Raw genomic sequence first — 112,605 nt, 5'->3', positions numbered from 1 at the left:
AGAAGGGCTGCGTGGTGGCTGGTCACCCCGTGGGGCTGTGGCTGCAGGGAGGGGAAGGTCACGGGCCATGGTGGGGCCTCGTGCTCTGCCTTTGCCGTACAACGGGGCTACCCTCTGTTACAGCAACAGGCTTTGTCCCCTGGGTTCCTCACCCTCCTTCCTCTTTTTCCTCCCGATTTTGGTCGGCCTTCCCACTAAGCATGAAACTGGAGTAGCCAGAAAGATGACTGCTGCTCAGCTACCTCTCCTGCACACCTGTCTTTTATGGGGATTGATCATTTTTGCCTTATTGTGAACTTCTCTGGCCCATCGGCGATGGCTGGTGACGGAGGCTTGCTTCTAGAAGAGCTGAAGCTCTGTGCTGAGGTGGAAAGACAAAATATTGGGGAGAGCTCTTTATACTGGCCAAACAGCAAGCTTTCCTCAGCCTCCTACTTTTGAAATACTTATCTGCTAAATATGTTGTTTTCATATCATTTACAGAATGTTTTCCTGCCCTGAGGCCTTTTCTATATATGTTTGCTATGTTATGGTCATATATTATTTTTCTCATCAACCTAAGGGCACAGAAATTGATGCAGCTCTTACACCACTGCAATCCCATTGACTTGAGGGGAATTACTTCCCATTACAGCAAGTGAAATCAGAATGAATAAATACATTGTTTCTCTGCTACTCACTGTTAACACTGTAAAGCCTGCTGGAGACTCAGAGAAAGCCAGAGATTGACTCTTGCTTTACTTTTGTTCAATGCTGTTTCCCGAGTGTACGACAGGATAAACTACTTGTTCAGGTACTTCTACAGAGCAAGGTAAGAGATGATAAACTCTTACATGTATGCCACTTTCTGTCACAGATCTCACTGGCACGTAGGTCAGCACCCGCTTGTCTCGCCACGCAGCAGGTCAGCTGCGGCAAACAGGCTGTTGGATGCGTGGCACAGGGCATCCTCTTTCTAACCGAGAATCACGACTGATCTGATAGAGCAGAGAAGAGCCAGTGACAGCATAGTTATCTGCTCTCTGGTTTTACTATCAATTTGGTCCGTTTGGAATTTTTTTTTTTCCCCTTAAATTTTCTCTAGCTCTTTCTGTTGGGAATCAAACCACTCAAACTATTCATTCACCCACAGAGGACTTTCATCCTCATCTCATTAATGGGAAAACCCTGAGATCTTAAATTGTTTGTCCTTGGCCATAGATGTGGTGGAGCCAGACATAGTTCCCAGTTCCATATTGCACCTTGAATACATTCAACCACAAGATCATCCTTCTTCTTCATTACTCCTTAGTGTTTAGTTTAGATGCGAACATAAAAAGGCAACTAAACAAAAGAAAGAAAACCTCAGGCCCAGATCCACCATGAGTCGGACACACAAAGCTGCCAAACTGCACCCAGCCATCACACGGTTGCTGTAAGAAATGCTGGAAGTTGCCTCCCTATGCAGAGGTCACTTACGATTGCATACCATGGTGATACTCCCCGGATGGGCTCTGAGTTATTCTGGAAGAGGAAGAGAAAGGATCTGTCAAAACCAGACACGTTCTGGAAACACATCCTCATAAACAAACCCAAGAACCACCTACACAAGCTGTGTCTTAAGTGGATCTCAAGTCACAAATGCCTTGGGGAGCCCCACTGGGTCCCTCTGGTCTTTAGTTTCCCTCCATGTGTATTAACAGAATAGTGCATCCCAACTTTTTAATCCAGAAGTTACCAACAACAGACTTTCTCTTCCCAACATTATACATTTTTCCTGGTATCTTACTTTTACACAAAAAGGAATAAAGAATATCTCAGTAATTAACATGTCACGGTTCTTTGTAACAAAAAGGTCATGCAGTTTCTCAGCAGCTTCTGTCTCTGTGGATGCAATGAAGTCTAGTGATAAGGCTACAGTGGTATTCTTCTGAGCTTTGCCTATGTACTTTGCAGCAGCAAAACAGTTCAAAACACAGACATGTTCAGAGGTGAAGGTGGCAGTTCCAGCTCATGGCTGTCATGCCTCACTATACACAGCGTTGTTCCCAACAGAAGTTAGTTTTCCTACCTTCACACTGTCAGCTGCATGCTGACTCAAATCTTGAAGGTTTTCTTTATGTACAAAGCCTAGAATATACTCTTGTTTTAAGCAATGAACTACAAAAAATTTCTTCTCTGTGCCTTCTGCTGATACATTCTCAGCAATTAACATATTTTCCATTTTTCTCTAAAATAAATAGATTTCCTCTACCCTTCTCACTCCCCTCCTCCAAGTCAGAAATGTCAGGAATTACAGCTGCTGACGCTGTGCTTGCTGCAGGACTATCGGGAAGTGGGGCTTTGGTATAAGCAGAAATTTGACCTGCCATTTCTCAGCCTTCAGCGGATGGAAAGAGAATGTTGTCTCTTGCATAAAGGGGTTTCACAAAGAACTCGCATAACCTGTTCTCGGCCACTGCTGGTTTATAGTTTGAGTTAAAATTGTAAGGATTTATTTGGCTTGACTAAATGTTTCTACTTATAAAGAAAAAAAAAAATCATGAAAACATTGCAGCTCAAGTTTCTTTCACTTCTCATGTCACTAAATCATGACTTCAGGCTACCCCTCAGCAAAACTGTGGAAGTTAAGAACTAACATTTGCAGCTACTGATTTGCAGAAGCTACAACAAATCCTTCTGCAGATTTGCAGGAGAGAATAGAGTCAAAACCAGCTCAGTCCCTTTGTTCCTGCTGTAGTTTGCACTGTTGCAAAAGGCAGTTCAATTTCATATAATCACAACAGCAGGCAGCTATAACAGAATACATTAAAAACACATTTGTTCAATAAAAGAATGCCATTTCACAAAAGGTCATACTTTCAGTTTTGAGGAGGCTGCTAGTCACAAGCAAAATGCCAATATATCATATCTCAAAGCATTGACTTGCCTATTCCCTAGTCACCTTAGGTACAAAAGAGGCAAATAGTATTTACTGACATTCTCAGATGCTGAAATATTTAGTCATAAATTAAAAATACCTACTACTAAATATTTTAAATGAGGCACATGTGAAATAAGACATACAGTTCCATAGAGTGGATAACATATGGGAAATGCACTGTTAAGAGTCTCATCGGGAAAACCAATAATCTCGGAAAAAACAGTAACTATCGGTTTTAGCAGTTTACCTAATTGTACACAACATTCCACAGAATTTATTTAGAAGACAGCTACTTGATACTAAACTTTAAATACTTAAGACAAACTGCCATTTCAGGGAGTTTCTCCTCCCCACATAAATGACTGCAGCCATAGGAGTCTGTTTCCAGCAATGGTGTAAAGGATGCTGCCATAGACACACACTGCTTCTGCATTATCTCATCCATAGCTCTAAAGTGCTATTTCCTATCACTTTAGCCTGCAAACTGTAGAGTTTCCAGCATTGTTGAAAGGTGATTTTTATGGTAGAAGAAAATTCACTTTTAACCCAGGGCAAATTTATTGCATCATTTAATGTGCAACCTCCTCTTGAATAGGAGAGCCTAGCTCTTTGTCCATTTGTCTCTTGGGCACTTAGTTAATGAAGGAGGAGAATTTTGCTGATTGTATTGGCTAAGTTTTTGTCTTTTAAAAATGTTGTCCAAGCAAAAAGATGAATACTTATCAGTCCAGATAGATGGGGAGAAATATAGTACTGCCTATGATATTAGTTCTCCTCTTTTTCTGTTCTAAGTGATATTTTAATGTAAGTCAGGTTTCTGTATGTCAAGTATTAGAGGCAGCATTGCCTGTAATTCTCATTCTAAGTAACTACTTTTTGGTGATTTATCTATTTTCCAGAGAAATTGTTCCATTAAAATAGCTTATGGTGGATGGACAGTCTCATTTTAAAAAAAAAAATCAGATTTACCTATTATGGATCACCTTTGTCTCAGAAATTGGGGAATGGAAAAGTGCATTATTTTCCCTTTATTATAAAAAACAAGTAAAGCAATGGGTTTTGTTAGCTCTCACACGTAGTAACTCTAGAAAGGACACCTGAAATTCCTCAAGTTTGCCATCATGATGAGGTTGTGCTTTTGCAGTTTTCACCTGACAAAGCCCTACAGCTTGGGGCAAGCAGTTCATCATTCTCAGAAGCAATCTATAAGAATTTATCACCTAAGTTCAGTGAACATCTTTAGTGCTGCATGTGCTCCATGTCCTTTGAACAGGGAAAAGACAGAACAGGTCTAAAGATGAGAAGGTATGAAAATAATGCAAAGTGAGGGAAGGTGGATGTGAAAATGGAAAAATAATGAGAGCAGAAGAGCCCAAAACCAACAGCAGGAGCATGAGATGGGGACAAGGGCTGCAAGCCGGGAGGAGACCAAGGCAGAAGCTGGAGAGATAGAGGTAGGAGTTGAAGACGTCTTTAGACAGTTTTCTCTCACACTTTGTTTCAGAATTTGACATTGCATAGACAGCTTTGATCCTCAATATACCTCTGCTGTCTAGCAAACAGCTACAAAACCCAATGGCAAAAACCCACACTTTCTCATTCCCCTCACATCCTACCTTTAATTGTTACCTTCTACAACCTTAAATTTATTTTATTTCCCAATGTAATAATAAATCCCTACTGCAGCAGTATTAAAAGACAATCAGATTTGACTGTTGGGCAAAGCACAGGAGGCATGCAAATAATCAACAAAGAGTTGATAACCTAGAAATTCTGGTCCCCCTATAGAATAACTGCAGTGCAGATATAAATTCTTCCTCCTATCAGTTACATACCGGCTTTTTTGCCTACGCACAACTTAAACATCAATTATCCTTGCAGCTTAAAAAAAGAAAAAAAAAAATAAAGCTCTCCTACTCAAGGCAAGTTTTGAGAGAAAATTAGTGCCCTAATGACAAAATATTCAAACAAAAGCATTGATTATAACTCTGCTACTGATATGAGCTTTTAAATGGCATATGACATATCCAGATTGGTTCAGTTAAGAAAACAGGTTCAGGGTAACTGAGATTTTTTTGTTGTTGTTGTTTTATGGATAAGGATAGCCAGATGGATAAGGATTTTATTATAGGCATTGGCAAGTTAATGCTGCTGAAAGCCTGACACATGACGCGTTGACTCAAAGTTGGAACATCAGATTTTCATCAACATTAAATTCAAGCAATTTTTATGAAACTGCAGCCTGGATGCGCTACCACGGTTTGTGCAACCGCGGTTTGTGCATTACCTACCTCAGAAGAAGAAAGACCACAAACATCAGGAATTGTTCTGTCTGAAGTGAAAAAGATGAGCGAAGAGCATTCACCACAAGCAAAGATCCAGAATTCTTGAAAACTTGTGTGTGCAGACCCGTACGCTAAGCTCTGCTCACCCACACACCCCACTCGCAGGCAGGTCACAGACCACGCTGTCCTCTTCACATCACCGGCCCGGTAAAATGGATTTCACCATCAGTTGTCTTCTGCCTTCCAGTCTGGCCTCCAGACTGGGGAGAAGCACTCCAGTAATCCTTGACTCTTGTACTGTAGATGAACTCCTAACACATATATGATTTGTTGAAAATACATGCATCATATTAATCAGTTAAATCCCAGATTTCCTAATTCAGGTATGAAAACTGCGTTAGCTTGGAATGCGTGAACAAAAGCAATCTGACTGTACTTGAGTAGTCTCCAAAGTAATCACCCATGGGTGACATTTATCTTCATTTCTTCATTTGTAGCATAGACAAAAGGAGCCATTTACATTCCTGAAAGATTTGTCTCAGCAGTTTCCCTTTTGAGAACGTACAGTAAGGGAAAGAGCTAACTAATCTATTTGCAGCCTTCAAATACTACACTAGAAACTTTATAAGCATGGACAGGTGCCTGCCTGGGAAAGCTGGTCATCTAATTTTAGATATGCCAAGATGAACAGGAAGGAAAAATACTGTAGAGAGAGTAGGGTGAACAAAGAAAGAATTCTGGCCAGTGAAAGAAGAGAGTAACTTGATCAGTGCACATCCATGCAGCATGACATTTCATTATTAACACAAAGGATAAAAGACCTCTGCTATTAATATCACTTGATCTGCAGCAATTAAACATCTCCCTGGAGTTTTTCCTCTCATCAGAACAGGAATTCTTCCCAAATTTGGCCCCTGTTTCTCAGCCAGCCTTACATAAGCTCTTCTCCAATAATACAGATTTCAATTGCAATAGTGGACACCAACTGAGTCACCACAGAAAAGTTACCTGAGCCGAGCCAACTGCAGCCATCAGCAAGGGGGAGGAGGGCTCAGAAAAATGAACAGAAAACTGTGACATTTGAGCTATAGCAGAGAAGGTAAACGTTTTCCTGACTAATCAGGGATTTGGGTCAGGACACATTGGAAATAAGGTAGGTTTTGGATGCTGTTTCCATCAAAAGCCACATCTGCTCAGCTTGTGGCGCCTCCCAGCCCTCCGCAGCCCAGCTGGAAGCCATAAGCTGCGATCGGCTTGGGGATCCTGACATCACTGTGGCACCAAGCACATTTTTCACATACTAAGACAGCATGGATACAGGCTGTTAGCTGAGAGAGTTCATTAAATAGTCAAACTGCTAGCTGCAGACCCTTCATTTTCTGAAGGTTAAGCTTTTTGTTTTGTAGTAGTGATCACATTTTTCAGCTGCAAAGAGTTTATTAGAAGAAACTATATATTAATATTACATTAGCATCGGTTAAACTTGTGTCTCAGAACACCTAACAACTAATCTTTGGAATACATACAATGCATTACAACTCCTCTTTGACTTTCTAGAGGGGCTGAGGCTTCTGGTTGTAAATTTTACTCACCAGTAACTCAACTGTCTTGTGAAATGTGCAGAAATCACAGAAAGCAGTTTGATGAAGGAGGGCTCGTATTTAACTCCAGCAAGGCCAGCCCCTGGGAACAATTCAGTTTCTTACAGCAGTGCAGGCAGTCTTGTGCAAGAGAAATGAATCAGCCACGTGCTCGGCCCTGCAGCCTCATAGGAGCTCTGCTGAACCACAGGCTGAGGGGCCAGCTTCTCACCTGATTATACCTCTGGGAACAAGGAATTACTATGTTGATGAATTTTGCAGCGTGCTCAGTGGTTTCACAATCCCAGGGCAGACAGAGATGGTGAAAGAGCTGAGGTCTGTCAAGTTAAAGAACTAAATCATTGCCTCACTCACGTGCCTCTGGCAGCCACCACCCTGCAATCAAGTTAGTTTTTTTCTGTGCTAAGAAAGCTCAACTTTGCCAATGCAAGAGAGGAGGATTTATCCAGGGGCTGTGGCTGGGCACTGACTTCTCATAAGGGCTGATTTAGAAGAGCCCCATCTTTTGATTTCACTGCCTGTGGGTTCAAGTCTTGCTCATGACTTCTAGATTGAGAAATGCGCAGAGAACTGGTCTTAAAGGTCTACTTAAGTCTACTTTGTGTTGACCAGACAGAAGTCAGTTGCTCAGTCAAACAGACTTCTGCCAGGTTCTTTAGGTCCAAGCAATTTCTGAAGATGGCACAGCATCAGAGCTACACTAACAAAGTGCTTTTATTTCAAAGTTTTAGCATTTCAAAGTTCAGATTTCACATTTTCAGATACTTTTAAATTTAATTTTTACTGTGCCAGGCAACATTGGGTGCCAGCAAGAGTGAAATACAGAAGGCAGATTTATTTATGCTGCTGATTTTAAGGCAAGTTTTTAATAGCTTCCAGCTACCTTGGGCAAAGGAAGCTAGCTGAAAAGTAAATTACAGAAACTTAAGATTTGCTACACTTAATGTATAATTGAAATAATACACTGCAAAAGGTACAAATAGCATTATAGCAGTCACAAGTCCTGAACTGGAGAGACATGTGACCAAAATAACTCATGATAAGTTACACTGAAGTACAAGTTTGAAAAGCAATTTAAAAGTGGGTATCATTAATGTAATTTTGTCTAAATTAACAAGATGCCCACAGTCCCAGTGGAAGTCCCATGTGCCAAACACAGCACAGCTTGAGTGGTTACTACTACTTTGGGGTTCCCTACTGATTTTTTCATAGGATGTCTGTAGTGAAGCCTCAATCTCATGTGAACAAAAAGCTTTGAAAAAGGAAGACAATATTTTCTTATTCTCTGTTGGCAGAATACAGCCAGTTTTCCACACACTAGTCTGGAGTTGTGAACTCTTGTCTTCTACCCAGTCATGGTCATTAGGGTCTGATTTAAGACGTCTGAACTCCTGAGTGTACTTCCAGCTATTAAGGTGTGATTTGACCTTGGTTGCCAAGCAGCCACTGCTCAAAGCCTCTGCATTCTTCTTCAAACTGTTCCACCTCTTTATAGATTTTTCCAGCTGACCCTTTTGATCCTATTTGAAGAAGCTGAGTGGGGGCAGTTCATTGCATGGAAGAATATTAGGCCTGAAGAACAACAGCTGTAGTTTCAACAGAAGTTAGCAAAAAAATTATACGGCATCATCTTCCTTATAATTCCTACAAAGCTGCCTTCTGAGTGCAAAATATGCTAGGCAGTTCAGCTTAATTCTCTGATGACTTTGCCTCTTCTCAGCCAGCAGGACAGCGATTTTGCAGCTGCTGCTACTGCACCTAATTTATCAGCAGCTTCCTCTGCCAGTGCTCAGAGCACCAACAATCGTGATCATAACTCACACAGAACCACGACTCCACTCTTGAAGGAAACAGAAGTTACATGATGCCTTTCTACAGCTTTCACAGGTGTGGGAGATGCTCGGCTGGATTGCTGGGTCCTGCTGACGCCTACCAGCAGTCCCAAATCCCTGCCAATGCTCTGTAATTGTCAGGAAGCAGAGTCACAAACTGGAAACAGAATGGATATACACTTCACTTTTCCAGGAGTTACTCCTCTTGTTAGAGTGGTGTTAAGATCAGGAAAAATGACAGCTACCCTTGCAGGGGGCTTTAGGAGTGAGTAAGGGAACAACTAGGATATATTTCAATAGGTTAGCTTGGACAGTCTCTGGTGGAATAACAGTCAGGTCCTATATGACATACTGTGAAGGGTAATAAGGTCTGCAAAGCTGTGTTATTTGATGACAATCTAGAGCTTGGCAAGCAATCTGAAGCCAGCTTTTACACTAACTGCAGCCGGAGAAATGAAGAATTGAATCGGCACCGGTCTGACTAAACGCTCATTTTGGTATTGTGCCCAGCTGCAGCTCTGTCACTTCACCAGTCCTTCAGGGTGCAGTTTTCATGTGACAGCTAAGCTGAAGTAATGGGCAGGCGATGCTGGAAAGACAACTCATTCTTCTCCCTCTCCTCCTCAACACCTGGCTATGGATTCTCAAGGCATAAGTAGTAGCTCTCATCTGACCCCTGCTGCAAGCATGTAGGTAAGGGTAGATTTCTACCAGTAAACACAAGTAATATTCAGCAGATTGGCTTAACTAGTGTTAAACCCACTGCCCCGGATTCCCATGTCATCACTGCTTTAAGAGGACTATGCTGAAAGGGGAAGACCTGATTCCCTCTTCACCTGCTGCAGCTGCTTCCCTTGCACTGCAGTAGCATCCATACACCTGGGCAATGAGCTCAGAGACCTGACCTCATCTGATGAACACAAAGATCAAAATAATTTGTTGTCACACAAAGAGTATTCCTTCCCATAGCAGGCATCTACCCTTCTCTTTCTCTTGCTGTCAAATCTTGCATTTCTTCCCCTTGGCATGTGGGAAAAATTCAGGCTCCAACTGGGTTCAGCACTTGCCGTCCTTCTCTTCAGAAACTTCATCTTGAGCAGCCGAAAGAAGTAATTCAATATATTTTAAGACACAGTTTGTATGTTTGTCTAATTATCTGAAAGGCACCTTATCCCCAAGGGCACCCACCATCTACAGCTACCCAGCAGCTGGCCAAAATCAGCCAGCTACCCACAACCAATGGCCAGGATTGCCACGGCAATTTATCCCCTTACAGAATGACAGTCACATCTTGCCTGGTCATGGTTGCTTTTCATCTGATTCCCACCACAGGGATTAAAATAAACAGCACCAAGACTGAATCAGAAACTCCTAACAGACACTGGTACAGAGTCAAGTAGCATTCAGGACTGATGATTTTACTTTTTTGCTTCTTCTTGTATTTCCTCCTGCCCCTATCCTTCCACAGAGTGTAAAGCTGTAAGACTGGTTACAGTGTTTCAGCTCGCACATGTACTTCAGAGAAAAAACGCATGATATTACTATTTTCTATATTAAAATGGACAGATATAACGATGCAGCATTGCCACAGCAGAACATTCATCACAGATACCTGCACACCAATGTGTAAAAGCGCATAAGCTGTTTCTGTGAAGCAGTAAGTTAACATCTTGTATGCTCCACATGCTTGTCTGTAACACCTTCCCACTGCCTCAAACAAGAAACTCGCTCAGAGACAAGTTTGATCTTTCACTTCTGCCTTTATTTTTCTGAAAACTAGCACTTCTCCTGAGTGGTACCGACTCCTGCCATTTCTCAGCAAGTGTTGCTCAGCAGCTTGTCATAAGTTACTTTACCCCACATCACTCATGCATCCCAAGCAAAAAATAAAGATGCATAAGAGAAAAGAAGCAGGTGTTTAGAAAACCAAAATATATTTCCTTGGCAGCATTCACATGGTAGATACTTTCCGCTAAATTATTCTTAAGGGCACAATTGTAATTGTACACAATGATCTTTCGAGCCAGTATATAAGAATGAGAGAACTCTTTCTCTCTTTTTTCATTCCCTAAAGACAGATGTTTGGATGCCAGACACTCTCTCTGACTCTTTAAAGCAATTGCCAGGAAGGGAAAAGGGAGGTGTATGCATGCCCCTTCTACCCCAGCACAGCTTGGCCAGTAAGACAGTCCAATTATGAAGGCATCATTTTAGTCCTCAGAAGATCCAGTACTAACCTTTGCCGCAGCCTCCGTGTATACCTTTAGCCAGTCACCTCATCCTTCTGTAAGGAATGGTGGTAATTACCAAAATGCTGAGAAAACAAACACGAGCTGCTTTTAAGCTGAGACACAGGGTGAAAATTGCAGACTTGCCACCAGTCAAGCTTAATCAAGAATTAGGCATGGTTAATCAATGCATTTAACTCAGCATGGTACCAAGATTAAGATGTGTTACACAGTGACTAGAGATAAGTCTGGTGAATCCAGAGACAATTTCGGTACTGCTGTGTAGTGCTACACTACACCGATAAGCTGTGCTATCGGGATGCTCTACGCCACACACCATTGCACAGCATGTAAAGCTGCATTTAACTCGAGCAAGCCCTCCGCTCTGTAAAGTTCACGGTCATGTTTCAGCCCCAACTACAACACAACCCAGCTCAGCACCACAGCTCTGAGAAAGGTGGCAGTGGTGTGCACATTGGCAGCCAACCATCATCGAACTATTGGAAGTGTTACAATGCAAAGTGTAGTCTGATGCTGCCACAGACTTTATCCCGGACCACTAAGAAGCATATCTGTGTGCAAAACTGTAGTTACATGCTTTTTAGTGTGGTCCCCTCTAGTAGGGGAAAGAGTGACACTTATTGATATTTAACAACCAGCAGTAAGACAACCTGCAGGTGCAGTTTGCCACTCATGTTCATCGGGACAAGAATTTCTAGAGACCCCTGCTTCAAGCATTTTGCCTCCCAGCTCAAACCAGAACGAGGTTTGAAATCTCCTCAGCACAAATCACCAAGTCCATACCAGCTTTCCCTGGGGCTGGCAGAGCAGTTGCTAGCCACAAAAATAGACATGCAGAAAAGGCTTCATATATTTAGAAGAAAAGCGGAGAATACTAATTTTAAAAGAAGCAAGGGAGGGAGGAGGCAAGCCACCTTCCCTGTGAAGTTTAGTATGATCCCAGAGATTAACTAGTTAGTTTATGTCCTTAGCAGCAACATAAACATCACAAGGCTCAGGACAGGAGTCTTTTGAAGATGAGAACAGCATTCTTGAGTTACTAGCTTCCTTATCTATCAAGAGATTATGGACACATCTGGGAAGCCATCAGCTCTTCTTCAGACTGCATTTAATTCAAGCATGTAATGCAGAACTACTCCCCTGACTGCTCCCACTAGACAACAAATTACCTACGACACTCAGAATTTATTTAGCAACATTACAAATGGGCTTTTCATGTTTTGCTTTTGGTCTTTACCCACTATGAGCAACATGGGAGGCTACTGCATTCCTGTCAGAGGCAAATGGCACATGGAAAACCAGAGCTGGGTGTAGCCATATCTAGGTCTAACACAAATGGTTTGAATAGCAGAGGTCTGACAAAATCACTTGAAACGCTGGTGTCTAAGTTATGTCCCCAGTTGTGTTGTGCTGACATAGGTCAGTCCATCGCTCACTTCAGCGATGCCATCAGGTTGGTATGCAGAGGAGCCTGCTTGACCAGCCCGTGGATTCAGCCACCCCTTCACGTCAGGGACATCACACCCCTACAGGAGACAGCCAGAAGTGCAGTTATGGTAAAGAGCAGGGCAAAGGAGGAAAGCTAGCTTTCTCTCAGCACTAACTCCGTTTCTGTTTTGTGTTCCCTCCCCCGCCAGGCAGCCACCTCCCTATATCCTTGATCAACAAGGCCACAATGCAAGGGCCAGGTTGGCCTGGAACTTGGGCAGGCAGGAGGGATGGCTTCACCCACACACCAACCAGCATCCAGGCATCTCTGCTTCCCAAATCAAAAGGTAAGGCTTATTTTCGCTATTAGAAACAAACCTGAAGAATTGAAGCACTTCCACCATGGCTTGTAGTGCCCACACACAAGTCAATCCCTTACAGAGGGCAACAGGAGCTGATGGTTTAGAAACACGATTTTTAATTTCACATTGGTCATGGTGTGGCCAAGTTTCAAGGTCACAAAAGTTGCACGCTCTATGGAATCACAGAGTTCAAAAAATGCTCAGTTCAAAAGCCCTAAATTTTTCAAAGTTAAAGTGAACAGTGACTTATCTTAAGGCTAACAGGGCCTGTGCAGATCTTAAAAAGATAAAAGTGGTACAAAACTGTAGAAAATTTAAAATGAAAACATTTATGGGACAGTAACGAGCAGAAAAGAGGATAAAAATCTTCAGGCTTGTTTTGCCTAGGGAAAAAAAATGAGGTAGTAAAATAAAGCTAAAATAGTAAAAATTAAGGACATATTTTTAACAATTTTTTTAATAGACAGGGTTGGAATTCAAGCCAATGGTAGGCAAAACATCTCTGTGAACCAAACATCCCAGCCCTTGACCCCACAACACTCTTATCAGAGAGGACAACCACTCCCTGGGAAGACCTCAAGCAGACCTAAGTGTTACTTCATATTTCCACATCCACAAATATTTCTCTGCCTATAAGAGCAGGAGCTTTCTTCCTTGGTGGGAAACTCCTTCCTCAGGGCAGTCTGCTCTCTTTAAAACACCATTTTATCAGATCACAGTAAAATCTTTCTTGTAGCTCCAAACAGAAGAAATCCAGTTTATGAGATTATTTTTAAGCACTTGACTGTCACTCCTAAGCCCTTTGGCCTTGTGTTGACCTTTAGGATTTCAAGACAAGATGCTCCTCTACGTGTACTGCTTAAACTCTTTTAGCTTTGGGATTGTGCCAGACAGACAACTGACTGCAACTGTCATGACAGTCATTTTCCAGCATGTGGTTTACTCGCATGTGGCCACTTAAGCTAATTTTATATGGGATCGGAAGCCTTATAGGTCACAGTCTCCTGGTTTCTCACTCAGCTGAATGTCCTTTATGTTCAAAATCCTGTTTCATATGTTCAGCTGTGCTCCCTTTAACCATATATTTATAGAAACCCAAAGAATGTGCTTCATGGGTGATCAGCAGAAAGCTTTAACTGTTATATGACTTCTTAATTTAGAAAGAAAAGGAGGTAGAAAGACTGGCAGAATTTTGGCACAGGACTCAGTTACTTTGTGAAATAGTTCATCTTTAGTTACATGAATTTTATTGCTGTAGCCTTGGACTCCTTGTTAATAGGAGGGGAAGCTCTTCATCGGTTCTGTGATCCTCCTTGCCATTTATGTAACAGGGAAAAATCAGCTGTTCACCATTAATATTTGTATTGCCTCAAATGACACCTTTTGAACGTATCACAGAATTTGACTGCAGAGTTTGAGAGTTTTCCAAATCTAGGTGTTATCTTCTCTTTTGCAGCTGTCAGTTTTAAAAGCTCCTTGGCAGCCCTCTCAGCCATACCACCCGAGCATTTATTATACAGGTCTCCACCCTTTCCCAGTGCTTGGCCATTTAATACTGGTCAGTCTGTGCATTTGCCTTTTGCTAACTTCCCACGGTCTCATTCATATGAATTCTGAAAGAGATGGGCTAAGGGCCCTTCAGAAAAATGTTAAACCACTGGATATCACCAACAGCTTAACTACAATTTTTTAAAAGTTGTTAAGTCAGAGCAGAGGAGCTTCATGGAGTCTTGCAAAGCCTAGCTTAAAGCCAGATTGCTGCCCGACACAAACCGCTGAGCCAGTCCAATGGCCCACAAGTATCAAAGACATCAGGAGCCAGAGCAATGTCACTCCTTTTCTCTCTTGTTCCTAGCTGAGGAGTCTTATCTCTTCCCCTGTCCCTACACTATCACTTATTGGAGCCAAATTCCACTTGTTAAACCAGCAGGCAATCATCAGCAGCTTTTTTTCTGCAAATATGCTGCACCTGGACAAGAATGATTTGATGGTGTCCTGGTTTTGTTAAAAACAAGTTTCTCTTTCAGTGAATTTTGCCTGTCAGCTAAAGCCTTCATATTAGCTGTATTTTCCTGGAGAACCAGACACATGTTTTGGTAAAACCTAGCAATGGAATGCAAACTTATTGATAAGCATGGATGGACATCTCGCGAGAGGGGCGACGAGGAACAACTGACCAACTGTGTATAACATTCCATTCACGTGAATACTTCATATAAAATGGGAGATCACGAGGATCTCGGCCCCTTCTTTCCCCTTTTCCCTATGGCCGACATTAGGAGAGGACCTTGCTAGTCGTCCCTGTGAACTGAGGCCTAGTGAGAGACTGAATCCAGCTCTGTTTGGCTGTGGAGTCTAATCCAGGACTTTGGGTGCCGGCTCTGCAGTTGCTGAGACTTCCAAGATTGGTTTTGTATATTTTGTATTATTTTCTCTATTCTTATTAGTAGCATTAGTAAAACATCTTTAATTTTTTCCAACTCTCTTCTCTCTGTCCTTCTTTTTTCCTCCCAATCGCCTCTCCTGAGTGGAAGGGGGGGAGAGGGAGGGGCAAAAAAGGGGGAAGTGAGGGGGAGAGGGGGTTAACAATACATCTGCCAGGGTTTTATTGTCACCCCGCAATCTTAACCCTCGACAGATGGGCAACAATTTGCAGATAGGGTTGGTGTGACAGGAGGAAAGAGCAGTCAGGATAATGGCACCTTTCCCTTGTTGTAGGGGTTACCTACCAAATTGTTTTGAGCCTTCTCATGAAAGCACAGACTTAGAAAGAGGGAGACCACTATAGAATTTGGCAACAAGAGAGCTGGAGTGAGGCTACAGCTCTCCACACCACCATCATTTGATGTACTTTTCACAGTAAAACAAAACAAAACAAAACACCCAACACCTCCAAAAAACCAACTTTCATTCTTATAAACACCAACTCTGGTTAACCTCTATAACATGTCAACATCTGTGCAGGAGTACTAACAGGAGCACAAATTACATAGGAGTCATAGCAGACAACACAAGAGACATATCTCCTACTTCAGGTGTGCGCAAACAAGCATTTGGCACCTTTGAGCATGAGAAAATAAGTAGATTTACTTCCAAGTGCTCCAGAGTTGATAATTACTGCAGCCAGACTAGAAAGCCAGAAACTGTATTCAAAGCACTGTGAAAAGTCCCTGATGCCAAAGCTCCTGGGCTTTTTTTTTTTTAAAATTTCCAATCCTGATTAGCTTGACCAACAAGCAAACCTCAGACATTTCAGTTGACAGATAAGATGTGTTTACACCCTACAAATCACACTGTACCTCAGACCTGTTCAGAGATGTTCAGCATAATTACACTTGATCATCTCTTCTCTATTTTTATTTTGTAAATAAGGACTTTCCAGTAAGCTGCAGAATACTAAATAGAAATCCAGCTCACAGAGTTTGACAAAAATGGAAGATCTCTATTTTAAACTAATTCACGTCAAGTCCCTCAACCAATTCATAATCTAGTAGACACAAGGGGTTGCTCATTCCTGTTGAGTAACCTTTAAGATTGGATACATTAATGTAATAGCGAGGCATTTTTCACAAAGCTCTTTTCATATGCACTTGAGCTAAGTGCCAGCCACACAGGTGTGTGCAACCTCTGCAGACCCTATTCCAACAGTTAGTGTCTTCACTTCCCATTATCATTTGCAGTTAGTTTTCATAATATAGGAGCTCTTATTTACATACATAAGTGGGGTAAAGCTTCCAAAGATGCTGGTAGTGTTCAATCAGGTTACAAATTTTGTGAAGCTTTCCTGTTAGACATTACTCACAACATTTACTTACTGTACTAATGGGTTATCAGATGTCCATGCACTATTAGATCTCACCTACAACAAGAAGAACAGCTATTTCAGAAGGAAGTTTTAAAAAAAGATACCAAGTACTATTTACTTTCATTTCAGAAAGTTTATTGCACCAAATGCCGCAAAGAAATAGACCAAAATGATAGCATACATAAACAACTATAAGAAAAAAACCCCATGTAGTTTGACACTGGTATTCAGTCATTCCTAAAGAAGCCTATGATCTCCAAACATGCAATAGCAACAACTTTTTTTCTACTATGGAAAACCTGCTATGTGTGTCAAATTAGCCCACTTGACCTCACAAAACAAAAAAAAAAAGTCTAGAATATATTCAGCAGTTCAGATGGGATTTTGATTTGGGTCCTTTTAACTGAAGTAGAAGTTATACTTAAAGGATAAGTGATCATTTTGTGTAAACTTTTTATATAATAGTTCAGTGTATCTGAAAAGGAGTTTTGACTTGAGAAGTTAAGATGCATATAGTAGTGAGTGGGGAAGATCTATCTACAACTCTGGAGAATGCCATTAGAAGTGTGTATTACAAAATTACAGAATCAGCGTCTCTGGGTTTTTTTTGGGCAGAAGAAAGTTGTATACAGTAGTTCAGAGAGTACCTACTTAAAATGTTTAGATCTTGGTATTGGTTTGGGTTAAAGAATTAATTTAGTTTAAATACAATTTAGCATTTCATTCCTCCCCTCTGTGTATGAAGGCTTAGTCTTGCCTGAAAAAAACCCATACATTCTTTAAATTGCACTGTGTAAACTGCATCCACGCAGGATTTTGGAAAGACTGTGCACTCCCACTTACCCAAGAAAATATGTATTTAAGTTTACAAAAAGCTATATAATACTGATAAAACTAATTTTGGAATATTTGAAAATTAAGCTACATTTTAAATTTCAAACACATCTGTACATTCATGTCACTTTTCATCCTATTAAAAACAAAACCAGAAACATGCCCTAAAGATGTCTAACAACGCATCTCTAAATACTTACTGCCCTGTCATGCCACACTAATTTACATAAACAGCAAAATGCTACCAAAAACAAGTTAAAGACTTAGAATCAAAAAAAATCCTAGAAGGTGGAATCCTGTGAACTGAGGTAGTACATTTGGTGGAGGGGAAAATTTGTATTTAACTTTCTTTAGTCTACAGCCTTTTAAAAGTAGTAAACAGCTTTCATTTTAGATTTTCTTTTCCCCCAAAACTAAAACTGTGAAAACAAGGTAGTTCACTGTGTAATTTCTGAAGAGCAGCAAAATGGTAGAGAAAGCAGCAAGAACTATAAAGTCTTAGCCTGGGCTGAAGAAAATCCAAGTGCTTTTGACCATCATCTCACAGGTCACCCTTAGGTTAACTTGATATCTTGCCAAAAGGCAGATTTTTTAAAAAATAATTGACGTAGTAAAATCAGGTTGTTACTGATCCTGGTATTAGTCACGAAATCACTGAATGTTGCCTGACCTTTGACTGTCTTAGTACACTCTGATAACAAAAGCACATATTTCTTTGAAGAATTGTCAGAGTCTGTTCAGATAAAAACCCTCAACTTATACTTTAAGAGAACAGGAACTGACTTTCAGTGAGCTCAGCTACTATTTAAGAGTGACATGAAATAGAGGAGGTACATGAGGATTTCTGTATACACTCAGGGAAGTGGTTTCATAGTCCTACACATGTGCGCACACACATTCTCCATCACAGGGGTAGTTTATGTGATTTGCTTTATGGTTCTTCCTTTGTCTTAACCTTGTGGAATAGAGAGTGATACCTGCTAGCAGCTATTTGCAGAGGTTGGTTTACCTTCCACAGACAGAAGGACTCTCAGATCAAAGATATGAAAAGTTTGCTGAACTATAAGCAGGAGGAGAAAACCTGAGCCACAGAAAGATTTCAGGCTTTTTAGGCAGAATACTAGGGAGAGGTATGAAAATGTGATTAAAGAAACATCTGGAATGTTAGGTCAGAAACCTAGCGTCTATGAAACAGCTTTAGAAACATTGTATCAGAATAATAAGTATCCCTCCACTTGGAAACAACCTCTCTTCACAGTAAGTCAGTCTACCTATTTCCCTCAAAAAGCAATACAAAGATAATCAAGACCCCCATCACATTTAAACAGCTCACAATATGAACATTTCATTGTTTCAAATAACTGAAAATTTACTGTAGAAAAGTCCAAACATCAAGGTAGTAGGAAATAAAAACACTTTTAATTAAAGTGTGTCCCTTCAGTGTTAAAAATCTGTAATCACTAAGAAGGAGAACTCACAACCGGTGACTAGGAGTTTCCTATAAAAATTCACTCTTCCCAAGCAGCTGTGTTGCCAACAATTTGCTTGCAAGCTGACAATTTCAGACACCTCATTCCTGCTGGCTCACAACAGAACAGTCCAACATTGAGTTTTCCGTTTCTTTAAGAATAGTTGTTTTGATCCTTTGTTCTTTCCTCAGTCTGGTCCACAGTTTCATATCCAGCTTAACAGTGCTTTATACAATAAAAGTTTTTTTTTTTTTTATTTTACATTCATGTTACCAATCACATGAAACCAGCAAAATACAAAATTTTATTTTGCTTTCTAGAAACAGAGAAGGCCAGTATCAACTAGTGGAGAAGTAGCTTCTGGTCTCAGAGTAGTTAACCTATTAAGGAAAGGCACCCAGATTATAGTTCAAGATTTCTGTAGAATCAAAAAGGGCAACTGCAAACATTCATAATTATATCAAATATTGGGGTTTGCCCCCTACAGTTCATTTTACTTGAAACAATGGTCCTCTTTTATTCCTACTTCAAGTGACAACTATTAGCTGGAAAAAAGTAATACTTTTGACTAGAGGTTTGGTGGGGGGTTGTTTGTCTTTTATTACCCCAGTAAGATTGTCTTCAGTTTGTGGCAATTGCTTGACGTATGTGCGCACAGACACGCACTAACAGCACTGGTATCACACATGAGTTCATCAAATTCATACTCCTTGAAGACAGTAATACTTGATGAGATCAAGACACAGGTTTAGCTCCCAGGATTACAGTCATACAGAAACTCAAAAGAGTTATCGAAGTTGCATCAGCAACAAATGTAAACTTATAGCAGAAATTCCATAAGGCTTTCCCATAAAATCCCTATCTCAGAAGTCCATTCCATTCCACTTCTAGCCATGGGCTCATCTGAATGCCTCCTTATTAAAACAGAAGTAGCCACAGCTTGCTTAACCTCTTGTCCTTAAAGGGAAAGTCACATCACCTCATGCACACCTCCATTCCCACACAAAATTTGGCCGCTGAATTCAGGTTCCTTGTTCTGACCCATTCACTTCTACTATACAAAAGTCATGCATATGCTCTGCAAGAAAATCATGTCCCATCTAATATACTTGCATATAGGAATGCTATATACATAGTTTACAGAGCCTCCTTCTCCCCAGCAAAGAAACATACACCACACCCAAGCGTAGCATTCTGACATACATTCTAACTCACTTGTTCTTTCAACTGTTACTTCATGGTTTTGAGCAGCGTTTTGGATGGCAGCTCCCAGTCTGCCACATAGTGTTAACTTTTGTCTTTTGAATCAAAATAAAATGCAAAGATGCAGTCACTTTCTTGATTTAAGTCAGAAGTGAGATTGTAAGAAAAAACCTGAATGCCTTTTACGTTATGTAAACTGAAGTCCTCCAATAAAACATCTGGTTGAAATCAGAATCAGAAGGTGGCAGAATGTACAGTCATCATCTGCTTTCCTCAGTGTTCCCTTTTACCAGTGTTTGGCACCTCTGTTCTTCATTTGACATTCCTGTTTTCTTTATTTTACTTTAAGGGAATGACTATCCTGAGATTTCCATTTATAAGAGTATTTGAGCAACATATGGGGAATGAGTACTTGCTATAGCAGCCAACAAAGGCAAGTCATTGGATTCAATCCTAGAAATTAAAAAAAGAGAGAGATAAACTTTAAGATATACAGTCACCTTCACAAAAGAAGAGAAACACAAGAAGATATTTTTCATCCACTGGAAGTGTCTTTCTATAACTGAGTTCATTGTTTAATTATTATTCATTGCCATTACTCATAACATGCCAGTATATGTAGGTAATAATGTTTAAAACCAAGAAGTACGCTACCATTTAAGTTAAAAGATAGCAGTATTACATTTGTGGTATATAATATTTTGTGGTTTAAATAAAAACTTTTATTTATTTGCTAAAGCCTTAGCTTGTAATCTTACCAGTCAGTAGGCACCAATAAACTCAGTTTAAGAAAGTACTAAACATCAGCTTAGGGAGGACTGTGCATTTCATGTTTTGAACAGAAGTCAGTTCACCATATAGTAGCACTTTCTTACCAAAAATGTCCAGAAGCCAGAATTATTATCATGCAATAACAGTACCAGGAATGTCTTTCAAATGTAACAGTCAGTTTCCAACCATTTCCAAATGTAAAGCCAATCAGAGGCCAGGATGTATTTATATATATTTATACACTTGTATGCACACTGAGAAAAGTGCTTATTTCAGGGTTTCACTGTTTACAACTACATTTCTCAGTATGAAATCTTGAGCAGTCTGGATAAAGTTAAATCAAGTTTCACCTAGAGTGCTAAAAACTATCTTCTTGGGAACATGTTTTCACTTCCATCTCCTCCTCCTCTTGGGCTGACAGCAGTTGCATCCCTAAAAGTTGCATGCCAATCAAGTACTATTATTAGATGACAGCTGCCAAACAGGACACCTGTCTATTTTCCTACACCTGCTTTTTGCAAACCCGTCTTCTCTCAAGATACAGCTGCACCACCTAACCTTCCAAAAATTCTCAAGTATCTGTTGGGATGAAGCTTTGATTAAGGAGATCAAGACAGAGTGTGTATGAACACATGGATAACCTCCTAATGACCAAAATCTAAACTTTCTTCATTCTGAAGATTCAAGAATGACAAGTCCTTTGTTCTTGCTGTAGAACTGTGTCTCCTGATTTCCAGATGGCTCAGTAAAAGCCATTTTTACACTGTATTAATCACATGAAAGAGAAGTGTGCTAAATATGAAGAAGCAAAGCCCCATGGGAACAAGATGTCAACACTCAGAAACTGAAAAGGAAAACAACTGCCCCAAGTTTTGTCCTTGATGAAGACAGATATCTGCAATACTCACCCCAACACAGTTCCTAGTTCTTTTACATGCACTCTTGTATGTCCTCGCAGATATTCGGAAAGCATTTTGCTTTTGAGATACATCTCTTGTAGTCTATCCTCAAGATGCATTATGCACTGTAAACATAGACCAAAAACCTCAGAATAGCTTTTGCAATTGCATGCAAGTTTTTCAGAAATGTAAGCATACCATTTTAGCTCATCCTAGCTAGAGTATCTTTCAAACAAAATCTCCATTTCAAAAATCCAGAAGAGGCAACTGGTTTTGCTACAGCTGTGCTAACTACATGAAAAAGTTGCACTCAGAGGGGAACCCTGTCATATAACTGAAGCATTCTAGCTTGCTTGGGCAGCAAGTTTGTTGCACAAACTGCACATCCATTTTCCACACAAGCCAGCCACAGTGTTTCTGCTGACTTAAATAGTCTTAACTGAGTTCTAAAGACACTCAAGATATCTTACTAAGAATCAAACCAGAATACTTGGATCAAGATGTCTTTGTTATAAGTCAGTACTATTTTTTCCTGAAAGACTCAGTTTAGATAACAGTTTGTAAAATTAGCACTCTAGGTCTAGGGATCTGCCACTCAAGAAACTAAGACTCAAGAAGTGGAAGACATTATTTTATTAGTCATAAGATTAATATCTCTTTTGCTCACTATGTTACTGTACAAGCTAGGTTACAAATCCTTTGTTCAAGCTGAACTACAACTTTAATCACTCCCCTTTTCTTTTAGCAATAGCATGCTGCAAATGCGTATTGTTTTTAAATACAGTCCTGTGACACATGGTAATCTCATACATCAACTGTAGGAGAACAGATGAACCTTAGCTTCAAAGAAAGGGGTTTTTTTTGGTAAGACAAGGTCAGTAGGTAGAACGTCTTCACAAGGTGAGTAGGTAGGATGTCTTATCAGGTATTTTGTTCTACAACAAAATAAACATTCAATTTGATATATTCCTTCTTTCCACAGGGTTGGCCACTTCAAAAAAGTTAAATAAGTTCATCCAGGAGATGAAAGCAGGAAGCGCATGCAGAACCTCACATTAGCAACTGCATAATCATCCAGCAGACGTAGACAGCAATTAGAAACAGTAGCAGCAAACAGCTTCAGGCTATCGTCCAATGTACTTTCAAATTGAATGAAAACCATAAGTATTAGAAATGAGATGCTGTGAAACCAGTTTTGCTAATTAAAAAAAATAATAAACAGAAAAAAGACTTGTGCTTGTAGATAGCCTATCATGTATTTTTCTTACGGTCTGGAGCAAGATGAAGATTTTTAATGATTGTCTGAGCTTATATCAGGTCTTAATCATGGAAGATAAAGAGATATTTTAAAAACTGTGCTACATCATAGGAGAATATGATCACTGCCACTAGCAGAGGAAAGGTAAAATCTTTGAGATTAGTGTGATCTATTTGCCTCAAGCAAGTTTTCATTCAAGTCATGATAATCATAACACTTCTGATTCTAGCCCAAACAGACACATTCTTATCTTTTCCATCACATGTAACCCTAATGCAAAAAGCCTATTAGCACTTCCTCAGCAGCTCAATATATTTCAATTCTAGTACTAATGCAAAAGGATTATGGATTTTTTCTTTTATTAAAGTTGTGAGGGAGCAAGTAAGGAAGAATCCCACATCGTTGTAAAAAAGAGATTCTTTACATAAGATTATCTGCTCCTCCTGAATGCCAGCAAAGAATCAAAAGATATTTTTTCCCCGTAAGTTTGGTATATGAATCCATTTTGTTCAAAATGTCTACGTGAAGTGAAGTAAGTTAGTTTTTTTTGTTAGCTTCCGCTGCAGCTTCTCTCATTGACTAAATGGAAAAAGAAATGTCAAGTCACTCCTAAAAATAGAAAAGTAGCTTAAAATGAGGTTAAAGATGCAGTCAAAAATTTTGACATATTGCTGACACGTAGCAGTTGCAATCATCACTTCCCTCTCACCCTGGCATACTGCAAAGCCCTCTGCTCTATAGTTACCAGTCTGAACTGCCACAACAAAGACATCACCACTTGCCTTTCATTCAGTCTCAAGCTGGGCTTTGTTTTTTGTTGTACCACAAAAATCTTATTCTGAACTGAAACTGCATGTGAAAAAAAGAGTATACTCCTAACAGAAACTTCAAACATACTGCATTATGCTCCTCTCTGATGGATATTAGTATATATGTTTTTGTCAAAATTTAAATCAATAGACCACTACAATTAAAATGTCACACTTCTCCCCCTAGAGTTCAGTGGAATACTTAGCTTCCATGCACCAATGGTTCTCTTTTAGCAAAGAGATGTAAAACCCACCGACAGAAGGACTGAAGTGTCTCTAATGTGGATTACAGAAAATTTACAAACTACTAGCACCGGCACTTCACTCTTCCTTTTTGTAAGAGAAAGGAAAAAAATAACCCTGAAAAACATTCTACCTCCAAACCCCTCTCCACACCACACAAAGCATACAGAAATAGCATACACAGTCCCCAAGGCAACATTGAAAAGAACACTTCAGTTGCAGAATCAACTATTTGGTTTAAAAATGCCAGAAGTTAGAGTGTTACTATGCAAGTGTAAGGACAGAATTTAACCAAAGTTGCATATTTTTTAGTGTCCAGAAGAATCCAGAGACAACATCGACAATGTACGCACATATTTTGCCTAGCACTTGACTTCAAGAACTTATTATAATCAATACCACTACTTTTATCCAAAACAGTGCCAACTAATACTATTTACAGCTGTTAGTGTTTCGCTCTATCTTCCTCTTCCATCTGCTAGCACAGTCATTACACAGGCTTCCTACAAAGTTTCTCAATGCTATCTGCTGAAGGACAAACCAATTCTGTTAATTGAAAAAGGGATGACTACTGACAAAAACCTACCCCATCTCCCCTTACCTACAATCATGCATTAAAAACTGGATCACAATTATCACTGTCAGAGTAGTGAGTAGTTTAGTTGTAATCAGCAAAACCAGTATTAGTGATTTGCTCTGATGAACGCTACTGCCAATGAGGACAGGGAAGGATGCTGCAGGACAGGGAGTCTGCAACATGACAAAGTAACATCTGCAACACACCCAGCCCCCTACAGAGACATGGGCAAGGCTATCAGAGACAGTGCTTGCTGACAGGGTTGGCTAAAATATGCATAAACCAGAAGGGTCAAGTAAACCCACACAGGCACAATTATTTGTGGGGGAGAGGGAACAAAGAGGCACCCACTGCATGGGGTTGGCTAGAAAGCCCAAGAATCTAAAGTTGTATGCCAGGAACAAGGCTTGGGTAAATAGAAGCTTCAACAACACAGAAAGTAGAGAAATGTGGAATTCATACAAACAAAAAAAGTCAAATTTAAAAGTCCTAATCATAAAGACAGAAGGACCATGCCAAAATTGCCTAAACAACTTTTGTTTTGGCATATGTTTTTTGGAGTAGTTAACTTTAATCTGATCTTATAGATGTAAATTACAGATAAAACAATATCTGTTACTGGACTGTAGCATGCATTCTTTTAAATACATTGTACCAACTCTGCATTATTTCAGGCATTACTTCATTGGTGTAGCAACATGGTGTACAAAACTTGGCATTTGCTATCTAGGCTGAGCAACTTTCATTAGCTTCAGTACAGAAATACTTACAAAGTCAGCTGGGACATTGAGTTTGTAAAGCTGTAAAACAGACTGCAATAAACTGGATACTTGACTTGAAACCAAAACGTCCTTGCCTAACTTCATATTGTCCATCATCTTTCTCTGGCTTGTAGCTACTTGTACATTCCATTTGTCTGTGTCTGCAATAATGCAGACAGCTTCTGCTATGGGCTCATCTAGCACTGGATGCTGCAACAGATAGAAAACACAAACATTATGTGACATTTTCATATACATTTCCACAACTCAGTTTGAGGCCTCACTTCTATTTACACTGAGGCAGGGAATAAGAAAGTGATCAAATTCATATTTTTTGCCCAAGAGGAAACCAAAGACATCTCAAAAAGAACAAGGAATACCAACTTCAGTGACAGAGTTTAGACTCAGCAATACTGCATCAGTTAAGTCTTCACTGACAATTTGATAAGGCATTTTATTTTTTCTTTAAGTAGTGCTTCAAAATCACTAATTCAGTATTTTTTTCTTCAAGTATTCCACCTTCCCTGAAAAGACAAGTTTCTTCCAAAATGAAACGAGTCATAATTAGACTGATCCAGTGATGGTGATAGTATATTTTATGTTTCAGAAATATGCAAGAGATTTCATTATGCATCATCAAGGCAGGTACGTATGAAGAGAAAGCATTGTGTTAGACCAATCTGATGTTGTTTAAAGGAGTAACATCCATACACGTTGCTGTTTCAGATAGTACATGAACTCATTCCAGTAGGGTGATTCTTAATTGCTAGAGAAATTGCTGACAATTACTAGATACACACTTAAAATTGCATACTAACACCACACAGTTACTTCAGTGAAACATTAGTTATAAATTAATCATATAACTTAGGAGTACCTACAGCAGAGTAAGAACATGGCAAAATTCTTACCTAAACACCATTACTTTCCATAGTCAGTCATTTCTGCTAGAGTCTAGTATAATACAGGCCTCCCCAAGACTTCCTCTCCCTTGCAATACATGCTACTAAATGGCAAAATAAGATATTTCAACTTTGCATATCATTATAATGAGATATAGATAATTCTGTCTGGTATTGTGATTGAAAAGAGAAGCAGCTTGAGGTTTTTCTTTCATTGTTTGTAACTTGAAGTTGCAAACAATTTCCTCGTGTTTATCTTTGAAGAGAAGCCTTAAGAGAGTATAAAGGAAAGCACATGCGATTCTTGCTTGAACAGGCTTTGCACACAATGAATTAAGGTCTTATATCTTTCAAAAAGGATGACATGTCAGGTGTGGCTGTTAAGAACAGGTTAATAGAAAGAAATCTATTCAAAGGACCTCCTTCTGTAGATCTCAGTAACATCACAATTCCTGCCATGACTCAGAACTGTACTTTAACTCACATGCATTGCATGAAGTAGGTCTGCTAGTAGACACTGCTTCAGCTTTTCATCATTATTTATTCCATGTAGCACTAGATCAGGTATATATGTATGACAGTAACCACCCAGAAGTGATCTTCCAAAATTCTTCACACATTGACTGCTGATTGTATTTGACCTGAAATACAGAAAAATAAGACAGGTAAGATTCTTGCTTGATGAACTGCATCCAGATTTTACATGAATGAGAAGCTTGGTTTATCAGCCTCGCTTCTACAGCAAATACCAATCAACAATAGTACTGAAAATACAATAAACCAATTACTGGTGCTCTTTGAAACAAGGATTTTAAAGGCTGAACTTCAACAATGTATTAAGTCCTTCAAAATGACAAAAAAGCAAAACTACATGTATTAGAGTTTGTGGTATCTATAAGCTCCCTTTTCTGCAGCTAACAGATTTGCTAAATTTAAGTTTTCTTCAACTTGGCCCAAGCAGCAAACTTTCTAGCTACCAACCTTGAGCGTCAGCAAACTCCACGTCCACCTGTAAAGCTCAAAAGTTTTCAAATAGGATGCCCTTATTTATTTCAAAGCTGTCTTTGATCTGTCAAATACATCAAATCTAAACAGTTATCAATTGAAGCAAAGCTTAAGCTTTGCTTGTTCTCAGATGTTCTGTCTACATTAAAAAGTGTTTTATACAGGAGTTTGATCACTTTTGAAGACATCTGAAGAACATCTCTGTCAAAAAACTTCACTACTTCTTGGTTTTCTTTTTGCCAAGTCTGTTTACAAGAATCCGAACCACATCAGCACCTGTTACACCGTTTCAGACTTGAAACCCTGAACATCTCTGAAGTAGCAACAGCTTTTGATCCATTCAGTTCTAAACCAATTTAAACTTCTTTACCTGGGTAAAGGAAGTTCCACTTCTGCAAACTCTTCAAGTCTTTTGCTGACATTATCATGACGTACTTCATCTGGGATACAACAATCGCCTTCTTCATCACTGGCTCCAAGAGCACTGTCTGAGCTCTCATTCCTTGGAATGTCCCCTTCAACTCTGAAGGAGATTTTCCTTCCAGCATCCCCATAGGGGACATCTTTAGCACCTACTTTAGCAGAATCCTGTTTGACAGCAGAACCTGCTTCTATACAGCCAGAGGAATAGTTCTCCAGATTGCCAGAGCATAAAGTTCTAGTTTCTTTCAGGCTTGGCAATTTTACAGTTTCTATGTTACCTGTGGGCAAAAGTGGTTCACTAGATATTGTGTTCACTAAATTAATTTCAGTTCCTTTACTTTCAATATGTTGGTTAAGTATACTCTCCATCTCCTCACAAGGTGGGATTTGTGCATAACGAATGTTACATTTACTGAAGGGTATAAAGGCAGCTTCACAACTTTCTTTTTGATTCTGGGAAGGATCCACAGTCAGATTTGTGGAACTGGAGGCACAATGTATCACCTCTGGATTTTTTCTGAATGCCTTCAGATTTTCTTCCATTTCTCTTCTATGAGTTTCTAAGTCTGACTCTGGTGATGCAGAACTTCCAATCTGAAAGGTGACCTTTTCTAAGTGTGAACTCCTGTGACCTGACCTTTCAGGACAAGGTAAGGCAGATGACCTACCAGACAATTGCTTTTCCACTTTTCTCTCATTCTGGTTCTTATTCTTCTTTACATCCATTAAATCCTCAAATTTAGATGGCTCTTCAAAGTGGTAGGATACAATTCCTATATCAGTGACATTTCTTCTCCTACCATCAGCTGCTCCTTTGTGGAAACTGCTAGATAGACCATCAGATGCCTCAGAGTTCTGACTGACCTTTCCTATTGCTTCTCTCTTTTCTTTTGAAGAGGCTGGGACAGCATGAGTGCTTTCAGGGTCATGTACTACACTGCCATCATTCTTTGGAGGTAGGAATGGAGGCACAAGAGCAGGTTCATTTTTAACTGTGACAACCACGTAATCAGACTCTTCTACCTCTCCCTTTTCTAGTGCAGTTGTGATCTTGCTTCCATTTAGCACTTGCTCTTCTTCCCCAGCCTTCTCACTCCACGTCAGCTGATTTTCCTGCAGCTCAGAGCACCGAATGAAGTAAGTTAGAACGTAGAGCAAGCGCTGTACCAACTCCTTGCGTTTTCCAACAATAACAGTTCGAGTCAATCTAACTGGAGAGCCTATGGCACCGTAAAGATCACCTGTGCAGGAAAACAAAAATTTCACATGCTTATGTTTGGTTGTAATAAAAACTGTACCCATTAAATTCAACACATTTTGAAACAGTATTTACTATGGACACAAATCAGACAGCTAATTCCTTTCACAGGAAGTTCATAAAAGTTTAAAGCAAAAAAATAACAAAAAGAAGTCCCCTAGCACTTCTTATACCTCACTTGTGTCCAGAAAGGTTCTGGTGTTTTTGTGAGGGATTAGCTGCTTTATTTCAGTTTCTTTCTCTTCAGACCCACTAGAATTTTTATTTATATGATGCTTGCAAGATATTATAACTTGGAAACTGACACAATAGGGGTGAAGAAGAAAACAGATCCAGCTAAACTCCAAAGCCAGCTATACTATTTTCTATTTTTCTACTAATTTTCTTTTACATCAAAATTATTCCATTTGATTGCTGTCACTTTTTCTGTTAAACACAGGAATTGTCATACAGATAAAATCTAAATTATATTTTTCAGGACTAATATTAAAAAAAGCAAAAACCAATTCAATATTAGCTTAATCAATAAAGTTCTGAAAAAATAGGCATGTGACTACCTTATTGGACAAGGCACATGCACTTCTATGTACTTCGGAGTCAGCCTCACTAACATGAGCATTTATTATTAGTGTGAAATGGTGGAGAACTAGAAAAACATAGGGTGTTTCAAAAACATGGACCCAATTTGAAATCACTATACCTTTAAAATTTGTTCCACCTTTTTGAAACACCCTGTATATTCACTACTTAAAGTACAACTGAAATATGAAAGGTAGGTACTACAATATAATTTGAGTCCCTCCAAAAACTGCTTATTTGCTAGCTCATTTATCCTGAAGAATTGCTTTTTTAATAGAACTGAGGTCATACATATCTTACTTTCAACTTAGTTTTGGGAGAGTGGTAACTCTCTTCCAGCTGCGTATAACCCTACATCAGCTAAAAAGTTTCTATTCCAAAGTTCTAGGAGAAGTAAACACAGGCAATAAGGGAACATTCACATGCTCTACCAGAGAAAGATGGGTTAACTCAAATGTGTGTTACTAGCTCGCGTTAACCCAGCTGCCTTCACCTGACAAGCATGAGAGAACATGCACTAAATCACCTTTGCCTAACCAAACTGCCGCTGACATCACCAGCAGATGTGAGACAACCACCAAAAGCTCAGTTTTCTTTAATAAATGTTCACGTTGCAAGCAGGCTTCTCTGGCTTGAGGCTTCATCAGCTACCTGCTAATCTACCAGATTGTTTCAAGTGCTAAGTCCCTAATAGGGCTGCTCAAATGTTCCAGACCAAGTTTGCCACCAGGTTTTTGTAGCAGACCTCAAACAGCAACACTAAATGGAATGTATAATTGGAGCTTTGGGAAGGTTTCTACTAAGGGCAAGGGGACCTCTAATTTCAACATGAGGAGACTACAACAGGGAAAAAAAACCCAAAAAAACAACGACACGCCAATAAACCCCCAAAATAAAAAAAACCCCTCAAACACCACAGTTATGCCCAGCCTCCTCTTTGCCATACAGACCATAAAAGGAATAAGGCTCCTGGCTCCATTCCTGCAAAACAAGGATCAATGACAGTAATTCCACTGCTCTCACTTACTGTCTCCCCTGCCAAGATCTGCCATTTCCCATGATGTCAGCAACACGTTGGAGAGGCTGCTGTGTGGTGGCACTAGTGTGTTGTCTTCCTCCAGTTAGGAACACCCTTGCAACTCACCCCATAGCTTAACATGCCAGCAAATTCATTCCCCAGTAATGGAAAGCAGGCTGCAGATGACTAAGCTGGAATTAACTGGAATGCCTGGTGGGCCACAAGGACTAGCAATTTGGAAAGGAAATGGGAAGATCTCTCTTCACTTTTGAGTTTAGCACAGTTGCTATGGAAATCAGATTCAGGCTTCGTGTTCATTTGCACAATTAACTTTTATACAAAACCATTCCTAAGAAGACAGTACAAAAAGTCAAAATTGTGGTCTTCAAAACATACTAATGCCTACTGTTAAGACCATTAGATGGAAGCCAATGCTTAAGAGACAGTACTACGTCTTCCTGACAGTGGTACTTAGAGTTGTATCAATACGTAAATCTAATTGGTGTGTAATACATAATGAAAATGTAGGTCTGAAGGTGGAAAGACAGGTACCTCCAAATAATTTCCTTAATAAAGTAATTTTCATTTTAAAGCATGAAGTCCCATAATTTTTTATTTTTCCCCCTTCTTTCTAAAGAAGATGACCAGCAGAGGGCAACATCTTACTTTCATTAGCACTTACTGCAACCACCTGAAAATGGCATTCAGGCTTTATATGAATGAAACAAAACCAGAAAGCAACTTGAGTTCAGGTACTAAGAACCTGGCTAGGCCAATGCTGGTAGCAACATACAGCCTAGGAAGGTGAGAAGAGAAACAGATTCTTGACTAGTCACCAGTGGTGGCTCCTGGGAGTGACCACAAGAGCTACTATCGATCTTACACCTCCAGTCCAGCTGTTTTTTATAATCCTGGGCCTGGGTCCATCCTCAACACCCTGAGCAAGCTTCTGTTTTCCCCTCCAAATCTAATCCATCACTCCTCTGCATAATGTTTTGAAGACATATTAAGACAGGGAACACTTCTACTACAACTATATGGACAAAGTAGCAATAGGTAGTTTCATAAAGATTGCTGAGAATAAAAAATGTAACTGAGACAATTGGCAAGAAACACAACTAGTAGCACAGCATAAAAGTCACATTATTGCTTTTGTGCACATGTGTTATTTTACATGGCAACATGGTATATCAGTTCAAGTTAAGGCCGACCTGATGTCAGACTCACAGTTGCTGCCAAGAAGATGAATTTTCAAGGATTTACCACTGGCAGCATTATTTTCTCAGCTCCCATTCACCTACTCATTGACAGCAGTTACACTTAATCCCCTGTATCAAGATAACTAAGCTATAAACCAGTTATCAGAACAGCCTGAGGAGTAGGGCATAGAAATCTTGGCAAAGGCCCACTCATGTAACTGTGAATGAATGGAGATACTACCAGTTACCAGATTTCTACTGTTGTCTTGGTGTCCATCTTAGCTCTGTGAGAAAGAGATAAAAAAAGGTAGCCAGGGCAGTTTAAACTACGAAGGGCCTTCAAGGCCCAGAGAACTTCCCTCCATTCAAGTCTGTTCCTTCTTATTCTTCCCAAACTGCTCAGATCATTCACAGTACTTGAACACTCTTAATAGTTCTATACCAAGTTCCTTAACCAGGCAGTGTAATGGAGGATGACAACAAGGAACCAAGGAAAAAAGCAGTCAGGCTATCCAAACAGGCCTCCAAATGCTCTGTTTAACCAGATACAAGACACCTGTTGGTAACTCTGCCCAGCTTACAGCAAGACAAATCAGCAAATGGGATCTGTATCATAGGTAACTCTCAGATGAGGGGAGCGGATGCAGGAAGGTGCTAGTTACAGAGAAAGCTAAAGCTTTCAATTTCCTACTGACCAAGCTGTGCCCAGAGAGGGTTATACGGATGGGATTTTGCCAGCATGTTCACAGACTGTGATGTGCGCTTCTCAGAGAAGGCCTTTATGGGAAGATGGTCAACCGGCATTACCGTTGGGACCCAAGCCAGATGATACGTCAGCACTGCCGTTAACAAAGCAGCAAAGAACCTAGGAAAAATAACACAACCAAAGTAACACCAGCAAAAGAATATCCCATTAAGTGTTTTAACACATCCACATGCACCGGGAAGCACACAAACTCTTCTAAGAAAAAGGAAGCAGGAGAAACTTACTGATTTTTGTTGATCTGTTCTATCAAAAACGTAAATTCTTTAAGAAAACGCTGGCATAGCTGATTCTTTTCCAGAGTGCTGGACATCATATTAAGCCACACAGGCTCTGCAATCCTTGGAACAGAATATAGGTTCCAGATTGTAACCCTGCTCAAAGAAAATTCCCAGAAGGGTTAATATGTACATCCCAATCTTGCAAATACAAGTACACCATTTCCTCCTATCACCCATTGATTTTTTTTTTTTTTTTGGTAAGATCTGGAGACTAAACAAACTGGAAGAGCTTCCCAAACACACTAATTGCTAGTGTCCTAGAACAGTGAGTTTAATTCAGTGTACCAGTAACTTAGTGTCTTCATACGAATTACATATCTGTTTTCCCTTTCTTGCATTTCCCTGTGTATGTTCAGAGAAGCAATCCAGAAATCACTTTGAGGTGAGACAGAATCCATTGTATTCATTGCAGTGATTGGATTCCATATTCCAGACATTACAGAGACTCTATCCCACCAAATCCTTTGCTCTCTGGCTACTCTCTTGGGTGCCCTTCTTGGCCTCTAGCCATTCCTTTCTCTCTTAGGTACCAAAAAGAGAGCCTTTGACAGCTACTTGCTTCTCACCTACGCTGTTGAGTGTCTACAGCTAGGAGTAGCCAACTCATCTGCCTGAATACAACAATCAATCCACTCGTTCACAAAGACATCAGCAGAAGCCAAACACCTGATGAGATCTTAAAGACTTTGACAGTCCCAGGTACAGGTAAGTAAAGCAGAACTATTTGTACTCTCATTCTGAAATGACAGAGCTGGCTTTGCTGAAGTTTTTAAAAAACATTTGCCCAATACCCAACCCAGAAAAATCATTCACACTAATTTCAAGACTGGTTAAATTACGAGACTTGGCATTCAGTTGCTTATAACTAGAACTGACAAATATCTTTAGACGGGCATGAGAAGAACTCTCCTTGTAATTGAGAATTCCATCAACTCACCTGAATTCTCCCAGGGCATCCATGACACGGCTGATATAAACCTGCACTCTCTGGCTGGATTCTGCTATTTTTCTACATGAGATCATGGCCTTGATTAAGAGTTAAAGACACAAAACAGCTTCTTAAAGGATTCACATTCTTCATCTTTTTTAAGCTTCATTAACATGTCAAAATAATTAAGATGTAGCCACAGTGCTATACAGCCACTCAGGACAGCAATACCTGCCAACCTCCCTCCACCTCATGAGAGACCAATCCTTAACACTGGGCATGGGAAAAGAAGAGAACATTTTTGAGAGAGTAAGGGAAAGAGAGCAACAAACATTTGTTGTGTCTGTTTTACTGACTGCATGAAACGATAGGTTACCATCATTTCCACAGTCTCCAGGGAGTCAAGAAAACCTCACAGTGAAATACGGTCAGAAGGAAAAAAACCAAAACCAAAAACCACCAGTAGCATAAACTCTCCATTCTCATTCTAACTAGAAAAAGCCTGCACCTCTTTTTCAGCAAATACTGAATTCCTACAGTGGGCTCAGGCTCAAGAATACATGTGTAAGGGGGGAGGGAGGCTTGAAACCACGCACTGTCTCCCACTCTTCATCTATCAGATTATAGAATACTTCATTCTGCTTGACACTTATTTTCCCACATTAAGCCAAACTAGTGTTCTGTACCTTTTCTATTGCATACTTCAGCTTGTTCATGTGAGATTCAAAAAGAGGAAAGTGAGAGAAAAAGAAATCCTGGAAGTTTCTCTGTGCTTCTTCTTTTTCAGGCAGAGAAAAGATTATGCTGATTGCAATTTTCTTCCTCCGAACCATTGCAGGATTGGAGCTGCAGCTTTCATCAGCCATACTAAACATTTCTTCAGTGGACCTGTAAAACAGATTTGTTAGGACAGTTACCTATGTGCTGAGAGGTAATTAGTCTTCTATCCATATCTCTCTACAGTAGAAGGTAATTCATTCTTAGGTCTCCTTTGACTGACTATCCAAGATTTTGCTGTCACCCACCTCTGAACAGAGGATACCCAACATTTTGATGGATAAGACCTAAGTTTGCTCAGACAGTAAGGCAACCCCCAAAGAGGCTAGCTCCTAAAGTGGTGTGAACTCTTTCCTCTGAAACAGAACTACTACAAAATCCTCCTTCTTGATTTATCTTTACAGGAGATTAAGAAAAGGGAACAGAGACGCAACACACAAAATCATTAGCAAAAAAGGTTAAAGGTAGTTTCAGAGCTGTGAACTGCATCGAACACTCAAGCTTCTGCCTACGTGATTGGCAGTATGTCCATGATATTCTTGAATTAGTACTGCTGCTCATGAGAGAAGTTGGGAAACATGCTACCTATACTCTTCCAGCATCTGAAGATGGATGTCTTAAGGCACTTAAATATGCAAAGTAAAACTTTCTATTTTAACTGAAGACAAGATGTCACCACTTAGTAATTACTGAGAAAACACAAACTTAACGCCTACAAATACATGTGTGTTTAGCTCAAAGTTGGATATACTTCAGTTTAAAATGCTGTTTTCTGCTAACACAAAAAAAAACCAACCACACAAACCAGTGGCTACTTTATACCCGTTATTATTTCCCCAAGTTCTGTTTATTCACTTAACAATCCTGCCACATTTCTTTTTACAACAGTTACGCCATTTTTCAATATTAGATGAGTTGAAACTGAGATCAATGCTGCTCAATATCTTCTGGCCTGTGGATCAAAGTACACCGTCACTGAGTGTGGAGAAGGTGCCAAGTGTTGGGGCGGTAAATGGTCAATACACCAGAAGGCACTGTCCAGAGAAGCTGTAGAATCCTCATCCTCTGAGAATTTCAAGATTCAACAAGTTCCACAGCAATCTGACCTAAATTTCAAGCTGGTTCTTTACACAGGAAACCGATTCAGATGATGGCCACAAGTCTCAGCCTGAAGTTTTTCTGTGATTATACAAAAGGGCAGAAATTCTCCCACTCTGTTCTTCCATAAATACTTGCATTGCAGTGCTAAATATTGATGTTGCTGAATTTAGAGAACTATTATTTTTTCCTTGCTAAAAGTTTCATGATCAATTTCACTGAAAAAAGGTCTTTAAAAAGTATATACTTCAGTGAGTGAAATAGTATGGTCAAAACTTCTCTTGGAAAGAACTTTAACTGAATAATGGCTTTTAATCCACTGAGAAATTATAGAGGGATAAGGGTAAGAACAGACAAGAAAAAGCCATGAGAACACAAATGGAGACATTCAGAGAACCAGCTTATATGGAAATAACTTGGTTTTGGACTTTCTTTATAAGTTAAGACTGCAATATGAGTGAGTGGTAATTAAAAGCTTGAAGGCTTTTCATATCAGAATTATCTTGAAATGGGGCCTGTGGCATTTATAGACCACTATGAAGCAATTAACAAGAAGAAAGTCTGAATGCTGAGCATTGATTCTAAGTTCATTCTAAAAATAAGTGGTTTACAGTTTAATTGGTTTGACAAAGTTAAATACACAAAAGTTTCTCATCATAGATGTATGAGTCCAGGAATACAGGAAAAAACATGCACAATAAAACCCTAGCAAAAGACAGCCTGTGGGAAACCAGAGTTCAAGACAAAAACATAACCTCATTTGAACTTCAGGAACTTGCATGCAGAGACAAAAATTCCCAAGGAAGTTGGGAAAGGATGGTCAGTCAGCATTTAAGAAACATCGCAAGCTTTTGTACTGCTTCCCAGGAACAGAAATTGAAGAATTTAGCTCTGTGAGAGAATCCTTTTCAAGAAAGCTGCTAATCTAGCTTGCCTGCCAAGTGACTACATGGGGTTCCAGCTAGACATCTCATTTTCTTTGAGCTATTAGCCTAAAACGTTGGTCACAGAGATGGTAGAATTTGGCTGTACAAACCGAAGTGCAAAATCTACTGTCACTGAAGTATTCAACCAGTAGCCTACTGTTTCTCTAGCAAGTAATCAGAAAGCAAGTATCTGAAAAGGCTTTTTGGCTTAGAAAGAATCCCAAATCAAGAGTAGTTCTAGACAGTGGAATACATGTCCTGTTTCCAATATACTTCCCTAGCATACATTCTCCAATGTGGAAGAAACACAAGCTACTCCCTACAGTGAATAAGCAGTCCAAGAAGGCTACTTTTCTCTAAATAATTTGTAATTTTCTTAACACTTCAAGGAACTTTATTTGTGAAACTTTAGCTACTTTCTAAACTGGGCTGAAATTATCTTATTTACCCTATGTTTTAACATTTTTGCATTTGCTGCTCATAGCCTTACAAAGACTAAAAAGTACTTCAATTTACTGAAAGCAAAATGTTTGCTAGGTTATTCTCAACTGCAAGCATGATTTAGAAAGCATGACTGCTACACTAGTGGCACTGCATGATTCTTTGTGTTAAAAATTATTCAGTAAGAACATCCAGGAAAAAAGGTTCAAGTGTTGCCACAAGGGAAAGATGCTTTTAAGCTTCTCTTAACTGAAAACAGTGAAGAGGGAGAGAGGCCAAAAAGGAGAAATTTCTTACAGCTCTTCACTAATTCCACACTGTTTCTAGGTATAGGTGGATGAGTACATACAAGCAGACAATCAAGAAACATTTGCTATTTTGCAGCTGACAAGGGAAGAATTTGCTTGGTAGCTACAAAAATTCTGCTGCATTCCATGCTTTGTTATGCCACTGAGCTACAAAAGCTAATAAAATTCCAAAACAGAAGCCAAGCTTTTTGATCACAGCTCTTTTTTTCCTTCCTGTTTTGGCAGAAATCACATCAGAAACATCCTGTACCAGCTGAGAGAGTTGTCATAGGCTATTATTCCAAAATTTCAGTAACTGCTCACTAGTTAGGATTCATCATAGTATAATGTAATTATGGCAGCAATGCTGTTACAGTCTCTTTCATCTCAACAGGATGCTCCGCTCCTTCAGAAACAGTTGAATTTGCTTTTCAACATGTGGCTTCAGACGCAGTCTATATGTTCAATAAAAATTAATGTATTTCAAATCATACCTTGCAGGTCATATTCAGCCAAAACTTACCTTTCTTCCTATTGGCAATGTTATGTAACATGCACAGAAGTTAGGCTGAAAGTATTTAATAACAGAGTTTGTACTTTTAAAGAAAAGAGGATTAAGCTCTATTTAGCTTAAATTACTGCCAAACAGCTGTTGTAAGAAGAAAGGTGTAGCACTCACCATCTTGGAATAATTCCATTCTCTAAACTGGTTGTCTGACTTCGGAGCCAGCGACGTTGATAGCTGCTAGATGATGATGTTGAAGAGCTTGGAGATGGAAAAGGAGTGACCAGAAGACTGCTCAGAGATGCTATCAAGGACAGAAGAAACCCCACATATACTGAATTACACAGAGTTCTGGTTACGAATTTTTCTTTATACTTTAACTGGAAACAAATTCCTACAAATTTTGCTTTGGCATGCTCATCTTTTTACATAGCTCATTTGCAACAGGAGAGACAATTATTTTAAATACATCTTGCTGCCTAAGGACATTCTTTTCTTAAAAAAATCAGAAATCTTCCCTACTAGAACATACTAAAAGTCATCTTACTCTCATTAAAAGCATTCTGCCCTAAGAGGTTTTGCTCTCCCATTCCAACAGACAGGCCTCCTTTTGCTTTTCAGTGCAAAAGACTCTTCCCTTGCTTTAATAAAGGCTCCAGTTAGTTCTTTCTTCAAATTATTGACTGGTTAAGAACCCATAAAATGATGGCTGTAAACAAGGAATATCATTACAAATATTCTTCCATATGGGCTTAAGGCAAAGCAGAAGGAAAACCACTTAGTGGATCAAAAAAATATTTGGATTTATGGGTCATAAGGTGCCTATATTTGAGCTGAATTAATGCATCAAAGAATTGTAACACAGTTACAAAAGCAGGCAAACAAAACACACAGTAGATACCTGACCGAGCAATGCCGCTATCTCTGTCCTCATTTTGTCCTCGGCTTGGCATATCGACAGGTGTGCTGTGAGCTAAAACAAACAGATCAGATCAACAAAAAATATTACATAACTCATCATACTATTTGTGAGCATTTAAAAAAAAATGTTTAAGTTTAAAGGTCATAAAACAGCAAAGTTACATCCTGTACTGTTACTCCAAATAAGCAGTACAGTGTGAGCAGACGAGGCAGCCAACAATATTTCCACACTGAGTACCATGTTACTAGAGGAAAGTGGTTATTTGCCCCAATCTAAGAACATCTTTAAGAAGCTTAAGAATGTGAATATCGTTTACATTATCAGAAGTCAGGTATGTTTTGAAAATGAAGGCTGGTGGTACCCCCATCTGTCACTCTTGACTTTTTTTGTATGCCTGTGTAAGACTGTCATTTTACACAGGTTAACATTATAATGAAGTAGTCATAATATATGGTCCATTAAGCTTTTGATTCACTCCCCAAGCAGAGATTTACTATCCACAAAGCCTCATGGTAAGAAACCTTCAGTCTATATTGTATTACATTGAAGCGTTAGTAGTGCAGAGTCACTCAAATTGTAGAGCATGCGAGATTTGCAAAGGCTGTGAAGAAACTGCATTGGTATTCCAGTTCACATTTTTGCAATTAACAGAAATAATTAGGCCTAAGATCTACCCACCTGCATGGGTCATCAGTATGCCTGTAAAAGGAGACTTTTTGTAGCTTTAAGTTTTGAAAATTAAAAAAAAATGGTATTGCTAAAGAAAAAAAAAACAACAAAAACAAAACTTAAAGCCTCCAAAACTTAGATCTAGAATTAATTTTGAATGTCTGCCATCAAATCAAAAAAAGGTAGCAAGAGGTAAGGGAAGAAAAAGCTGTACACCAGCAAGACACCTGCACGCTAGCCAGAAACCAGCTATAAGCCAGGAAACATAAGTTCTCTAAGAAACATAAGGGCTCATTCACTAAAAACACTGCATAAAAATACCTTTACAATGAAACTAGACAAGAAATATGAGCAAAAAATAATTTAGGGGTTTTTTTTGAAGAAAGATTTTTAAGTATAAGCCAGATACATCTGTTGTCACTATTTTAGCCCTTTCTGTTTCTAGAGAGTAACTATGTATGTCCTGCAAGGATTCAGAAGGAGCTGGACTTGTGTGAGCATACGGATGGGTCACACTGTGGCTGGCATTCCACACAAACCTGCAAAGAAAGAAGCACTGCGGATGAGGCGGAGGGGACCTCCTTCAGACACACCCTGCAGCAGTTTGCTGCTACACAGCTGTAACACACCTAGGAAACAAAAGCAATGTAGAGAAAATGCAATGCAAAAGTCAAAATTAAAAAAACAGACAGGCAGTGATGCAGAGGTAAAAACAAACAAAAACCCTAAAAAACCACACACAGAATACCCAACACAACAACCGCACACTAAACGAACAGATGGCCTCATGCTGTCAGAAAGACATAAAACCTGGAAATATTTACCTAAATTACTTCCACTGCGACAGGTTCCCAAACCATTCTGATTTGAGCTCAGCTTTCCCAGGCTAGGATCTTGGTTGATGTATTCAAAGCTATCTTGTAAGCTAAAAAGAGGGGGAAAAGCCAGTGTTTCTTAAGAATACCTATTCTTAAGAATGCCTTTTCTTAAGAATAGGCATTAATATCAGCTTGAGAATTAGGTATGTTTTATGGAAAAAAGATTAACTTGACAATCAAACTCAAGGACAAGCAGGTTTTCTGAAACTGAAAGGAAATAAGCATTTATTTTTCTATATAAGCTCCCTCTTTAAATTATTGTAAATTCCTGTATGTTACATTTGGGATTCAGTTTATTCACATTTGTGCATTTTTGGGACAAGGAAAAAGGGAACAGATAAGAACCAGTGTATCTTCTGTCACTGTTGAAGGTAACAGAAATGGGGTTCAGGGACACAAAGCTTCCCCAACATATATCTCTTCTTGACCCTTCTGACAGCAGGAAGAGATAGAGACTTTGATTGTCCAAAGCACCTAACCATCTGAAGTTTACTGCATGCCCTGGGCAAATTAAGCAGCAGAAACTCAGAGAGATTTTATTTTTTAAACTTGGGTGGCCTGGCTGGGATCTATCAAGACGCTCCTCCACAGCCACCATCTTGGATTTTCTACTTGAGTTTCCCACTTCAGCCAATTCAAATTTAGAAGCAGCGACAGAAGACCACAAAAGGAGAAAGAAGGAAAGACAAATACATTGGATGGGGAAGAAAAAAAAGTTCTTACTTGTTGTTGCTTCCACTGAAGCTTCCTACCCTGGCTGAAAAGACTTTACTTATCATCAGCTGTGGGGGAGAGCTGAAAGGATAAACAGTCATCTCAATGAGTCATCACTTCCAAGAGCCTGACAAGACAGCGCATCACAGAAAAGGACACTCACCGTATATAGTGAATTTTCAATGTGCAGCCTTTGTAACTCATTGCCACTGAGCCAAACATCATTTCTCCTAGCATGTTGACATCAGAGGCTGGTCTGGTGTACTACGTAGACAAGATGGGAAGAAGAAAGCCAATAATAATTTGGCATACTACTTCAATTTAATATAGTGCCATAGTGATACATTTTGAATGGAAAATACAAATAAATCCTGTTTTTCCATGCAGACTAAGACCCTTTGTCGTTCTAACACTCTGAGTACAAGCACAAGCAAGTACAACTGGAACATGTCCTGTTTTGCACACTAGATGGGCATTGTTACCCTTGTTCCAGGGGGATTTCCAAAAGCAAGAAAGAGAAAAAAATATCTTATTTCCACAGAAATAGCTGTGTCCAGCAACATTCCCATACAACAGTGTTTGATTAAACCTTTAGGCATTCGCAGGACTTATATTCTGTGGTCTGGATCCCCAAACATTAAACTGTCTTCCTGGTTCCAATGAGTAAATTCTCCTTCCCTGCTGCTATGGAAAGCTTCTTGGAAACATTTTTTTATTGGAAAATAATCTGTAAAGACTGTGTTTCCAAGTATAATCAGACTAATTTCTTACTTTGTTTCAAACACTGATCAACAGCAGTTGCAGACTGAAGTTTGTTAATTCTGAAGGAAATAACTTATGAATAAATAACTTTGGAAGACAGTGTCAAAAGCCTTGCTGAAGTCAAGGCAGACAACACCCACTGCTCTCTCCTCATCTACCCAGCCAGTCATGCCATCATAGAAGGCTGATGAGTCAAGCATGATTTCCCCTGGTGAATCCACATTGACTACTCCTGATAACCTTCATTTCCTCCACATGCTTAAAAGAGCCCATCCAGAGTGAGCTGTTCCATTATCTTAGCAGGGATGGAGGGGAGGCTGACTGGCCTGTGGTTTCCTGGGTCCTCCTCCTTGCCCTTTATGAAGACCAGAGTGCCATTCTTTTTCCTTCAGTCCTCAGGCACTTCTCCTGTTCTCCATGACCTTTCAAAGTTGATGGAAAGCAACCTAGCAATAACATCTGGTAGCTCCCTCAGCACTTGTGGGTGCATCCCATTGGGGCTCATGGATTTGTTGGGTGTCCAGTTTGCATAAGTGATCTCTAACCCGATCCTCCTCAACCAAGGGAAAGTCTTCATTTTTCCAGACGTTTTCTCTTCCCTCCAGGGTGTGGGATTCCTGAGGGCCAGCCTTAGCAGTAAAGACTGAAGCAAAGAAAGCATTCAGTAACTCTGCCTTCTCTGTATCCTCTCTGTCACCAGGGCACCCACCTCATTGAGCAGTGGGCCCACATTTTCCCTGATCTTCCTGTTATAGTAAGATAGACTAAAGGGTGGGTTTCATGATATATAAGGTTCAACAGCTTCTTCAGAACTGACCTGAAACATAGGTAGACATCATCTTTCAAAACAAGAGAATGGTAGAGTGCTTTTTCTGACCTTCACAAATACTATTAAGTATCTTTTGTAAGCCTTTCAAAGACATGACCAAGACAGACCAGAAGGTTAAAATGTACCCACATGTTCCTACTCTACAACACTTTAAAGACAGGGTAGATATCTCAAGATTCAGATTAACTTGTAATATACTAGAAGTATAACTAGCTATTCAATGCATGTAAGTTAAGGCTTTTATATATAAACTTCAGTCAAATGGATGAATACAATCAAGAAAAGAAACTAACATTACCTGATACTTCGGTATCTGTTCTTTGATATTCTGTATACAGCTCACTGAGGGACCATAGGAGGAAATACTATTGTTCCCATTGCTTGCTTGCCAGTTCTTGGCAGCAGCTTTTACAGAAGCATCCTCTACCATTTTCTGTGTCAAAACAGAGCAATATGACAAAAACAATCAAAGCAAACATGAGAACTCCTATTTGCAAACATACCACGGCAAGATTTTTTCTTAAAATATAAGTAAGCAACAGAAACAAAAAAATCCCTCTTTTTTGGTTCAAAAATTATGTATCTGTTTTAAAAGATATTTATAATAAAAAGGCCAGCAGAACTACTCTCACATTTATGTTGTCAGACAAGTTTTCATAATATTGCACATAGTACTGTGTGTATTGGTCAAAGTTCCACTGGAAGATCATTCCCAATTGTTATGAATTACTTTGTGTAACATTTTCCAAAGTTTATGTAAAGAAAATATCATCTTATGAGTTGCTTACAAACCGATTTCTGTAATCATTTGCTCAATGAATCACTCAATTGCATATAGCTTTTGGTCCCCAACTGATTAACAGATTTCTTAAATAGAAGAACAGCCAGCAAAAATAAGGGGCGAATAATGCATAATTTGGTAGAATTACCAGGTTTATCAGCCCTATTTGTTAAACTTGTAAATGAGTTGCGTAAAGGAAAAAAAAAAAGCAAGCAAATGAATGTCAGTTAAAAAGGCCACATTGTTTCAAACATACTTCTCCCATGCACCTGAAATTATTTCTATGAAGGGAGCAAAACTATAACCTTGCAGCCACGAAAACTTTAAGAAATTAAATTTATGTTCATTAAGGGATTTTGAATGTGTATTAATGCAAATGTTCATTCATTTGGTGCACATCTGAATGAACTATATTTTTGTAACTATCATTTTGTACCAGCATGGTTTACCTCATTGGGAATGAGCATTGGCAGAGATCAAATAATTGTTTTTTAAATGTCAACAAGGTACATGTAGATAGTTTACAGAAAAAGCCAAGCAAGTAGGCAAAAAGAAACAGTAACAACCTAGATTCTAGTAACAAGCAGCCACAGCCAAATTTACATCACATATTTTGGGCTCAGCAAGGTGAAAAAAGAAGGATAACAGGAAATTAAATGGAAATACAAGTAGAATCCAATATTCTACAAGCAAAAGACTGATTTTTAAGATGAACACATTGAACAGTATACAGCTTTAACTGTAGTAAATTTTAGAATACTCAAGTCATAATGTCAAGATGATTAAATGGGCAATAGGAAAGACACAGAAGAAGAGGAAGAGCAAGCCAAGAAATGTGGAGTAGATGATCTGTCATTTTTTTTAAAGTTGAATTTAAACTACAGTGATAGTACAGGTCCTTTACAGATTTAAAAATGAGCCTACTAGCATGTTAAAAAAAAAAAAAAGTAAAATCCTGGACTTCTATGTTTTATCCTACATTTACACTCTTTTTGTGCAGTTTTTCCTGGCATAGTATTTATGTGCTATTGCTTATCTAATCCCAACAAGACTCTCATTAGAGGTTCAGAAATGCACCACTGTCAACAGTCACATGTTTAATGAGCTATTGGCAAAAACTATCTAATATCAGTGGTCTGATATATGTCATCTGCAGAAAACTGGAGACTAGATTAAGAACATTGAAAAGAAATGCAATATATTAAACAAACATATAGTTACATGGAATACAGTCCTGCTAGTTCCCCCAAGTAAGCTTACTGCATAAAAACCATGTATTTTGAGTATTCAGTGTGAATAAGCTTTATTGTATTTCAGGAAAATGGATGAACGCACAGTACACACACACACTTTCTTGACTTCAGTTTAAACAGGACTGCATTTGAGAGTAATTTTGCCTCAGTTTTAAATGAATCAAGCTTTAGGCTCATTGTTTGATAACACAACAAACACATACAAACAAACATTCAAGATAACTTTTAACACCTAAGTGTTTGCATGATTCAAAATGCTTTGTTTTGGTGGGGTTTTTTTCGTCTGTTTGTTTTTAGAAGGGTATCTAGATTAGTGTCTGGCTAGAAAACAGATTATAGTCTGTATCATAAGGGAGGTTATAATCTGTTTTATGTCAGCATTTCATGGAGTTTTTGGTATGGCATTTTGCAGTTAACTTTTCCTTTAAAGTATTCAAGCAAGAAGAACAATTTGAGTATTTAAGTGAAGCCAGAAATAGATTTCTTCCTCAAAAACTGTGTGGTTTATATCTACTTTAAGATACAAAATCACAACCTTAATTTGGGGGCAGGGAGAAGGAGGGGAGAAGCAGGATTAAACAGACCAGTCTGACCCATTTACCCTCTTAAGCAGATGATCAGTTATCAGCTGATCATGCTCATCAGTCTTACTGATTTGGCACAATGGCATATTTGCAGCGTGACTGAAATATAGATTGCTGGTTTTTAAGCATCTTCATAAGTAATTTCTACAAGTCACAACCATTAGTACATAATGGAATCATAGAATAGTTTGGGTTAGAAGGGATCTTTAAAGGTCAGGTAGTAATAGCTAGTGATTTTACAATAAACAATGCTAGTTTGACAGGCTGAAGCTCCTGGTTGTAACAAAAACTTCAAAACAAAACAAAAAATTGAAATAACTAAATTCAAAGAGAAACATAGCTTGTTAAAAAAACAAACAAACCAACCACACCACCACAGAACACACCACCAACACACACAGAAACAAAACAAAAATAACCAAACAAAAACGTCCCAACAACAACAGCAAAAACCCCATATCAACCCAAATCAGAAATACTACTGTTTTACTTGTCTTAAAATCACCTAAGTTTGCTGGAAGCATTACTCCACAGTTTGTGTGCCTGGACAGCAGCACAGATAATTTATGTCTTAACAGCATCTACTCTTGCTTCCATGTGTCTCCAAAACTTACATGGCCACGTATTGCCATGCGTCAGTCCATGGTTAGGCGAAGTGTAGTGGTTTTAATTCACATAAAGCTAATAACTTTGCTAATCCAAACACCAAAGGCAACCACATTTAGAGACATGCTAGACATCACTTGAACAATGAGACTGCACAACCAGGGCTAACAACAAAATGCAACCCCAGTCACCACTAAAAAGGCTAAGGAAATACTCAGTTTAAAGGGGTATAGATTGCTTTGAGAGTAAATCAGGCCTAAATATTTAAGCTTCAATACCACATTTATATTTTAAATACCAAATACCAGATGTGTTCACAGCGTTTTTGGAATCTAACACACTCTTGTTGTAACTATCACAAAATCAAGATCAAGTGAAAGATCACAAGAAAGATTAAGAAGTTGACACTGTCATTTTAAAATTCCTGCTTTTGGGAATGGATACAAACGAGCAGTAGGACAAAAGCAAAATTAGCATTTCATACCTGAACGACAGCTTCATTGATTTTGCGGACTGCTTTAGAGTCAAATAAGACCTGTCTGCCTCTCCTCTCACAGTCTTGGTAAACTATCAGGCGGATTTCATTCGAGTCAAACTCCGAACAGGACCAGCTGCAGATTATAAACACAATATGTTAAAAGAGCGCGCAGGATTATTTAAGAGAAGAAACAGGTATTCGGCAAACACATCTTTTATTCAGCATTTACAAGAATCAGGCTGTGATCACAGAACTCTGGCCAAAAAGGAACTCCAAGAAGCATTTAAGCCCAGTGTCACTGATAAACAGGCAGGCACAGCTAGACCAATTTTCATTCAAACTTTCTTCAAAATTTTCCAGAAAGGGAACACAAAACTGTCTCAGTAATCTGCTCCAGGGCTTAACTACTCTTAAATTTACTCCTTTCTCCATGCAGAGTTTGGATTATCCTTATTGCAAAGTACGTGTATTATTTTGTGCAATTCTCTCTGTGACAATAAAGAACAATGGATTACCATCCTCTTTACAACAACATTTCACAAGCTCAGGCTTACACCCTCCCTCATCCTTCTCTTCTCTAAGCAACACAAATCCAATTCCTTTTGATGTTTTCCTTTCAATATAAGTTACGATTTTTCCAGAGTTTAACTCTCATAACGAACTCTTATAATGGCATGTTGTTCCATTATTTTTCTCCTTTCTTTTCTGAGATGTTTCAGGGTTTACAGAGCAATCATAGATTACTGAGACTTGGTCTCCAACTATGATGAAACTTATTTGGTACATGAAAACAAGATACCACTGAGATTCATCCTGAGGCAAAACAACTCTCTCAAGCCAGAATTTGCCTGTTCCTCAGAGACAGACCACAGCACACAACTTGCCTCCTCATGCTACTGCAGGAAGCTGAGGAATACAACTGATCATGGCTGTGATGGCAAAAGATTTTATGTCTTAATTCCAAAGGGAGTCGGTCTGCATGTCAGACCATGGAGATTTGCTTGGCCTCAGGTTCAGCTACAGAAAATGCTTTTCATGTTATGTAGCTGACAAACCAGAATTAATGGAAAAAAAAACCTTCTACTGCATAAAGCAGTGCCACAGAGCACTGGTGCTCAGTCACATTGCCTCATCCCTGACCCAGGTGGACTGCATCTAGGGGGTGAGAGTACAACTGTTATTAATAGTTGTTGGTTTAACAAATTGCATAACAGACTTCAGTCAAGGCTATGCTCATCTCCCATTCAAAAGGATGTTTCACTTAGGAATTTTCCCAAACTATGACCTACAGACAAGGTAAAGAATTAAGGGAAGAGCACAAAACCTCTATATGGCTATTGCTTTTATACCATGCTCTGTTAATAGCCATAAATCAATAGTGAGGTAAACACCATCAACTCCTGCCAAAGTCAGTAATGTAACCATGGGCAACAGCTTTAGGAGCACACTCGGAGACTTGCAAATTAAAATAATTATAAGTAAAGCCAGCTTAATTTCTTCTTTGTGCTCCATTTTTAATTTCAGGGATCAACCCCCCTTTCTATGTAGCTAGAAAGAAAAATGAGCCTAAATAGGCACGTTTTTCAAAGCTGAAAGACCTCAGTCTGGAAGGTTTGATTCTAGTTTTAAATACCTTGGGGCAGAATAAACCAGATACCTATCTCCACTGTAAGGTACTCTGATACAAGTATATTCTATACACATAATATGCAAGGGTCCAGGATACATCAAAGGCAGATCATGTAACAATGCTAAAGGCAGTTTTGCCATCAACAGTGAGGAAACTTGATGAAGTGTTTGTACCATGTTGCCTCCAAAATGCTAAGAGTGCCAGGCAGATTTCTTTTCAAGTCTTCCCTTTCAAAGGGAGTCACAGCATTAAGTTAGCCTGCATGAGATCAGACCTGATACCGTTGTAGATAGTTGCCCAACAAGGATCCTACACACCTCACATACTCAGAGAGCTGCAACTACACCATCTGTTTTAAATGCCTGTTACTAGTTTCTCAGCCCACTGCCTGTGCAATGCTATTAAAAAAATCCAGTTATGCACCATGTAAGAGAAGTCAGAGCCATCAACAGACTTCATTCTACTCTGCCTCACGAATTTGGTACTCTTCAGTACCAGATACTCTCATACCTCTTCAGTTATACAGCTACAGTTATACACACCTTCTGCAACAGACAACAACATAATAATTCCTGAAGTAACTGCTGCTTTCTTAAAAAGGCCATGGGTCTCCCCTCCTTCAAATAAAGAGAAGGTACATCTCTATGGCCTTAAATTATAAGTAAGAGCAAGCTAAAAGCATGCTTGATATTTGTGTTGCATGAATTTAGGTTTCCTTATGAACCGGTAAACTCCCACACAGTGCAGTAAAGCACACTTTGTGTTGTTTGTGGAGTGTCAACTTCTGTATAAGATGCAAACTAGGTTTTATAACAAATGCTGAAGTAGAAGCCAATTTCACAGCCTCCTGAGGTGCCTTTTCCACACAGCATGCTAGAATTAAAGATTGCTGCAATCTTCCAGAACTTCAAACAGATTCTAGTACCAGGCAGCAACAAGCTAAGAAGTTACATAAAATCTATCATCAGGAGTTTTATGTAACTAATCTAGGGAAGTAACTTCAGATAATGCTTCTTAGGTACTAATCAAATATCATACACGTTTTAATGAAGTCTTTGCTTTCAGGCTTTGCATTACTCAGGACACAGATGCAGTTTCTGTAACAGTCTTGCACATTACAGAAGAGTTTCATCCTTCTAAAGCCTCATTTGATAAGATCAAGGACATCTATAGGCAAGTTACATGGGCACATAAACTCATAGTCATACTACTTCCATGTGGAATCTAGCACCAGGCCCAAGACTAGTCAGATGACCAGAATGTTTTTTCCTGTCACAAAAGGTGATGAGCAGACAGCTTACAGTATTGCCACCCTTTATTGTTCAAGCCAGCTTATATATTAGATACAACCCTCAAAACAGGGACAGTGGGAATATTCAGTCATATCCTAAAAACAGCAGTGAAGAACACAGAGAGTACACAGACTCATTGGTCAGCTCCATTTCCACATGTGTAAAAAACAAAATCCCAAATCATTACTTATCTTTATATCAGCTTCTTGCTTATTTAGCAATGTTGAAAGGCATGTGCTTTTTTCTGTTTCTTCTTCACATACAGTCTTTGAAAAAGCAACGATTCTCTTGCACAAAATATCATTTAATGAAAAAAAGAAATCCACCACACTTCTGCACTGTATAGCTTAACACTCCTTTAGATGTTAGAATAGCCTAAGGGTTTGACTAATAATAATAATAAAAAAAAACCCTCTCACTCTTCCATCAGTTATTTTCAAAAAGTAAGATCAAAACATCTGAAATACGCAACAGCAATATTTTAATCTGCTTTTCCCCAAGGAAAAAAAGGCACCTATGCTCACAGGCAACCTATAAGCATATAGGTTCACTTAGGCCAATTACTTGTTAATTCACTAACCAACTTCAACCATCAAGTCTGACCACAGGGGATATATTTCTATCCTCCAAAAATAAATGGTGAAGATGACAGACTCTTTCCCCTCCTGGTTCAAGGTCACAACATCAACTAAAGTTTACTTTAAGGCAACAAAAGAAAAATCTCCAAAATACATTTGTGGGAGATAGGTAGAAGATGAGGAAAGAGAAGATTCTGAAAGTGTTATGCAAAAAGCTTGCACCAGAATTTGCACATGACTAGACTGAATTTTGTATTTTTCATTCACAATTCTGTAACAAAGTTATTAATTCTTCCACTTTTGGACAAGAAAGCAAATCCTATACATGCTTACAAAAAGAAGCCCCTTATTTTCCAACTGCCTCACATTATGATATTCAAAGTCTACTCCATGTCCAATTATAAAAAATATCAACATTTATTCATATCAAAAGTGCCCTTTTAGCTCTTTACCAACCCCTCCCAAAACAATCCTACTTCATATCTCAAGACTCAGTTGTTTTCCTTATATTCAATTGGCAAAAATCTGAACTGGCACACTGTTGTTTTCTTTTTCTCTGCTTCTGTCTAAAACAGCTTACCCAGCCATATGTAAATACTGAAGGAAGCCATGTGAGAGTTAGATAATAAAAGCAGTTTTGCATATGTACCTACTACTGAAAGTGTTACTTCTGATAACAAAACTACACAACCCCTAGGGATTCATATTTCTTATGAATGTTTAGCAAGAACAAACATGCTACAATCACTACTTTTGGATAACAACTGTTGCTTCTTTCAGTCAGTTTAAAACAGCCTTCAAAAATAAGTTTTGCTAAATGCTAACTGAAACATCATTCACATTACCCCTGCTTATGTAAAAATTTTCTCATTCTGCTTATACAAGAAAGACCATACAGGCTCAATTCTCTTTAAGAACTACTTAATAAACAGAATGATAAAAACAGGCATGATGAAGGAATACATATTGCTAAGTGACTTACAAAACAAATGAATAAAATTACAGTATTTTTTTTTAAAGCCACGTGAGCACCAATGTACTGCAAAATGACAAAACAGGTTTTTGATAACACTAGACCCTAGAAAGGTAAGGAAGTTAAGAGATTGACAGCTAACTGAAATGTTTCACTTAAAAATCAATGCATTATGCCAGGTCCTGCATATGCTTAAAAATTAGCTGAATTGATATGAGCTTGCACAGATGTTTGGATTTCAGGTTAAATGTGGCTATTTTGACCAAACACTGTTTTCTTATTTGACCAGAGAAGTAAAAACCCCACATATAATTTCTCCTCTTTTTCTAACTACGTGACCCTTCCTATTACTCATGTCTGCTCTGGTAATTGCTGGACCTTTCTGTAAACTAACCAAGTTCTCTGCAGCAGCAACAACTGTCTGTCCCAGCAATTGGAAGTGGATCAGAAACATAGCTGGAAAAAAGGAAGAAGTAGGAGGCAATGGAACCTTCACCTCTTGGTGGCAGCATGAGTTACACTACCTCACTTCAGCTATGGAGCTATATACCTTTAGGAAAGGGCACAAATAAAATATTCCCTATACACTTCAAATAAGTATTGAGGCTAGTTAGAATATTAATTGGGTTTTCTTGTTCCTGACTCGGTTTTCTGCCTGCTTAGTGAGCCGAACTGAGTCCCTAAGGACAGCCAGTTCAGACAGAATGGAAAGGCCAAGGCCAGCACAAGGGGAAAAAAAAAAGACAAGAGCATGATGCCAGAAAGCAAAAGAAGAGGGGATGTGATTACTCCCTTCAGCATCAGTGGTCTGTTTCAACAGCTCAGCTTATCTAGCCTCCCCTTCAGAGCAGATCTTTCCTGCATCTGGAAAATGGTAGAACAAATAAATATCATCTTCAAATCAAAATAAATAGAATCAAGCTGTCTATGTTCATATAACAGGAAAACTAGGTCTACTAAAGACAGTAAACCACCACAGTCACAAGTTTGGAATAGCTTAAAGATATCCTGCCAAGTTTTTTTCCCCAGATTCCATATTAAGCTTAAGTTTCCCTCATTTTCTCTTACTTTGGCATATAAGCTACTTCCCTTTGGCTTGTTCAACACTTCTTCCCTTACAGATATGCAACATGGAGGCAAGATCTTACTTAGGGGAAGGAGACTAATATTTTCTGGAAAAAAAAGCCACAAAAAGTTTGCCCTATTCTGCCCTAAATCAGTAATTTCAGTTAATATAGATCTCCAAACCCTAATGGTTACAAAGAAAGCTTTTGGTTCACCTTTATATTAATCAGCATGCATGCAATAACTGAAGAGTGACCTGTTTCTTTATATTCAAAAACTACTTCAGCTGATCTTAAAATATTTTTGAAAGTGACTAACCACTCACTACTCCAGTGCAACATCTATAGGCTAGAAAAATAAAAAGGCTGAACCGTATATTTTTCTGCTTCTTAGATCAGCAATCCTGAAAGTAGAATGTTTCTTCTAACACCTTTGGGTGTTAGAATTTGGAAAAGTTGCCCTGAACCACATTTTCAACACAGTTACGTAGCAGTAGAGGCTCAGACATTGGAGACATGCTGGCACACACCTTAAAAAAAATACTACAAAGAAGTGAAGGAAACACTATTCATCGTCCAGATTACTTTATGTAATGCTTGATCTAGAGGTCATTTACAAGGAAAGCAGAGGGTTTCCCTCTCTACTCTTCCCCACTTCACAGCATTCTCTCCTTCCTGTTCTGCAAACTGGTACTATTTGACCCACTAACACAGGAGATGGGGAAAAAAAAAATAGAGAGGGGATACTAATTAGAAAACTAGAAAGAGAAGGTAAGATTATTTAACCTTAACTGAAAAGAAAGGCAATTATCCTTCATGCTGCAGTTTTCATATACATAAATCTTACACATCAGAGTCAAGAATGCAGATTCAGTTTCAAACAACAGGGAAGACTTTCTGGAGTATCAGTATCACTTTCATCAGCAAGAATAACCTAATAGAACTTGCAATTATTTAAAAAACAGCCTATCAGGCACATGATTATAACACTAATAGCAACTAAAAATGCCCATTCTCCATCAAAAATCATATATATCAAAAAGTTACATGCATACCTGTTTCGCAGCAGTCTAGTCACTTTGCTTACACAGCTGATACTTTGGTCTCTCAAAGATTTTCTAATCCTTTCATCCAATTTGGTACAAGAGAGATTCTTTCCAAGTAGTACATCGTTGCTGTCTCTTGCTCTTTCTATTTGTCCCCCTGTGCCATCTGTAGCTTTTGATGTACCCCCACACATTTTCTTTTGCTACAAATCCTCTTGTAAATCTCCTCCAAGGAAATTAAATACCCACTGAAGAGATACAGCCTCAAGCTGTTTTTTCTACTAGAGATTCAACATTAACAATGGTAATTTACCATCAGCTTTCTTCCCTATACAGGAACATAGTCTGCTCAATTTCCTGTTAGGGGAAAAAAAGGCAAAGAGATCTTCATATATTCTGTAAGCCATTAATGCGGAAAGACAGCTGTAGCTAATGTATTGCTGCAGGTATTCCAGGCAGAGGAGTAGACATGACTTTCAAGTTTCAGAAGCCACCGTAGACTTGCTCTTGCGGCTGTCAGAGATTTTCCTACCAGGGCTGGCACAAAGCTGTAGCAGATACAACAGCTAATATTGACTTTAACTATGTTTGTTTCCTGGTATGTGATTAGGTAGCTGGCAATTATGTAGTCACAAGACCCAACCATATGGCCTCTTAAAAAAATAAAAAGCATAGTTGCTTTTGCAGTGACTCGCCCTTAGTTGCAAGGTTGTTCTAACAGTGGCTACAACACCCTGTTAATGGCTCTCATGTGAGCAAGCGTCATCTGACAACCCCTAGCAACCTCATATAGCTTAGAAGCAAATATGAATCTGTCATCATTGACATATGGTTATCACTTAAAAAGAAACGACCAACACCAGAAACACACTAGATATTCTGTGCTGTAATGCTTTTACCTTTAAGAACAAACAGTATTTACACTTGGCCAAGAATTCGAAACTACTATTTTGAAAAGTTTTTTAAAAAGGGAAAACAACCAAAACAAGTTTGTCATAGACATCAAGTTGTTTGATGAGAATTTATAGTCATATGCCTATTTAAACCAATTTAATGGCAGTACTGATGACCAAAATGCCTAATGAAATACTTCTGACTAAGAAAATTTAAGTTTTCAAACAGAACAAAGGAATGTGACGTTTTCTTCAGACTCAGGTAATTCCACTGCAGAACAAAGTCCTCTTCCCTGCCCCTGCTTTAAAAAGAAGTTATCCACACGTCTGCTCATAATTAATGTCTTACATAGCTTCTCCCCTGCCATTAGTAAAGTTTTAGACATTTTATAAGATAACAGCCATAGTGCTCTTTCCCTTCCAGATTAAAAAAGGGGAAATAATTTGGCTAATGCTCACACAATAATACAGCAGTAGAATTAGAAAACAAAGATTTCAAAACCCGGTGCTACGTGCTACCTGCCAAATAGCACAGCATCCTTCTTAAAAGGATTTTGTAATCTCAGTAAACCCCAACCTCTAAATACTGGATAAAAGTCAAGCAGAAAACTAGAGTAAGGTGAGGTTCAACAACTTGCTCAATTGCAGAGGGAAGCCTATAGCAATACCAAAACCCTCTGCTTCAATTTCCAGATTAGTGGCAAGTACCAGATCACAATTACTCCTCCTGTCAAGGGAGGGAAACAAATGAAAAGCTTTAGCCTGTTCTCACCTTATTCAAAGATCAAGGGGAGGGCAACTCCTAGACCTCACCTCATTGCGGAGGACTATTTTAAACATCAGTCACCTCTGAAGTGCAAATGGAACAAGCAACTGATAGCCAGGTTCCTTCACTAAGATAAGCAATGGATAGCATTTCACTTCTGTCCTATCTTTTCCACAAACAAAAACAAAATTCTGAAACATTCAGTTAAATGAACACAATACTTGATTCACAGAGACCAGGACTAGGAACTCCTATAAGCTTATTAAGCAGACACACTTCACAACTCTGCCTCATCTGTAGGATACTATAAATCCCCAAATACCTGGGGAATTACCACTGAAAAATCCATAGAATGGTTTCTGAAAGAAATGCAAACCCACACATGAAAAACACTCTGAGTTAAAGGAGTAGATATAGAAAATAGAAGAAAGTGTCCTGCTCTCGAGATATAATCCTCTGGGAAGCAGAGTTAATCACTCTTTTTCTAGGCTATGTGACAGCATGTCACCTGCTCTGCTTGTAGGTCATTTCCTGTCCTTCATCTCCACTGCAAGACAACTGGCTAAACTATTTCAACTCAAGGTAATACTTCAACAAGAAAATTTGGGGTTCTAGCTAAGAATAATTTTCTGCAGGAGTCACAGCTGTCCACTAAAACTTAAGCACTGTTTTCAAATCTAACAGAATATTGGCAGAGCCCCCAACAAGGTTTTATTTTCCAAGCAACTTTTATAAGCAGGCCAAAGAAGTGTGGGAAAACAGAAAGTTTGAATCATACCTGCTGTTTCAGTGAGCATTTGTTTTTGCAAAACATACACTTAGCAAAATTGATACACAAAAAATGCCTACGACCCAGACATCCAGGATGTGTGCCAAAACACATGTTTAAAGGTGAAGCAGAATCTATTTTGGATTGCTTAATGATGAATTTCCCTCTTTTAGTCTGTTGAATAGCTTATGTAGTTGATGTGGGTTCCCTTCCTCCCTCCCAATTTGAACTATTTACTCTGCATCGCTCCTCTTTTTAAAACCTTGGATACGGAAGAGTTGTGCTGATGCCACACCACATTCTTTTTCTGCAATGATCTAAAGTAGTCCTAATATGGTAAAGCACTATTAACCTTTGATGAACCACCTTGTTCAAGCATGATACATAGTTACTGGTTTCACACAAGTTAGGCAGGATACATTGCAGATTAGTCAGGCAACAAGTGAAGGAACATGTTATTTGCAGCACTTCTCTCTTTCTTCAGTTTAGGTTTTCCTGTAGAAGAGAGTTTTGGTAGAGAAAAATAAAGTTCTTGATAACAGATCACTGTACAGAAAGGTGACCTTTATTTTTTTAATTAAAAAAAATTCTATATATTACTGTATGAAAAGCAAAACAACATTTGGTATGTTTGTTCACTGAAAAGTTAGAATTTCGCAGACTCCTGTCTTAGCAGAGGAGAATATACTGGATTTCTACAAGGTTGGAAGCATTTTCCATCATCTCTGTTGCTAGAAAGCAATGCCATCACATGCACATGCAAAAAATTACCACAAAACCCACACATACCTGATAGAGGCTAACAAACAGATCTATACAAGTTAAAGTCACCGTAAATTGCTCACATCAGCTTTCCACAAACATCAAGAACAGCCTATTAAACTAGTGTTTCACAACTCAGTCAACTTCATAAGTTTGGATTCACTATTCATTGGCTTATCTCCAAGTCAGAAGTTTGGGAGCTACGTTTCATACAGTACCTCGGTGATAATGTAAAAAAGACTAAAAAACAAAACAAAAATCCCCACACATAACAAACAAACACCACACACAAAACACACCACACACATAACCCAACAAAAAAAACAAGTACAATGTGTTTGAAGTAGTACCATAAACAGCACAGTGTTCTCAGTTACTAGTGCCAGGAATAGAATTCCTTATTAGCAAAGAGAAGAGCTCAAGACTTGTAATTGCACAAAAAATTGCATATATTTGTGTTTAAGAAAACATGTATTTGTGTATTCAGAAAAGTGTGTTTATTTTTGTTAAACTAGGACTTCAAACAAAGAAATCTGAAGTGTGAAATCAGATTAGCATCATAGATCCATCACCTAGTTTCTCCCTCAGTACAGAATGCCTTGCTTAGCCCTAATCAACTCTCCCCCTTCCATCCCACTTTTCTCCCTAACCCCCACAGCTTCTAACAGCTAGTGAGCTCAGTTGATCTAAATTAAGTCCACTATTTTGCAGAAGAAGATTCATAGTAATAAACTTTATATTTTTAAAAAAACTCTAGGGTTTTGGTTTGGTTTTGTTTTCCTGTTTAGGTTTTAAAGGCACCCCTAGTAACCAGCTTCCACTGGAGCCGAAGAGGTTGAGCCAAACAGCAGCAGGTAGTGCAGGGTCCAGCAGCCCTGCCAAGAACTGGGGCACAGGCCGACTGGCCAGCTGGGCCACCCCACTTCCTCCTGCACCAGGTCTTAGCTCAGGCATCATTCCCATGTCACTTGTTGCAGCGGCGCCATGTGACTGGGCCAGCGTCCAGGAACACAGCTACTAAATACAGACACTGCCAAGGCACGTCTGAGAACTGCCTCTGCCAGAAAATGAGATGAATAGAAATCTCTCATCCTACCAGCTTTACTGCCTCTGCTTCTCCCCACCTTCTCTTGAGCAGAAGGAAGAACTACACATTGCACATCTGAAGGAGAATTTTGAGCAATAACACAAGGCAGAATCTGGTATTTATAACACTGTAGCAGCTCTTGTTGCATTTCAGCACTGTATGAAAGCACTGACATATCTCAGACCCTAGTATCTGCTACGTAAATGAGCAGGCCAGCTCAGACATCCCCACCACACCTCAGGGGTGGTATCCTGAGGCACGGGTTTGGTTGCCTGCTCTTTCCTGTTCCTTCTCCCTCTTCTGTAAAGCCCTTTTTTTTTTTTTTTTAATTTAAGAAGAAAAAAGTTTGTACACAGCTTTCAAGCCTCTGTTCAAAGGAGTAGTTTTAGAATATGAAGAAAATAATAAAAAACAAGAAACAATATCATTTTAAACGTAAGTAAATACATATTAATGCTAACTGATACAGTGATATGAACAATGTTTGATGTTGAACATCCCCCCCAATTTTTTCTAGCTAAATGAAAAAATACTCATTTTGCTAAAACACACAAAAACACCTTCACTCCAAGTAACTAAAAACACCTGCATATTAACAGAAACAATTTATTTACGGGTTTCCTCCACTCCTGCTATGAAAAGGCTATGTTCACAAGAGGGCTTTGTAAACTTCAGAAGACACAGCGTTCTCTCTCACACTTTACAACCAAATAAGTTTCAGGTACTGTCTCCACAGGTGTGGAAAGCATTGCAAAGCCACTCCTTGTCCTTGTTCAGAACACGCACCCCCACCACACAAGAGAACACTGTCAAGCAGGGCTAGAAGCAGGGCTACGGGGAAGTGTTACCCAGGGACCCCCTACACTTCTTCCAAGCAAAATTGCTTCAGAAGTGCACCCAAAAGTGCATATGCACAACACAATTCCCTGGTTCCACATGCATCCTCATAAAATCATAATATATGAAATCAAAGATATCAGGTACAGCTCTCTAGCAGTGCTGAGAGCTGAACCAGTCCAGATTTTTTTGATCAGCTAACATATTGGTGAGCCCTCTGTAAATGGTTATATTTAACTGTTGTAAGAGCAGAACAGTTTTTGATTATTTAAAAATAGAGACTGTAACTGAAATGTTACTCTGCAATAATCATGCAAAGAATGAAGAAAAAAAAAGTATGTTGAATATTTATGAAAATTTACTGATACGGGCTATGGGAAAGAACATGTACACAAGAAGCCATGCTTGATCTCTCATGCTATAGCATGAACAGCAAAGTCCATTGGCTCTGCCTAGATGAATGCCAGGAAATCCTGACTCAGATTGAATGAAGTGATAACATGGACGGATATAACGTCAGCTCCGGCATTTTTCTCTAGTTACAGCCAAAAATATGTTTTGCTCCTCTTGTTGTTATTATAATTTGTCTATTCCATCCAAAACACTTTCCTTAGCCCTCTCTCATAGACAGCGTAGAAGGTAGCTTTCCAGCAACTAGCACTGAATTTTGAAGTGTTATATAAATTTATTTTCAAATTTCACTGGAAAGGGAAGGAAGAGACATGTCTTAAGACCCTGTACATCAGATCGGGGTAATTAAATCACTCACACCATAATACCTTTGCAATGAAAAAGGCTACACACTAAACCAACCAAACCACAGTCCTGTAGCTGACTGGCATGGGCAAACCTAACCCTGCTGCAAGACACTATGCAAGAGAGTTACGTTCTATTTACCACCAATTGCATAGGACTTTGAATGTATAAATAGTCATTAAGTTATGAAATAGTCTCCTCCTTAAAGAAGGCCAACCGCTCTAACTACTCACATAGGATCCTAAACATTCTCTCAAAAATACTGGCATTATATTAGACTTTAAAAGTTTATACAGCCACGTTCATACATAATTACAGTTGACCACACCCAGTAACATGCTAAGATTTGGCTGCCAAGTAGCAGTGTGTCAATCATAAAATATTTTGGGAAAAAAAAAAAGAGAGAAAGAGCCAGCTGCAACCTTGTCATGTAATAGGAAAATGCTTCACACATTGAAGATTCAGTGACAGAAACAAATTAAAATTTCAGTCAGCAAGTTTATGTAACAATTATCTTTTTAGAGTAATTAGAAACCTTTCTCCTCATGAAAAGGTAAGGACTGGTCAAGCTCCTTCAGTGTTCCCCAGTAAAACATTGTATAAGAAAGTCCTTTATAATGGACCTGACTTTCTCCCAAGATGAAGTCTACCAGAGCAGTCTCACCAGGAGCCTTCTTAACATTTACAGATTCAGGACAACTTCATTAAAAAACAAACAAAACTCTCACTTTCTTTTTTAGTCAAAACATGGCCCGAGTTTACAACTCTAATTAAGTTTATATTATAGCAAACTTTTAATGCTTCAGTAATGCAAATGAAAAGTCACTGCTTCCATCAGGTCTCTAGTTCACATGCCAACATCACATTTCAATATAAATATGCAATTATTTATTTAAGCAGTAAACAAAGTTTAATTCAGAGGTTCAAGTCATCTTTGACATTCTACCTGTGTTTTTTTGTTTAAAAAGAAAGAAATCAGGCAGATGTAGTGTCAATGTGTACATAGATTCACTGAGCTGACCCATTGTTTCAGAAAACCCATGTCCACTACAAAATGCAATATTCTGTTTTCATTTTCCTCTCCATTGCATACTTACCACCGGACCCATTATCCAGTCCAGCTATACATAGGCATTTTACAGTTACCAAGTGCCACCGTAAAGTGACAAATAGAAAAATCTGGGTTTCAAATATGCATTATTGTACTAGTTCCATTCAAAGCATTCCCAAACATTCAGTACCTGACTTGCTTCTGAACTTAAATGTATTCCAATCTAGTCCACATTGGATGACTGACATATCCTGGAGTCTCCCAGTCATGAGGTGTTACCCATTCGAGAACTTGGACTCATATGTGAAATTGTTTTAGTGCCTAATAAGCATGCTGTATATCCACAGTCAGATGTCATAAATATCTTTACAATCAGAGAGGGTTAATCTTTCCAACTCTTTAACTTGATGTGATTTAGAAACTCTTAACAGTTGGTGAGGCAGAGGTTGGCACCCCTGAAACTGTTTCAACTGGCTACCATGTGAGAGCAACCTTCCTACAGGCTAAAAGCCAAGATCAGCTAAGAGCTCAGATGCATGTCACTACAGTTGTCTGTCAAGTGAACTGAAGCAGTTACCAATTCCTAGCTCTATATTCCAGCTTTCTCAACACAGCTGAGGGCTAGTACACATGAGCCCTCCATAACCATTTCTGCATAAAGTCTGACAGCTTAACACTAACTACCGCAAGAGATGGTTATACCACTGACCTTTATACAGACAAGACCAAGGAGAGCTCCAAAACTCTATCAGTGCTACCGTGGAAGTGACAAATGTCCAGCAAATAAACAATTACAGCACAGCATGGGAGAATGCAATAGCACCTTGTGCCACTGCAGTCATTTGCCAAGACCAGAGCCTTAACACACACAGACTAACCTTGCTGCAGTACAGCTGGGCAAAGTGGTTTCCACACCTAACTCACTTCTTTCTTGTGCCTGCACTGGAGGTCACCAGCCTTCCTTTCCAGCAGCTTAAGAGGTCTCTGCCCAGCTTGTTAAACCCAGTCATGTTAAACAAGCCAGGGCTTCAGAAACAAAAGACTCATGACCTTTCCTATAGTAGGATTTGTCTTAAAAAGCACAACCCATTTTAGAGTGTAAGTTAGAGAGCAGTGTTAAATGTGAAGATTTTAGGAGGTCATTTTGTGGGAACATGAAAGGAAAGGCAAGGAAAGACGACAGATACAAGCACTCAACTGATCAGCAATAGTGAGATGAGCTCATGCGCCCATGTGGAAAAACAGAAGGTAGATATAATAAACTGTCTGAACACAAGCTAATCCTCTGAGTTGCAGATTAAAAAAAACAAAACAAAACAAAACATAACCGTCTTTTCCATATCACAGAGGTTTTTAACATTACAACATTATATTAAATTCTGGAAAAAGATCCACATTCAGTGAAAGATTAGCAATTTAAGAATTATCTGCTTAGAACGATGTATTCAACAGTTTGTAGTTCATTCTCTCTGGGGTTTCCTTCAAAAATATCATCTCATGTACTCCACTCAGATATTCCACACTCCTACAACTGGGCATTCACATACTCAGCCCCCAGACTTGAGGAATTTCAGGTGTTAGATAATATCCAGATTCAGAATTCAGTACAAAGACTACACAGAAATTCAGAGCACCAAGTTCATTCAAGACACTGTGTCCTTTCATAAGTAAGTAAACTTAATGACAATAAAAGCTAAGTTATTATTGTAAGAAACTTCCTGGCTTCATTATAAAATATAAAGTTCTGAAGTGTTCAGATTTGTAATCTGAAAGTCCTAATATCAAATTCAGCCTGTTAGCACCTCTATTAGAGAAGTAAATAAATATTGTCTGATCATTTAGTTAATACAGCTGATTTCATTAGCACGTGTGAAACTCAACTGAGTACCTTGGAGAAGAAAAGTTGAAGTGTATTTCATTGAGGTGAGAACATGCTGCAGAGAAAGCTCCATACTGATTCAGTAATTACATTACACACAGTACAAGTTTCACTTCAGCACAGTCTATGGAATGAAAATAATGAGTCAGTTTTAACAGCAGCAAGTGTGATGCAAGGCCTTCATGCACATTTATCAGCACAAATCTAAGCATCTCACCAATATCCAGGAAGTGTGCTTACTGACAAAACAGATATTTTGGCCATTGGTCATGTAAAAGCACCTGTACCTGCCCTAACTGCAGTGGGGATGGCGCAGGCACTATTACTGAAACTCCTAAGCTTGTCCTCAAAAGAATGCTTTGCCTTGCAGTCTGTCTTTTGATTTCAATCTTGCATAAAAGACCATGACATTGCTATGGTATTCAAGCAACAAACACACACAAATAGGGCAAATTGAGTGAAGAGAGGCAACAAGCACTGTTAGGCTGAGAAAGCAGAATGGAGAAGAACCTGAGCCTAAAGATTAAGAAGTGGACGCAGAGCACACACACAGATGATTCACGACAGGCAGAGGTGAACAACCACATCCATGCCCATCAGTCAGATCAGTAACAACCTGACAGGATTGCATGAAGTGCACCCAAAGGTGCAGACAGATACGTGTGCTGTCTTCACACACAAGCACCCAATTCAAAGCCCTCCTTTTCTGCTTATTCTCTCTAGGGAGCCTGTTAACTACCATTCTACAGAACTGCATTCCTCATCTTTTGCTTAAGAAGTGTACCCATGGAAACCTACACATAGCAAAGACTGATAATTAGGATAGCATAGGAACATTCTTACAACACTTTGTTTAAGTTGCATGCAAGATGACAGTGTGCTCTTAATCAAGGGTGTACTTAGTAGACACAACAGCTGACAAATACAAAACACAAAACACGGCTCTAAAACTGAATCTTCTCTTCAGAAGCTATCCCTGAACATCACTAAGGTGCAAAATAGATTACAGGTGAAAGCAAACAATTGTTAGCATCAGAGGAATACCTAAAGGAATAGGTATATCACTAAGGTTTGTAGCACAGGTTGTCAGTATTAATCCAAATAATTCAATTTGCAAAAGAAGTCCTCAGCAGCTTCAATATTACTGAAATGCCAGAATAAGAAATAAATCACTTTTATGAAAAAATTACTCAATTTTCTGGCCCCTCTGACCCCAGCTATTTCATCACATCTACTCTCACTGGGCTTTTGGTCTCCCGTTACTCACTGTTCAGACCAAAGCTACAGCTAAAGGCCACTACAATGCACTGGAAAACCTACATGGTGACTTACGATTATGACATTTTTGTCAAACCTCTTCCATCTTACATTCCTTTCAAGTTTTAATAAAGCTATTCTGCTACTTCAACTAATTTTACATACAAAAAGTTAGGAAGTTTATATAAGTTTATATGAAGCCAGCCTCTACTGGTAATAAAGCTCTGCATCAGATTTTAAAAAGTTTCTCTAGGAATTCAGCTTTTATGAATGAATATCCACATTTTTCAGCCTTAAACAGCTCTATTTTCTAACATCAATCAATTTATGTCAGGAGACAAGTATTCCCTACAGCATTAGCATCATTGCTTTAGATTGTAGTGTATTCTGCTTTAAATCGTGCTACCAACAAGGGAAGGTAGCTCCAAGGCTTATTTTTTTGCTACCATTCCCCAAATCACTTTCTACTGAGCCCAGTATGTGGCAGAATACTCACCTACCCAGTTTTGGACACATAAACAGCAAAAGTACCCTAAGAATAAGGAATCAAGCACCTACTATCCAACTACACATCAATTTAAGAGTCAGGTACATAGGAAATACACTACTAGCTGGTTATGCCACATGGATAAGTTACTTGTAAATCAGAAATAAGATAACCCAATGGCAAAACCAATTTGATCAGTCGGGTAAGAATGCACCTTTTCATGGAATTAAATTAAATAACCAAGGTACATCCATCCCTCTCATAATGTCAGTAGCTTATGCATTTACACACAGTTTTTTAGCCATCTGTGGCCAAAAAAAAAAAAACCAAAACCCACACAACATCAAAAAATAAACCAAACAAAGGACAAAAGAAAGTGGTATCTTCTTGCAACTTCAAGAGAAAATGAAAGTTAGTCTCCGAGAAAATCTAGAAGACAGCAATGTGTAAGAGAAAGAAGATCCAAATAACTTTAGAAGGAGAATGTCCTTCGTTCCTAAAAGCTGAAAAGACCACTAGGGATTTGTTTTCCTTCAAAATAGCCCCAGGCTGGAAGTGTGGGTTTCCACCTCATAAGACCATATTTTCAATCACTTCCTCTCTAAGCTGTTTTCTTAAGTGAGATTGTACTAAATCTCCTTCTACAGAACTTATTCTTTACCTTTCATTACCAAGGAAGACTTAATGCCACAGCAGAGGTATAATGCTACACCTCTTAAGGCTCCACTTCAGCTGTCAGTGAAGAGGTATGTGACTTACACTTGCTGTTTAACATTCCCTGTCTCCATGCTCAGATCTGGCCCTAGGCTGCATCACCCTTTATACAGCATATAAAATAGTGATTATCTTTCAAATGCTTTTTAAAGGGTGTACAGCCACATGTTTAATGATATTTCCATATATGAAGACGTACATGGGTGCTCAGTAGCATTATTGCTGTGTAGATGTCTACAATGCTACAAGAAGCCCAAGAGAAACAGAATTAGGCTACAAGAATTTACTAAGGAGTGTTTCATTTTAACAAACTGACATGCAAGCAGACTCAAAGCTCACTACTGCTTTCTTTCCTTTTTCAGAAGGTGGAACACTGCCAGACTGGTAATAAATGCTGTGAAATAATGCTTAGCAAGTAGGATCTCACCAAGCATTTCAGTGCTATGACCAAAGGAACCACTAGAATCAGTTGCCAAACAAATGATCTCATACACCAAAGCTAACAAACTGTTACCAGATAGATATCCTGCAGTTACAACATAACATCCTCTCCATTATAGACACCAGAAGGAGCTGGCTGATATTTAAAGCTGAAGAAACAGCCCGTTTGCAAGTTTCACACACAGCTGAAATAAGACCTTTTTTTTTTTTTAAAATAGAATACACATAAAATGGAATTATTCCCTATTTTACAATATTACTTCACTAAACATAGCAATATCAAAGAAATTTCATCACAGGTTGCAATGCAGAAGTTACACACTCAGCAGTGAAAGCAGTCTTCTAAAAACTGCAAGGCACTTTTTATTTTCATTTGCATATCCCTGGATATGTACTTCATAAAAAAACCAAAAACAAAACAACACACAGACACCACACACAACCTGTCAAAGACTGAAACTAGTGTAAAACCTTAGTCCTCAGTATAAGGATAACACCATTGAAAAGCACAGAAAAGCACTGATGTGATATCTTGTTCTAGAATCAGGTAAACACAATTACAGAGGAACTGCTATAAATGTATCCCCCAATACTTTACTCAAAGATATGCTTAGCAGTTGAGACATTCTAGTCTTGAGATATGACACGCTTATAAAATACTCCACTTAATCCCTAAAATTCAAAATTCATGGGGAGCAGGATGCTTTGTTTTTGCAGTATTAGCTGCCATTCTGTTGAGCACGTGACCCTGCTGGCACTCCAAAACCCCATACAAACTACTCTAAATCAATCTTGCAAGAGAAGTAACACCTGATAAGGGAATAAAAAATATTAGGGGAATTTAGCCACATGAATACACATTACTCACACAGAAAGTAATTAGGATTTCCTCAGAGCAATAGAAGCTAAAAAGAAATATATTGAACTACAATCACTCAAATGTCTTTGTTGAAAGGTATGTGTGTGTATATATACATATATTTTCATGTATGCATCATATACAAACACATACATAGATATTTTAGTTAAGGGAAGCAAAACCCAGCAGTAACAGAAACCAGAAGCTGAAGATCTGTGTACAAAACTTGCATAGAACAAATATACTATCATGTCACTAATACCAATCTGTTCTCCATTTGGTTTGTAATTTCACTCTTTAAAAATATAATTAAGATATTCTACAAATCTAACTACTACCCTTCTACCATTTCATATTTCCATTATTTTGAAGGGAAGTTGCAGGCCAGTAGAAAGTTCTACTATCCTAATAGCTCTGTATTAGCATCTACACCTTATGTTTACTTTCTCCTCACCCAGTAAGTAAGGGTTATGTTTACATGAATATGTAGTAGAGCCCAACAGGACTAGATCCAAAGTGAATTAATTGGTGCTAAGGACCTGACACCCACACTATACATGTTCTGGTGTTTTACTTTTGACCAGCAGTAGTATGGTCCCAGGGACTGAACACCCATTAGTGGTTGAAGCACACTTTCTAATTTCATTCATTCCAACAGGAATCCAGTTTACGCACCAAAGCCACCTGGCTACATAAGCCAAAGTGCAATAAGTGGAGACAATCAAGAGGTTTTCTTTGAAAGAGTGCTCCTGATCCAAATTAAGATGTTAATGCTCATTCACCCAAGAAACTATTTCCCGTGGTTCCACGTTCAGCTATAGGCATCGTGTCTCTTTCTCTTTGAGGCTGTGCCAGCTCATCCTGCTGAGCAGCATGGACCTTGTAGCTTGCTGTTTTCTTCAGAGCCAAAGAGATGAAGCAGTACCAACCTCTGGTCAAGATTTGGTTGCCATTATAGGAGAGAAGGGGCAGCAGAACAAGCAGACATGGTACTTGTTAGAGGCAAACCTCGAGCCTGGTTGATGGCCCTCTTTAAGAGAACTTCTCCTGGTGTTCCTGGAAAGACTAGAAAATGCGAAGCTTCCTAATAATGTACTTGAAAAAATTTAGCAAATGAAGTTAATTTGAGGAGGTGTTATCTACTAAAGAGACTTGTGACAATTCTGCTATTGCTCTTAGTAAGGATGGTACATGAATACACCCTGGCTTTTAAGACTTTCATAACAATTCAAAGTCCAAAGATACAGACTGCTATTTGTTTTCCAGGGCCGCTTAAGAGAAAAACACACACATCATATGGAGAGACCTCACTAACCAAAACAGGAGAAGGGAGTAAAACTAACTAAAATCCTTGAACATATAGCTTTGCCATTAGAACAGAAAATGAACCTGTCACTTTGCCTCTAACAGTGACCAGCAGCACATGCTTAATAGAGAAGCTACCAGAGGATTAAGTCTTCCCTTTTACTTAGGTCCAATCGCATCTCTCCATTCAAATAGAGATTACGGTTCAACAGAAAATCTATTACAAATGTTGTAGAGCTTCTAAGACCTACTAGGTATGCTCCTGCAGGTCATCAACAGATCACTAAAAAGAAAGAAAAAGTGTTGCAGCACATTTAGAAGTCATAAGGAAGAAGCTTAATGCAACATTAACAGGAAGAAAAACAAAACACACACAAAATCCTTCAAATAACTTAATTAATCATAAGTTTGCCAAAACCTAATCAAATACCAAGGGAGTGGGGGAAAAGAGGGGATAAAAAGAGAGATGGATACCTACAGCAGTATTCTAATAATGATTTTTGTTTGAACTGTCACATCATTTAGATGTTATTCAAACTGAAAGTTAGTGTGGAATTTTTTACCTAAACCTCATAAAATACTCCAGATGGAGCAATCTTACTGATTTTAGTGGCGGAAATACTGTGCAAGCAATCTGCCTTCATGGAGATCCTCAATCAATCCAATAACCTTAAAACCAGAACAAACAGTACTGGTCTCTGATAGAGTACTTGGTAAGATTTTAAATACAAGGCAAAATAACACAGTCAGGAATTATCTCTCCATTTAAATATTGGAAAATATGTTTGTTTTATTTCAAAATTAAAGGAGATATTTAATTCACAAGGTGAACACTACAAAAAACTAGCTACCAAGTATAACATATAGACTTCACAGATTCCTGAAATTCACCAGCCCTCTTTTCTGATATGAATGTAGCACCAGTACTGTATCCTACCACTTTCAAAGGAATAATCTCATAACCCTAATGCCATTTTGCTTTTACTCCATTTTTTACCACAGTCTTGCAGTTTTGGCCAAGCACATGGCCATGGCCTGCACAGGCCATCTTTGAAATAATAACGGCTCCATTAATGTGATATTTCATATTTGGCACTATGGCACTTCGTGGATCAACATATTTTCCATCCCTCTTCCTTACCATTCTTAGTAAGTTCAGCAGTGAAAGCCCAGATTCCAATTCAGTCCTGTATATAATCTGATCACAAGACTAGTGAACTCATGCCGAGCAGAAAAAACGACACAGAGCTTACCAGACATGCATGTGATAGTCACTGTGCTCACCAGGACCAGTTTGGTCTTGTGAGCAGATGCTAAAAGTAACAAAGCTCCAAACCACCAGTCTGAGCAAAACGCTGTCCTCGAGCGTTTGGAAACAGTAACAATTCAATATTATATAAAGATTACATATTCGAGCCCTGAAGCAGCAATAGCTGCTAAATCTCACCTTTAAAGATTTATAGTATCACAAACCGAGCGAGCAGTGAAAGGTACCTAACGCTCTGTGGGTCATCAGCCTATGCACATGTATTTAGGTCACAACAATTAAGACATTTCTTTATTTTTGCTGTGCTGATGAGGCCTGAACACGAGTTATCACATCAGCCGCTTATTCAAACGCAAGGAAAGCGCAGGCCTGGCGCCCCTTCTCGGTGCTGCTGAGGGGCCGGGCGGTGAGCGCCCCACGGCTCCCGATCGTGCCACCTCCAACTCGGATTTAAAATGGCTGAGAGATCCAACGAGAGGGAAAGGCGGGAGCAGAGCCGGCCCGGCGCGGCAGTGCCTCCTGCTGCTCCCCGGAGCCCCCCTCCCCGCGGGCCGCCCCTCCCGGCCCCTGCGGAAACTTCACACAGGAGGCTCTCCGAGAGCGGCCCCGGCACACCTGCGCTGCAGCCCAGCAGCAGGCGACTGGGGCACCGGTGTTCCCGCTCCCTGCCGCCCCCCGCAGCCGGGGCAGCCCCCGGGGCCCACGTGGAGCCGGTTCCGGCGAGCCCGGACCCGCCCTGCCCCCGCCGCTCACCTGAAGGCGGGCCCCTCCCCCGGAGCGCGGCCGTGAGGGGCCGCCGCGCTGCCGCCCCTTTTGTTGAAGAGCTTCTGGAGCAGGGTGGGAGCCATGCTGCCGCCCTGCCCCTGCCGCCGCCCCGCCGGCAGCGGCCCCACCGCGCCTCTTGCAGCGGCTCAGCGGGCGGCGAGCGGCGGCGGCTGCGGCAGCATCCCCGCCGCCGCGGAGCCGCCCAGCATTGCGCGGAAGGGAGGCGAAGGGAAACGAGGGGAGCCAAGCGGAGCGCCGGCCCGCTGAGCCGCGCCGCTCTCGGCGGCCGCCCGTCACCTGACCGAGGGGCCGAGCCCGCCCGCCCGGCGGCGCTGACAGCTGCTCCCACCCGCCGGACGGGGCACCGCACGGCACGACGCGCTGCGCCGCCAGCAGCCGCGCCACGGGGACGGGGACGGGGACGCGAACGCGCCGCAGCCCTCGAGCGCTCCGCATTGGCTACGCGGCGCTCCTTGCCCCGCCCCCAGGCCCAGAGGGACACGGGCCTGCCCCGCTCTGGGCGGTGGCGGTTGGGAACGTTGGCGGGGGGCGGGGCGGAGAGGGGCGTGTGCCTCCGTGTGCGCTTGAGGAGCCCGGTGGGCCTGCACGTGCCTGGAGCCGCAGGAGCGTACGGGTGTGTGTGCGCACATGTATTATACCTGTTTTATACCGCCACAGTAATAAGCACATACACATATATTTGTAATGGGTATTTTACAATATGTGTCCTGCTGCGCAGATACATGTGTGCATACATACACAAATACAGAGGTACATATGCATCCCCTGGATTTTCACACAAGTAAATCACATATTTGTGATTTACAGCAGCTGTTTCCCAGGAGCAGCCAGTGCGAACAAACCAGCCCCCCGTTCTAGGTTTGGGCTGAGAGTGAGGCACCACAGCTGCTCCAGCCTCCCCTCCTCCCTGATGGCAGCCAAGTCCCACAGCAGCCCCTTGGGTTTTCGGGAAGCTCACGTCCCTCATTTTACTCCACACACAAATTCCAGTCACCAGTCTGGGGAAGTTTTAAATGGATCTTTTTTCTAGTCCTGGTGTCTTTAATGGAGAGACCCCCGGCATAAAATTGTACAAGTACCACCATTCCCGTCAAGAATCTGAACTTTGAGTTCCGAGCGCATTTTTGCAGGAAGGTATCCCTGCTGGGACAGGGCAGCTCATTTCTCTTTCATTGATTTATTTAGTTCACAAAATAAGGAGACAATGCTACAGCATGGAGTGGGGGGGGGGGAGGTCATCTGGATTTTTATATTTGTTTGTTTAATCTGGGGAAAAGGGCTGTTTGTGTGGTTTTGGCCACCAGCAGGATGACACCACCATGCACCCACCAAGAGAATGCAACTTCAAATGCTCCTTTTAAACCAGCTATGTAGCTGTACAGTGTGGTGCAGGGAAGGAAAAAAAAAAAAAAGGCAGAATCATGGTCGCTTCCTGCTCTTTTCAGGAAACTTGGAGATGAGACATAGAGAATGGTGATCACTGGAATAGTTGCAAAGGATCATTACAATAGTTCACTGCATACTCAACATCCAGTAGTGACAGAAGAGGTGGAGGACATGCTAGTGCTTCAGAGCCAGCCTTTCAGTGGCAGGAGAAGATTATTTCTCTTTAGAATGAAAATCAAGAGACAGCTGTCTACTGGCCTGAGAGTCTGATCAGCTCCTCCCTCTGTAATAGCAGATTGAATCTTGTAATGCTCAGTTGACCTCCCTGATTTGGAGGTCCATTCTCAGAAGGGATCACCATTTTGAAGGCTCACTTCACCTGTCAGATTGAATCTCCAAGGTAAATCTTTCAGCTTGGATGTTCTTGCTGCTTTCGATTCTTTACTTCCACCACCATCAACAAGTGGCCCTGGTCATTAAGGTAAATCCCCTCAACCAAAGCTGAAGGACAGAAAAGTGTGCAGTGGCAGTGGTACACTGAAAAGGAAGGGAATAGCAGGGTGTGGCTGGACAAGATGAAGGACATCAGGGCTGACACGGTAATCAATGTGAATGAGAATTCAGGCATTCAGCTCCAGAAATAAGCACTGGTCTGTATTTCTCACAGTACAGTCTCGAGAAACTTAAAGTTGCAAATACCATGGCTGCCACTCCATGGCTACATCTGTATTTGCAAGTAGTGGTGACCAGTGGGGAAGAATTGTAGACTAAACCCGTTTTCTGTTACACAGCCCCATGCCCACATCACAAACATTTTACAGGGTTTTATTTTCAACTAGTTGTAATCTGGTCCTGTCAGCAGAATGAGTGTCAGTAGTTGTAGCACACTGTTTCTGAAAAACATCTGGTTTAGTTTCATGTGAAAATAATCCACTTTGCATGCCCAGATGCCGCTCCAAAATGGGAAGCAAGACAAAGTCAGTGATGACAACTGGGAGACTGACTTCAAAAACACACTTCTAATCTGAGCAAAAATGGCAGTGTAAATGCACCCTACATGTTGGCTGATGCTCAGTGCAATATTAACTCTTGATATTTTCTGTTATTGTGTGTGACAGTCACTGTGATCTGAAGTTGATAACAAAACATTAAGACACTAGTGTTCTAAAGGTTATTTCTGAAAAGAAAAATGGGGAAAACACAGCATAATCAGTAAAGGGCTATGAAATAACTTGCACAGTGAGTGCATGCTGCCCCACCCCAAGTAGAGTTTGGCTATAAGCAACACCTGGCAAAGCAAACATGGTGATTTTTCACTAACCCATGAGTGGAAAATATGAGCAGATGTAAAGAAAATAAATCATACCATCTGTCAAGCAAAGACCAGGTACAACGAGATAGTGTTTCTACAGCCCTTACTCTTCTAGGAAATACAGGAAATAAAAATGTGGCATATGAGAATCAAAATCTTATTCTTAATATTCTGACTAAGGGTCAGACTCCTTATGTGCAGAGAAAGACAATGTAATTGACAAAACTTCAGTCAAAAAATCAGTCAGATTCTTAATGCAGAAATAGATGGGACTTTATTAGCAGTTTCTGCTCAGTCCTGAATGCACAAGTCCAAAATGCTCCTAAACCTGTGTTATCAGAAACAGGCTTTGAAGGAACCACAAAAAGAAGCTAGAAGCCAGAACAGGTAAACTCTGAGGATTTAACAAAAAGTTTGCTAATCCTGGACGTGAATTAATGACTTACTGCTCCGTGTAGTCACATATGCTGTATAAGTTACAGGAGCACAGATAAGACTTGCTACACTTTGCAATGCATCAGCAGCATTTTGGATTCTGTAAAATAAATAAAATCAAAATTTTATTGCCACTTTAAATGAGCCAAGTAAAATGTGATACCAAGAAATGTCTAGAATTATTCTCTCTCCACGTTGTTATTACAATTTAGCACAATAAGTCTAAATTAATCTCCACAGAGAATTGTAAAACCTATTCTAAAATGTACTGCACTTTACAAGCAGAGACAGAAACTGACAGCAACTGAGAGTTTGGGATAGCAGCCCCATGCAAACCACTTTACTCATCCTTCATGGAACAATGCCTCACTTTTGCTGGGGCTGCAGCAAAGTTTTCCAGACCTGGAACAGTGACACAGAGGTGCTGCCTTCACATTTGACAAACAGTTTCACAGTATTCTTACATAAAAGATACAGTCAGTTGAAAATGAAAGACAGTTTAAAGGGAAATATTAATTTAAAATAATTGTTTCAAAATGACTGGGAAGTATTGGTGTATGTAACGAAACACTTGATTTTCAACAGTCTTTGGTGTTAAAAATAGAAAGGCCAGATAAAGGGTATCTTCTTTTAATCAAAATATAAATATTGAGTAATATGGTGAGAATTGGATTGTGTGAAGGTAATAGGTATTTACAATTCTCTGAAATCACTACTGTTACTTATGTATCTTGTTAAATTTCCTAAAACAAAGGTGCAATACTTTTTACCCCAGAAAAGCCTGAAGATGTGCATAGCTGTAGATGTTCAAATACTTGTTTCAAACCTGGTTTGGTTCCTCTCCTGGTAGAATTTCTAAGCCTCCTGTCTAGGACTCCATCCAAAGCCTCGCTGGAAATGCTCATGTTCCAGATTTCCAATTGCAAAATCCATTGTGGGGACTCACTATTTGCTGGTTGCACTCTTGTCTTTAAATCCATCTTGCCGTAGCTCATCCTGGACTCCATTGTACCCACATTAGATGCAGACCAAAAAGGCTTTCTACATAATAAAGAATACAGTCACCATAACTGATATTTTAATACCCTTTGGTGATAACTATGATAAACAGCATTATACATTTACATGAAATTGCAGTAACACACAGGAAATACCTTTGTATCAAAAGTGAGGGCAGGAATTTAGCAAAAAAACATCCCACATCAGCACTGTGGCAACAGTGGCCAGCAGCTTCTCTGGTTATTTGCCTCTAAAACTTAGTTCTTAGCTAAACCATGTTTTTAGTGATCAAGGTATCTGAAAGTTAGTGATGACTAAATGCATGACTTTTCTTTCAATTTCTGTCATAGAATGTCAGCTCTATGTAGACAATTTTATTTTTAAAATATCCTGGGACAAGAACATATGGTTCTTTAATTGTTTAATATTGCATTTTAATTCAGCTTAGAGGAATCAGCTGAGAGCCAATAACTGCTCAGTATAGGTTTAATTTGAGACCTCCTTTTTTTTTTTTTTTTTGTTCAGAAAAAGACTTGGTGTAGATGGGGAACAATAAGCCTGATAATGAGGAAACAGATTTCTCTCTCTCCTGTCTCCTGTCTCTCTGATGAAAATGACATGTTTGATGTGCCAGGTCACATGGGAACAGCACATGATGCACCCTGTGGCACAGGAAAGGCTGAGTGGCTGCTCTATTTCACAGCAAGCAGTGAAAGCATCCTTACCAAGACTTTTAGCAAAAAATTGCATATTGGAAGCTTCTTAATAGCTGCTGTGAAAGGCTGGTAAAGTATGTGTTTCAGTTGCTTGTCAACTCGATCCCCTCAGTTCTCCACTGGGTCCTGTTCTGAAGCTACAATTCAATCCAGTGAAAAGCCCACAAACATACAATCATTCCTATAAAAACCAAAATGGCTTTTAATATCCTTAGACAAGGAAGTTCTGCACTAAGCCAAAGTTCTCACCTTCTGGTGGCATGAACATGTTTAAGCTTCAATTTTCTTCACAGGGTCAAATACAGATCTAGAGGTGAAAAAAAGAGTAAGAAAATTAAACAAACAGCAAAAAATCCTATTCTCCATGTGTACGTATTTGCCCACCTTACACAATCAGCAACAATTATAAATAATCTTTATTTTACAGTTTATTCTTTCACAAATACTATTTTACAGGCTGGAATGATTATTAATTATTATTGCTTATTGTGTCTTCCATTGGACTACAAGTTTTAGAATGATATAGGCATTTCTGTGCATTTATCAATGATAGCTTCTTTAGTCAGGGAGGGAAGAAGAGGAGAAAATGAAGATTGTATAAGTGGCTGGACTTAGAAGATCCACATCCCTTGCTCTGACTGGTCTTTGAGTTCAATTAGACTGGAGTGTCATACTCCAGCAAGTATGATATACTCAGTAGAGGAGAGACCTGTACTTTTTAGCACCCTCAACATGTGTTTATCTAGTTATAATACCCAAAACAATTTTACTGGGTAGCTAAAGCTATGTATGCATAAATATCTGAATTAAAACCTTTGACAGTTCAGTTATAGTGCCTATTTTCAATACAATGTTTTACAAGTGTTTACCACATTTGAAAGACATTATTTATCCATCAATTTTGTGTATAACTTAATATATTAATTTGAACATAAAATCACTCAGTAAATTATTGGCAGAAGTCACACTACACTTGCTTTTTACAATCTGTCAATGACTATAAATTATTATGTACAGTAATTATGCTGCTGCAGTGCTTGGAAGATATTCATTCAGCTCACATTATTTTCCAGAATCTCCTACTGACACTGAGAAAGTTGCTTAGTTTTTCTGTTGTCCACCTCACATCTCCAAATTAGCACAGGGATTGCCTGTTTCTTTGTACTTCTAAAGTACATTGCACATAGGGATTTTCGAGCAACTACTGTAATATGAATAACTAATCTAGAATCTAGACTATTCCAACTTGGCCAGGAAAATAACTACAGGGACTGTGTTAAGTCTGCTCCTGGAAGAATGAATCACTACTTCTCAAGAGGAAGCTGCCAACAGCTCTTGCGGGGGACACACACCAACACCACGCACTTTACTCTGCTGTCTGCTAATGAAATCTCTCCCAGACTGTACTTGCTTGGCTAACAACTGCCTCACTGAAATCACTTCTACGCCACTGCACCTCACCTACGCTAAGCGTAATGATAAAAATATCTCAACCAGTGACCATGGCCAGATGCCTGGTGACTTGCAGATGACTCAAAGCTCTGGTGGCCTTTCACATGGTGGAGCATGCGAAATCCCTGACACAGCTGCATGACCTGGCTCAGAGAGAGAAATGCCTTAGTGTGGTTCCACTGATTCCTCACTAAGTGTTCCCAGATGGTGGCAGATGGTTTTTCCTTCTGTTGAGGCTTCCCAGATGCAATATTCAACAGCACTCGGTGCTGATCACCTCTTCTATCCAACATCTGTACAGAGGCTGTGGGAATGATCACGATGCAGTATATGGACTGCAGTGTTATTAATATCAGTGCTACTTTATATTTTCTTTCAATATGGCAATTACAGATGACCTCTGACACGTCTAATATTGAGAACATACTGAGAGAGAGATGAAAACCAGCTTGATGAAGTTCAAGCCCAAACATATAAAGATGACAAGAATTAGAGGAGAAAGCCTTTGGAGGATACAATGAATCAAAGAATGAATGTAGAGGTTTCTAGGATGGATTAGAGAAGTCCAAGGAACAGAGAGGATCATTTTTGATCAGGAGCATTCCCAAAACAACTTCAAGTTTGCAAGAGCCCAGCACTTTTCTGCCCCTTCAACTTTTGCCTCAACACACCCCTTGCCCTCAGGATGCCCATGAGCACAGGATGTGGCCAGGTTGGCCATTCATGTGCTTGGGAATTCTGCACCTTGAGGAGCCCCAACAAAGTTTGTTGATGGTTTTCACATCCCTTGGTCAACACAAGTGGCTGGAAGAGATTGTTTGCCTCAGAGCAATTATCGTGGTTGTCACACTTCGGGAAGAAACACATTTCGTTTTCAGACCTTAAGAAGTCTGGAGTTATTCAGTGTTTCTAAGCATTTATATGGTGATAGTCACTTTGAAAACTTGTCCATTTTTCCACGGGTCACAGCTTTTCACAAAGCCTGTGCTTCTCTCATAACGTAGGCAAAATAAAAAATCCCTCTCCTTACCCGCATTTCCAGGCCTTCTGTGAGTGTATACACTCTCAAGAAACAAACGTTTTTTCTTTGCAGGTTACCTCCAAGTGATTAAAGATGTCTCGGAGGCAGGAGGCCGAGGCAGACCTTTCCCGCAGCCATCTGCGGGGCCCTGGCTCCGCCGTGCGGCACCCGCGTTGCGCCACTACCCGTCGCCTTCCCGCCCGGCGCCTCGGCGAGCGGTGCGAGGCCGCGCCGGGGGCACCGAGGGCCGCGCCGGGGGCACCGAAAGCCGCCCGCCACACACGCGCCCCCGCCGCGCTGCCGCCCGCGGCGCCCGCCCGCGCTCCCTCAGCGTTCCCTGAGAGCGCCCGCCCGCCGCCATCAGCTGTGGGCAGGCTCCTGTGCCCCCGGTGGCCGCGGCGCTCTCCGCCAGCCGCCCGGCCCCGCCGGTGGGAGGAGCGGGAAGCGGCCCCGACCCCGCGGCGGCCGGAATCGCGAGCGGCCGAGCAAGGCGGAGCCACCGCGGTAGCGGGCAGCTGCGACATGTCGCATCCGTCCCCTGTCGCCCGGCCCAGCAAGCCCTCCAACCCCCGCGCCTTCTTCGATGTGGACATCGGGGGCGAGAGAGGTGGGGAGGGGGCGGGAAGAGAGCGGCGGGGATCCGGGCGAGGCCCGCGTGGTTGGGCCGGGGCCGAGGGGCCCGAGGCCGGGGCCTCTCTGTGCTGAACACGCGGAGCCCGGGCCGGGTGGCGGGGAGCGGGCGGGAGCAGGGCGGCTCATGCCTCAGCCGGGCCGCGGGACCGAACGTTCTCGACGGGGAGGGACCCCGAGGCTGCGGTGGCGTGCTGCGGGCACACACACGCGGCGCCGGGAAGGGGGAGAAACATGGTCCCGCCGCGAACGGGCCTCCTGTGGGGCGGGAGACTGCCTGCCCGCCGGGCCCTGCGAGCTCCGCTGGGCTTTCCCCGCCGAATGAACAGGCCCGAGGGAAACGGAGGGAAAGACAACATGGCTGCATCGGCATCCCGTTCCCTGGGGCTTCCCAGCTGAGGGGGGTACCCGGCCGTGATGCCGGGGAGCGGGCACTTACAGCGCCATCAGTGATCCCCTGCGACGCCATCCCTGAAGAGCCTCGCCCGGCCAAGTGTAGCAGGCTGGCATGCTGCCCTGCACCGTATAGGTCCCCGGGGTACCTCTGGCCACGGCCTGCACCTACACACCCGCTAACACGTGCCGCCAGCCCGCCGAGCGCGGCCTGGGTCAGAGCAGCCCGCACCCTGCTCCCAGGCCGTGTCCTGCCACCCACGCCTGGGGCCGTGGTGCAGGCCTCACCTGGCTGCTGCTGGCCTGGGGGGTGCCGGGTGGTGGTGCCTGTGCCAGGCCGCGTAGCCTGCGGGGGTGAAAGCTCTGGCAGACCCTTGGTCCCAGTCATTCTCTTGGCATCAGTCATTCTCTTGGGATGGGTTGTTCTCTTGGCATGGCTGGTGTTGGCAGAGGTCATTCGAAAATCTGGGCAAATGGTCGAAGTGGAAACAACAAAACAACAACATGGAAGCTGGGGTGATATTCAAAAGTGTAGGTTTTCAAAATTTGCATGGGTGAAGATAGATGATGCCTTTTTGTCAGGATATTGCCTCTTGTTTACTCATTCTGCTACTCAATAATAAGTCTGTAAGATGATTTGTCTTTTATTGACTTTCAGTTGTCTGATTTGTTTTCATTCCTGTATTAATTAGAATTAATGTATTTACATTTAGTTTCCGGTGAAGATATGATAACTAATTGACTGTGAGGCTGATGAGAAAACAGCAGCAGCAACTGGTGGCAGCTGCTAGGAGTGAGAAATATCTCTCCGAGAAGCCACTTTGTGAAAAGATGAGAATTTGACACAGAATCCATTTATCGTCTATTACGGGATCTGTTAGCTACTCAGCTTTCACTTCCTTTAGTTAAAACGTGTATATTTTTTAATAATTGCTCGTAGCATCTGTAACTGTAAATAGCCATTATTCATATGCATGTTAGGTATTACGATGTCTTAGTAAAATTGGGATTTAAGTGAACGAGGAATAAGGTTGGCGTACATGTTTGGCATAAGTTTTTAGATCATGTAAAAGTCTCCACAAAACAGTCTTTTTTATTGTAGCTGGTTTTGCTTGAACAAGCTATATGTATATGTTAAAAGAAACATAAAATAAGTATGCATGTTAAAATACATAATTTGACTTTAATATATGTATGTGTGATTTCCCACACACATTTTTTTGGCAGAAAATGCATTTGGTACTTTTGATAGTTTCTGGCAGAATCTGTCTTTATTCCCTGTAAATTACTCTTGATAGTGGAATTCGTTGCTGGTAATAACCTTGCTAAAACCCTAATGTAACTCTGTCAGTGATTGCCATGGAACAAACCCAAAATGTAAATTTAATAGTAATCTAAATACATATAGTCAAGTCTGAAATATTAATTACCTTTGCTCTGTAATGCTCAACACATCACCATATAAAAGACAGGACTTAAAAATATGTCTCATTCTCTCTTTGTCATTTCAGTTGGGCGCATTGTCTTTGAATTATTTGCTGATGTTGTACCTAAAACTGCTGAAAATTTCCGTGCGTTATGTACAGGAGAGAAAGGAACAGGGCCTACCACTGGAAAGCCTCTTCATTATAAAGGATGTCCTTTCCACAGAAGTAAGTTCTGTTAAGTTCTCTGATTACCTGCTGGTAATGGAAGTCCTCCATTATCAGTATTTGAAATAATGTTAAATAATTTGGAACATTTGTTTAAGAAATAACTTAGCTGAAAGTAAGTTTTTGACTTTTTGAAGCTCCTAGTGACTGGATATTTTTACTATGCATTGACAATAGTAAATTATAAATTTACTAGTAAATTAGTAAAACTAGTTTACTAAGAGTTGTGCATAGTTTGAAATGGATTTCAGGTAAAGGATTAAATATCAAGTGATGTCCGCTTACCTGAAAAGGAGTATTTAGGGGAGACTTGATAAAGAAGGTGGTTTTCAGTTCTATTTAGGCTCAAGTGCTAGTGACAGGAATTGCTCTTCATCTCTGAATTGGTTTTCTTTGTGCCTTTCCTGCCTTGCTACTATGTTTTATAATTATTTTCTTTTACAGTTATTAAGCAGTTCATGGTCCAGGGTGGAGATTTCTCAAACCAAAATGGCACAGGTGGAGAAAGTATATATGGTGAAAAATTTGAAGATGAAAACTTTCATTATAAGGTACTCTGTTGAAAATACTAATTGTATTCGGTTTTTGAAGTTTCAGTGGTTTATATTTTTCTTCAAGTTCAGAATTAACGTTCTTTTTTCCAAGATTAATGTTTTCTCAGGATGCGTCCTGTGTCATTCCCTGTTCCTTTTGCAAAGGCATAACCTTCAAAATGCAGTTGGTGCCTACAAGGTCTGTCTTTTTACATAAGACTGAGTTCCTTTTTATACTTTTGAAGAAGTGTTTGCCTTCAGTATTTTTAAATCTGTCTTTTTAAGGACCGTAGTTCTATCTTTTTTTAAAAAATGGGTATTCAAGAAAGGGAAGAAGACTTCTTTTCACCGTACCGTATAGCATGTCTGTGTACCATAGGGCTACAATTTATATAGTGTTTGAAGATCTCCACATTTAAGTATTTCCTGTACACTGTGACTTACATTTTTTGACTATTCTGGAGAAAAGTGGCAAACAGAATCATTGTTCTTAGCATTCTTCTGTGTTCTCGGATGCATGTAAAGGGCTGTGTAGCTGGAAAAAATCCCCTGTGCTCTAACTATCAGTAGTCACATCTTGAACCTGGATAGGAATACTACCTGGAAACAGTACAAATAACATGTTTTTCAAGCACTCATTACAACAGCCAGGACACCTGCTGCTGTAGGTGTAACACTTCTCAGCACTGGCATTAACAGGGTTGTTATGGGATAGCATATGAATGACTCCTCAACAACACGGACTAAAAAAATTACAGACATCGCTGTCCTGTGGTTGAAACAAAGACCTGACTGCAATTGTGCTTGCCCCCAAACAGTTTTAGGAAAAGAAAATATGTCAATCTTCCACTAGTCAGACATCAAAGTCCATTACGAAGTTCAGAGCAATAGCTGGAAATGTGGCTCCAGCATTCATCGTAGAGTTAGTTGAAAGATTCAGACTCACTGTGCCGTATGACTGGATGAACACTTCAGGCAAGGAGTTCTCCCTGCCACCATGGAAATCTAAACACTCTGTGGGAAGAGTTTTCAAAACTGCAGGTTCTTTGAAGTGGTAGAGACTATAGGTACAAACCAGATGCTTAAATACAGCTTTCTCAGACTGTTGTCTCAAACTAATCAACTTCCCGTTGAGCTCTGAGGTGTAGTTCACAGCAGTTTCTGTTTCCATCTCCTCAGTGCTGTCATATTATTATTTTTTTTTCCTCCTCCCCACAATATCAAGTTTCTCAGGAATACCACAGCTTGCATGCTTCAGACATAAACCAGTGTCCTGGTGTAACATACTGACTTCACGATAAGTGGAGTTCCTTGCACTTAATAACCAGATCAGTTTGTGGAGAATAATATCTTAATGATAGAATCATCTTGGTTGGAAGAGACCATCAAGATCATCAAGTCCAGCCATTAACCTACCACTGGCACTAAACCATGTCCCTAAGAACCTCATCTACACATCTTTTAAACACCTCAGGGATGGTGACTCTACCACTTCCCTGGGCAGCCTGTTTCAATGCCTGACAGATGACTCTTGTCATGCCAGTTTAACAACAAGAGATTCACCACACATATGAAACGTACATTTTTGCAGTACAAGTGAAAATTAAATATTCTGTATGATGGAGCAAGATAATTCTTATTTTCAAGAAGGAAAAAGTACTTACAGGAAACAAGATAAACAATATAATTCTCATATTGGGCCGTTTAATAAATTTTTGTTAGTTTGTGGCCTGATATCATGAGCCAAAATATTTAGATAGTTAAAAATCCCAATGGAATAAAAACTGTCTCTCTAGGAAAGTGAAGGAGTTTAAAAAACATCCACCAACCTTTAAATAACAAAGACCACAGTCCCCTAGACCCCATAGTTCTACAACATTGTGTGACTAGCCTTTATAAACGTAACAATACATACCAATCTTGACAGTGTAACATTAAAGTTGGCTTAGGTGGTGTTCTGCTTTGTTTCTTGAGGCCAGTGGTCTGGAATAATCCAGTGAGGAGCTTCATATACCTCTTAGCTGATCTGTCTAAACTGAGCAGCTGCACAGGGGACTGAGTGCACAAGAAATAGACAGATGTTACAGCATCAAGTCACACATGTGGCTCTGCTTGCTAGGCTGCTGGGTGGCCAGTGAAGATGCAGAGCGGCACATTTGCCTGCTTCAGTCATGATAGGTAAAATTAGTTGCCAGCTGTACGTGACTGTCTGGTTTACCAGGTTGTCATTATGGCTATCTTTGCTATAAATGTTAATAGCCTTACAGAATCTTATATATCGTTTTATAACAGATCTTCCCTAAGTTGGTTGTGATTTTTTTTTTTTCCCCCAATGCAGCATGATAAACCAGGGCTGCTGAGCATGGCAAATGCAGGACCAGGTACTAATGGTTCTCAGTTCTTTATTACAACGGTGCCTACTTCTCACCTGGATGGGAAACACGTGGTGTTTGGCCAAGTGATCAAAGGAATGGGTGTAGTTAAAATATTAGAAAACGTTGAAGTAAATGGAGAAAATCCTGCTAAGGTAAGCAAAATCCAAAGCAGTTAGGGATGACGTTTATTTTTGTGTTTTATTATATATATTCATTTCTTCCAAATGCTTGGTATAATGTTTATAGCTATTAAATGTTAACCAGTTATTTTTACTAACAGCGTTAATTTCTATTTTGCTGTCCTTGTTAAGAGGCTTTTGTTCTTTTGTGATAAATTTTCCCTGCACAAACAATTGATTTATTGTTCAATACAGCTGTGAGGGTGGAGGCTTTTATCTGGGTGAAGGTGGAAATGAATAGCTAGAGGCACAGGATGGGTGATGAAATCAAAAGGTGTAATTCACAACCCTACCTAGGTGATATATTATTCTTAGGAATTTTATGTCAGAAATCGTATTTCTGGAAAAGCAGTTGGTGTGCAGGACATGTCAGTTTGTGGTTGTTTGAAAAATGAATACCTCTGTAACTTTAAAAGATCTGGTAGTTTGAGAAAGAACCGTTTTCTCTAATGTAGTAGAACTTCCATAATTTGTGTTTCGCTGCAGCTCAACTTGCTGCCAGTTCCTTTTCCAGCTTGTCTGTGCAGCGTGGGTATGGTGTTCTTGGAATGCTGCTCCTCCGAGGAGGAGCAACACTTTCTGTAATAATAGCCTTTTGATGGTGATAGGCTAATGATGTGGTGGGTTTCTGAAATCAATGCACCCAAACAACAGATGAAAAAGCACTGAAAAAGCATTTTTACTGAATTTCAAAGAGCACTCAGAAGTGGGGTTTTGTTGTTGTTGTTGTTTTTAAATTGTCTTAATAAGCAATACTGCTGCTTAGACTTCCTTTCTTTTCAGTTGTGCGTCATTGCAGAATGTGGAGAGCTAAAGGAAGGAGATGATTGGGGAATTGTTCCCCAGGATGGGTCTGGAGATGCTCATCCAGATTTTCCCGAAGATTCAGATATAGACTTGAAAGATGTAAGTATTTTTCTTTTAAGGTACTTATTTTACAGAATGCAAGACTTGTAGGTAATCTGAGTCACATGGTCTCTGTGATGATGTTCACTAACCTTTTTTTCTTAAGAATCGATTAAGGTCCTGATTAAATGGTGACATTCAATTTTAGGAAAGAGAATGCTGTGGGAGGGGATTGCTATCTCTCTTTTTTTTTTCAGTGCTAACTGCAGCTAATTTTTTTCCCCAGTAATTAGAACCACAATAACTTAAAATTATTACACTTAATTTTTTTTTCTGTTCTTCGTTTCTTTTTACTTTTGTTTGTGCTGTAGTGACAAATGGCAATTACTAGAACTCAACCCTGCAGATGACTAACTTATTGTTGTACCTACACACTTTTTCTGTGCTACTTTTAAAATATCCACACTTTAAAAGATTTTACCTCATTTACTAGAAATAATGAAGGATCAACCGTTTTAAAAGATTCTTACTACATCAGAGTTAGTAATTCTTAATCCCCAGTAGCTGTTTGCTTTTCAGGTTGTTTGAACCAAAGGAAGACATGCTGTTGAGAGTTATGGAGCAGACTGGTGAAACCTGCTCTGCTGCAGGTTTTTACTTTATCTTGGAAGTGAAATATAGACAAACTGTGTAAATCACACAGTGATTTGTCAGAGGGGAGAGAAAAAGGGGGCTGCATGTTTAGATTCCAAATACAGAATTGGAAATTGAACAGTAAAACACATTACAGCTAGAAACCAGGAGCTCCTTGGACCTGGCTATGAGAACCACTTCAATTTCTGAAAATGTTTTTGGAGGGCATTTGCTATGGTTCAGAACTGAAGTTGGCAGGTGCCTCCCTCCTTTTACTTTACACTGGTTCATATAAAGTAACTACAGAAAACATTGTGACATTGGTCTCATGCTGTGATCAGATTTTTCCAAGGTCATTAATTCTAGTAGGGTACAAGTGTAAACTGATAGTATTACAAATGGCAATATATACATCTGTCAGAGCATAAGACTACTGTGATATAGACAGCAGTAATTGTAAACTGTTAATTGCCACTGGAAAAGTAACTTAACACTTGAAATGTATGCCATTCTGGAAATACATATGATGGATTTGATAAAGATATGCAGTTGTTTTTTTTCTCCTTCCATAGATGTTTTGAGAGAAGGAGAATTATGTTGATGCAACTTTTAGTTTGAGAGCAGGCAGAGTTCAGGTGACTAATACCATTTTGAGAAGCAGAAGACAGAATTTTCTCAGGAATAAGGCAGTCTTGGTTGAATACTTAGATTGTTAACATGTCTTCTTTTCTATGAATAATGGTGAACACATTTATATATAGTTCTGTGTGTGGGTACCAGCATTTAGGGGAGGGAGCTGAACTGCTATGTTATGTCTGGTATTTTCTCACTCTTTATACTGTAGAAAACCCATTAGGAATTTAATCTTTCAGACTATTGTGTTAAATAGAGAATTTTACAGAAGTGTTTTGAAGCTTGTACTTGTCTAAAATTGGACTATCTTTATTCTGAGATTTTATAATAATCTTTGAAAGAGGATGGACATGGGATCCTACTGTTAAATATTAGATAAATCAAGACTTATTTCATAATTATGTTCATACTTTATATTTTCCATCTATTCTATTAGGTTGACAAGATTGTGGCCATAGCAGAAGACATAAAGAATATAGGAAATACTTTCTTCAAATCGCAAAATTGGGCAGTGGCAGCTAAAAAGTATAGTAAAAGTTTAAGGTAAGGCTATCATCATTCAATCAGGTAGCTCCTGTCACCCAGATTAATACTGCTATCAAGCAATGATATGTGCATTTTAAAAGTGCCTGTTGCTGTGCTCTTTTTTTTTTTTTAAAATAAAAGAGCCTTCTGAATCTGATTTTTAGCTACTTACTCAAGTAGGTCTCTGCTCACGGCTAGGTAATAGCTATAGGCAGGAAGTATTGTTTAGAACTGACTAAATGCTCTTTTTAATACTCTTGCTGTGCTGGTGCATAACTGGGAAGAAAAGCACAGTAGTACATAGAATAGTTAATGGACAGGAAAGGAGAGAGATACTTGTTCTCTGATTTCTAAAAAACCAGTAGGTTTAGGAAACTGGTAGGCTCAAGAGAGGGCACCCCCAAGTGTGGTGTTCATTAATTAATTATTATTTTTTCTGAGGTTCCATACCGTCATCCTGACTTGATGTATAGTGCAGACTTGCCTTCAAAATAATGTTTTTTCTGCTTTCGTGTCCATGCTGCTCCTATATTCTTTTCGTGCTTTTTGCTTTATGCATATGAGCTTCTCCTAAAAACTCTTATTTTTAAGTTATACTGACCTTCATCCCTACCTTCTAAAAGATCATTGATTAACTAGCAGTAACAATAATGAGAGAAAAAAAAATCAAGGCATATTTAGTGCTTCAGTTGAATTTTTCAGCTGACTGGGCTTCAAACAATTGATGCCTTTCTGAAGCATAAGAATGAATCCTTTAATTACAGGTATTAACCCAACATGTAACATCTCTTTCTGCCCTCAAAAAGCCCATCACAGCCCAACAGAAATCCCAAAGTAAACAGGATTTATATGTAAACCTTTTAGAAATCATACAGAAAAAAAGGTTGGAATGGATCTTTAAGGAACTTTGTGTTGTATCTGTCTATTACCTTTTCCCATTCTTAAGTAAATACGAGGTATAATTATGCCATCCCTCACAATTAGTTGTCTTGCTCACTCTTAAGCACACCTGATGAAGACTCTTCCAGTCAGAGTAGACAGCTTGTATTTGGTGCTTTTTTTTTCCTTTGTGGATGGAAAGGATAGTAATTTCTGTAGACTAAACAAATCTGATCATTCCAGCTCTTCTTTATAGATCACACTTTTGTGGACATGCATGGTTATTGTATCCTAAAATATAATACATCTAAGTAAGATAGTGTATTTTAGCTGTCACTTAGCCAGAATTGATAGGAACAGAACAGCTCTTATTGGGGTATCTCCCATGTCTTATGTACAAATTACCTACTAGACCATCTGGCAATGTTGTTTTCTTTTTACCAACAGTAACCATTATAACCTTCTATTCTGTTTCTTGTCTTACTGCTGCTTACCCAGGTTTTTAAAATTTCTTTTAAATGAAAGAATTGACACTTTTTTGCCAAAAAATGTATTATTTCCTTTTATCTCCCTGAATATTATTGACTTCTCTGACTTGGAAACTCTGATTTTGTTTCCAGAATGGTTGCAATCTTTCATGTTTTTGTATGATTTATAAACATTATAGCAGTATTCTTTTTGTTTTGAACATAACACAGTTTTGTATTGTAACGCTCCTTAGGCTTTTTACCCTTTTCTCTCCTGGTTCTCCTCTTTTGCATGATGCCCAACAAGTGGAAAAATCTTTTGGACTATGGCTAACTTTTAAAGTATTACTTATTTCTGTCATCCAAAGTTGTATACAAACCATTCAACACTCAAAAGATAGGGGATGCAAAAATTCAAGTTAGGTGGGCATGGATCTGCAGAGACTTCATTTGTCATGGCATGCCTAAAATACAAAAACCATTATTTTTATTTTTAAAATAAAAACCACAGAAGTTCTATTAAGTAGGCCATTAAAAAAAGAGCTAGAACTTTTATATCCGCAACAGACCTTTGCCACTTAAAATAAAAAACTGACAGTATTAGCACATTTGTAAATTAAGAATGAGATACCGTTTGCCCATGAGTTTGCCTATGGAACACAGATGTGGTAACTGATGTCACTCAGTCCTGAAGCAGTGTCTGTTTTGAAATTCAGGAAAAAAGTCATGAAGGAAGACAATGGACAGAAGGTGGAATTACTAATGCTCATAAAACACCCTCCTCTATAAAGTAAAGTTAGCTTCAGCTTTTAGCTATAAACGCCTAAATTAATTAAAATATTAATGGGGGAACGGAAGAAGAGATGAAGGTTCCCATGAATGTGGAAGGTGCAGTGGTGGTGTTCCATTGATGAGGAACATGTTTTTTGAAAATAAACAGTCATTGAGATAAATTCTAATGGTTTCATGGCATCTGGAATAGTGCATTTTTCTAAGGAAAAGATTGCTGTTGGTACAGTGGAGAATTAAGAGTTGTTAGAGCAAAACATTCACTAGTGAGTTCATCTTTTTTGCCAGGACAGGTCTTACATATTTAGTCTAATAAGTATTTGTGATAGTGGAACTGAGGCTGCTTTAAAAATACCAGTTTGGAGAGCATAGTTCACACTTATCTGTGGAATGGTAGCTAAGAACAAAATGGAAGTTGCAACACTAATGCATGTTCTTTGTAAATCTGTTTTTCTGCAGGTATGTAGAAGCTTCTGAAGCAGTGGCAGAGGAGGCAGACAAACCAAAGTTAAAGACGGTTGCTTTGACCTGCATTTTAAATATTGCCGCTTGTAAACTAAAGCTGTCGGATTGGCAAGGAGCCATTGAAAGTTGTTCAGAGGTAAATTTAATGTTTAGTATTTTGATTAACAGTTGGCCTGTGTAGAAAATGGAGACAAACTACAAAGCTTTTTGTAAGAGTCTTCTGACAAGCTTATCATTTGAAAATAAAGAAAGTAGAAGGCTGATTGTGAAGTTATTACTAACTTCTAAGTATATGGCTTTTTAAAAAGATTTTGAAATTGCAGTGACTCAATAGAAATGAACAAAAGGGGGCTGTTGCTTTCTGCCAGAAAAACGTACACTGCCAGTTTTGTTTACTAAGAGCAGACCTAATTTTTATATTACAAAGAGTTAAACTGTCTTCAGTGAACTAGGAGTAGTTTTCTCTGGAAGACTCATACAAGCAAAGCATTTCACTTGCTTTTAGATTTGATGGTCCTGTATTAAATAACTGAAGTGACTTTTCTAACTAAAGTCCTTTAAGGTAGGCTTAGTGGTGAAAAGAAAGCAGTGAATAGGTAGAAAGAATGAAGGAAACAATTAATATGGAAATACTGAAAAATAATAAATTTTAAAAAGAAGTAACAGTGACATAGACATACTGACAAAATTTAGTACATTTGAGGAAACTTTGAATAATTCAGTAAAACTGAAATTTTGAAGGAAATAAAGAATGCTCTAATCTGTTAGCAGAGGATCCTGAGCAGCATCTCCTAGGGCTTCATGCTGACAGCAGGAGTCCCAGCTAATCTATTTGTAAGGTGTCTTTCGTGAACTGGCTTCACACATGGAAAACTTCCATAAACCTACATTCAGAATGGACAAATGGAGGATGAGGAAAAAAAAAGCCCTGTGTAATGTCATATTTGTCATCTGGGCAGTGGTAAAAAATGAAACAGCATTTAAGTGTTATAGATAGAAATTATTAATCATAATACTTGCCATTGTGTAAAAACAAAACAAACAAAACAACATGAACAAAACCCCAAATAAAACCAAAAAAACAAACCCAAAACAACAACAAAAACCAAACCAAAACCAAACCTGTCTTCTTTTTAAGATTACATAATTCTTAGATAAAGGCAACTTCATTGCTGTAGTAGTGTTCTGTAAAGTATTTAGCCTGCATCTTTAATACATGCAAGTGTTAAAGAGTATATAAGTGTTTTAATCAGAACACTAGTTTCCTAAGATTAACTAGTAGCGTTCAAGGTAACCATTAATGAGAAACTATACACTTTCACTTCTATGATTTCCTAAGGCCAAAAACGTTTTAAATTAACAATCTGTAATACATTCATTATTTGGTGTAAATAAGGAATTATGAACGTCTGAACCTGTTCCAACAAACCTTGCTTTAAAGTAGCTGTAAGCACACTGGTCAGGGTAAAACCAAAAAACCAAAAAACACTACCTCTGTGTACACAATACAGACACCTGATTTTCTAATTCTTAACACAGAGGCGGCTCTAGACTTTACAGCAGACAGATCAGGATGGGTGCCCAGAGTAACACTGTCTTTATATGAACAACAATAAAGTGATTCAAAAAAATCTAGATGCATCATCTAATGGACTGTAATTCTTAGTCAGTGGATTAAAGTTAATAAATTATATTAATAAAACCAAACATATATGCAAAGAGATTTCCTGTAATCACTAAGAAACTATATTCTTTAACTAAAAAAGAGACAAACTGTAGAACTATCTCTAATAAGAATAAAGAACACAATCTTTACAGGCAAGAAAATGAAACACCTAGCTAGCCAAATCAACTGAGGTACTTTGAAAACATAATTTAAGTAATCAAGTAGTAGAAAAATCTCTTTGCCCAGCCACTATATTTTCTATTTGTGAGAGAGAGAGAACCCACTTTATGCTCATATATCCTCATCCTTCACAAAAGACCACTTCTGGTACTACAATATAACATTCTTTTTTACACAGTTAATGTTTTAACAGCTTACCCTCAAACCAAATGGGGAAGATTGTCTGCTGGTGTGAACTGTGCTATTTTTGGAGATTGGAGGCTGTGAAGTATTTGAAATGTTAATGTGACAATTTTATTACATTTACAGGCTCTTAAAATAGATCCAGCAAATACTAAAGCTCTCTACAGACGGGCTCAAGGATGGCAGGGAATAAAAGAACTCGATCAGGCATTGGTAATTATCACAATATTTATTATTTTTTTTAATCTAAACATTTCATCAGAACAGTAATTTATATTTCTCTTTTATTTAAGGCTGATCTTAAAAAGGCTCATGAAATAGCCCCTGAAGACAAAGGTAAAATAAAGCTCTTTGTTTATAAATTCTTTCCTTAAAAAAAAAAAAAAAAGAACAAAGTAAGCAGGGTAGGATTTAGCAGGAAATCACGCCAGTGTGATGCCTAGAATGCTGGCTTCTACCAGCTTAAATGCTGATGCATTGAGCACAGAGCACACCGAGGTGGAAAACCTGTTTTTGTAGAGCAGTGATGCTTCTCCTGCACTGGGAAACCTGCTTATGTAGGTCAAAAGCACACCTCTTGGACCACCTCCCTACCCCACAGGGGTCTTATTAACATTCTTAATTTCCTGGTCAAATTGGATAAGACTTTTAGCTAATAAATTCTATGTTGGCACCAACTTTATGCTTGCTACACCCTCCTCTACCTGGTTACCTCACCAGGTGAAACAAGGTAAGGGACAAGGTCTTTTTGCTGCTAATATCTGACCTAACAGAATATTAAATGCATTTCTGTTAAACAAAGTCACATGGGTAATTTGCAGCTGTGTGATCTGGTCTTGACATATTAGTTCGAATTAAAGAGATTACTATAACTGTATCATGGATTTTCTTTTTAAGCAGCTATCCAGACGGAAACACTCAAAATCAAATAGAAGATAAAAGCCCAGAAGGAGAAAGAGAAGGCAGCTTATGCTAAAATGTTTGCTTGATTTTTTTTTTCTGAACTTTTAAATCTATGCACTAACTCATGCAAAAGGATAAATGGAGCTGCTTCTTTCATTTGCCCTGTACTGCAGTTTTCAGCGTTTACAACACAAAAGTCTAGTAATAAAGACAAACTGTTCAAAGGTGAAATGGTTTTTGGTTTTTAAGCTGCAATAACTTGTGTTATGTGATTCAGGTGTGTCTCTAACGTGTAAATCAGTAGTGGCTGTGTTTTTGCAGCTTAACAGTTAGTGCTTCCTAAGAAGCTGGGTGTCACACCACGACAATTTAGGCAGTTTCTATTAGAGTTTTTATTAGCACAGGCCTGATTTCTTGTGAGGACCAAAATCACCGGTAGACATACAATGAAGGTGCAATATTACACTTTTTCCTTAAACCGCTTTACAGATTGTATTACAGATGGGCTTCTTATTATCATCAGAAAAAAAATATGAAAATTTGATGTAAAATGTATAATACTTCAAAGCAGTGACAATCTTCTAGAGCGACATATTTTCCCTACAGCAAGGTGGGATTACATGTAGTAAATCACTCCAGATAGAGAGGAAATACTTTTTTTTAAAGGTATGTACTAAATTATTCCACCATACCCACAATTTGGATATGACTCCTGTTATCACTGAACTTCAGCAATAAATCCAAGATCCCAGGTTCCTTTGTCAGTTCTGAGAAGAACTTTCTTCTGCCTGTCACACAACTCCTGTAAAGAAGTCCTATTTAAATAAGGCAAGGGTTTATCCAGAAGGCACCAACTTTCCATTTAATGCAACAGTCATACCTAAAACTCAGAATGGCACATTAGTCACAAACTCCTTAATATTCAAGTCAGTACTGTACTTTAATTACACTGCAGCATAAAAATATTTGTTGGTGATGAGAAGTCACTGAATAGATTTCTCGTCAGTTTACATCCCATTGTAAGCTGGTCCTCCTCCACCTTCAGGGACTACCCAGTTAATGTTCTGACTTGGGTCTTTAATGTCACATGTTTTGCAGTGGACACAGTTCTGAGCATTTATCTGCAGTCTTGATCCTTCTCCTGTTTCCAGAGGAATATATTCATAAACTCCTGCAAAGAACAAAAGAGAGCTGTCACTTCACCAGTTTCCCCCTGCATGTACGCTCTACTACTTATGAGCAAGCATAATGGGGGAAGTCTGTTACTAGTGTGATTCAACCGCCATCTTCCACATTTACTAATTATTTTGTCAGGAAAGTACTGCTAGCATAATATATTTTAAGACCTGCTCTTCCAGGATGACTGGAATAGAATGAAGTAAGCAGTGAGCCAGGTGGATTCCTCCTCAGGTATAGCTCAGACTCATTTTTATTACCTACCTGCTGGACAAAATCTTTGTTCTGGTCCATCGAATACAGCCAAATTCCTGTTCACAGGGATGCTGTCATCTTTGAGAGTTAAATGAGCAGGCTGGTCATGTTCATGGTTTGTACCACTTAAAGCCACAGATGACAGGAGATCAAAACTGATTTTTCCATCAGGCTTTGGGTATTCAATAGGTGTGCAATCTTTGGCTGGCTTAAGCTGAGCAAAATCAGGTCCTAAATATATTTTAAATAAATGAGTTTCAGTATAAATGACTGTATTTTGCGGTTACTCAAGAACAATTAAATTAAGCTATTGTAACTTCTCTCGTCATCAGAATGAAGTATTCCATAAAAGCTAGCCTTTCTTAGGAGACAAAAAAACTATGCTAAGTAAAACAGTGTTTTAATGTCTTCATTTACATTATATGCTAGGTGACATGACAGTCTGCTTTGCTGCCTTGTCATTGATATCTTCTCTACACTTTAAGGCCTCACCACTTGACTAGATGTGCTCCAGCTTCAACTAATACCAGATAAGACTGACATGTACATTTTAGTATCTTCTTTCAGGAGATAATGAAATTACCTGGATGTTTTAATGTCCATGGTTCCTTTCCTCTCAGTATCCAATAAAATATACCTGTGTAAATCATTCCTCCATACACACCAAGTATGCTATGGCAGGATGGTCGGATGTTTCTAACTGCATACAGCTCTTTCCAGACCCACGACTTTTTTAGGTTCTCTTCATATTCTTGCACATCAAGTCCTAAGGCAGTACATTACTTGTTAGGTACCTATAGTACATAACGACTATCCTTGAAATAAAAAAATAATTGCTGAATAAAGGCAATTGTTAGCAATGAAGATAGCAAAATGAGAATTTCAGAACAGTAAGCTAGGAATATACTAGACAACATATTTCAGCCTCTTGAAAAGATCTGCTTTGTTGGCAGTTATCAGCAGATATGTACTGCTCCTTTGCAGCCTCTATTAAATGACCCAAAAGCAGCATTACGTGGCCTCAAACCTCAGCAAAATCTAAAGATAAGCGGCCAGGTGGCTGTATTGGCATCTCTGTGGGAAAACAGCCACGTGCTCATAGAATCTAAGAATCGACCAGGAGTAATTTTCTTAGAGAAAAAAGTTCAAACCAAAATTTTCTGAGAGCTTCACCATTCTCCATTACTACTGTACAGGAACAGATGTTCTAAATAAAAAAGTTTTAAGCCTTGTCTATAAATAAAATCATGCTTCAGTCCATATTTTCTGTCTCACATAAGGTTCTGAAAAAAAGCTCATCTCTGCACAGAGAAGAATCACAGAATGTTGGGGATTGGAAGGGACCTCAAAAGATCGTCTAGTCCAATCCCCCTGCCGGAGCAGGAACACCTAGATGAGGTTACACAGGAATGCGTCGAGGCGGGTTTTGAATGTCTCCAGAGTAGGAGACTCCACAACCCCCCTGGGCAGCCTGTTCCAGTGCTCTGTTACCCTCACTGAGAAGAAGTTTCTTCTCAAATTTAAGTGGAACCTCTTGTGTTCCAGTTTGAACCCATTTCCCCTTGTCCTACTGCTGGTTGTCACCAGAAAGAGCCTGGCTCCATCCTCATGGCAGCCTTTATATATTTGTAAACATTAATAAGGTCACCCCTCAGTCTCCTCCTAGAGAGGACCCAGCTAAAGAGACACAGCTCCCTCAACCTTTCCTGATAAGGGAGATGCTCCACTCCCTTAATCATCTTTGTTGCGCTGTGCTGGACTCTCTCCAGCAGTTCCCTGTCCTTCTTGAACTGAGGGGCCCAAAACTGGATACAATATTCCAGGTGTGGTCTCACCAGGGCAGAGTAGAGGGGGAGGAGAACCTCTCTGGACCTACTAACCACCCCCCTTCTAATACACCCCAGGATGCCATTGGCCTTCCTGGCCACAAGGGCACAGTGCTGGCTCATGGTCATCCTGTTGTCCACCAGGACCCCCAGGTCCCTCTCCCCTACACTGCTCTCTAATAGGTCATTCCCCAACTTATACAGAAATCTACCCAGATGTTCCTACCCAGATGCAAGACTCTACACTTGCCCTTGTTATATTTCATTAAATTTTTCCCTGCCCAGCTCTCCAGCCTGTCCAGGTCTCGCTGGATGGCAGCACAGCCTTCTGGCGTGTCAGACACTCCTCCCAGCTTGGTGTCATCAGCAAACTTGCTGACAGTGCACTCTATTTCCTCGTCCAAATAATTGATGAATATATTGAATAATACAGGGCCCCTCTTATCCCTCATATGCCTTGAGATGGCACCAAGGATAAGTTGTTCCATTACTTTCCCAGGGATGGAGGTGAGGCTGACTGGTCTATAGTTACCCGGGTCCTCTTTCTTGCCCCTTTTTGAAGACTAGAGTGACATTTGCTTTCCTCCAGTCCTCTTCTGTTTCCCAAGACTTGGCAAAGATGATGGAGAGTGGTCTAGCAATGACCTCAGCCAGCTCCCTCAGCACCCGTGGGTGCATCCCATCTGGACCCATGGATTTATGGATGTCCAGATTGCCTAACTGCTCCCTAACCCAGTCCTCATCAATCAAGCAACTCCTCCATTGTTCTGCCTTCCTCTGGGGCCTCAGGGGTACAGGGCTCCTCAGGACAGCCTCCATCAGAGTAAACAGAGACAAAGAAGGCATTCAGTAACTCTGCCTTCTCTGTATCTTCTGTCACCAGGGCACCCACCTCGTTCATCAGTGGGCCTACATGGCCTCTGGTGTTAGTTTTATCTGCCACGTATTTGAAAAAGCTCTTCCTGTTGTCCTTGACCCCTCTCGCCAGGTTTAATTCTAAGGAGGCCTTAGCTTTCCTAGTTGCCTCCCCACATCCTCTGACAACAGCCTTATATTCTTCCCAAGTGGCCAGCCCCTCCTTCCATGATCTATCAACTCTCCTCTTCCACTTGAGCTTACCCAGCAGTTCCCTGTTTAACCACGCAGGTCTCCTGGCTCCCTTCCTTGACTTCCTATGTGTCGGGATGCTCTGATCTTGTGCCTGGTAGAAGCAGTCCCTGAATGTTAACCAACTATCTTGGGCCCCTTTTCCTTCAAGCAGTCTTGCCCATGGGATTTCCTCCAGCAGTTGCTTGAAAAGGCCAAAGTTTGCCCTGCTGAAGTCCAGGGTTGCAATTCTGCTTGCTATTCTGTTCCTGCCACAGGAGATCCTGAACTCCACCATTTCATGGTCGCTGCAACCAAGGCAGCCCTCAACCTTTACCATTTCAACCAGACCCTCCTTGTTAGTGAGGATGAGGTTCAGCAGTGCTCCTCTCCTAGTAAGCCTCTCCACCCTTTGCATCAGAAAGTTCTCATCAATGCACTGGAGGAACCTCCTGGACTGTGGCTGGCTGGCTGAATGGTCCTTCCAGCAAACATCAGGGAAGTTAAAATCCCCCACCACAACCATAGCCTATGAGTGTGAGGCTGCGCCCAGCTGCCTGTAGAAGGCCTCATCAACTTCCTCACCCTGATCTGGTGGCAAGGTGTATTGTGCGTTTCAGCTGAACGACAGCTCATGAGGGCTGAATCCACCACTACAGAGAAGAGATTTCTAAAGTAACCATCATGTGGCATCTGGCTGTAGTGACCATCTCCAGAATAACTGAAATACTGGGTTCCTTCTCTATACGGCCTTTGTTAACAGATTTAAGGAAACAACCAAGGCTTAAATAAATCGCTACAATGCAGTCAGGATCACGTGATTACTTCAATGTTCTTGCATTACATATAACATGAAATACATGTTGTCTCAAACTGAGACGACTATAACATGAAAGACAGAAAAAGAGGACTGAAGGAAAAAGGTATCCTAACAATTAACAAAACAGTAAAGAGCACACCTGAAAAATTTCACCCCATTTTGCTTCCATTTAATCTGTTCCTTTTTTTTCTCTCTGATTCTGCAGTCTTTCAGCAATACTTTTGAGTCATAAAGTACTAATTTTTAACATATCTGTAGGAACAAGATACATACTATTCTTGTTTACTTGCACAGGAAGCATAAGCTTACTTTTCAGATGCTCATTAGAGGCATATTTTTGTTTTAGCAGTAGGACCAATACTTAAGAATAACTGCACAAAACTTTCTTTCTTAAATCATTTAACAGTATAAACAATAAACAAACAATAGATACATTTTCATGATGTATTTGCATTCCCAACTAATTCCTTCAAGACACATTTAGTTAGCACTAAGCTGTTGGTGTTTCCAATTGAACTCAAGGTAATTACAGGTCAAAATGCAGTGATCTTACCTATTGTTTTTGATTGGAGATTTTCGTTGGTTAATTGGCTAAAGATGGCTTCTGAAGCCAACATGCCGCTTTTCATTGCGGTGTGTGTCCCTTTGATTTTAGGAACATTCATGAGTCCAGGACTACAACCAATTAATAATCCACCAGGGAAGGTGAGTTTGGGTATGGACTGAGGAGGAAACAGAAAGAAAGGTGGTTGGTTTGGTTTTGTTTTTTTAAAGTGAAAATAACATTCTGGAAACAAAATTGGCATGAGGCTTGAGTGTCCTTTACATTTTTAGTCTTGCATGTGCACTATCTAAAAATACACCAGAGTTACTTTACTTAATCAAGGAATTTTGGCATCGTGAGTAAATAAGAATACAAACATTGTACTGGGGCTGAGTATAAAATAATGGCAAGACAAGATGTTCCTTATATTCTCTCTCCAGTTGCTTTATCTGCAACAAAACTGTGGTAATGTCAACTACCAATACCGCTTTCCTCCTTCAAGTTTAAGTGAATTCTTTAAAAAACAAACAAACAAACAAACAAACAAACATCCCCCAAAACATTTGTGTTTCTGTTTTCCATGCAGTAAGTTGTATGCATCTCACCTCACAGTTTATTACTCAGTGCTATTTTCCACGAATCTTTTCTACGAAACTGTCCTCCCTGCCCACACCCCCTGGTCCCACTTAATTTAGAAGTTGCTCAGCAGCCAAGAAATACATTTTTTGGTGCAAAATTATTGTCTTACTCCTGTTTTATAAGACGCATAATGCCACTAAGTATGGTCAGCTCACAAACCTAAGACAGCCAGATGATTTGCAAACATCAAGTCTACAGTATTAATATGTTATTCACCTATACTGACTAATGAATATCTCAGCTATCAAGATAGTTATTCTCACCCTCATCCAATGAGATGAAGATTACAGACAGGGAACAGCTTCAAAATACAGACTGACTGCAGCACTTCGAGCAGAAAGCTCTGATCAGATCCTAGGTCTGAAATTGCTGAAGGTCAGATATGAACATTGCCTTCCTCCAAAAATCTTCAATATTGAGCAGCACTTGTGAATCTAGCATCCCACTTTTATTAAAGCTGCCTGAATGAATTGATTTTTAATAGCCTAAGTAATTTGACCCCAAACAAGTAGTTTTATTTCATGAAAAATGTAAAAAAAACAGAAAAAAAACAAACCCACAAAAAACAAAAGGTATTGCTTGGAATTTAAGATGATCTGAAACAAATGTTTTGTTTCTTCTACTTGTTCAATTGTTACTTGTTTACAATTCACCCAGGGCTGACCACTTTTTAATATTCATATAGCAGTAACTACAAAAGTGCTAATACATAGCATTTCCCCCGTGTTTTGGGCAATTTGTTAAATCACAGATTTTGTGATTTGGTTCGTAGGAAAGGCAATTTAGGCTGAAAACACAAGTACAACTTTTAACTTACTCTTCAGTGACCAGAAGTCATAAGTTCAACTATGTAACAGTATTTCAAAGGAATTAAGTATGTAGGATATCCCCTCTTTTCACAAGACCTTTGGCTGAAAACAGTTATTCTGTCATATCTATTAGGATGCAATGACGTAAGCACAGAAAGATTTCTTTACTGACTCTACGAATTATATAAAGAGACAGTGATCAAGTATTTTTCTTCTGCAACAACTGTTTCACTGAATAGGTACTTAGTGATCAACTTACTGCCAAATTATAAATATGATTAGTCATATAACACAAAAGGTTACACGTACTGTGGCTTTGTTAGTAATTCTCATTATTAGTGCTATGGCACTTGGTGCCTGTTTTCAGTCAGTTTATCCAGTTGAAGGAACACGTCACGCCAGCATGGCACAAGCCCTCCTTGCCTCTCAGCTGCAGAGGGAAATCCTTGCAACCTGGAGCACCTGGAGAAGCCACCATCCCCTTGGCAGCAAACAGACAAAACAAGGCTGGTCTGGAGGAAGGAAGAAGGGGAGGCTCCTGTTCCCTGGGGAGTGCCCCCTCCAGCAGCCAGGGAACCCCACATTCTCCTCCCCTTAGTTCAGCTCAGGATTGAAAAACCTGTTAAGCAAGTCTAATGTTTGACACTTGTGTGGATCATCAATATGAAGGGTTTTTTTTCCTGATAATATACATTCCTCAACAATAGTAACAACTTTATTTTTTTGTAAAAAAACTCCTAAAAACTTTTCAAAGTTTTTGCTAAAATGGAGACAAAACAGAGGTTGCATGCAAATTTCTTAATTTTAAGTGCTTGATTTTGCAATTTTTATAAACAAATAACAGCTATGTAGAGATAGTCTAATTAACTCTGTCTCCTCCCTCCATATATCCCAAAAAGCTACCAAATCAAGGAAACATCCAAGCACGCTTGCTCTCTCACACCAACTTAGCATCACTGCATGTTAAAGACTAAAGAACATGGCCACAAGGTTGTCTATAACAAAGACAAAAGTTGAGATTGATCGTGATTTTATACATCAATTTTATGCAATCTTGTCACCAAAATGAAAACTTGAGCTGTAGAACAACTTACATAAGAAAATATTCCTGGACTCCAGTGATGCAAATGAGTCAGACTGCTACAGTTATTAATCAAAGCAACACATGCAAAAGAAGAGCTAATCTTAAAAAAAAAATCTTCCTAAGTGACTCATCAATAAAGTCTATTTTTTAACTGAACGCATGTATTAAAAAAAGCCATTTAAAAGTGTGACTTCATAATTAACTAGAGAATTCTATCTACGTTAAATAAAACAAACAAACCAACCAAAACCAAACCAAAAACCCCCCATGCTTTTATATTAGGAACAGTGCAAAGTAAGTGACAACTTGTTTTAAGTCCAGCAAAGAAGTCCAAAGATTAGGCAGAGATGCACAAGAGCTGTAGTCTACTGTCTGTGTAACTTAGCATAAACAATGTCTGTAAGTAACTTAATACCATGTTCTTTCAGCCATATATTTCAAGCAGTAGAAAGAGCGTGCAACTGAAGTCACAATCTGGCTATTTCATCAAAGCCAGAAAACCAGTAATGACTGTGATAGAGAACTCAGCACACGGGGTAAAAAGAGAAGCCCCTCTTGTATAAAAGTCTAGTTTAAAACATCTTGGCATTTTGTATCTCACCTGCATTAATAATGGACCAACAATGGTTTCTGAAATAAGCTAGAAGCAGAGCTGTGTTACAACATGATACGACATATTTCCACTTCAGAGTGGACAAAGTAATCAGCCTGCAAACTGATTCAATGTGTATCATGTGTGTAATCAAGAAGTTGCTTCATGAACCCACATGACTGCACATGACTTGGTCCCAGGCATCCACACGGGTGTCAAAGCCCAACTCCACAAGACTGTGACCAAGAGTTATGCTGCTGCTGAAATTCTACTTCTATTGCAAAACCTGCACAAAACTACATTTCTAGCAAATAAGAGGTTTGAACTGGAAAGACAGAGAAAGTCAGAGAGCAGAGTGGAACGGGCTTCACACGGGCTGTGGATCATGGACACTCAGGCCAGTTGTATAATAAGTTACAAACTGAAAGCAGCATCTAGAAGATGGATCTAGGAGTCCAGGACACTCAGCCATGTCCTGTGTTTTGAGATTTCCACACGAGAAGCTAACAAGTTGAAAGGTCTTTACCTACTAAATATAGATTTTGGACTATTTCTCCTGCAAGTTGTTCCAACCCTTCCAAGGGACTTCAAGTCTTGATGAACACATTTTTAAAATTTCACCTTTTAGACTCCTTAAGGGAGCTAAACGAACAAGGTATTTAATCTCCCAAGAAAGCAGAAATTCAAAGTTGTGTATGAAAGATACCAAATTTATCTGTCCTTGAGGAGGTCAAGACTTTTAGCTGCCAAGCTACGTAACAATTTCAGCACCATCACTGACTTTAGGGTCAGGTATTGGAAAGAAGCTCCCTCTCCTAGGACAAACAAATAATTTGAAAAATATGGCCCCCTCCCCTAACCCCACAAAAACAAGAGAAGAGTGGTGATACCCTCTCTTCCCCAGGGTTCCAGGCACAACAAAGAATTATCTGTAACTGCTTTGCTGCTGAACACATTTGATTGCAATATAAACTCTACTTCATATTTCATTTAGAAAGTAAAATGACTATGCTAGAAGATTTTTAGTATGACCAGCCTAAATCTAGCAAATCTCAGCAGCCATTATCCAGCAACATAACAAGGCTTCTCTGTCCAGTAAAACTTTTGGTCTTGTCCATCTTTGTTATAGTTCATTTGTTTCCCAACAGCATGCAACCTGAATCTATAGCACTAAGAACATGGTTATAGAGAACACAAAGTAAGATTTCACAAAAAAGTCACCTGGAAACCACCTTCATTCAATGCTCTGGCCCCATAGCCAATCCTTGTTCCACCCTCCAAAGTAGGCTGCACGCTAGGATGGTGCTTCCATCTCTGAAACTCTCTAAATGGATTCAAATAGGGATTTTGATAATCTAAACCAACCTTAAAAAAAAAAAAAAGTGCAACATTAATTAATACATTAAAGTATGAAATTTCAATAACAATTTGAAAAGAAAACAATCATGTATTACCACATCAGCTCTTTACATCTATTTGATACTAAATCAACCTCAGGATCTTTTTACTTGAAGAAACTACTGCCAGAAATACATTCTATTAACAGTATAATAGAAGAAAATCTGATAATTTGCTGCTAAGAGACTGCTCTCTGCCCTATCTGAAACCTGAAGCATGGAAAATATTTATTTGCATTGTAACCACCTTCTACCTGTCTTTGAAATAAAGTAGTGACATTAAATTACGCATGGTTTAATGGGCAAGATAAGTGAGAAAACTTGTTTCTAATTTGTGTTTCAAAACTCTTAGCCCTAGAAAAGCTGGAAGACAGGGTAAACAATTATTTTTAGATAGTTATGTCTTTGTGTTCACATATTTTAAACAGTTCTTCACAACATTTAGCAAAGCCAATTTTAATTTCCAATTAGGTGAGCCACTGTAATAAAGCACAGGGGAGCGATGATGAAAGCAGGAAGTGGGGGAAAAAGACTCTGTGAACCAGCTGGATGCCTAGGATCTTATGCGTTTGAGATTTGCTCCAATATATACTCTGCATTTCCCATCGCTAATATACTTTTAAAAGGACTTATGTTGCCAAATTTTCTCTTTTGACAAAGGGATTATTTCTGGTTCCTGTAAGCTTTGTTTGAGACAAATAACAAAATATATCAGGAGTCGGCAACAAACAGTACCTTGATTTCTCTGTCAGCTCACTGCTTTTAGAGCACTGCTTGCATCTACTTTCCTTGCTAGATAAAGTTAATGAAAAATGTTCAAAACAAGTGCAAGATAATCCTACTACAAGAATCAGCTCAGACTGACATAGATGTAAAGTTCAAAGACCAAAAAGTGCTTCAATGTTCACACAAAAGCTGCTTTTCTCTTATCTGAACTGGAGATAATACGAACATTACTGATTACCATTCTCTGTAAGATTCAAAGCTCTCTAGCCTTCAAAAAAAAAAAACCCACACCCCAAAACCACAGCAAAAACTCAAATAGAATTTAATTGTCTACAGTCCATACTTATTAATTCCAATACTGGATATCTGCATAGGACAAGTATGCATACCTGAGAAAAGCTAACAAGTTTTTCTCGTAGTTTCTCACAAAATGGTTAGACAAAAATGCAGCTTTAGCCCCCACATGCTCTGGAATCCTTCTGAACTCCAGGAGACCAACGCATCACCTCAACCTCATGCTGCCAGAAGTCCAGATCATGGCCCTGACTCTTACAATGTCTGTGTGTAAAGCACACGCACAAGATAAATAGTGCATGCTTCATTTAGGACTGCAGGCGCTAGAAAAACATTTCCTACATTGCTCCCTGCATCACTGGCCACAATAACGACACAGTATCTCTAGTGATCTCAGTGCTTCTGATAAAGAAGCATTAAGAAGGAAGAAGCTGCCTGTCCCATGCAGAAAGACAGTTGCAAAACAGGACAAGTGGAACAGGGGTGAAGGATGATAAGAACAAACTGAGGGTCTCAGAAGGGATGCTGCTTCTGGAATCACAGAGCACTTCCACTTCATATGCTTCTCTCATAGAGTGCATATGCACCCAAGGTTGATGCATGAATGAGGAAACTGAATTGTATGAAGTGGACGTGATTTTAGATTTTTCCTAACTTGCAAAAATTTTGTTAGCACAGTTTTGATTAACCATACGCTTTTGGCTTTACCAATATTTTTTTGGTTTGCAAAACGTTTATTTGTAAGTTTTCCATTTTGTTTTTAATAAAAGGCACTGGATTAAAGACAAATCCATATGACAAATTAACCTTCCCCAATATGGGAATAAGTGCATTTAAGATTGAGAAAGTACTAAATTTGGTCTGTTGCTATTCTTGTGTTTTCATTTTGACATTAAAGCAGAGAGAAGAAATTGCATAAAAATGAAGACTACACAACAAAGCAGCATGGAAAAAAACAGTTTCACTTACCACAAATCCAAGAGCAACTAAAGGTTCACTCTCATTTAAGTGATAAAGGAAGGAACCTCCATATGTATGTCTGTCTAAAGGCCAGCCCACAGTATGTTCGACTCTTCCTGGTTTCCATTTCTTTTCATCAATAATCCATAACTGAAATTAAGATTATGAAAAATTATTTTCTATTGCAAAGTAATGGCCTTTCAATAATGTAATAAAAGACAAACACACACTTAAATATAGAAGTAATTTACTGTTATGACCAATGTATAAACTCACACAGCAAAATACCAGGTAGTAAGTACAAATACTTGTTTTGGATTACTGTTCAAGAATTACCTAATACGTTTCTTTCTTGAAATGTTGTGCATAAGAAAACATGACTGAGACTCCAGCACTATACCCAAAGTTTTCACTAGGCCATAAGACCGTTTACCTTAGTGACTCTGACAGATAGCTCTGTGAAGGAATGCAATGCTTACATTGACTTTTTTTAAAAAACTTCATTTTTTCATATGAATCACTGCAATTCCTTCACAAATTTTTCAAGATCAGGCTTAACAATATGTCTGAGTTGATCCAAATATTTACTGTCAAACAGGTTATCCTCTCTCCTACACATCTCTAGGACTCATCTGACCCATGGTGACCTCACAAAAGCATCTTCATGTTTCCTCTGGCAAGTCAATGTTCTGCTCATTTCACCAAACATTTCTTCACCATGGAGTTACGTGTCAGGTGCAGTCTAATGACAGAGGCGAGTTGAGGCCCATTAGATCAGTTCAGGCTTGGAGGTCACATCTACATTAATGGTCCAGCTTAGATGAAGAAGCATGTTGTTGAGCAGGACTCCTGATTCCTCCCACTTACTGAGCTTTGGTTCACGTTGTACAGCAGCCATGGAACTGGATTCCTTTTATTTGAAACTAAACTGTAAGACAGGCTCCAGAAGTTGATCTAAAGCATTCCAGTCACGAAAGGGCACTCAGTCCATGGGACTAGACCAAAGCTAGTCCAAAGTAAAAATAACCCTGAAATGTGCATAGTATGGATATCAGCTCATCAGCACCAACTATTTCACTCCACGGATCCATTCGTATTGGACTGTACTATTTGCTAAAACACAGTCTCATGTGGAAGCAAAGGAACTCTACAGCAAAACCCTGCTTTAATGACAACTTAGGTATTAGAAACTGTAACTAAGACTATGTCATACGTAGGAATATTTACAGAGTGGTTATTCTCTGTGTAAGTGTGTAAACTAATTATTTAACAAATATTTTGTAGGTGGAAGCATGTGCTTAAAGTAATAAATAAATAATATGTTTTAGTCAAACTCTGAACATATTTGAAATAATACAGCTCTTTTTCAAGAGTGGTATTTCCCGAGCATAAAATATTTCAAAAAGGAAACCTGATCCTTACCCCAATTTTAGAAGACCAGTGAAGGGTATTTTGGGGAAAAAAAGGTCATCCAGAAGGTGCTCCAGAGAGCATGAGTCACCATCTGGAACATTCCTTTTCTCTCTCTAATGAATATACAGAAAACCCATGGAAAGCCTTTCCTCTCCTCTGTAGGTAATACCCCCCTCCCCTAAAATCAGGCAACATTAATTGAAATCAAATTAAACAGTAACAGAGTGGATTCACAGGTACCTCTAGTTATAACACAGATATAAGAGAAGAATAAGCTGAAACAAGACAGTCACGACATTTAGGGAGCACATTTTATGCTATTCTGAAACTTATCAGAGATTCTGAAGCCTGAAAGCGTAACTCAAAATCTATCATTCTAATGTCTTACGCAAATTAGCTTCAAAGCAAATAGAAACTACTTACAATTTCAAAGTATTTTTCTTAATTGTTAAAATTATGCAGTTGATACCTCTTTCAGTCCAATGCCATAGCTCTGAGGTTGACATTTCTCCCTTAGATTGTATTTTTTGTACAGCTGTTTGGCTAGATGACCATGACAACCTTCAGCAAAGACTGTGACTTTAGCATGGAGTTCCAAGCCTCTTTCAAAGGTGGCCTGCAAAAGCAGAGCATTTCATCAGTGGTTAGATCTGTGCCACACCAATTATCTGTAGCCAGATAATTCAGTGTGAAAGTTGTTCTGAGTTATTGTGAGGTGGCACAGGTATTGCACAAGTACTGGTTACTGCAGATTCCAGATTCCACTAAAAATCAGCCACGGTCTGACACTTAGGGCAGGGAATCACCTTCTGGAAACAGCAGTGTGATGAAGCAGCAAAAAGGCATAAAGATTCAGTGTGCACCTTGCCTCAACAAAGTAGACAAACTGTCAACAAATGTGACTGCAGCTGTAAATCAGCCAGAAACATACTCACATGTTGCTAGTTACCTTCTGGACAGCAGCTTTACATTTCACCTTTGCAACTTTTTTCTAGGAGTTCCTGGGATCTTTTCCTTTGTTTCCTGATTTCATATATGCCAGAGCACCCTTACAATATTTCCTTCAAGTCACCCTCAAACAAACCTTTCTGTGAAGGCGCTTTCTACTAATCTCAGTTGTTTATGATGTTCTGTGACCAGAGCTTTCACAGATAATCAATCCATTTTATAAACAGAGAGGGAAGACAGGTACTGAATTTTATACTTTTTCTTAGGCTGCAGCAAGACTCCTGATGGCGGTAGAAGCAGATATATCAAAATTTCCATAATTAGACCCTTAGTTATGGGGAAGATAGCTACTTACTTTAGGTGCTCCATCCTTTTGAATGCCTACATCATTAGTTGCTATCCCTTTCACACTACCATCTTCATGAAAAAGAACCTTTGGGAATATTTAAACAAACAAAAAACATTTTAATGATATGTCATTTTAATCCATTCATAAAAAGTTTTAATGCAGAACTTCCAGGCACTACATCTTTAATGGTCAAACTTGAAGATATTGTATTTATTAATATACTGTATGATCCAATTACACTTTGCTGGATCTGGGCCAGGGAATTTTGGCACTGAAACAGTTTTCACAATATACTTCTTTTAAGAGTAACGTTGTGAATGTACAAATAAATAGGGAGTGGGGTGAAGGGGGTGCCAAAAGACATTTTTCATACATACACAGTGATGTGATTATTACCTCAGCTGCTGCATAACCTGGATAAACCTCAACACCCAAAGCTTCTGCCTGTTCACCGAGCCAGCTCACAAGGTGGCCCAGACGTACTATGTAATTTCCATGATTAACCATCGGAAGTCCTAGGCAAAAAAGACACACACATATGGAACGCTAAACAAAATAACAAAAGTTGTATACATCAGATGTCATATCTTCTACAACTACTATCTTTGCAGTAATCTCATGCGTTATTACAGCCATCATCTACAGAGAACCTATCACTGGAAGCTGTTACATGCTACATACACTTCCTGTACAACACTGATTCAAATAAATGGTTTCATTCATGCAAAAATTGATAAAGATACTGAGAAATATGACTATCACTAAAACTTTACCTGGAAGAATTGGCACTGGAATTCTAGAATTCTTTGTTAAAATTCCAAACTTGTCTTCAGTTACAGGAGTCTTAAGTGGAGCCTACATAAAAAAGAAAATAGGAAGTTGTGTTTTTCTAGCCAACCAAACAAAACAACAAAAAATAAAATAAAAAACAAACAATTGAAACAGCAGTCAATTAAAGACAGAACATAAAGTACCTTACGAGGCAGTCATCAGACAAGAATTAACACAACTATTGAGGTAAAAAAACTGGAACAGTGCAAATCACTTCTATAGTTAGGATGCACGAGACGTATTGTGTATGTGCAGTAAGGCTACTATATAACAGAGCAAAGGCCACAGTGCAACTGTGTATTCATAACAGTTTAGCATTGCTAAACTAGAAGAAACAGACTAAAAAGAAAGTTGAGGGTTTTTTGTTTTGTTAAATCAACCTATCTTAAAATGGTATTAAGTAGCAATGGTATCAAGGTACCAAATCATAACAGAATGAGTCAGACATGGAGTTCATTACTAGCTGGCAATTAATTGCATTGTTTGCATGCTCATACATACCCCCTGCTCCTTCCAGTCTGGAAAGAGTTCTTCTAAGGCCCTTGGCTCAAGACAAGCACCAGACAGCGTATGTGCACCAATCTGAGAAGCCTTTTCCACCAGACAAACACGTATTTCTTTGTTATGCTCAGCGGCTAACTGTTTGAGCCGAATAGCTGCAGAGAGACCCGCAGGGCCTGCTCCAACAATGACAACATCAGCTTCCTCTGCAAATCTTTCCATGTTTACCCCTTTAATAGAAAAAAAGAAAACAACATAAACTGATCTCCAGTTTCCCAGCTTCTCTCTCACTAAACTCTGCTCTGTGATACTGGCTACTGGGTATCCCAGAAGTATTATTCTGCATAAAAGGAGGCTAAGTATTCCACTCTATTACCACTTCAGTATTTGGAAGAGCGCAGAAAGATATTAGCATCCCAATCTAAAATTAGCTCTTTTAAAGTTATAAGAAGATATATGATAAAAAACATACTCAATCTCTATGCACTGTAAGTATTATCTTAGAATATTAAACTTAAGAGCCCAGTTGGCTACCTGTATCAAAGACATTCTGTGAAACTCTAGGTAAGGGAGAAAGAAAAAAGACCCTTAGAACATATGACTTTATTTTAGTTTATCAATCAGTGCCTTTTCTGGAACTGAAGCCACTAAAATTGCTGAATGTAGAGACTGGAATGCCCAGAGATATATATTAATCTTATTTTCTCACAAACTCTCATGGTAAGAACAACTGAAAAAATCCAACAGATACATACCTGACATAATTAAATTACGTTGTGAGAGTAACTAAAGAAAAAGCTGCTTGTATATTTTATTTAAATAACTAGGATCAAGTTTAATCTGATCCCATTTTATAGCACTAAAGACACTCATTGTGAGACAGCAGCCACAAAATTTGATTTGGAATATTAGTACTGTATTTAAGAGTACAGAATTTCTGTAAAAAGAAAAAAAAAACACAACAGCAACACATTTCAGTGTCTTTAAAACTGAGTAATAAAATAATAATAATAAAACCTTTAAAGAATGCAATTTTTTTTGCTTACCTTCCCATCGTTTGTCTTTGTCCCGAGGATGAATTGTATAATGTGTAGTTATGCGAGGCACAGAGGCAGTAGATGCACATCTTGTGATATGCAGTGCTGGAAGGCAGTCCCTCTTTATCAACTTGAGAGCATGAAAGCACTGACGTGCTGAAAAAACAAGAAATGGATTTGTAAAATAAGTAATTTTCCAAAATTTTGACTTTTAATTAAGAGACAAAAGTGGCAAAACAACTATGACAGCTCCCCCCCGCAAAGGCTACCAGGTGATGTGAAGATGAGGAACCAAACCCACAGATTTTTACATTTTCAAGTTAGAAATGCACAGTATAATTTTACATCAGTGGGAAAAGAAAAAAAAAAAAAAGAGCAAAGAGGTTCCCTTTCAAGTATTCTTCGCGTAATACCACTCAATACACCAGCCAGCTATTTTTGACAGCTGATGTAGGATAACATGCGTGTGCACAGGTGAAACACATTTTAAGCTCCTGTTTCATTTTGGACTTCAAAATATTTACTTCAGACTTCATTAAAAGTGACCAAACAACTGTAGAGATGCAAGTTCATATCTTCTGACATCTCAGCACATATAGAGACACATAGTTTGGGCTACTGACACTACACAGTTCACCTAAAGTAAACGTTGTGGTCTACAATAAAAGCTCAGACTTAAGCCCAAGTACACTTTAGCCAAAGCTAGGAACAGTAGATACAGTTAATCTTTACCTTTGCTGCAGATCCATTAATTGTTGAAGAACAAATTATAATTATTTTTTAAGCAAATAGAGCAAATGAAAGTTTTAAATGAGCAAAATAGAACTAGTTATGTAATAGTTAAAAGGTCTGTGAAGCAATGCACCTTTGACAGGTATTTTTCCCTCCTTCAAGGATTCCCTATCTCTAAATTCTCTAAATTTCAGGGGTGAAGTATTTTATTTAAAGTAATTCTGCGGAATCACATAAGTAAAACCACCAACATCCTATGACTGAAATGTTTTGCTGAGAATGGCGATTGGCAAGGCCAGCACAACATCCTCCGTTATAACTCTGCACAGTGACAGTCAGGATATGGGTCTCTATATGCAAGGTAATAAGAATCTATGCTGGTTTCATAACAGCAATTTTGTGCTGTACCTAAGATAACATCAAAGCTATTATCATAGCTTCTCATGACTCTTAATTATCTTTCACCTGCAACCAGGCAGGATCTGAGAACAAGCTATGTATTTTATAAGCATGACAAGTATACATATATATTAAAACATGACACCTTAATTTTTGAGATATTTTTTTATTTGAGGAGAACTGATGGTATTATGGACTACTTAGTATAGCTCAAAGTGTTCACTGTTTCACACACAGATGAAAAAAAGTGAGGTTCAGCTCAGAATACATCTGATGATTGTGAAGGTAGATCCAAACACTGAACGGACAGATTCTTCGCAGAGAATGGACTGAACTTGCGTTACCGGCTACTGAGAGCTCTCAGCCTTGGTAATGTGGAGGAGTTTACAAGAAATCACTAAGTAGTCATTTAACTAAGCAGTAACTTCACTGTTGTAGAGCATATTTGCTCTACAATTATTTCGTCAGTAAGGGCACACGTTCAGTCGCTTTATTTTATTCTCTAACCCAGGTAACACCTAGTGTCACTACCCATAAAATTGCTGTTTTTACGCACCCCGTTACAGACAGACCAGCACATGAACACCCGCAGTCCCGCACCGCTCTGCCCTCCCTGTAGCGGGACAGGGGCGCGGTAACCACGGCCACGCCACCGCTGACACCGGCCCCCAGCGCCCCCCGTCCGCAGGACCCTCCGCCGCCGGCCCAGCGGCCGTCCCGCCGTCCGGACACCCGGGCGTCCGCGCCGCGACCTTTGCTCTCCTTCCGCGTCGCGCCCCGCCAGCCGCGCCCCGCCCCGCCCCGCGGAGCGGCGGCCGCCCAAGCCCCGTCACCCGGGGACGGCCAGGCGGCCCCAGAGCGAGCGGGCGCGTTACCTCGGCTGGAGGACGGGCAGCGACAGAGCAACATGGCGGCAGCCGCGACCCCCTCGGCGCTCTCTGCTCCCCGCGAGCGCCCTGCGCACGCCCCCTGCCAGCGCTCGGCCACGCCGCGCCTGCGCACTCTGCTGCCGGCGAGAGAGTGCCGGTCCCGCCCGTCCCACCAGCAGGACTACAGCTCCCAGAGCTCCCGGCGGCAAGACCCGTCCCAGCTTCTCTCGCCGGACAAAGGCTGAGCCGGTACGAACCGTGTCGCTCGTCTAATATTCAAAGGAAGACACTGTGAGGAAGCAGGGCGGTGTGCCGGGCCCCTGCGGGGCAGCGCTGCAGGCGGGACCGCAGCCCGGCTGATGCCGCGACTGCAACTCCCGGCGTGCAGCGCGGCGCCCGCGGCCTCACTCCTCGCTGGAGGGCGGTGACGTACCGGTGCATGCCGGGACGCGGGGGACGGGGCGGGGCGGGGCGGGGCCGGGCACGGGTGGGCGGGGCCGCAGAGCAGAGCGGGACATGGCCGAGGCGGAGCCGCCGCCGCCCGCGGCGGTGCCCGGGGGTTCGCCTGGCGCCGGGCCCCGGAGGACCCGCCGTGCAAGCGAAGGGTCGCGGCCACCGGAGCTACAGGCTGGTGACACGCGGGAGCTGCTGGAGGAGGTGGAGATGCAGATCGGCGACGTGAGTGTCGGCGTGGCGGGCGGGGTCCCCTCACCGAGGGCGCCTGGGGGGCTGGCGGGCGTCGGCGACCCCCAACCTCTGTGTTGTTCCTCCAGGCCGCCTTCTCGCTGGCGAAGGTCCTGGAGGCGACGTCCGCCGTGTCGGCCCAGGTGGAGGAACTCGCCACCAAGTGCTCGGAGAACGCCCGGTTCCTCAGAACATGGCGGGACCTGCTGCGGGAGGGGTACGAGTCCCTGAAGCCCAGCGGCTGAGCCGGACGCGCCCGTCGGACCGGAGCGCGGGCTTTTCTTCCCAAACACCCTTTCTGGAGAGTTCACGTGGGTTTTTGTTTTCCTTAGCAGCGCCCCGTGAGCCCAGAGTTCCTTCAGAAATACTTGATGACTCGTATGGATGTTGTGTGTAAGTCACCGAGCAACATGACTTTGTTTAGGGAATCATTTGTGACTTTTAGGCTCTTCTGTTACATGTTAGTGTGTGTGGAATGTCCAGAACTCATTACTGGTGAGGAAGTGGTGTCCTGGGAGGTGTTGTCAGCCCTCCTTTTCAAGAGCTGTCACCTGTGGAAACCCTGCCAACTCCAGAGAAACTTGCTGAACTAACTTCAGTTTGTCTCTATGCACACTTTTTCTTCGTATTGAGGACGGGATAATATGGCAAGTTGTGTCTTATTTGCAAGGTTTAGATAAGCCCCATATCTCAAACCTTACTATTCTTCGCAGTGTTGCAGTATATTTCTATAAAGCTACAGATTTTTTGCAAGATATTTGATTACTGTAAACAGTTTCACACTGTCTTTTGTTGTAATGAAGTGCCTTATGATGGACTGTATATCTCTGCATGGTAGAAGTTTGACAGTGTTGCTTACCAATAGGATGGATTATTTTGAACTGTGAGTGAAAACTTCCATCAGTTAGAAGAAAAATCTGTGAAATGTATTTTCCATTTTCTCGGGAGGCACATTAGAGCTTTTCCAGTATTTGGTCCTGTTTTATATCTTTGCCTTAAACAGTTACTAGTTTGTTAGTCTAGAAGTTGCTGGTAACAGAACCAAGATCGCTAATTGTAATAAATAGCTGTACTGAAATTCCTGTACCTTTACCAGAGCACTGTGAAAAAACGTAATGCTGAAATGCAACAGTAGGCTGCAGGAGAATGTGGTTGTACCATGATTTATTAGTCAGCCTTATTTTTACTAGTTGAAGGACCTTTTAAAAAACAAGCTGTAGTTTTTTTATCAAAACAATAAATTCTGAAATAATAAATATTCTTCTGTTATTCATAGGAACAAAGATGACATTGAATATATTCTTAACTTCAGTGAAAAACAGAAGTAATGGTAGAGATAGACATCCTTGCATATCTCATCAAAAGCATTTACAGTTATTGAGAAGGCTTGGCCCCTCCAAGTACACAATTTCTATTAAATGGAGTTCTAATTGCCCAAATTAAAGGCAATCCACATGGCAGAATTTCACTTAGCTGTTTCTATCCCTGCAACTTAAAATGTTACTAAGCAGCTTGGAAAAGTCATTGTTTTGTTCAGCAGATAATATTTTATTTCAATAAAACATACAGTAGTGGAAACAAGATGTTTAACAATCTTCAATTTCAAGATAATCCAAAGTTCTGTAAACAGTTGAAGTGTGAGTCACACTTTTAAAAATTCTACTTCTTATGCTGTTAAGAAGCTAAGTGCAAACATTGGAAGGTCTTTTAACTTCATTTTTAAAGGCTTCAAATCATAAGAAACATTTCTTTTACCTTTGTGGGCTTCTAGGCCATCGGACTGTGAGTATGGTACTTAAAGAGCCAGGTAAGTCATGGTAATTTGTAATAGAAAATATTTTCTTCAGTAAACATATGCAAAAGAACTGCCTTTAGAGGATTGTTTCAGATGGAATATTTATTTATTTATTTATTTATTTATTTATTTATTTATTTATTTATTTATTTGGTTTTTTTACCGTTGTAATGCTGGGAAGTAAAGTAATGCCCCCAAAAGTGCGGAATGGCTGTGCTCCTTATTTTAACTGTAATGCATCCAATTAGATGCACAAGGTGACTAAAAGTAGATGTCACAACACCTATTAGGCCTGATAGTCTTCTATTTGACTGTCTCCCGTTATTCCATGTTCAGAGGTAAACATCTTCAGACTGAAACTGGTTGAAGTCTGCAAGCTGTGGGGAGCTACTTATGGTAGCCCATAAAGATTTTAGGATAGTCAGCCCAGTCTTTCCAGGGAAGGATGTTCTGAAGTGGAAACTTCCACTAGCCAGGACACTTGGTTGAGAAAAAAACGTTTCTCTTCCCCTCTAGCTCCCTTTCCCACAGTTCTTGTTCTGCCTGAAGTAGAACAATAATTACACTTCCAGGATTGTCTTCACATGAGTGAAAGAATTGGTAAATTTTTAAAAGGAATACAAATTTCACTTGTTTGGCTTTGACAAACACAATAAACTGGTCTAATTATGAAATTTAAATATTTTCTTAGGGCTATTGCTCCCTAGAGGTTTTCAGAACTGATACAGCCTAAATAGAGCCAATCAGAAATTCTGAGGAGAAAAAAATTCATAATGAGGAAACCAATCAACTCTTAAAACTTCAGCTGTTAAAAGGGAGGTGTGTTGTGGGGTTTTTTTGTTTGTTTTTAGGTTTAATGAAAAGAACCTTTTTTTTCCCCTAAAGTTAGATGATTTTGAAAAATTCTGCCTTCAGGGTGAGATGTTTTAAATGA

General features: G+C 39.7%; 4 protein-coding genes across 5 annotated transcripts; 2 read left to right on the top strand and 2 right to left on the bottom strand.

The window, feature by feature from the left end:
* Positions 1–20,344: 20,344 nt before the first annotated feature.
* Positions 20,345–68,715, bottom strand: FNIP2 (folliculin interacting protein 2; the record flags this gene model as incomplete). The annotated part of the gene is made up of 18 exons (XM_080344323.1): positions 20,345–20,423; positions 21,650–21,765; positions 25,298–25,498; positions 26,675–26,831; positions 27,566–28,859; positions 32,368–32,537; positions 32,663–32,809; positions 33,654–33,742; positions 34,331–34,532; positions 37,853–37,982; positions 38,580–38,651; positions 39,809–39,898; positions 40,094–40,194; positions 40,871–40,942; positions 41,025–41,125; positions 42,751–42,885; positions 46,161–46,287; positions 68,621–68,715. The coding sequence occupies 18 exons, from the start codon at positions 68,713–68,715 to the stop codon at positions 20,345–20,347; spliced, it is 3,378 nt and encodes a 1,125-aa protein (XP_080200449.1).
* A 7,754-nt stretch (positions 68,716–76,469) lies between these two features.
* Positions 76,470–90,015, top strand: PPID (peptidylprolyl isomerase D). 2 transcript variants are annotated; one of them, XM_080343739.1, is made up of 10 exons: positions 76,470–76,581; positions 78,509–78,649; positions 79,094–79,200; positions 81,521–81,709; positions 82,520–82,642; positions 84,285–84,391; positions 86,968–87,109; positions 89,129–89,215; positions 89,296–89,338; positions 89,903–90,015. In XM_080343739.1, the coding sequence occupies exons 1-10, from the start codon at positions 76,497–76,499 to the stop codon at positions 89,932–89,934; spliced, it is 1,056 nt and encodes a 351-aa protein (XP_080199865.1). In that variant the 5' UTR covers positions 76,470–76,496; the 3' UTR covers positions 89,935–90,015. The 2 variants fall into 2 exon arrangements, with proteins under 2 accessions (XP_080199865.1, XP_080199864.1); XM_080343738.1 differs by lacking the exon at positions 89,903–90,015 and having other exon boundaries at positions 89,296–89,795.
* Positions 90,016–90,185: 170 nt separating this feature from the next.
* ETFDH (electron transfer flavoprotein dehydrogenase) lies at positions 90,186–109,545 on the bottom strand. The gene is made up of 13 exons (XM_080343590.1): positions 109,199–109,545; positions 107,202–107,348; positions 106,156–106,385; positions 105,597–105,678; positions 105,220–105,338; positions 104,830–104,907; positions 103,996–104,142; positions 102,123–102,263; positions 99,958–100,101; positions 95,622–95,790; positions 91,920–92,102; positions 91,346–91,567; positions 90,186–91,076 (listed from the first exon to the last, which is right to left on the bottom strand). Exons 1-13 carry the CDS (start codon positions 109,230–109,232, stop codon positions 90,913–90,915), a joined length of 1,860 nt encoding a protein of 619 aa, XP_080199716.1. The 5' UTR covers positions 109,233–109,545; the 3' UTR covers positions 90,186–90,912.
* Positions 109,546–109,708: 163 nt separating this feature from the next.
* Positions 109,709–111,392, top strand: LOC308039899 (uncharacterized protein C4orf46 homolog; the record flags this gene model as incomplete). The annotated part of the gene is made up of 2 exons (XM_080343630.1): positions 109,709–109,870; positions 109,966–111,392. The coding sequence occupies 2 exons, from the start codon at positions 109,709–109,711 to the stop codon at positions 110,119–110,121; spliced, it is 318 nt and encodes a 105-aa protein (XP_080199756.1). The 3' UTR covers positions 110,122–111,392.
* Between the last annotated feature and the right edge of the window lie 1,213 nt (positions 111,393–112,605).

This window comes from Nesoenas mayeri (genome assembly GCF_963082525.1).
Source record: "Nesoenas mayeri genome assembly, chromosome: 4".
Lineage (NCBI taxonomy): Eukaryota > Metazoa > Chordata > Aves > Columbiformes > Columbidae > Nesoenas > Nesoenas mayeri.
This window is presented reverse-complemented; position numbering and strand designations above follow the sequence as displayed.

Coding starts and splice junctions, on each gene's coding strand:
- ETFDH (XM_080343590.1), bottom strand. CDS start 109,232: ATGTTGCTCTGTCGCTGCCCGTCCTCCAGCCGAG. Junction 105,679..106,155: donor CAGACTGGAAGGAGCAGGGG/GTATGTATGAGC, acceptor TTTTTTATGTAG/GCTCCACTTAAGACTCCTGT. Junction 104,908..105,219: donor CAGGTTATGCAGCAGCTGAG/GTAATAATCACA, acceptor ATATTCCCAAAG/GTTCTTTTTCATGAAGATGG.
- PPID (XM_080343738.1), top strand. CDS start 76,497: ATGTCGCATCCGTCCCCTGTCGCCCGGCCCAGCAAGCCCTCCAACCCC. Junction 76,582..78,508: donor GGACATCGGGGGCGAGAGAG/GTGGGGAGGGGG, acceptor TTGTCATTTCAG/TTGGGCGCATTGTCTTTGAA. Junction 89,216..89,295: donor AAGAACTCGATCAGGCATTG/GTAATTATCACA, acceptor CTTTTATTTAAG/GCTGATCTTAAAAAGGCTCA.